General features: G+C 41.8%; 5 protein-coding genes, 7 non-coding genes and 1 pseudogene across 13 annotated transcripts; 8 read left to right on the top strand and 5 right to left on the bottom strand.

Moving 5' to 3' along the window:
- Positions 1 to 8,114: 8,114 nt before the first annotated feature.
- LOC125578134 lies at positions 8,115 to 9,257 on the top strand. The gene has a single exon (XM_048740431.1). The coding sequence runs from the start codon at positions 8,115 to 8,117 to the stop codon at positions 9,255 to 9,257; it is 1,143 nt and encodes a 380-aa protein (XP_048596388.1).
- Positions 9,258 to 21,192: 11,935 nt separating this feature from the next.
- Positions 21,193 to 21,298, top strand: LOC125578755. Its single transcript, XR_007316838.1, has one exon. It is a non-coding gene; the product is annotated as a small nucleolar RNA R71 (small nucleolar RNA).
- Positions 21,299 to 39,724: 18,426 nt separating this feature from the next.
- Positions 39,725 to 39,831, bottom strand: LOC125578783. Its single transcript, XR_007316866.1, has one exon. It is a non-coding gene; the product is annotated as a small nucleolar RNA R71 (small nucleolar RNA).
- An 8,539-nt stretch (positions 39,832 to 48,370) lies between these two features.
- Positions 48,371 to 52,435, bottom strand: LOC125578133. Its single transcript, XM_048740430.1, has 2 exons — positions 51,892 to 52,435; positions 48,371 to 48,489 (listed from the first exon to the last, which is right to left on the bottom strand). The coding sequence occupies exons 1-2, from the start codon at positions 52,433 to 52,435 to the stop codon at positions 48,371 to 48,373; spliced, it is 663 nt and encodes a 220-aa protein (XP_048596387.1).
- Positions 52,436 to 53,677: 1,242 nt separating this feature from the next.
- Positions 53,678 to 56,980, bottom strand: LOC111199037. The gene is made up of 4 exons (XM_022688481.2): positions 56,924 to 56,980; positions 56,149 to 56,546; positions 55,850 to 55,934; positions 53,678 to 54,037 (listed from the first exon to the last, which is right to left on the bottom strand). Exons 1-4 carry the CDS (start codon positions 56,978 to 56,980, stop codon positions 53,678 to 53,680), a joined length of 900 nt encoding a protein of 299 aa, XP_022544202.1.
- LOC106381092 (WAT1-related protein At4g08300) lies at positions 56,949 to 60,617 on the top strand. 2 transcript variants are annotated; one of them, XM_013820952.3, is made up of 7 exons: positions 56,950 to 57,298; positions 57,672 to 57,734; positions 58,427 to 58,543; positions 58,873 to 59,113; positions 59,767 to 59,925; positions 60,005 to 60,156; positions 60,240 to 60,617. In XM_013820952.3, exons 1-7 carry the CDS (start codon positions 57,096 to 57,098, stop codon positions 60,424 to 60,426), a joined length of 1,122 nt encoding a protein of 373 aa, XP_013676406.1. In that variant the 5' UTR covers positions 56,950 to 57,095; the 3' UTR covers positions 60,427 to 60,617. The 2 variants fall into 2 exon arrangements, with proteins under 2 accessions (XP_048596188.1, XP_013676406.1); XM_048740231.1 differs by lacking the exon at positions 57,672 to 57,734 and having other exon boundaries at positions 56,949 to 57,298.
- A 2,427-nt stretch (positions 60,618 to 63,044) lies between these two features.
- On the top strand, positions 63,045 to 69,732 carry LOC106377975. The gene is made up of 3 exons (XM_013818188.1): positions 63,045 to 63,487; positions 63,605 to 64,530; positions 69,566 to 69,732. The coding sequence occupies exons 1-3, from the start codon at positions 63,045 to 63,047 to the stop codon at positions 69,730 to 69,732; spliced, it is 1,536 nt and encodes a 511-aa protein (XP_013673642.1).
- Positions 69,733 to 74,584: 4,852 nt separating this feature from the next.
- LOC125578752 lies at positions 74,585 to 74,695 on the bottom strand. The gene has a single exon (XR_007316835.1). It is a non-coding gene; the product is annotated as a small nucleolar RNA R71 (small nucleolar RNA).
- A 9,008-nt stretch (positions 74,696 to 83,703) lies between these two features.
- LOC125578738 lies at positions 83,704 to 83,810 on the top strand. Its single transcript, XR_007316821.1, has one exon. It is a non-coding gene; the product is annotated as a small nucleolar RNA R71 (small nucleolar RNA).
- A 724-nt stretch (positions 83,811 to 84,534) lies between these two features.
- TRNAD-GUC lies at positions 84,535 to 84,606 on the top strand. Its single transcript has one exon. It is a non-coding gene; the product is annotated as a tRNA-Asp (tRNA).
- Positions 84,607 to 89,782: 5,176 nt separating this feature from the next.
- LOC106377973 lies at positions 89,783 to 90,660 on the top strand (annotated as a pseudogene).
- A 9,901-nt stretch (positions 90,661 to 100,561) lies between these two features.
- On the bottom strand, positions 100,562 to 100,667 carry LOC125578747. Its single transcript, XR_007316830.1, has one exon. It is a non-coding gene; the product is annotated as a small nucleolar RNA R71 (small nucleolar RNA).
- A 31,068-nt stretch (positions 100,668 to 131,735) lies between these two features.
- Positions 131,736 to 131,841, top strand: LOC125578772. The gene has a single exon (XR_007316855.1). It is a non-coding gene; the product is annotated as a small nucleolar RNA R71 (small nucleolar RNA).
- The last annotated feature ends 12,338 nt before the right edge of the window (positions 131,842 to 144,179 follow it).

Genomic DNA, 144,179 nt, shown 5'->3' with positions numbered 1-144,179 from the left:
CGGACGGCGCGACGTCTACCGCCGAGTAAAAACGCTCGCGGCATGAAACAGAACTACGAGATGGCTTGATCCTCGAAAGGGGTACGTAGGCAGCTCGTCAAAAGACGAGTTCAGCTATCCCCCTCTCTAAAAAGGGGGGGGGGAGTGGGTGCGTATACTCGTATACTCCCATTTAGAAAAATCTTCGTTATTGTAATCGAGTTTTTAGAAACATCAAAAACTTTTACTACAATCTACATTGCTCCTTTTTATCAAAAACGTTTACGCTTCAGTTAAACGCAAAAACTTTCAGGACACGCCTGGAAACATTAAGACTCTTGCCTGCGGCCTCATCCGGCCCAAAATCGTAAAATTATCACCTTCCACACACTCAAAGATACACGTACAATCCTCAAAACAACTGCGAGACGTCGCAAAGTTAAAATTAGAAGATAATACAAACAAATTGTCCGAACAGGATCACCAAAACCTTACACCCAGTTTGTCGATTGGCCCCGACGAACACGCTAGCCGTCTTAAACAGACGCAATTCGATCACTCTTTTGATCTTCAAAACGTGCAACACAAGGACGAAAGCGCGCTACAACCAAAATTTTGGTTTAGCACTCCTAGTTGGCTTAAAAATTGCCTCTGAGAAGATGCTCGATTCGTACCATACAAGTCATATAAGCCGAGAACCTATCGCGGACTTTAAATCGGTACGAGTCAGGAAGAAATCGCAACAGGAAAAACGATAGCCGGCTAGTCACCGCACAAACCTTAACCGAAAGTAAATCTAGGTCTTGTCCTAAACCCAACGCTCTGGTCTCAAACATCTCAAGACATGATATCTAAAAGATACGAGATCCTAAACAATGTCTCTCCGTTCACATCTTAATGTTCCCAAAAATCGTAGGGATAAGTAATTTTCTACGAGAATCACGAACGAACCAACAGATTGAACGTCTCATCGAAATTAAATATGAGACGACAACTCATATTTACTTCGAACCTACTCAGGAAAAATCGAAATGAAACATTCATCATATATATAAAACCGCGCAAAGCGGTAAGGGATTCAAAGCCACCAACTGCCAGTCCCGGTAATTACAAATACGGCCATCTAGGCCTAAGCGAAATCCAAATTTAAAAGGCCACACTCGGCCGAAAACAGATAAACGATAATCCAACTCAACCATCGACACAAAGGATAAGTCCATCCAATCGCTACCTTCTCACCCACCAAAGCCGGGATCCTCAACGGTCGGTTCGGCATCATCCTCAGCGTCGGGCGGCCTTTGACCACTGCTCTGCCCAGTGGCATAGATAGCAGGCAAGGAGGTATCTTCAAAAAACACCCCCATGTCATCATCAATCGACGAGCTGAAACGAGATCGATGAGTCTCGACCGCAGCACGGACCCTCTCGGGAGAGAAGTAACCCCAAAACAGCGGGCCACCACGGAGAAGGTTTTGGACGACGCACAGATCTTCCAGAAAAGGAGGAATGGGGTTGTGCACTACAAAATAGACATAGTTCAGATATAAAGTAAAAAACGGGTGGTAAGAAAACAACGAGTGATCATTCAACACGTTACCTCCTACCCCCCACAGTTGCCTAAACGAGGGAAGGCACTCCACGGCAACCGAGGCTTGATCCAATCTAACGTAAAAAAAGTAACTCTTCCATCCTCGATCGCCCTAAGAGAATCCATTCATGACTTCCATAAAAGTATGCGGTCTAAAACCATACAGGCGATCGGTCCCAACACGAGACTGGGTAAGGAATGCTTCGAGATATTAAGCAGTAAGCTCTATGCCTCGCTCGTATCCCAAGACTAGCAACCCGACAAGGTGCTTTATACCACGGGGAAAAATCTGACTTATCGAAACTTCCAAACGGTTCAGAAACTCTACTATAACCGACGGAATGGGAAACCATAGGCGAGCACGCATCAGATGCTCCTCGTACAAAGTAAAAAAGCCTTCGGGAGGTTCGTCAGCCCTCTCCTCCTCAAGGGGTAATCGAAAATCCACGTTTTCCGGAACGTGACAGAAGCTGCGTACGGTTCCAAGGAATGGGAGGGTACACCTGCTCGGTCTCCCGACGACCATTTCCGAAAAATGCCTCAAGGGAACCCACGGCTCGGGAGGCGGTTCTTCCACGTTGCACAAAGCCACCCAATGTGCGTCGGCCTCGGCAGGGTCAACAGAGTGTGCCACGAACTCGATCTCTCGAACAACCTCACAGCATTGGTCATGGACAGTTTCGTGATTGAAGATAGTAGGCTGAGCTTTTTCTGAAATCCCTTGAGACATTCTCAACAGGGAGGGAAAGGAAAAATCTCAATGGTGGAGAGAGAAAATTGAAAGGATCTTTTCACTCTTAAACTTTGAAAAGATAATGAAGTGAAGAGCTAGAAGCAAGTTGCCTCCTTTCTTATAGGGATGAGAATTTACAATTCAAGCTCGGACTTTCGGATATTAATTCCATCCAATACACCTAACTTGCCAAACATACCTAACCGCACACTAGGACCCTACGATGCATGGTCCTAACAGGCTGGGGGGCTAACTGTTGGGGTCAAAAACGGCCACGACGGAATTATCACCCGAAAACCCTCGGAAATCGCATTTCCGAAAAAGATAGTAAAAAGAAAAATATAATTTTCGTAAAAAAATAACCAATACGAAGTTTTTACGAAGAAGTAACTTTGAAGGCTCAAAGCAAATGAAGCAAACTCGGTCATTGCGTAACTACCGCACATACACGCTGTCCGGTCGCTACGTAGCGACCGAGTCCTCGTCCCGCTCGGTCGCTACGTAGCGACCGAGCTCGAGCCAAAGCTCAGTCGTTATGTAGTGACCGAGCATTTGTCCCGCTCGGTCGCTATGTAGCGACCGAGCTCGGCCAAGATCGGTCGCTACGTAGGGACCGAGCTCGAGCCAAAGCTCGCTCGCTACGTAGCGACCGAGCGCTCGTCCCGCTCGGGCACTATGTAGCAACCGGGCTCGAACCAAAGTTCGGTCACTGCGTAGCGACCGAGCTCTTCCGAAACGTCGAGACGACACCAGTCCATGCGCTCTCGTCAAACCTTCAATGCTATCTCCCAAATACCGTAGCAAGCTCAGTCTAGTTTTTCCGCTATTCTAAATCATCAATCAAACTTTGCGGACTAATACCGCGGAAAGTTCGTTCCTTATCGAAAGAAATCGTAGTAAATGCTTCGAGTCGGAAGACGGCCCAAAGGGACCTAAAACACAACTCGAGGCCCATCCTACGATTTCTTAACTAAAAGCCCGTAAACCACAGCACGGTTTACGCTTGGTCCACAAGGAAGGATAAATGTCAAGTTTCCGCGGATAAATACGGAAGTTTTGAAGATAATTGTGAAGATCAGGAAAAATGGAATATCTCCATTTTTATGCTATGACGGCTTAAGGGCAGAAGAGTAAAAGCGTAAACCGATCTTGGAGCTAGTATATAAGGAGTCCTAGGCGAGGAGCGCAAAAGGAGGATTTTTTTCAGAGAAAACTTAGCACTTAGAGCAATTTAGGCAATTTTCCGTTTTTATTATTTCGAGCTGCGACTCAATTAGGTTTAGCCATCTTAGGGTTGCTAGAACTAGGAATCTCGCCGACAGCTCTCGAGCCCAGGCTTATACCTTGTTGTAAACGCTCATATGCAAATCCGGAATAAGATCTTCTTTGCTCTCTTTTTTTTTATTCCTTATTTTTATCGTTGTTATTCTCGTGTTCTGATTGCTTGACGTGTGGTAATTAGCAATATCCGGGTCCTCTGGGAAATTAGGGTTTTTCTAGTTTCCTTATTTAAACGGAAATCGACAGTGCGAATTTCGGTTCCCACAACGCACGCGGCTTAGCTGGTGAGATGATACCTGTCACAAAGGACGACATCAGGAAATTACTGGAAAGAGCATCTCTTTTTGAAGAGAGCCACATCTGTCTTCCAGAACATGCCACTTCCTTCACACTCACAAGACTGGCACCAGAACTCTACACCAAAGAAGAAATCGATGAGATGGTGTTTGGTATTTGTGGATCCTAGGAGAAACTGGGAGAGGAGCTCAAATCATTGGTAGAAGATACAGATCAGCCTTTGGATAGAGGCTACAATGAGCTTTTCAGAAGTATGGCAGAAATGAGAACAGAAATTGAGAGCTTACGTCAGCAACTTGAGAAGGAAGCTACGACTTCAGCATCGATCGACGCACCATATGCAACATCGATCGACGTCAGTCTTCCTACAGCTCAGATCCCTGCAGAACTGCAATGTTCAACACAACACAGGGATGAATGGGAAGTCTCATACATTGACACAAGGATAAACGACGTTTACTGCCCTCTCAACAACAACGTGGACTGGCTAAGCACTAAAATCGAGCTACTACAGCAAGATCTGGACACCATTTGCAAGAAGGACTAACAACCAGCCACATCGATCGACATGTGTACCTTCACATCGCTCGACGCTAAAGTGTCAGCAATGAATGAGAGGCTGAGGACTTACGAGGATATGCATGACCGCTTTATATCACCAGTCATGATAGATTTAAACAAATTGTCTAGTCAATTGCTCCATGCCCAAAAAGATATTGAGAACATTACTAATCAAAGTTTTTTGCACGCAAAATCAGCATCGATCGACAGGCTACGAGGGCCTTGGATCGATGGCAAGAAACCTGTGGAGTTACTTCCTTACACAGCAACAGAGGTTGACAAGATCACATCCAAGATCTACACTGCTCTAGCCACCATGGAGGAACGACTTGACAAACGCTGCGATGACATCTACTTTTCATTCGACAACAAAATCAGTGGACTAGACAGCCACGCAGAATGGCTACAGAAAGAAGTCAAAGCCATTCAGAGGCAACTCGCAGCTCAACACCAGATATCAGCATCGATCGACAGGACACGAGCGAAATCGATCGATGGCAACTCGCCGAGATCGACCAACGAACACATAATCGCATCGATTGACGCCGAGTCGACACCAATCGGCGAGCAGTTGATACACAAGACGCTAGAGTCAATGCAAAAGGAACTGACAGAACTTTCAGCATACGCCTATGACAACATAGGCTGGCACCAGGTCAGCATTGACAATGTTCAAGAAAGGCTACAGAACTTGAGAAGATGGATGACAAATGGACAAGAAATGATGAGGCCACAAGAAGTTTCATTGCATCTTGGTCCAGAATGCGCAGAGATGACGTGGATGCTTGCTTTCCAACAAGCAGCTGTTTCTCCACGCAATAGCCAATCACTTCCACAGTCAAGCTAAATGACTATAACCAAGCGCTGAGTGGGAGGCAACCCACTATTAGGTATTTTATTTAGGTTTTATTAGCTAGCATTTATTTACTTTCGTTTTATTTCTTTCAGATTTAGGAGACCCAAGTCGGAGGACCTGAATATCGACCGACGACGAGACGTCGACATCGCTCGACATAGACAACCACACGACGATCGATGTAACACTTTGATATACCATGATTTTCACCCGTTTTTATAGGTTTTAAGATGTATTAATCATGTTTTAGAGTCTTTTTAAAGCAAATACAGGTTTATTCACCTGATGGAAGGAAATGATACTTTTGGGACACTTTGGAATGCTTTAACGCAAGGAAATCGATCGACGCTTGAAGAGCAACATCGGTCGATCGTAATCACTTACCATCGATCGACATACATATATGTGCATCGATCGATACGCAGTCACACGGATGAAATCGCAAATTAAAAGATTTTATTTCCCAGAAGATCTATTATTTTACAACTTAAGTCCCTGGCACAGGCTATATGTACTAGGGTTTTGTATCATTTGAAGGTAGACTTGCAAAAAGACCTAGTTTTGGAAAAGGAGCATTTTGGCTACCATTAGGAGAGCTTAGGATTGGAGAGATAGATCTGAGACTGCAAAACAGAGAAGATCTTGAACTCCTTTATTTCTATTACTCTATCTATTTGTGTTCTATGTTTCATTTGCGTTTATTTCACACCATCATGACTTTGTCTCTCATGAATATGTTTGAGTAAACCAATTGTTAGATTTAGGTTTCTCATCATGGTTGAAATTATGTACTGCTAATATGATTGTTAAAAAGGTGTTTTGATTGTTCTTTCATTGCTCATGGACTTAATGCTAAAATTGAGATTGATCACCTTCATTTTAGATCTTAGGATTAATTGAGTCCAACTAACCGTTTCCCCTCAATACCTGAACCCATTTGCGTGATCTAACTGACTCAGGCGCAACGACAGTTGGTCTGAGAAGGTTAGAGAACAAGTTAAACCCGTTCGCAAAGCTCGCTAGAATAACCGTCGATCGACGCAACTATTGTTCTGTCGGTCGATCGTTACAAAGGTGTATCGGTCGATGTACATCAAGTCGCATCGATCGACACTCTCTCGAGATCAAAATACGACAGTTGAGATCGGAGATCTAGTGAAGATAACCGATCCGGTTAAATCAACGTTTAGTTCAAGAACCATTAAACCCTTTAGTCTAAACTAAGTGCATACATTTTATACCTGAGAATTGCCTGAATCTAGCTACTTTCCCAATCTTGAAACCACTTCAATTCAATCTATTGAATCACTGTTGTTTTCGATTTATCATTTATTGCTTTTAAAACTATTAAAACCTTTTAGTCTATATTCATTTCTAATTATTTAAGTCTGTTGAGTAATCCTAGAGTCTATGTGGATTCGATCCCTAAGTACTACATCCGAACCTCTTTTGATGAGAGTAACACTCTTTAGGGTAATTTGAGTGATATCAAATTTGGCGCCGTTGCCGGGGACTCTTTCTTATTACCATTAGATTTAATTTAGAATTTAGTATAGACTTGTTACGAAAATCTTGCTAAAGTTTTCTTTCTTAATCTGTTAATCAGACACAAAGAATGGAGAACATAGAGCGCGACCAACCATCAATCGACGGAAACACGTTTCCATCGAGCGACGATGAGTCAGAGGAATCGACCGATACGGAGTCACCAACATCGATCGATACCACCCAGCCGGAAGCAGGTAAGTTTTCTCTTACCAAGTCCGCTAATGAGAAAGTAGTCCAAACTGAAGTAAATGGTCAAACGAGCAATGAAACTAGCCAAACTAAACAGGGGACTGAAATCCCTGTTAAGGAAAATTCCACCTTAAAAAAAGGTGAAGATATAAAATTGTCCATACAAGACTACCTTGATCCTGGTAGGACCTATTCCAATAGGTCCGCTATTAAAATACCAGGAGACGATACCAAGAAATCTAAGTTTAACGCAGATTACTACCGTATGGTTCGTCAAAACCCATTCCGTGGATCCCTCTTAGAACACCCACAAGATCATATTGAGACTTTGGAAGAATTAATACCAAATGAATATGATCGTTGCAAACTATTCTCATTCTCCCTAGAAGGAGAAGCCCTCAGGTGGTTGAACTGTTTAGCAACATGATCACTCACTTGTTGGGAAGAGATTAGAAGAGCTTTCCTTAGAGAATTTTTCACTGATGAACGCTACTAGGAAGTAAGAAAACAAATTTCTACATTTCGCCAAGGTCCACGCGAGTCATTTAAAAATGCTTGGGGAAGATTCAGAGGCTATGAACTTGAATGTCCCCATCATGGTTATTCAGAACCACAACTTCTTAACATCTTTTATGGAGGTGTTAATTTGAGCTATAAAACCACACTCGATACAGCGAGTGATGGAAATTTCATCACTAGAAATCCCGAAGGAGCTAGACGCCTTATCAAGAATATGACAACGGGAAGATCCTATGAAAAAATGGATGAAGAAATAGAAAAAACTACAAATCCAAAAGACAATTCTGATTTATTAGAAATTAAGAATTCCCTTAAATCCCTTCATTCCTTTCTTCAAAACAAACACCGATCTGATATAGCCCAGATCGACGAAAACACTTCGTCTGACACCGATGATTATTCGGATGAAGAAACGAACTGTTCTGATCCTTACTCTGTGTTTCATGTCTACCCAAGCTTATGACACTGCTTTAAAATAACGTACCGGAAGAGAAAGGTTCAATATCAGACAAGCTCTTACTGGCAACCGTAAGACGAAATCGGATTTTTACGGAAAGATAAATATGGTTTACGGAGAATTGATAGGGAAAGCAGATTCTTTAGGAGAACTAATCCGAAAATTAGAAGGTCAAGTAGCTGAGATAGCAACTGCAATAAAGAGAGATGCTGGATGTCTTCCCGGAAGGACTGATCTAAACCCAAGACGTCAAGTCAGTGACGTAATGCTGCGCAGCGGGAAAAACCTCGCAGCAGACACGAGGAATAGTTCAGATGTTGGGAAGCCTGACAATACCGATGAGACCGGGAAAAGCAACTTTCATCCTATTTTTCTTGACGAACTTGACCCAAATCCATCTCAAGACAACCGGAAAACCACCGCTGAAAAGGCTAAGGAAAAGGCAATAGACTTAGAACTAGAAGAAGATACGGAGATTGAGGATGAGATCGATCGACAGTACGGAACTGACGTCGATCGACCCAAAACACCCACCATCGATCGACAGCCGGAGAATCCCATCGATCGACGGTCTACTCAACCCGAACCCATAATTGAAAGAGTCTATAGAACTTTACCCCCTTTTCTTCCTAAAACGCAAACTAAGAAATCATTAGAAAACGCAATCTGCAAGAAAGCCTTAGATAGGATTTCTGTCGAGATGTCTCTTAGCGATGCTATAAAAATAGCACCTTCGATTAAGAAGTATATAAAAGATATGACATCTCCGAACTATCCAATCGCAGAACATAGCGTGATGATGATTTCAGAAGAAGTAAGTGCTATGATTAAAGGAGAAACTCCAATGAAGAAATCAGATCCTGGTAGTTTCGTCCTAGATTGTAAAATAGAAAACACACGTTTCCCTAGATCATTATGTGACCTCGGCTCTAGCGTGAACCTTATGCCTTACTCTGTTGCAGTAACGTTAGGATACAAAGAGTTTATGCCAACTCCGATCACCTTGGTTTTAGCTGATAGATCTATTAGGGTACCCGAAGGAATTCTCGAAGATGTTCCCATAAAGATTAACGATTGCATCGTGCCTACGGATTTTGTTGTGTTGAAATACAGACAAGAACCCAAAGACCTCATTCTGGGTCGGCCATTCCTAGCTACAGCTGGAGCGATCATTGACGTCAAAGAAGGACGAATTAATTTGAACATAGGGGATATCTCGATGATTTTTTTATATGGAGAAACTGATTAAGCGACCCCTAATAGATGACCAGGCCTTCTACGTGGAAAAAGTTTCTGAGGATGAAAGAGACACTTTCATAAACATGTGTTCAGACAACCCCTTAGAAGACACCCTTAACCACGTGGAAAGTGAAGTGTTCAGCATATCAGATAGGACAGACGATTACATGAAACTAATGGACGCTAGCATCGACGTTGCAAACGTAGAAGAAAATGATGATTCCGAAGTTGTCATCGATCGATACCTTCAAGATACCGTCGATCGACAACCTCCTTCACAATCAAATTGGTCTAAAGATAAAGCACCAAAGGTAGAATTAAAACCTCTGCCCAGCGGTCTGTTGGGGTCAAAATCGGTCACGACGGAATCAATGTCTGAAAGTCCGTAAAAATCAGCATAACCGTTTTTACGAAAAGTAATCTTCGTAGAGATATCTTTACGAACAGCCTTGCAGTAAAATATCGTCCAAATCTCAATCGAACCACTAAATACCGATTGTCCGAAGGCAACGGACACGTATCCAAATCGGCCGCGGACAAGCTCGAGTATGGAAATCAGACCGCAGACAAGCCAAGCTCGATCGATACGCGGCGACCAAGCATGCACACAGCTCGGTCGCTACGTAGCGACCGAGCGATCGTCCCGCTCGGTCGCTACGTAGCGACCGAGCTCGAGCCAAAGCTCGGTTGCTACGTAGCGACCGAGCGATCGTCCCGCTCGGTCGCTACGTAGCGACCGAGCTCAGCCAAGCTCGGTCGCTACGTAGCGACCGAGCGATCGTTCCGCTCGGTCGCTACGTAGCGACCGAGCTCGAGCCAAAGCTCGGTCGCTACGTAGCGACCGAGCGATCGTCCCGCTTGGTTGCTACGTAGCGACCGAGCTCGAGCCAAAGCTCGGTCGCTACATAGCGACCGAGCTCAGCCAAGCTCGGTCGCTACGTAGCGACCGAGCGCTCGTCCCGCTCGGTCGCTACGAAGCGACCGGGCTCGAGCCAAAGTTCGGTCGCTGTGTAGCGATTGAACCTTTCCGAACGTCAATACGACACCAGTTCTTGCATTCTCGTCAAAACCTTCGAATGCTATCTCCCGAAGACCGTAGCAAGCTCAGTCCATGTTTCCCGCCATTCTAATTCATCGATCAAAATTCGCGGATTAGAAACCGCGGAAAACTCGTAGTAAACGTGTCGAGTCGGAAGACGGCCCAAAGGGACCTAAAACATGACTTGAGGCCCATCCTATGATTTTCCTAACCAAAAGCCCGTAAACCACAGCCTGGTTTACGCTTGGTCCACAAGGAAGGATAAATGTCAAGTTTCCGCGGATAAATACGGAAGTTTTGAAGATAATTGTGAAGATTGGGAAAAATGGAATATCTCCATTTTTATGCTATGACGGCTTAAGGGCAGAAGAGTAAAAGCGTAAACCGACCTTGGAGCTAGTATATAAGGAGTCCTAGGCGAGGAGCAAGGAAAAGAACTTTTTAGACTCGGAATTCTCTGCACTTAGAAACTTTAGGCTTTATTCTCGACAAGTTCGGTTTCTATGACTGGCACTCAATTACTAGACGAACTCGCCCAGGCATTTCGATCTCTTGTCGAGCTCTATCAATTGAACTACGTTCGGCTTGATCCTCGAAAGGGGTACGTAGGCAGCCTTTAACAAGGTTCAGTCCGAAATCAAAAACCTTTTAATTATCTTTTTCGTCTTTTGTTATCGAGCTGCGACTCAAATAGGTTTGAGCTTTTAGGCTGCTAGAACTAAGTAACTCGCTGACAGCCTTTGCGGCCAAAGCTTTTATGATCCCTTGTAATGATCGCAACGCTCTTACGTGGACTCGAAATAAGATCTACTGTTTTCTCTAAACTCGTTTGTTATCTTTTCATGATTTCCGCATATATTCGATCACTTGTCATTGGCTCTCGCAGAGATCCGGGACCTCTGGGAAATTAGGGTTTTCCTAGTTTCCTTATTTAAACGGAAATCGACAGTGCGAATTTCGGTTCCCACAGTTTGGCGCTAGAAGGAGGGGAGGTTACGGATTATTCTTACTCATGGCCACAAAACGCTTGATCGAAACGATGTTTGGATATATGAAAGACAAACTTGCAGCACTGACTGCGCCTATGGCCAACGCTTACGCAAACGCCGTAGTTTTCAACAAAATCGAAAACTTAGTCGCGACCTTCCGCCACAGGAAGAGCACTAAAACAAGCTCGCGATTTCTCCCTGTAAACAAGAAGGGAAACGATAAATCTTATCAAAACCTCGTAAAGAAATCTCGATGCGTAAGGGTTTTACCAAAACACGTTTTCCGAAAACATTTCGGAAGGATAAAACTTGTTCTCCCAAAAAAACCGCTGAAAAACCCCTACGTTAATCGCGGAAAAAGGAAACACAACAAAACGATTACACAGCTCGGTCGCTACGTAGTGACCGAGCTCAAGCCAACTCTCCACTCGCTACATAGCGACCTGTAAGGCCTCTGAAAGGTCCTCCTTTGGGTTCTCTTTTGAATCCTCGTCGAAACACTTTTCGTTTCGTCTCAATCGGAGTTTCCGTTGAGATTTTACGACGAAAACAAGTAGGACTCTTCTCGGCTTGCTTCCACTCGCTACGTAGCGACCTGTCAGACTGTCAGTCGCTACGTAGCGACCTGTAAGGCCTCAGAAAGGTCCTCCTTTGGGTTCTCTTTTGAATCCTCGTCGAAACGCTTTTCGTTTCGTCTCAATCGGAGTTTCCGTTGAGATTTTACGACGAAAACAAGTAGGACGCTTCTCGGCTTGCTTCCATTCGCTACGTAGCGACCTGTCAGACTGTCAGTCGCTACGTAGCGACCTGAAAGTCCTCAAAGGGTTCCTCCTTTGCGTTCTCCTTTCAATCCTCGTCGAAACGCTTTTCGTTTCGTCTCAATCAGAGTTTCCGTTGAGATTTTACGACGAAAACAAGTGGGACTCGTCTCGCCTTGCTTCCACTCGCTACGTAGCGACCTGTCAGACTGTCAGTCGCTACGTAGCGACCTGTAAGGCCTCAGAAAGGTCCTCCTTTGGGTTGTCTTTTGAATCCTCGTCGAAACGCTTTTCGTTTCGTCTCAATCGGAGTTTCCGTTTAGATTTTACGACGAAAACAAGTAGGACTCTTCTCGGCTTGCTTCCACTCGCTACGTAGCGACCTGTCAGACTGTCAGTCGCTACGTAGCGACCTGTAAGGCCTCAGAAAGGTCCTCCTTTGGGTTGTCTTTTGAATCCTCATCGAAACGCTTTTCGTTTCGTCTCAATCGGAGTTTTCGTTGAGATTTTACGACAAAAACAAGTAGGATGCTTCTCGGCTTGCTTCCATTCGCTACGTAGCGACCTGTCAGACTGTCAGTCGCTACGTAGCGACCTGTAAATCCTCAAAGGGTTCCTCCTTTGCGTTCTCCTTTGAATCCTCTTCGAAACGCTTTTCGTTTCGTCTCAATCGGAGTTTCCGTTGAGATTTTACGACGAAAACAAGTGGGACTCGTCTCGGCTCCCTTCCACTCGCTATAGCGACCGAGATGACATCCTCACTCGCTATAGCGACCTGTCAGGCCTCAAAGGGGTCCTCCTTTGCGTTCTCCTTTGAATTCTCATCGAAACGCTTTTCGTTTCGTCTCAATCGGAGTTTCCGTTGAGATTTTACGACAAAAACAAGTAAACCTCATCTTAAACTCCTTGACTTGTTTCTGCTCACCCTACCTCCATCTTTGCGTTCACTTTCGAATCTCGATCGAAACGTCTCTTGTTTCGCCTCGATTGAAGTTACCATTGAGACTTTACGATATAAAAAAAAAAACCGCAAAGACCTATTTTCTCGCATGGATTCAGATTAATCGTATAAAACGGCAATGGTTAACTTAACACCTTAGCCGCCTTAACTATACGATTACGTTGAACCTTTTTACAAAAATCGACGTCTTATCTAAGGAGAAGATAACAGTCAAGTTCGGAAGATAAATGTCAAGTTTCAAAGGATAAACACCAATATCGGAAATGGCGAACATACACGAGAATAGGAAACGGAAATGAGCACGCAAAACTGAGAAGGGACAAAACTGCATCTTCGAGAGAACTAAGGTATTTCCGACTTGAAATTTTTGAAATCAGACTTGGAATTTTCGTAGGAAATTACTTTGAGGCTGCCATAGAACTTAGGGAACGTAAAACCTAGGCGGATAGTCTAGCGAACTAAGTTTTAAGCGATTTTTCCTGTCTCGATATATTGTTCCATAATTGTTCATCCAGATCTTGCAAACCAATCTAAACTCTCCAAAAGTCGAGAACCGATCGCCACGCATATCAAGCTCGCTTCCTAAAGAGAGAAAAAGTTAGAGACATGAACGTCGTCTTAAAACCGATTCGTTTCTGGCAATTTTCTCGGAACCGACGTATCCCAAGTCGTCAACGTGGAAACAACCAAATCACAGTCCAAGCGTCGTCTATAAATCGTCCCGAATTATCGATCATTCCAAACATCAGGAGAGGAAACGTACACAACCCTTCAACGTATCGGTTCAACCGTTTTTTCTTTCGTAAAAAAAAAGGGAGTAGGTACGTATACTATACTCGTATACTCCCAAACTTCAAAAAACTTCTGCAAATCGTCAAGAATAGGCAAACGACAATCTTAATATTCGTCTAAACGCTAGCAACATATCCAGACGATCATGAACATAATCTCAAAAACTATACATCATTTCTTGTCGCAATCATGCGTACAGAAAACTTGTACAAATATCAAACTGAAACTCGACGATTAGCCAAAGTATTGAAGCTTTTTTCCGGCTTCAGAAAGCCAGTTTCGTTTTAAAAATTTCTACGAGAAATCTTCAATCACCAAAGCATTTCTTTCGGTTTCCGTTTACCAAGTAAGTCACGGAAAAGCATCGAAAACATTTGCGACGAAGAAAACTCGAGAATATATGTAGCATCGTGCACATTAAAAGGAGCATTTTCCTCCCGATGGTTAGCTAGAACCACTTCTGGTTGACCAATTCGTTCAAGAAACGAATGTGTCATGAGAATCCTCTCGAAAAACCTATGAAAAGCGTTCCGCGACGAGATCGTATTGAAATAAACTTCGGTAATACTCCATGAGTAACTCCAAGCAACTTTCATCTAAGATCAAAATCACAGCGGGAACGTTTCTCGTAGAACCCGCAGAAACAATGCTACTTTGACATATGTTTACATATCACTGATTTTACAACCTTCGTAAAATCGGTTATATGATATGATAAATTATCGTGTAGCCCACAGTCGGAAATCATATGATAAATTCTTCGTAACGAAACTAAGTCCTAACAACCAAACGGTTAACGGAAAATCTAAACTTTTCGAAAATTGACCAAGTTCAATACGCTCCACAATTCACTTTAAGCCCGCAACGTTTTAACCATAATACGCGGCATGTAAGGAAAAATTCGTAACAAAGCTTCTAGAGCTATACGAAACATCCTAAAAAATGCACGAAATACATCTCGGAAGGCCAACTCTTCACAAAGAACCATGAAGGAAAACGCTTGTTCCCATGGACAAATTTACACGACACCTCAGTCATAATTCCTCGATCGCAAATAAAGCTATTAGCATCCGAGCAGGAACAACAATTTTTGGCTGCGAACATTCATAGTCAAACCAGAACGTTTCTCAAACACAGGGCTAATACTAAACCCTCGCAACATCGCGAAATATCTTCAAAGCCCGCGAACATTTCAAGCACGAAACGTGGCATACGAAAGAATAACAAATCTTCAGCATCGCGAGACGTCGCGGACGCCTGAAGATTAGTTCTTCGACGAAATTTCCTTCCTCGATAAATACACCTTCATGGAAGACCAGACAGTCATACGCACTAACATCTTCTCAAAACATATTCTTCGCGAAGACTCAAAATAGTAATTTTTACCATTAAGTTTGTTGCTGATCACAACAAACTCTTAAACGTCCTAAACAGACTTAGCCATCTCGTAGAAGATGACTCTCTTACATCCGACACAAGGATAATAGCGCTATAAAAGAAATCCGAAATTTTGGTCTAGCACTTCCGGTTTCCGGAGAGATGCTCGATTCGTATCAAACAAGTCGTATAAGCCGAGAACCTATCGCGGACTTTAAATCGATACGAATCAGGAAGAAATCGCAACAGGAAAAACGATAGCCGGCCAGTCACCGCACAATCCTTAAACCGAAAGTAAACCTAGGTCTTGCCCTAAACCCAGCGCACTGGTCTCTAACATCTCTAGGCATAGTATCAAACACCCTGATACGAGATCCCAAAATTTGTCTCTTTGCCAATATTCGAACGTCTTCAGAAAAATCCCGCAAGTTTACACACTGCGGAAAACTCTCGAAACAGATTATGGATATGGCAATTCACACAGAGTTAGATTACGAGACGACAACTCGTAGTCTTCCCTCTACACCCATACAAAACGCCATCGGCAGCAACACGCCTTATAACCGCTACATAAAAACTAGACCATAAAGGTCCGACTGGAAAACTAGTCATAAGAACCTTAACTCCAAGATGAACTACGAAAGGCTTGATCCCTTCAACAAGGGTACGTAGGCAGCCGTCATAAGGCGCAGCCCCAATCTTATCGCGTTTTCTACTTTTAGGAGAGCGAGAAGATCACTTACCACATACCTTTTCAACCATTAATTCCGCCTAACTCACCTAACTTGCCTAAAGCCACTCGCTAGAACCTCACGCTAGAAGCTCATGATTCTAACGAGCTGGGTCGGTCACGACGGAATCAATGTCTGAAAGTCCGTAAAAATCAGCATAACCGTTTTTACGAAAAGTAATCTTCGTAGAGATATCTTTACGAACAGCCTTGCAGTAAAATATCGTCCAAATCTCAATCGAACCACTAAATACCGATTGTCCGAAGGCAACAGACACGTATCCAAATCGGCCGCGGACAAGCTCGAGTATGGAAATCAGACCGCGGACAAGCCAAGCGCGATCGATACGCGGCGACCAAGCATGCACACAGCTCGGTCGCTACGTAGCGACCGAGCTCGAGCCAAGCTCGGTCGCTACGTAGCGACCGAGCGTCCGTCTCGCTCGGTCGCTACGTAGCGACCGAGCATCCGTCTCGCTCGGTCAAGCTCGGTCGCTATGTAGCGACCGAGCGATCATCCCGCTCGGTCGCTACGTAGCGACCGAACGATCGTCCCGCTCGGTCGCTACGTAGCGACCAAGCTCAGCCAAGCTCGGTCGCTACGTAGCGACCGAGCGCTCGTCCCGCTCGGTCGCTACGAAGCGACCGGGCTCGAGCCAAAGTTCGGTCGCTGTGTAGCGATTGAACCTTTCCGAACGTCAATACGACACCAGTTCTTGCATTCTCGTCAAAACCTTCGAATGCTATCTCCCGAAGACCGTAGCAAGCTCAGTCCATGTTTCCCGCCATTCTAATTCATCGATCAAACTTCGCGGATTAGAAACCGCGGAAAACTCGTAGTAAACGTGTCGAGTCGGAAGGCGGCCCAAAGAGACCTAAAACACGACTCGAGGCCCATCCTATGATTTTCCTAACCAAAAGCCCGTAAACCACAGCCTGGTTTACGCTTGGTCCACAAGGAAGGATAAATGTCAAGTTTCCGCGGATAAATACGAAAGTTTTGAAGATAATTGTGAAGATCGGGAAAAATGGAATATCTCCATTTTTATGCTATGACGGCTTAAGGGCAGAAGAGTAAAAGCGTAAACCGACCTTGGAGCTAGTATATAAGGAGTCCTAGGCGAGGAGCAAGGAAAAGAACTTTTTAGACTCGGAATTCTCTGCACTTAGAAACTTTAGGCTTTATTCTCGACAAGTTCGGTTTCTATGACTGGCACTCAATTACTAGACGAACTCGCCCAGGCAGTTCGATCTCTTGTCCAGCTCTATCAATTGAACTACGTTCGGCTTGATCCTCGAAAGGGGTACGTAGGCAGCCTTTAACAAGGTTCTGTCCGAAATCAATCAAAAACCTTTTATTTATCTTTTTCGTCTTTTGTTATCGAGCTGCGACTCAAATAGGTTTGAGCTTTTAGGCTGCTAGAACTAAGTAACTCGCTGACAGCCTTTGCGGCCAAAGCTTTTATGATCCCTTGTAATGATCGCAACGCTCTTACGCGGACTCGAAATAAGATCTACTGTTTTCTCTAAACTCGTTTGTTATCTTTTCATGATTTCCGCATATATTCGATCACTTGTCGTTGGCTCTCGCAGAGATCCGGGACCTCTGGGAAATTAGGGTTTTCCTAGTTTCCTTATTTAAATGGAAATCGACAGTGCAAATTTCGGTTCCCACACGGTCTTATGTACGCTTACCTTTATGACCAATCCTACCCTGTTATCGTCAACGCCAATCTCACTAGCGGAGAACTTGCTTTATTGCTGAATAAATTACGCAAGTACAGGAAAGCAATCGGGTATTCTCTCGATGACATTCCTGGAATTTCTCCTGATCTTTGCATGCATCGGATTAACTTGGAAGATGACGCTAAAACCTCAATAGAACAGCAAAGGAGATTGAATCCGAATCTGAAAGAAGTAGTTAAGATGGAAATTATAAAACTCCTTGAGGCTGGAGTTATTTACCCCATTTCATCTTTGGTGTAGAGTTCTGGTGCCAGTCTTGTGAGTGTGAAGGAAGTGGCATGCTCTGGAAGACATATGTGGCTCTCTTCAAAAAGAGATGCTCTTTCCAGTAATTTCCTGATGTCCTCCTTTGTGACAGGTATCATCTCACCAGCTACGCCTTGTGCGTGTCCACACTCATCTCTATAGACTCCATACTCGTCCCTTTGTTCCCAAGTGAACTTTCTGGCTCCGTACATGTCAAAAGCGCGGTTCCCAAATTCATACCGTCTGTCGATCGACGTCGGATCATCCCAATCGATCGATGTCTGTGTTATTCGGTCGATCGATGTCTCGGTTGTTCCGTCGATCAATGCCTGCCCTTTTGGTTGGCGTGATAGATCTGGATTGATTTCTATTGTGGCAACTCTTACGTGGTTGTTAGGATCTGTTTGAATGACATCTGGAGTGCCACGTTGCTGTGAGAATAGGTTGTCAGGTCCATTGGCTACTTGAAGGATATCTGCTATGTCCTCTCTGGACACTTGTAAGATCCTTCCATCTATTGCACGTGCGTTTCCATCTGGGTCCCTGAAAATACTAAATTCATCAGGTGTTAGAAAACCGTAATCAATATTTGCATAATCATTCAATTTAAAAATAGAAAGATTAGGGTTTAGAGTAGTAACGATCGATGTAGATACATTTGCATCGATCGATGGCAGAGTAATTTCTGCAGAACTTGTGTTCTTAAGATGATTGCTCTTCATGGATTTTTCTGTTGATGTAGAAGGAAGAGTGTTCATCTTTTTTTGCTTGTGTGTCTGCTCTGATGTGTGGAGGTGGTTTTGGGGGTGCAAAACGATTTATATAGGTATCAATAAACCTAGTTGGAGAGGGAATATTCTCCTGCTCCTGAATTTTTGGTGCGGCGCGAATATCGATCGATGTTCCTGTGTGAGTGTCGATCGATGTGAGCGGTTGTTTTGCTGGACGAGGGTGGGTATCGACCGATGTGGGGTGCACAAAGTCGAACGATGTTGGGAAAATTGTTTGTGAACTTATTTGTTTCAAGTCTTTCATCCTGCAAAGACATTTCTATTGCACGTTCTTTCCAATAATCCTCATCGTATTCCTCTGTATGTTCCTCATTAGGTGAAGTAATTACAGTGTCAACTGCAAAACTTTCATGGAAACCACTGTCTGCCCAACTGCCTATGAAATAATCGTCATGTCCTCTCTTTCTTGGAGGTTGGAAGGCAAAATGTTGGTAACAATGATTAGGTGGAGCGAAATGGTCAACTGGGTGCATTACGTCGAGTGACGTGTTGTTGCGGTCGTCGATCACCGTTGACTCATTGGAATCGATCGATGGAAAGGTTGGGGTGTCGATCGATTCCGAGTACTCTGTTCTGTACTCCGATTCATACTCTGCTCCACAATGGCATGCGCCAATGAAGCCAAGTTCTTTCCCGTAATCCACATAATTAATTACTTTTCTCTTAGGTCGGATGGGGTCGTAGTGGATGTTTGGGTCTATGAGCGTTAGACACAATTTGTTTTTGTTCATGTCACATACAGCTCCTACAGTAGCTAGGAAAGATCTTCCAAGCAGAAGTGAAGGGTTCCAGTTAAGCTCGATGTCTAGGACATGAAAATCTACAGGGACAAGGGCATTACCAATCTGTACCTCCAGATCTCTTATGATACCTCCTGATCGTTTCTCTGAAAGATCCACGAAGGTGAAGGATTCCGTTGAAGATTCGATGGTCAAACCAAGCTGGTCTGCCATGATCCTTGGGAGGATACTAACTGATGCTCATGTGTCACACATTGAATGGGGAAATTCAACACCCTTGACTACGCATGGTATTGCAAATTCCCAGGATCACTCTTCTTCGTCAATGTGATCATGTGTTTCATCTTCTCTCTTTCTTGATGAAACATTCTCCTAATGTCCTCCTCAGTTACCTTTGTTTCTCTGAAGAACATCCACAACCGGTGTGTGAAGTAAGCTTCATCAAAAGGTTTTTCGATTGGGATTCTGAGCACTCTTTTAGAGAAACCATCCATCTCCTTATCGTTACCTTCCCTCTTAAGGTTTTTAGGAATCTTGTCCTTTCTTCTCCTTAACCTTCTCCCTTCAGTTTCTTGTTCTTCTTGAACTGATTCTGGTGAAATATTTAAAGGGTTGGGTTTTGGTTCGGGTGGGTTAGCTAATGGTTTAGGTGGTGGTCTGAGTGTGTTGATGTAATCATTATCGATTGAGGGTAACTGCACTCGGTATGTCAGAGGTGCTTGTCGATCGATGGGAGGTGTGTTGTGACGATCGACGTCGGACTCATTTTGTCGATCGATGGTTGGCTCAACCGATCGATCGATTTTATCATAGAAAGGGGAGGGTGGGTGAGGATGTTTAGCTGCGAATTCTTCATGAGTTAGAATTCGAACCGCATTGCAATCAGTCGATTCAGCAGATGATGTCGATCGATGACTGGAGTAATCCGTCCATCGATCTTCATCATGGTCTGTCGATTGATGCGAGTTCATCGACATCGGTCAACACCATTGAGAACCGCCGAGACTCATGGAGCTTTCGATTTTGAAGTTCACCACTTGCCAGAAATCATCATCTATGATGGCATTTACGTGGTGTTTCCCTTTGTCGGCTCCTACCGCTCTAGTGAAAGCTTCTTGTCTTTTTATAGTCTCGCCCGTCTGAATTACTTGGGTTTCAAGTTTTCTCACCTGAGTCCCTAAGGTCTCGATTTTGGTGTTCAGATTGTTGTAGGCCGAGTCTATTTTACCGTTGAAATCCACGGTGATTTGTTGTTGTCCCAACAGTACTCGATCAAGAATTTCTTCGATCTTGCTTTCCTGAGTCTGGGGTGGTGGATTCTGGTAGTAAGAGTTCGAGTATCTCTTGCTGTTGTTGAAGGGTTTTTGAAATTGTGAACTTTGGTTACTTCTTTGGCCATTTCCAAAGAAGTTTCTGTTTCCGCCATGGTTTCCAAATTTCTGGAATCCGGTACCGCCGATGTAGTTCACATTTTCTTCTCCTTCCGTATCTGCTACTTCTCCTTCAGCTGAACAGACTTGCTTCCTAAGAAGCTCGTGCACCACATCTAACTTAGCTCTTACTTTGTCCATCAGTTCCTTCCCGATAGAGGCTACAGACTTATTCCGTTCAGAGTCAGTGTTTTTGGTGCTGCTGCTGTTAGCAAGGATTTTGATAAGTCTCACAGCTTCCAACGGATTCCGAGTAGTGAAGTTTCCTTCACTCCCTGTATCAAGAGCCATTTGATACTGTAAGGCGAGACCTCGGAAGAAAGTGCTTAACAGCTGCACTTCGTTAAATCCGTGGTGTGGACAGTCTCGCTGGAAGAACCTAAATCTAATCCACGCATCTTTGAAGGACTCTCCAGCCTTCTGCGAGAATGTGGAAATTTTGTTCCGAAGTTCTTCAGCACGCGTCTCATCGAAGAAGTTTCGTAAGAAAGCATTCTTGATGTTGGTCCAGGATGTTAAAGATCCTGTGGGTTGCTGCCTAAGCCAGTGCATCGCTTCTCCATTCAGCGTGTATCCTCGAACCGTTCCAAATGGTCCATAGGATGCTCGTGCGGTAACCCATAGTAGGGTATCCGCGACACGAGAGTGTAGTATTGAGGTTTCAGCTCGAAATTTTGCTTCTGGATCTCCGGAAGTCAAAAAGCTGATCTGTTGGAATAGTACTCATCTGGGCGATTGTAGTCTGCCAGTGGTTTCGATCGAGAGTCCTCGTCTACAGGTTGAGCAGCTCCTGTAGCATCAGCATCAGGGATTACAGTCCCCTGGGCATCTATTTTCTGACCTGTTGCATTACGCAGATGACCGGCCTGGTCATACAGGTTTCCGTTCTCGTCCTGTGTTAGAATAATAATGTTTACCATTTTTGACGACACGGTATCGATCGATGTACGCGGTGTAGTATCGATCGTTGTCGAACGATTGGGATCGATCGATGATGATGGTCTGGTGTCGGTCGACGGTTGGTTGTGCGTATCGATCGACGACAAAGTTGTTGCGTCGAGCGATGTGGAACGTTGACCTCTACGGATGGTGCGCTCCAAATGAGCAGGATCGTCTGAGAACAGCAAGTCTTTCTCCTTGTTGCTTCTGGTACCGCTGGGCATGCACCTGAAAAAAAAACAAGAAAAAGATTATTAGAAAGGGGGTAGAGAAAAAAATAAGAATCAATAAAACTAAATCTAATGGCGATCAAAGCTCCCCGGCAAGGAGTGTTACTCTCATCAAAAGAGGTTCAGATGTAGTACTTAGGGGTCGAATCCACAAGGAGCTAGGGAACAATTAAATCTAGTGTTTATTAATTCTAAGGGTTGTAAATGTTTAAATGAAATAGCAATAGTAACAAGCGAGTAAATAATAAATGTAACTTGGTTGGAAATGATATTAGATGCAGGGCCACTATTCAGGTGTTGGAGATTATAATACCTATAGATGTCTAACTGTTGCATGCATGATATATTAGAGCTCAATCGCTTAACTCAGTGATCAGCTGTCGCATGTATCACTGGTTATCAGACTAGATCTCATGTCTCAACGGTTAGTATGTCGACAACGAGAGAGTGTCGATCGATGGTCTATTAAGACGTCGACCGATACACATTTGCCAACGTCGATCGATTGTCAGTTGAGGACATCGACCGACGGGTTCTAGCCAGGCCTATGCGTGAGTATGATATACCCTATTAAGATACTAAATTGGCGTTTAGCCCTCTCTAGCAGTCCTAATATGATCGATAGATGTCAGGATGGGATAACAAGGGTGCTTGAGTATGCAATCCTATGATCAAGTTCTAGTTAGCAAGGCTAAAACAAGCAATGAATACAAATCTATCATGAATATCACAACAAGGCAGATCTATAGTTTGGGGCTAATCCCACAAACCTATCTGAACCCTGGACTTAATAATTGAACTACTCAGACATAGCAAAGCAATTCATAACAGTAAAGGAATAGAAACTCATAGTATAGATGAAAAGAAATGAAAACAAGGAGTTCCAACCACAAGTGATCTTCTCTCCCAATGAAACTTGTAACAAAACTAGGTCTAGAAAAGCTCTTCTGCCGTCAAAACACTTAGGCAGTATATATTCTACTAGGTTAAAAACTCGTCAGGGCATTTGGTAATTTGGCTTGGCCTTGGTTTTTAAGTCTGCTGAATCTAAAATGTCGTGTGTCTGGTGTCTCGACATCGATCGATGGTACTTGTGTACATCGATCGATATTAATCTTCATCTGTCGAGGCATCTCCTGGTATCGATCGATAGCACTGATGCGCATCGATCGATTGTTCTTCCTCTCGTCAACCTCTACGTGGTCAGCTCGGGTGAAATGTCCTTTAAGCTCCAAAATGCTCCAAAATCATAGCTTTACTCCGAAATGCACCTGAACCTGAAAACATACTTAGAAGAGTAGAAAACATAGATATATATAGTAAAATACTTATATACCATGGATAAAAATGGGTCAAATCCAAGGTATATCACTCACCGTACCACCCCAAGGCGAGCAACGGGAGAAACTCCTTTCGCTCTGGTATACGGCACGGAATGCATGATCCCCGCAGAAGTAGAATTCCACGGCGTCCGAAGAAGGTTACTACCAGAACGGGAAGAACTCAACGATGCCATGCTCCTGGATGATCTCGTTCTCATTAACGAGCGCCGAGATCGAGCGCTTATCCGAATCCAAAATTACCAACACGCCGCTGCAAAGTACTATAATTCCAACGTATGGAATCGTAGATTTAATCAAGGAGATCTGGTCCTTCGCAAAGTTTTCCAAAACACCGCTGAACGAAACGCGGGAAAACTTGGAGCAAACTGGGAAGGACCCTATAAAATCGAAAAAGTCGTCCGACCAGGCTCCTACGAGATAGCCAATATGCAAGGCGTAAAAATTCCTAGGACTTGGAACGCGATGCACCTCAAAAAATATTATCACTAAACAAACCAACTCTCACACCACTGAACTACGAGACGGCTTGATCTCCGTAAGGAGTACGTAGGCAGTTTGTCGAAAGGCAAATTCAGCTGTCCCCCCTCATTAAAAAAGGGGGGGAGTGAATACGTATACTCGTATACTACCAAATTCGAAAAACATCTTACCATGCTCTCGGTGTTGTCGACTTATCAAATCATCTTTACCCACAAAATCATTTTCGATCTTCGGAAATTAATCAACCGTTTAGGAGAAGCAACCTTTAGCATCGCGAGACGTCGCAAAAGATGCCTCAAAGGTTATTTCTTCCGAACAACGAAAACGGAACCTCTGTCACAAAAACGATATATACATGCACACATTAACACTTGTTTTTGCGCAAAAACACAAAACAACGGCATTTGCCACCAAGTCCGATGCTGATCACATCGAACTCACGAACGTTCTAAACAGACATAGTCATCTCACGAAGATGACTCTCTTACATCCGACACAAGGATAATAGCGCTATAAAAGAAACCCGAAATTTTGGTCCAGCACTTCCGGTTGGCTTAAAAATTGTCTCCGGAGAGATGCTCGATTCATATCAAACAAGTCACGTAAGCCGAGAACTTTTTGCGGACTTTAAATCAATACGAATCAGGTTAAAATCGCGACAGATAAATCAATAGCCGGCTAGTCACCGCATAAATCTTAAAACCGAAAGTAAACCTAGGTCTTGCCCTAAACTTAGCGCACTGGTCTCTAACATCTCAAGGCATGATATCAAAAGATACGAGATCCCTAAACCATGCCTCTATGTTTATATTCAACATCTTCAGCACCCCCGCGAAGCCTACATCTCGCGGAAGAACTCTCTAACCAGATCTCGAATGAAACATTTCACAATCAAAGAAGGATATGAGACGACAACTCATCACCTTCCTTCCCCACTATACACTAACTCATAACAAAGAACCATTTTATTATCTCATCATAAAAAGCCGCCAAGCGGCAGGGATTCAAAGCCACACGCGGCCAATCCCAAAACACGAAATAGGGCCATCTAAGGCCGAAACATAAAAAACATAAAAACAAATCTCTCGCAAGAGATCTAACCCAAGTCATCCTCAGAACTCACGCCCCCTCTTCACCCGTCACCTCGTCCGAACCTGGAGCCGGGTCACCTCCGTTTTCTCCGACCATCGGGTGTTTCCCCTCTGGGTCTTCTGTACACGTCGGAAGGAAGCATGCGGTTTTCCTAGTTTCCTTATTTAAACGGAAATCGACAGTGCGAATTTTGGTTCCCACACTCGGTCGCTACGTAGCGACCAAGCGTTTGTCCCGCTCGGTCGCTACGTAGCGACCGAGCGCGACCGGGCACAAGCCAAAGCTCGGTCGCTACGTAGCGACCGAGTGTTCGTCCAGCTCGGTCGCTACGCAGCAACTGGGCTCAAGCCAAAGCTCGGTCGCTACGTAGCGACCGAGCTCTTCCGAAACATCGATACAACACCAGTCCATGCGTTCTCGTCAAACCTTCGATACTATCTCCCAAAGACCGTAGCGAACTCGGTTCATGTTTTCCACTATTCTAAATCATCGATCAAACTTTGCGGATTAAAACCGCGGAAAATTCGTTCTTTATCGAAAGAAGTCGCAGTAAACGCTTCGAGTCGGAAGATGGCCCAAAGGGACCTAAAACACGACTCGAGGCCCACCCTACGATTTCTTAACCAAAAGCCCGTAAACTGTAGCACGGTTTACGCTTGGGCGCAAGGAAGGATAAATGTCAACTTTCCGCGGATAAATACAAAATTTTGAGGATAATTACGAAGATCGGAAAAAATGGAATATCTCCATTTTATGCTATGACGGCTTAAGGGCAGAAGAGTAGAAGCGTAAACCGACCTTGGAGCGAGTATAGAAAGAGTCCTAGGCGAGAGGCATGGACGAGACTTTTTTCAGAGCAAACTTAGCACTTAGAGCAATTTAGGCAACTTTCCGTTTTTGTTATTTCGAGCTGCAACTCAATTAGGTTTAGCCATCTTAGGGTTGCTAGAACTAGGAATCTCGCCGACAGCTCTCGAGCCTAGGCTTATACCTTGTTGTAAATGCTCATACGCAAATTCGGAATAAGATCTACCTTGCTCTCTTTTCGATTTCTTATATTTTATCGTTGTTATTCTCGTGTTCTGATTGCTTGACGTGTGGTATTAGCAGATATCTGAGTCCACTGGGAAATTAGGGTTTTCCTAGTTTTCTTATTTAAACGGAAATCGACAGTGCGAATTTCGGATCCCACAATAATTTGAATGAAACTTACCAGTTATAGATATAAATTTAATTAGCAGGTTGTGCAAGCGAGTAACACATATGAGTTTCCAATGTGGATGTTGGATTTTGTACAAGGTCCACAATGTAAGTATCAATCTTGGCCGATTTACCATTTACGTGGCTACTGCTTCCACACACATACCCATGGCCATGATAAGAAAACCCAACATTACGGAGTCCAAGTTCGTGGAACCACAGATACTGACTATTACGGTTTGATCGAGGAGAAAATGATGGTTGAGTATTTTGGTTCTATTGGACTGAAGGCCATGGTTTTTAAATGTAAGTGGTTTGATACAATTGAAGGACGGGGAATTCGAAAACATAAACCAGGAATCGTTGATGTGTCTCCGCGCCGGCAGTATGAGAAATATGATCCATTTATCTTATCTGGTAATTCTGATCAAGTTTGTTTTATTCCTTATCCGCGGGTACGACATACATTAGCCAACGATTTGTGGGCATGTACAAAATTTATGACTATAGGGGTTCGAGAAATGTCCGAGGATGCTCTTGTTGCATTACAAGATGATACACACAACCAAGTTGTTGCACAGAGCGTGATGTTGCGCATTAAGGCGTATGTTGTCGAAGATGAACCAGATTATGAATCCACGCCAGTTGTTCCTCCTAATGACGAATATGTTTCAGAAGATGAATTAGACGAGGCTTGTACTGATTCGGATTCTGAATCTGATTCAAGTTCTTATTAAGTTTGTCGTTTATGAAGTTTTTTAAAATTGTAATATAAATAGGTAATCACTTAGTACTTTGTAGTTTATGAAGTTTAAAAAATTTGTAATATAAATAAGTAGTTTATGAAGTTTTTAAATTTAGGAAGTTTTTAAATTAGAAATATAAAATAAATTTATAATTTATGAAGTTTAAAATTTAGAAATATAAAATAACTAGATTTCTTAGTTTTAAAATGTTAATATATTTAAGTTTTTTTAGTTTCTTATATTATTACATTCTAATTAACAGTTTTGAGATTTCATAAAAAATACATTTTTTCTAAAACCTAACTAAACCCTAAACCTTCTCTATACCCTAAACCTATTTCCCACCATGTAATAAACCCAAAAAATATTCCCTCCTAAACCCAAAACCCATTTCCCTCTAAACCCAAAATTTTCCCTCTAAACCAAAGCCCAATTTCTATACTTAGGCAATTTTTCTTCCCAAAAACCAATTCATCACGTCTCTCTCTCTCTCTCTCTCTCTCTCTCTCTCTCTCTCTCTCTCTCTCTCTCTCTCTCTCTCTCTCTCTCTCTCTCTCTCTCTCTCTCTCTCTCTCTCTCTCTCTCTCTCTCTCTCTCTCTCTCTCTCTCTCTCTCTCTCTCTCTCTCTCTCTCTCTCTCTCTCACAAACGACACTCAAACCCTCGCCGCCTCTCTCATTCTTTCTCGACACTCTCTCACAGATTCCTCTCCCTCTCTCTCAATGATGGCTCCTTCGAATCGGAGTAACGACGCCACAAACAAATCCCGTCGTTGCCCGCGCTCTACCGGATTACAGCTCCCAGGTTAGTGAGCCCCTCGTCTCTGTCTCGATTCCTCTTCCATCTAGGGTTCATTGGGTTTCGATTTAGACTTCCTAGGGTTTCAATCTAGTTTTTTTTAGTTTCGATTTACATATTTAGTTAGGGTTTACATCTAAAACTGTGGGGTTTTTTTTTCAGTTTCGATTTACATGTTTATTTAGGGTTTACATCTAGGTTTTGATCTCAAGTTTCAATTTTTGTTTTCGTTTTTGTCTCCATTTCAAGTTTAGATTTCAAAGGTTGAAAGTTTTGTTTTTTTTTTCTGTCTACAGATATGCGGCAAGGGAGACCTCAGTTGACCTTATCGGAGCCTTCTGCCATGGCCCCATCTTCTGCTCCTCCTGGAGTTGTACCTCCTGGATCTGTGCCTCCTGGAGTTGTACCTCCTGGAGCTGTTCCTCACACATCTGTCGGTTCTTCAAGTGCAGTGCCTGCGGCTCCTGCCCCTTATGTCAGGAGAAGAGAAGATGCTCTGCTACGTGCGCCATCCAGACATAACCAGCCACACCTCCATCCTGACAAGATCAATGGAGCATTGTGGTAAGTTGAACTTAATGTTCTGTTAATGTTGTGTTGTAAATTTTTAGTTTTAAGTAGTTATGTTAGTTCGGTCCTTATGGAAACCACTAATATTATTAGTTAGGTAAACAAAAATTGTATGCAAGGTTAATATATGATTTTGTTTGATGTAGATTAACCGTGTATTAGTAGGCTAAGTGTAGAGTTCAAAATATGATTTTTGTTTGATGAACCATGTATTAGTAGATTAAGTGTAGAGTTTAATATATGATTTCTGTTTGATGTTTGCCATTGTCTTGTCTCAGGTTTGGTATGGATCCTGAAGTCCATGCTTTTATCAGAGCAGCATGGCAGGGAAAATATTGGGGGTTGTGGGCAAGCTGGAACTTCGTTCCATCTGAGAAGAAGGATCAGTGGTGGCATGCGTTCATTGTAAGTGCTTCTTTCCCTCTCCTTTTCCCTTTCTCAACTATAAGTAACGATCAGTGTTTAACTCTAGTGACTTATGTTCTTTGTAGCAACACTACTACTGGGAGGACCAATTCCATGATGAAATCTACTTGAAATGGAAGAAACAAACTCAGGTTACCGTCTGTGGCCGCATCAGCCAGAACAGGAGAGATAACAGGCAACCTTCTTACATGTCAGACACTCACTAGGCAACAGTGGTTGAGAAGTACAGCACTGAGCAAGCAAAAAAAGAAGAGTGCAAAAGCTGCAATATCTCGCAAGTCTGCTCCAATTGGGAAGAAGATGCACAAGCACGGTGCAGGCCCACGCTGTTTCCTTAACATTGAGTATAAAATGGTAAGTTTTGCCTTGAGTTTTTTTTCATAATTTTTTTTGCCTTAAGTGCTGTCTGACTTCCATCTGTTTCCTTTCTTATAGATGGTTGATGAAGGTTTAGATGAACCACCTTCATACACAGCCCTTGCGAGGTAGACTCACATGGGTAAAGATGGTTCCTTCCTAGACGAACGTACAGAGGAACTGGTGCTGGAGGTTGAGGCAGCCGTTGAAGAGATGTTACAAGATGAATCTCCACTTTGCGACAGTCAAACTGACTCCACTGCTGCTTCAAATGCAAAGCGCTATCTTCTCTTTTTTTTTTTTTTTTTTTTTGATAACTCTGGTATCTGGGCAGCCACAATCCCAACTATCCCCCGGAAGGGGTCCAGCGCCCCAACGGAAGGGATGTTAAATCCGTTGTGGCCAAGACTCGAACCCGGGTGGCGGGCAGTACAGCTGTACCTCCTTTACCACCAAGCTACGAGTGCTTGGTTTCAACCAAGAATACATCAAGGTCATCTCTTCTCTCATCCTCATTTTATTTATTTCACCTTACTGGTTTAATACTTGGTTATTCAACTGTGATTGAAAATGCTTGTGATTGTCTAATTTAATTATTGGAAATGTGTGTGATTGTCTTAGTTAGTTATGGTGCTTGTGATTGGAAATGCTTGCTTATGATTATTTTTCCTTTCTTTTTGTAGAGAGGAAAGACAAAGAAGGGTACAATCTACGGCCTTGGCAATGTTCAGTACAAGAACAGTAGTGCTTCTGTGTCAATTCCTGTCTCACTCAAGCGCAATCGTGACTTGGATATTGATATACCATGGATTTGACTCATTTTTACCCATGGTATATAAGTATTTTATTATCTATATACTATATATTCTATCCTATTAGGTATGTTTTCAGGTTCAGAAGTATCTTGGAGTAAAGTGATGATTATGGAGCATTTAGGAGCGTAAAAGAGATTTCATCTGAGCTAACCATAAGAGGTCAATACGAAGAAGAAACAATCGATCGATGCACATCCAGTGACGTCGATCGATGCAGAAGAGAAGCCTCAACGATTGAAGATTATGATCGATCGATGTACATCATGTACCATCGATCGATGTCGAGACTCGGAAGTACGACTTGGTTCCAGCCGACTTTAAACCCAAGACTTCACCAAATTACAAGATTACCCCTGACAAGTTTTTAACCTAATATTTAGATACTTGCCAAAGTGTTAGGAGGCAAGAGAGCTTTTGGCCACCTTTGTATTCTTATTTTCAGCAGAGAGTTTTAGGAGAGAAGATCATAGAGAGATTTGTGATTGGAACTCCATTGATTCATCTATTCTATTCTATGCAGTTTTTATTTATATTTTGTGTCATGAATTGCTTAGTTATGTCTGAGTAGTTTACCTGTTAGATTCAGGGTTCAAATAGGTTAAAGGGATTAGCCCCAACTACAGATTGCTAAGTTGTGGTATCCATTAATTGATTGTTCTTAGTGCTTGTTCTAGATTAGCTAACTACTAATATTGAACCTAGGAATCTGCATGAGTCAAGCATCATTGGCCATCCAGTCCTGAAACTAATCTGTCATGCTAGGACTGCTAGAAAAAGGCTACCGTTGAACTAGACAGCTAGTGAGCATTATCGACTTGCGCCTAGGGCTTAACTAGAAGCATCGATCGATATTGTCTTCTGACAATCGATCGATATTTGTGAAAGGTGTATCGATAGATATCCCTATAGGACCATCGATCGACACTTTCTTGTGATCAACAAACGACAGTTGAGATCCAAGATCTAGTTAGTTAACTAGTGAAAATTGTCATCACTGATCACTGTGTTTAAGAGGTTGAGCTTTAATATATCATGCATGCAACTGACAGGCATCTATAGGATTATAATCTTCAACACCTGAATAGAAACACTGCATCTAATACCTTTCCACTAAGTTATACCCCCAATCATCTTGTTAGTCGAGCAATAGACTTGCTCAATTAGGATTGTTATTTACATTTAAACCATAACACAACAAACACTTAGAATTAATTATTTACTAGATTTAATAGGTTCCCTAGCTCCTTGTGGATTCGATCCCTAAGTACTACAATTGAACCTCTTATTTTAGAGAGTAATTCACTCCTTAGGGTAATATGAGTGGTATAAAATTTGGCACCGTTGCCGAGGAGCTTTGATCGCCATTAAATTTAGTGTTATTAATTCTTTTCTTTTTCTTTACCCCCATTCTGACACTAAATTTTTTCTTGTTTTCCAGGTGCATGCCCAGCAGTACCAGAAGCAACAAGGAAAAGCACATGCTATTCTCAGAAGATCCTGCTTACTTGGAACGCACGATCCACAAAGACCAATGTTCCACATCGATCGATACCCGACCTTCATCGTCGACCGATTCTCGTACCCACCCATCGATCGATACCCGACCTTCATCGTTGACCGATCCATATTGTTTGACATCGATCGATCCTACACCGCGTACATCGATCGATCTTCAGTCGCGAAGCATGGTTGCGATTGTTATTCTCAGACAGGATGAGAATGGAGACCTGTATGACCAGGATGGTCATCTGCATAATGCAACAGGTCAGAAACTAGACGCTCAGGGGAATGTAATCCATGATGCTGATGCTACAGGAGCTGCTCAACCTGTAGAAGAGGCTGCTCCACCAAAGGCACAGGCCGACTACAATCGTCCAGACGAGTACTACACCAACATATCAGCTGTTCGCCTTCCAGAGATTCAGAAGGAGAATTTTGAGCTGAAGCCTCAATACTACATGTTGGGGTCAAAATCGGTCACGACGGAATCAATGTCTGAAAGTCCGTAAAAATCAGCATAACCGTTTTTACGAAAAGTAATCTTCGTAGAGATATCTTTACGAACAGCCTTGCAGTAAAATATCGTCCAAATCTCAATCGAACCACTAAATACCGATTGTCCGAAGGCAACGGACACGTATCCAAATCGGCCGCGGACAAGCTCGAGTATGGTAATCAGACCGCGGACAAGCCAAGCTCGATCGATACGCGGCGACCAAGCATGCACACAGCTCGGTTGCTACGTAGCGACCGAGCTTGAGCCAAGCTCGGTCGCTACGTAGCGACCGAGCGCTCGTCCCGCTCGGTCGCTACGTAGCGACCGAGCTCGAGCCAAAGTTCGGTCGCTGTGTAGCGATTGAACCTTTCCGAACGTCAATACGACACCAGTTCTTGCATTCTCGTCAAAACCTTCGAATGCTATCTCCCGAAGACCGTAGCAAGCTCAGTCCATGTTTCCCGCCATTCTAATTCATCGATCAAACTTTGCGGATTAGAAACCGCGGAAAACTCGTAGTAAACGTGTCGAGTCGAAAGACGGCCCAAAGGGACCTAAAACACGACTCGAGGCCCATCCTATGATTTTCCTAACCAAAAGCCCGTAAACCACAGCCTGGTTTACGCTTGGTCCACAAGGAAGGATAAATGTCAAGTTTCCGCGGATAAATACGGAAGTTTTGAAGATAATTGTGAAGATCGGGAAAAATGGAATATCTCCATTTTTATGCTATGACGGCTTAAGGGCAGAAGAGTAAAAGCGTAAACCGACCTTGGAGCTAGTATATAAGGAGTCCTAGGCGAGGAGCAAGAAAAAGAACTTTTTAGACTCGGAATTCTCTGCACTTAGAAACTTTAGGCTTTATTCTCGACAAGTTCGGTTTCTATGACTGGCACTCAATTACTAGACGAACTCGCCCAGGCAGTTCGATCTCTTGTCCAGCTCTATCAATTGAACTACGTTCGGCTTGATCCTCGAAAGGGGTACGTAGGCAGACTTTAACAAGGTTCAGTCCGAAATCAATCAAAAACCTTTTATTTATCTTTTTCGTCTTTTGTTATCGAGCTGCGACTCAAATAGGTTTGAGCTTTTAGGCTGCTAGAACTAAGTAACTCGCTGACAGCCTTTGCGGCCAAAGCTTTTATGATCCCTTGTAATGATCGCAACGCTCTTACGCGGACTCGAAATAAGATCTACTGTTTTCTCTAAACTCGTTTGTTATCTTTTCATGATTTCCGCATATATTCGATCACTTGTCGTCGGCTCTCGCAGAGATCCGGGACCTCTGGGAAATTAGGGTTTTCCTAGTTTCCTTATTTAAACGGAAATCGACAGTGCGAATTTCGGTTCCCACAGTTTGGCGCTAGAAGGAGGGGAGGTTACGGATTACTCTTACTCATGGCCACAAAACGCTTGATCGAAACGATGTTTGGATATATGAAAGACAAACTCGCAGCACTGACTGCTCCTATGGCCAACGCTTACGCAAACGCCGTAGTTTTCAACAAAATCGAAAACTTAGTCGCGACCTTCCGCCACAGGAAGAGCACTAAAACAAGCTCGCGATTTCTCCCTGTAAACAAGAAGGGAAACGATAAATCTTATCAAAACTCCGTAAAGAAATCTCGATGCGTAAGGGTTTTACCAAAACACGTTTTCCGAAAACATTTCGGAAGGATAAAACTTGTTCTCCCAAAAAAACCGCTGAAAAACCCCTACGTTAATCGCGGAAAAAGGAAACACAACAAAACGATTACACAGCTCGGTCGCTACGTAGCGACCGAGCACGCACACTGCTCGGTCGCAACGTAGCGACCAAGCACGCACACGGCTCGGTCGCTACGTAGCGACCGAGCACACACGCTGCTCGGTCGCTACGTAGCGACCGAGCACACACGCTACTCGGTCGCTACGTAGCGACCAAGCACACACGCTGCTCGGTCGCTACGTAGCGACCGAGCATGCACACGCTGCTCGGTCGCTACGTAGCGACCGAGCACACACACTGCTCGGTCGCTACGTAGCGACCTGTAAGGCCTCAGAAAGGTCCTCCTTTGGGTTCTCTTTTGAATCCTCGTCGAAACGCTTTTCATTTCGTCTCAATCGGAGTTTCCGTTGAGATTTTACGACGAAAACAAGTAGGACGCTTCTCGGCTTGCTTCCATTCGCTACGTAGCGACCTGTCAGACTGTCAGTCGCTACGTAGCGACCTGTAAGTCCTGAAAGGGTTCGTCCTTTGCGTTCTCCTTTGAATCCTTGTCGAAACGCTTTTCGTTTCGTCTCAATCAGAGTTTCCGTTGAGATTTTACGACGAAAGCAAGTGGGACTCGTCTCACCTTGCTTCCACTCGCTACGTAGCGACCTGTCAGACTGTCAGTCGCTACGAAGCGACCTGTAAGGCCTCAGAAAGGTCCTCCTTTGGGTTGTCTTTTGAATCCTCGTCGAAACGCTTTTCGTTTCGTCTCAATCGGAGTTTCCGTTTAGATTTTACGACGAAAACAAGTAGGACTCTTCTCGGCTTGCTTCCACTCGCTACGTAGCGACCTGTCAGACTGTCAGTCGCTACGTAGCGACCTGTAAGGCCTCAGAAAGGTCCTCCTTTGGGTTGTCTTTTGAATCCTCATCGAAACACTTTTCGTTTCGTCTCAATCGGAGTTTCCGTTGAGATTTTACGACGAAAACAAGTAGGACGCTTCTCGGCTTGCTTTCATTCGCTACGTAGCGACCTGTCAGACTGTCAGTCGCTACGTAGCGACCTGTAAATCCTCAAAGGGTTCCTCCTTTGCGTTCTCCTTTGAATCCTCTTCGAAACGCTTTTCGTTTCGTCTCAATCGGAGTTTCCGTTGAGATTTTACGACGAAAACAAGTGGGACTCGTCTCGGCTCCCTTCCACTCGCTATAGCGACCGAGATGACATCCTCACTCGCTATAGCGACCTGTCAGGCCTCAAAGGGGTCCTCCTTTGCGTTCTCCTTTGAATTCTCATCGAAACGCTTTTCGTTTCGTCTCAATCGGAGTTTCCGTTGAGATTTTACGACAAAAACAAGTAAACCTCATCTTAAACTCCTTGACTTGTTTCTGCTCACCCTACCTCCATCTTTGCGTTCACTTTCGAATCTCGATCGAAACGTCTCTTGTTTCGCCTCGATTGAAGTTACCATTGAGACTTTACGATATAAAAAAAAAAACCGCAAAGACCTATTTTCTCGCATGGATTCAGATTAATCGTATAAAACGGCAATGGTTAACTTAACACCTTAGCCGCCTTAACTATACGATTACGTTGAACCTTTTTACAAAAATCGACATCTTATCTAAGGAGAAGATAACAGTCAAGTTCGGAAGATAAATGTCAAGTTTCAAAGGATAAACACCAATATCGGAAATGGCGAACATACACAAGAATAGGAAACGGAAATGAGCACGCAAAACTGAGAAGGGACAAAACTGCATCTTCGAGAGAACTAAGGTATTTCCGACTAGAAATTTTTGAAATCAGACTCGGAATTTTCGTAGGAAATTACTTTGAGGCTGCCATAGAACCTTAGGGAACGTAAAACCTAGGCGGATAGTCTAGCGAACTAAGTTTTAAGCGATTTTTCCTGTCTCGATATATTGTTCCATAATTGTTCATCCAGATCTTGCAAACCGATCTAAACTCTCCAAAAGTCGAGAAACGATCGCCACGCATATCAAGCTCGCTTCCTAAAGAGAGAAAAAGTTAGAGACATGAACGTCGTCTTAAAACCGATTCGTTTCTGGTAATTTTCTCGGAACCGACGTATCCCAACTCGTCAACGTGGAAACAACCAAATCACAGTCCAAGCGTCATCTATAAATCGTCCCGAATTATCGATCATTCCAAACATCAGGAGAGGAAACGTACACAACCCTTCAAAGTATCGGTTCAACCGTTTTTTCTTTCGTAAAAAAAAAGGGGGAGTAGGTACGTATACTATACTCGTATACTCCCAAACTTCAAAAAACTTCTGCAAATCTTCAAGAATAGGCAAACGACAATCTTAATATTCGTCTAAACGCTAGCAACATATCCAGACGATCATGAACATAATCTCAAAAACTATACATCATTTCTTGTCGCAATCATGCGTACAGAAAACTTGTACAAATATCAAACTGAAACTCGACGATTAGCCAAAGTATTGAAGCTTTTTCCGGCTTCAGAAAGCCAGTTTCGTTTTAAAAATTTCTACGAGAAATCTTCAATCACCAAAGCATTTCTTTCGGTTTCCGTTGTACCAAGTAAGTCACGGAAAAGCATCGAAAACATTTGCGACGAAGAAAACTCGAGAATATATGTAGCATCGTGCACATTAAAAGGAGCATTTTCCTCCCGATGGTTAGCTAGAACCACTTCTGGTTGACCAATTCGTTCAAGAAACGAATGTGTCATGAGAATCCTCTCGATAAACCTATGAAAAGCGTTCCGCGACTAGATCGTATTGAAATAAACTTCGGTAATACTCCATGAGTAACTCCAAGCAACTTTCATCTAAGATCAAAATCACAGCGGGAACGTTTCTCGTAGAACCCGCAGAAACAATGCTACTTTGACATATGTTTACATATCACTGATTTACAACCTTCGTAAAATCGGTTATATGATATGATAAATTATCGTGTAGCCCACAGTCGGAAATCATATGATAAATTCTTCGTAACGAAACTAAGTCCTAACAACCAACCGGTTAACCGAAAATCTAAACTTTTCGAAAATTGACCAAGTTCAATACGCTCCACAATTCACTTTAAGCCCGCAACGTTTTAACCATAATACGCGACATGTAAGGAAAAATTCATAACAAAGCTTCTAGAGCTATACGAAACATCCTAAAAAATGCACGAAATACATCTCGGAAGGCCAACTCTTCACAAAGAACCATGAAGGAAAATGCTTGTTCCCATGGACAAATTTACACGACACCTCAGTCATAATTCCTCGATCGCAAATAAAGCTATTAGCATCCGAGCAGGAACAACAATTTTTGGCTGCGAACATTCATAGTCAAACCAGAACGTTTCTCAAACACAGGGCTAATACTAAACCCTCGCAACATCGCGAAATATCTTCAAAGCCCGCGAACATTTCAAGCACGAAACGTGGCATACGAAAGAATAACAAATCTTCAGCATCGCGAGACGTCGCGGACGCCTGAAGATTAGTTCTTCGACGAAATTTCCTTCCTCGATAAATACACCTTCATGGAAGACTAGACAGTCATACGCACTAACATCTTCTCAAAACATATTCTTCGCGAAGACTCAAAATAGTAATTTTTACCATTAAGTTTGTTGCTGATCACAACAAACTCTTAAACGTCCTAAACAGACTTAGCCATCTCGTAGAAGATGACTCTCTTACATCCGACACAAGGATAATAGCGCTATAAAAGAAATCCGAAATTTTTGGTCTAGCACTTCCAGACTTAGCCATCTCGGAGAGATGCTCGATTCGTATCAAACAAGTCGTATAAGCCGAGAACCTATCGCGGACTTTAAATCGATACGAATCAGGAAGAAATCGCAACAGGAAAAACGATAGCCGGCCAGTCACCGCACAATCCTTAAACCGAAAGTAAACCTAGGTCTTGCCCTAAACCCAGCGCACTGGTCTGTAACATCTCTAGGCATAGTATCAAACACCCTGATACGAGATCCCAAAATTTGTCTCTTTGCCAATATTTGAACGTCTTCAGAAAAATCCCGCAAGTTTACACACTGCGGAAAACTCTCGAAACAGATTATGGATATGGCAATTCACACAGAGTTAGATTACGAGACGACAACTCGTAGTCTTCCCTCTACACCCATACAAAACGCCATCGGCAGCAACACGCCTTATAACCGCTACATAAAAACTAGACCATAAAGGTCCTACTGGAAAACTAGTCATAAGAACCTTAACTCCAAGATGAACTACGAAAGGCTTGATCCCTTCAACAAGGGTACGTAGGCAGCCGTCATAAGGCGCAGCCCCAATCTTATCGCGTTTTCTACTTTTAGGAGAGCGAGAAGATCACTTACCACAGACCTTTTCAACCATTAATTCCGCCTAACTCACCTAACTTGCCTAAAGCCACTCGCTAGAACCTCACGCTAGAAGCTCATGATTCTAACGAGCTGGGGGGCTAACTGTTGGGGTCAAAATCGGTCACGACGGAATCAATGTCTGAAAGTCCGTAAAAATCAGCATAACCGTTTTTACGAAAAGTAATCTTCGTAGAGATATCTTTACGAACAGCCTTGCAGAAAAATATCGTCCAAATCTCAATCGAACCACTAAATATCGATTGTCCGAAGGCAACGGACACGTATCCAAATCGGCCGCGGACAAGCTCGAGTATGGAAATCAGACGGCGGACAAGCCAAGCTCGGTCGATACGCGGCGACCAAGCATGCACACAGCTCGGTCGCTACATAGCGACCGAGCTCGAGCTAAGCTCGGTCGCTACGTAGCGACCGAGCGTCCGTCTCGCTCGGTCGCTACGTAGCGACCGAGCATCCGTCTCGCTCGGTCGCTACGTAGCGACCGAGCGCTCGTCCCGCTCGGTCGCTACGAAGCGACCGGACTCGAGCCAAAGTTCGGTCGCTGTGTAGCAATTGAACCTTTCCGAACGTCCATACGACACCAGTTCTTGCATTCTCGTCAAAACCTTCGAATGCTATCTCCCGAAGACCGTAGCAAGCTCAGTCCATGTTTCCCGCCATTCTAATTCATCGATCAAACTTCGCGGATTAGAAACCGCGGAAAACTCGTAGTAAACGTGTCGAGTCGGAAGACGGCCCAAATGGACCTAAAACACGACTCGAGGCCCATCCTATGATTTTCCTAACCAAAAGCCCGTAAACCACAGCCTGGTTTACGCTTGGTCCACAAGGAAGGATAAATGTCAAGTTTCCGCGGATAAATACGGAAGTTTTGAAGATAATTGTGAAGATCGGGAAAAATGGAATATCTCCATTTTTATGCTATGACGGCTTAAAGGCAGAAGAGTAAAATCGTAAACCGACCTTGGAGCTAGTATATAAGGAGTCCTAGGCGAGGAGCAAGAAAAAGAACTTTTTAGACTCGGAATTCTCTGCACTTAGAAACTTTAGGCTTTATTCTCGACAAGTTCGGTTTCTATGACTGGCACTCAATTACTAGACGAACTCGCCCAGGCAGTTCAATCTCTTGTCCAGCTCTATCAATTGAACTACGTTCGGCTTGATCCTCGAAAGGGGTACGTAGGCAGCCTTTAACAAGGTTCAGTCCAAAATCAATCAAAAACCTTTTATTTATCTTTTTCGTCTTTTGTTATCGAGCTGCGACTCAAATAGGTTTGAGCTTTTAGGCTGCTAGAACTAAGTAACTCGCTGACAGCCTTTGCGGCCAAAGCTTTTATGATCCCTTGTAATGATCGCAACGCTCTTACGCGGACTCGAAATAAGATCTGCTGTTTTCTCTAAACTCGTTTGTTATCTTTTCATGATTTCCGCATATATTCGATCACTTGTCGTTGGCTCTCGCAGAGATCCGGGACCTCTGGGAAATTAGGGTTTTCCTAGTTTCCTTATTTAAACGGAAATCGACAGTGCGAATTTCGGTTCCCACACTACACACTCGTGTCGCAGCTACCCTACTCTGGGTTACCGCACGAGCATCCTATGGACCATCTGGAGAGGTTCGAGGATCTTATTGCTTCTATTCATATGGATGGAGTCCTTGAGGACTACCTATTGTGTAAGCTCTTCAAGTATACTCTGACTGGAGAAGCGATGCACTGGCTTAAGCAGCTACCCACAGGATCTCTAAAATCCTGGGCCGACATCAAAAATGCTTTCTTGCGAAACTTCTTTGATGAGGGTAGCTGCATTCGCGCTGAAGAATTGAGGAGCAAAATTGCTACATTTGCACAGGAGACTGGAGAGTCTTCCAAAGATGCGTGGATCAGATTCAAGTTCTTCCAGCGAGACTGTCCACACCACGAATTCAATGAAGTGCCACTACTGAGCACTTTCTTCAGAGGTATCGCCTTGAGGTATCAGATGGCTCCTTATACAGCTAGCGAGGAAAACTTCAACACCAGGAATCTGGTGGAAGCTATGAGACTGATAGAAAATTTAGTAAACAGCAGCAGCACCAAGAACACTCACTTTGAGAGGAAGAAGTCTGTTGCATCCCTTGGAAAGGAACAGATGGACGAAGTTAGAGCAAAGTTAGATGTGGTTCATGAGCCTCTTAGGAAGCAGGTCTGCTCAGCTGAAGGAGAACTAGTTTTAGACATGGAAGGAGAAGAAGATGTGAACTACATTGGAGGTACTGGATTTCTAAGGTCTGAAAACTAGGGTGGAAAAATAAACTTCTATGGCAATGGTCAGAGGAGTAACCAGAGTTCACAGTTCCAGAAACCTTTCAGCAACAACAGCAGAGGCTATGGAAACTCATACTACCAGAATCCACCATCATAGACTCAGGAAAGCAAGACTGAAGCAATGCTTGACAGAGTTCTGGAAGGACAGCAACAACTCACTGTGGATTTCAATGGGAAGATAGATTTTGCCTACAACAGTCTGAACACAAGAATTCAGACCTTAGGAACTCTAGTGGGGAAGCTTGAAATGCAAGTAGCTCAGACTGGAGAAACTGTAAAGAGGCAAGAAGCCTTGGCTAGAGAGGTAGGAGTTGAGAAAGCAAAACACCACGTGAATGCCATCCTAGATGATGATTTCTGCAAGTGGTGAAGCATGAGAAGCTTGGAGAAGGAGATTTCGAAGTTGAAAGCTCCATGAGTTTCGGCGGATCTCAATGGTGTCGACCGATGTCAATGGACGCACATCGATCGACAGACCATGACGAAGATCGATCGATAGATTACTCTAGACATCGATCGACGTCATCTGCTGAATCGATTGCGGAGTGTAGTGCAGTTCGAATCATGACTCATGAGGAATTCGCAGAAAAACATCCTTACCCACCCTCCCCTTTCTACGTCAAAATGGATCAACCGCATGAGCCAGCCGTCGATCGACAAAGAGAGACCGACATCGATCGACCCCCCTCACCTCCCATTGATCGACGGGAACCTCTCACCTACCGAGTATGATTACCATCAATTGATAGTAACCAAATCAACGCACTCAAACCACCTCCTAAACCTTTAGCAAACCCACCAGAACCTACAACCAACCCTTCAGACACTACACCAGAGCCTATGCAAGTTGATGAGGCAACTGAGGGAAGAGTGTTAAGGAAAAGAAAGGAGAAGATTCCTAAGAACCTTAAGAGGGAAGCTAATGAGAAGGAGATGGATGGTTTCACTAAGAGAGTCCTCAAAATCCAAGTGGAGAAACAATTTGATGAAGTTCATTACACACACCGACTGTGGATGTTCTTCAGGGAGACTAAGGAAACTGAGGAGGATATTAGGAGAATGTTTCACCATGTCAGGGAAAGGATGAAACTAAGGATCATATTGAAGAACAAGAGTGATCCTGGGAAGTTTGTAATACCATGTCTGGTAAAGGGTATTGAATTTCCCCATCCACTTTGTGACACAGGAGCATCAGTCAGTATTCTACCTAAGGTTATGGCAGACCAGCTGGGTCTGAAAATAGAGCTCTCATCAGAATCTTTCACCTTCGTGGATCTTTCAGAAAGGAGCTCAGAAGGCATCATAAGAGACCTTGAGGTACATATTGGTAATGCCCGTGTCCCAGTAGATTTTCATGTTCTGGACATCAAGCTTAACTGGAACTCTTCACTTTTGCTTGGAAGAGCTTTCCTAGCTACAGTAGGAGCTGTATGTGACATGAACACCAACAGATTGTGTCTGACACTGATAGATCCAGACGTCCACTGTGCCCTAGTTTGAGTTGTGAGACAACAGTTCAACCTCGTGGAGCTTGGAAATGATCTTGGCTACATTGCAGAGTACGAAACCGAGTACTCGGAATCGATCGATACACAAACTATCACATTGATCGATACCAATGAGTCACCGAGGACCGATGAACACTATTACACGTCACTCGACGGGAAGCAACCAGTACACCACTCCACATCACCAGATCAGTATTATCCAGACTTTTCCTTTCAACAACCCAACAAGAACGGACGAGATGACTATTCCATAGGCAGTTGGGCATATAGTGGATTCCATGAAAGTTTTGCAGTGGAGACTGTGATTCCTTCATCTAATGAGGATCCTACTGAGGAGTCTGATGAGGATTACTGGAAGGAAAGAGCTAAAGAGATTGCTATGCAGGATGAAAGATATTCAACCCATTCCTTCAACAACACGCCTCCACCATCGATCGACAGCATCTACTCAGCATCGGTTGATTCCCATCCTCATCCAGCAAAACGATCTTCTGCATCGATCGACAACACACCTGGTACATCGATCGATATTAAAGCCGCCGCCTTAGAAAAGGAAAAAGGGAATATTCTAATTCCAAGTAGGTTTACCAATACCTATATAAGGAGTTTTGCACCCTAGATTACTTCTCACGAAACAGAAAAGATGAATGCTCCCACAAACCAATCAGAAGGAACATCCAGGAAGAGAATTCGATCAAAAAACCCTAATTCAGCAGACAAACGTCTACCATTGATCGATACACCAGTATCATCATCGATCAATTCTCATTCTAAACCTAAACTTTCTTTATCTACTAAGAAGAATATTTGTATTGATTACGACTTTCTATTGTCTGATGAATTTGGTATTTTCAGGGACCAAGATGGCCATGCAAGAGCTATGGATGGAAGGATTCTACAAGTATCCAGAGAGGACATAGCAGATATTCTTCAGTTGGCCAATGGAGCAAACAACTTGTTTACGCAGCAACACAGCATTCCAGAAAACAATCCAGCTGTTCCAGACAAATATCCAAGGGCCACCACAACAGGAATTGGTTCACACCAATCGTGCACACCTGTTGGCCAAGCATCGATCGACAAGGTTGCTTCTCCATCGTTCGACAGGGTAACACCAACGTCGATCGATATGGCACCTTCACCATCGATCGATAGACGTTACGAATGTGGACGTTGATATATGGTGTTTTTAATACCAATATATGTGTGCTTTGAGCTAATTCTCAGTCCTAATTCGTGTTTAATTGATATCATTCCAGGTTTGGATACAGGTGAAAGAGTAAAGAAGAGAGATTCAGGAAGTCAGATGCCGTTTTGACGGATTCGATGCGGAACAGTCATCTAGAACAACCCGAAGGTTGTTCCTGAAGAGAACAAGCGTTTGACTGCTCCTGATCATTAAGGAAACTTCCTATTCCGGAAGTCTGCCCTAGATTCAACTCTCTCCTATCTTTTTACCACCAGCGCCTCCATATAAAAAGGCCTATGCTATCATTTTTTTTTCTTACGCTAGTTTTGCAAGAGACCTAGAACTATTCTCTTTGGATTAAAGCAACTTGTAAGGGAGAAGACTTCATCTCTCATTCTGACGAGAAGATCATCCTGAACCTTTTGTCTTTCTACTTTATTTTATATGCAGTATTATTCAGAAATCATGTCTGTGTCATCTTGTTTTATGATTGAGTAGTAGGCTAAGCTTGCTTAGGGTTGTAGGGTGATAGCCGCATGAACTGAACACGAATAAGTGATCTTAACTATTCTTCATTCATATTTTTCTTACTGCTTACATTGAACTGATCACTTAATGTTTGATCCCTGATTTAATTCCCTAGCTAACCGCTTAGGAGATAAATTGACATATATTGAATGAGCTTTGTATCCCTAATCAGCGAGAGTAGATATTAGGGTATTAAGTGAACTAATCAGATCTTGTCTCTAAGGCTTGTTATCGCGTCTTGTTCCAAATGAGAGCTTAGGATTCAAACCGATATGCAAAGGGAGCAAGGCCACGATAGTGGATTGCTCTAGCCGAGTGATCTGAGTTCTAGGCTGCATTTCATCGCACTTGAATAGTTGTTCAGTTCTGCATTGACACCCGATTAATAACCCTAAGCCAGCTTCATTTAAATCGAATTTGAATCATCTAGGCATTCTAGTTACTCGTGTCACAATTAATTCTCAAAACCCCACTTGTTTCTCCGCTTAATATTGAACTCATAAGAGTAAAGAGTAAACTTGTCCTCTGGATTGAATCTCAAATATTACAATTACCACTGTTAACTTGACATTAGCAAGGATTCATTTGTAGTGTATCATACGTCGCGCTTATGACAGCTATGGAGCCAGAAAATTCAGATGGGAACAGAATGACGAATATGTTGTCTACAGAGATGAGTCTGGACATGCAAGAAGCGTAGCTGGTGAGATGATTCCTGTCACCAAGGACAACATCAGAAAAATTCTGGAGAGAACATCCCTATTTGCAGAGAGTCACATATGTCTTCCAGAACATGTCACTTCCTTCACACCTACAAGACTGGCACCAGAGAGCTACACCAAGGATGAGATCAATGAGATGGTGACTGGTATTTGTGGAGCTCAGGAAAAGCTAGGAGTTGAACTCAAGACATTGGTAGATGACACCTATCAACCTTTGGACAGAGGTTACAATGACCTTTTCAGAAGTATGGCAGAGATGGGGACAGAGATTGAGAGTATGCAGCACAACCTTGAGAAGGAAGCTACGACATCACCATCGATCGACGCCAACAAAGCAACATCGATCGACGTCAAGCCACATACATCCCAGATTCCGAAAGTTTGGCAGAGAAGAAATATGAATGGGAGATCGCATACATCAACACGAGGATTAACGACGTATACAACCCTCTCAACAACAACATGGACTGGTTCAGCACGAAAATTGATCTGCTACAGCAAGATTTGGATACCATTTGCATGAATAATCCACAACCAGCCACATCGATCGATATCTTCAACATCACATCGATCGACACAAGGTTTGCAGCCATTGAGGATAGGTTAAAATCTTATAAGGATATGCATGACCGTTTCACCTCACCTATCATGCGCTACTTGAACACCTTGTCTACACATATGATGAATGTCCAGAAGGACAATGGTAAGCTTAATGATCAACATGATTTTCAGGAAGAAGGTTCAACAATGATCGATAGGTTCCGCAGAACATCGCTCGACGGCAAGAAACCTACAGCACATCTTCCCTACAAAGCTTTACACAACTATAGATACCTTGGAGGAACGACTTGAGAAGCGATGTGATGACATCTATTTTCCATTCGACGTCAAACTCGGTGGACTAGATAGCCAAGCAGAATGGCTACAAAAAGAAGTCAAAACCATTCAGAAGCAACTCGCATCTCAACACCAAATATCAGCATTGATCGATAGAGAACACTCCAAATCGATCGTTAGTGCTACACCAGCAACGATCGATAGATACTTGGTCGCATCGACCGACACCACGTCTACACCAGACGACGTGCAGCTGATACCGAACAGCATGGAGTCAATGCAGGAGCAATTGAACGAGCTATCAGAATACGCCTACAGCAAGATAGGATGGTACCAGTTCAGCATTGAAGACATTCTAGAAAGGCTACAGAACATCTCAAATGCAGTACAAAAGATGGATGAGAGATGGACCAGAAATGATGAGGCCACAAGAAGTTTCATTGCAGCTTGGTTGAGAATGTGCAGAGATGATGTGGATGCTTGTTTCCCAACAAGTAGCTGTTTATCCACCAACTAGCCACATACCTTCCAAAGTCAAGCTAAATGACTATAACAAAGCGCTGAGTGGGAGGAAACCCACTATTATTTATTAGGTTTTCTTAGTTATTAGTATTTATGTTTGTTTTTATTCTTTCAGATTTATTGCAAGACCCAAGTAGGATGATTACCAACATATCGACCGTGGAGGAGACGTCGACATCGATCGACATACACACACACACATGACGATCGATGCATACCTATGCACATCAATCGTTTGCACTCCGGTCAGGTTTATCTTCCTTACTTGTTAAATTTGTACTTATGATTTATTTCCACCATATATCCAACTGTGTTACACTGGGAGAGAGTAATTTAAGTCAGGGGGGAGGTTTACTGATATAGTTTATTCTGATTCTTATAAAAAAGATTTTAATAAATAATGCTTAGCTATATGAAAGAGACTATGATCTTATTAATTGAATATCTAACAACTCTTTAGCACCATTCTAGATTTACTGATTCCAGATAGTACTAAGATGCTAAAGTGGATCAACCTGTCAACTATACACACTTGCCTTGATTGTTTGAAGGAACCAAAGCTGACCTCCAACACTAAACCTGACACAAACGCTTGTCTTGGGGCTTGGTATACATGGGATCGGATTCTTCGGACAAGTCTGGAACGTAAAGCTTTATGTAGATTTATTTATCACAATTTTCTCTCTCTATTTCGACCCTAGAGTAGTTAGTTTATTTTTTTTTAAAATCCGAAAATTATTTTTTAAATAGGACTTAGGATTTAGTGAGGAGGAATCTGAACAGGACTTGGTGGCTAAAACCATTAAGGCTTGCTTCATAAAGATTCCAAATAATAAATTCGAACGAGACTTGGAGGCGGCAATCTTCAAGGCTCGCTTCACAAAGAATTCTTGGATATAAGTCAAAAAGAAGTGAACAGGGCTTGGTGGCAACCACCATTAAGATTTGATTCATGGAAGCCTGTCCAATCTTGGTCACTGATCCTGCAATGGAAGCAGACTTTGACTCAAGAGAGAAATTAGAGAGAGAGAAATTAGGAACTAACTTTTACCTGCAGTTCCAAATACTTGCCTGAAATCCTTGCATCCTGTGATCGATACTCCCAAGGCAAAGCATGCACTTTTATAATTATGCTAAGAAATGACGTTAGTAGAGGGGAATATCAGACAGGATTTGCTAAGTTGTTGACTAGTTGAATTTGGTTGATAAGCTAGGATATTGCATAATGTGCTTTTGTGATTATGACTTTTTAGATGTGGTTTGTGAAATTGTAGAGGTGATGATTTCTATGTTTTATATCTATAAGTCCCTGCTGTTTTCAAACTTCTTTCAGAGAGACTGCATGTTTGTTTTGCTTAAGGACAACCAAAAGGATAAGTCTGGGGGAGTTGATATACCCTGGATTTGACCCATGGTATATATTCTATCCTATTAGGTATGTTTTTAGGTTCAGAAGTATCTTGAAGTAAAGTGATGATTATGGAACTTTTAGGAGCTTAAAAGAGATTTCATCCGAGCTAACCATAAGAGGTCGATACAAAGAAGAAACAATCGATCGATGCACATCCAGTGACGTCGATTGATACAGAAGAGAAGCCTCGACGATTGAAGATTATGATCGATCGATGTACATCCTGTACCATCGATCGATGTCGAGACGCGAAAGCACGACTTGGTTCCAACCGACTTTAAACCCAAGACTTCACCAAATTGCAAGATTACCCTGACGAGATTTTAACCTAATAGTTATATACTTGCGTAAGTGTTAGGAGGCAAGAGAGCTTTTGGCCACCTTTGTATTCTTATTTTCAGCAGAGAGTTTTAGGAGAGAAGATCATATAGAGATTTGTGATTGGAACTCCATTGATTCATCTATTCTATTCTATGTAGTTTTTATTTATATTTTGTGTCATGAATTTCTTAGCTATGTCTGAGTAGTTTACCTGTTAGATTCAGGGTTCAAATAGGTTAGAGGGATTAGCCCCAACTATAGATTGCTAAGTTGTGGTATTCCTTGATTGATTGTTCTTAACGCTTGTTCTAGATTAGCTAACTAGAATATTGAACCTAGGAATCTGCATGAGTCAAGCATCCTTGGCCATCCAGTCCTGAAACTAATCTGTCATGCTAGGACTGCTAGAAAAAGGCTACCGCTGAACTAGACAGCTAGTGAGCATTATCGACTTGCGACTAGGGCTTAACTAGAAGCATCGATCGATCGATATTATCTTCTGACAATCGATAGTTGTGAAAGGTGTATCGATCGATATCCTTATAGGACCATCGATCGACACTTTCTTGTGATCAACAAACGACAGTTGAGATCCAAGATCTAGTTAGTTAACCAGTGAAACATTGCCATCGCTGATCACTGTGTTTAAGGGGTTGAGCTCTAATAGATCATGAATGCAACTGATAGGCATCTATAGGATTATAATCTTCAACACCTGAATAGAAACCCTGCATCTAGTACCTTTCCAATAAGTTACACCCCAATCATCTTGTTAGTCGAGCAATAGACTTACTCAATTAGGATTGATATTTACATTTAAACCATAAAACAACAAACACTTAGAATTAATAATTTACTAGATTTAATAGATTTCCTAGCTTCTTGTGGATTCGGTCCCTAAGTACTACAATTGAACCTCTTATTTGAGAGAGTAATTTACTCCTTAGGGTAATTTGAGTGGTATCAGATATGCGCATGTCTGGCTTCGAGATCACCATTTCTGAAGTCAAGGAAGACATTGCTGGAGTCAAGGAATATTTCAATGCTTTGAAGACAGAGATCAATGCTTTCAAGACTGAAGTCACAGGGGGGATATCAGCAAGCCAAGCAACTCTCAACATTATTCTGCAAACTCTCCAATCTCAAGCTTCCACTCCTGCCTCAACTGCACAACCATTCCAGCCTCAAGCTCAGTCACAACCTCAAGGTCAGCCCCAAGCTCCAGTTCAATCTCAACATCTGCCACAACCTCAAGCTCAGTCTACGGCTCCACTACAACATCTCACGACCAATAACCATTCTGATTTAGATAGGTGGTCCCAAGACCTTGGTATGTAAGGTTTGGTCATTTCATGTATTAAACTACAATATTTTGTGTACTTTGTTTCCAGTTCATGTATCTTTTGAATGTTTAAAACTGCAACATTTATGTAATATATTTCTGTTTCAATGATAATCTGGATTTTAATTCGCATATTGCATTTTATATATATTTTAAATTTGTTTTTTATAATTTATTTTTATTTTTTAATAATTGTTTAAACTAGCCACAAAATTATTCGTCACTAAAACGTAGCACGTGTCACGAAACAAATCGTAGCAAAACCGTGCCTGTTGCTACATTACAATTCGTATCAAACCGTAGCAAGTTGCTCAAATCGTAGCAAAGCTTGCCCCAAGAAGTTTCGTAGCAAAGCGTGGCACTTTGCTACGACTTTTGATACGCGCTCTTTTTGCTACGCTCGTATACGTATGTTTTACGTTTTGTAACCTTTCGTGGTTTCTCCTCCGTATAGCCACGAAATATTGGTCATACCCACAAAAATTCACGTGGCTGTAGCGATGTTTTTACTAGTGATAAGTTAAGTTTTACCCATGGAGAAGTTGAAATTTAATGCCCATAACAGCCACATCGCATGAAAGAAAAATTAGATACAAAGGATTGGAAATCAATATTACCCAAATCACTCGATGATCCTCAAGCTTCAGCTTTTGAACAAGATTTATGTTTCCGATACACAAATATTAGAGCTAAACGGCTAAAACTAAGATTTATACACCACTCGTTGTAATTTGTACTTTGAAGATCAATAAACACTATGTTGATCTCTTTTCCTGCATAATTTTACCCCAACAACCACTGCCTTCTTTCATACACCTCAGCTTCATATATTTGCAGGCGGCAACCATTATAGAGAGGAGCTATAACCGGAAGAGAAATAAACAAATATTATGAGAACTAATTATGTCCAAATCAATGTTATATTCTTAATTCTGCTTTCAAAATTGGCTACTACACAACTAACCCTAAATTTTATACGTGTTTTGCTAAAATTTTGTGCTAATAAATGACATATGGTTTTGAAGCGATTTTCAAATTTGGTATGGTTTCGTTTTAAAACATTGAGTGGTTTGGCTTGAAAAGTTTCATTTTGTGTAGTTCTTTAAAGAAACTCAATCTTTGTGTGGGTGGAGCAATACATAAATTTTGTGTGGTTGGAAGGTTATGAAATGAAACTTTTAGTGGAAACGTGAATAGATCATCCAACTTATTTTGTGTGTTTTAAGAAAGATTAGATGAATTTGACTCAGCTCATTGGAGAGAGAGAGAGAGAGAGAGAGAGAGAGAGAGAGAGAGAGAGAGAGAGAGAGAGAGAGAGAGAGAGAGAGAGAGAGAGAGAGAGAGAGAGAGAGAGAGAGAGAGAGAGAGAGAGACTACACTATATATATGTGTGTAATTTTAATTATATGTTAAATTTAACTCAAGAAAAAAATTATTACATCAGATGCAACTTAGAGTGAGCATTGAAAGCATATTAGTGAGTTTTCTCAAAAAAAAATCTTCAGAAACTAGAAAGTTATCTTCGGCTAAGTAATCTCCCTAACCTCTAATGTCGAGGAGGCCTGTTAAAATTATCCGTGACGGAACTGTACTACATAAGTATATATATCTATATATATAGTACTTTAAGAATAAGGAATAGATGTCAAAAAAAAAGAAAAAAGAATAAGGAATGACAGATTTTGCATTGTGATTTTTTCAAGTGATTTTTTATATGTAACATGTTATTTTTCAAGTGATTTTTTAAAGTTACAAAAAACATGTTATTTTTCTGTATGAAATCTAATATAGTAATAAGTTCTTCATTTATGCATGTCTAATATCAGTTTAGCGGTGAACAAATAATAAGATCTACATTATTTTGTTTTCATAAAATTTTATATTATACATACTAGTTATTTTAATTTCTAATTATTAATAATAAGGAATAGATGTCAAAAAAAAAAGAAAAAAGAATAAGGAATGACAGATTTTGCATTGTGATTTTTTCAAGTGATTTTTTATATGTAACATGTTATTTTTCAAGTGATTTTTTAAAAGTTACAAAAAACATGTTATTTTTCTGTATGAAATCTAATATAGTAATAAGTTCTTCATTTATGCATGTCTAATATCAGTTTAGCGGTGAACAAATAATAAGATCTACATTATTTTGTTTTCATAAAATTTTATATTATACATACTAGTTATTTTAATTTCTAATTATTAATAATATTATAAATAATGCAGTTATTTATATGTTAAATTGCACTATATATATGAGTGTAACTGTAATTATATGTTAAATTTAACTCAAGAAAAAAATATTTACATCAGATGCACCTTAGAGTGAGCATTGAAAGCATATTAGTGAGTTTTCTCAAAAAAAATCTTCAGAAACTAGAAAGTTATCTTCAGCTAAGTAATCTGCCTAACATCTAATGTAGAGGAGGCCTGTTAAAATTATCCGTGATGGAACTGTACTATATAGTACTTTAAGAATAAGGAATGGATGTCAGAAAAAAAAAGAATAACGAATGACAGATTTTTCATTGTGATTTTTTATATGTAACATGTTATTTTTCAAGTGATTTTTTAAAGTTACAAAAAAAACATGTTATTTTTCTATATGAAATCTAATTTAGTAATAAGTTCTTCATTTATGCAATGCCTAGATTATCAGTTTAGCGGTGTACAAATAATAAGATCTACATTATTTTGTTTTCATAAAATTTTATAACATACATACCAGTTATTTTAAATTCTAATTATTAATAATATTATAAATAATGCAATAATTTATTTTATTAATATTATAATTATCTTTTTTTTTTGACGTCATATTATAATTATCTAAACAGTTTAGAAAGTAATTATTAATGTTTTATAAAGGATAGCGTCTACCTAAACGGTCACCTAAAACCCTTATAGAACAATGATATAAGAGCAACATTATTGGTTCTACTTAATTTTGTCCTTAGAATAAAATAATATTATTTTTTAGTTAGGGACAAGTGCATAAGGACTTTCTTAATTTTGTTGATTATTGGTAGGACCAAAAAAGTCCTTAGCATATTTTATATTATTTATTTTAATGTGTAATTAGATATAAAAAATACATTTTAAATAAAACATAAAAGAGAAGTTTAACATTAAAAAAAAAAATTACAACAAACATTTTATTAAATTCAAAAAACATAAAAATTACATATTATTTGGAAGATGCCCAAATTTAGTCCAAATATTTTCAATCAAATCATTTTTTAAATTATGATGGGCTTGTCTATTGCGAACGTTTGTTCGACGATCCATTGTATTACCGAGTGGCGAAGGCATATTGACGGAAAATCTTTCCTCTTCACTTTCTTCATATCCAGGAACCACATATTGTGTCATTTCTGCCCGTTCATCCTCGACAATCATATTATGGAGGATGATACATGCTCTCATAATATTTCCTATTTTGTGTTTATCCCATAAATTAGATGGATTTCTGACGACTGCAAATCTAGCTTGCAGGACTCCAAAGGCACGTTCCACATCTTTCCTAACAGCTTCTTGGGTTTTAGCAAATAACGAATGTTTCTCACTTTGTGGTAGACGGATAGATTGAATAAAAGTCGCCCAGTCAGGATAAATCCCATCAGTGAGATAATAGGCCAAATGGTATGGATGACCATTAACATAGAAGTTGACTTGTGGTGCTATTCCGTTAATAACGTCATCAAAAACAGGTGATCGATCAAGAATATTAAGATCGTTCATGGTACCTGGTGCTCCAAAAAACGCGTGCCATATCCAAAGGTCGTAGTCAGCAACCGCCTCCAGCACAATTGTCGGTTTTCCGGTTCCTCGTGAATACATTCCTTTCCAAGCAGCAGGGCAATTCTTCCACTCCCAATGCATACAGTCGATGCTTCCAACCATTCCCGGAAATCCACGTTGTTCCCCGATATAAAGTAGTCTTTGCAGATCCTCCGGAGTAGGAGATCTAAGGTATTCATCACCAAATAAGTGGATGATTGCGTTGGTAAATTGGTGCAAACATTTTCTAGCTGTGGTTTCACCTAGTCGGACATATTCGTCAACGGTGTCAGCCCCACCACCATACGCCAACTGACGAATAGCTGCGGTACATTTTTGGAGGGCGGTTAGGCTAGACCGACCGGTTGCATCTTGTGAAGGTCTAAAATAATCCACTTCTTGCTCGAGACGATGCACAATACGCAAGAACAATGTCTTGTTCATTCGAAACCGTCTCCGAAAAATATTGTGCGGGAATGTGGGAGTCTCGCTGAAATAATCATTCCAAAGGTGGTCCTGGCCTTCTTCCCGGTTTCTCTCAATAAAGATACGTGTTTTTCGCTCTCTCGGTTTGGGAAGAATATCTGGGATTTCTAAGAAATCTTCAAAAATATTTTCAAATGGATCATCATCATCGTCATTTTGGTTATAATGATAATGTGAAGAAGAAGCCATTTTGAATGAAAAAAAGGCAATGTTTTTAATATAAGGTTGGAAGCAGAGGAGTTGTAATTTTCTTTTTAATATAAGAAGGAAGTAGAGAAGTTATAATTTCAACGAAAATATCCGTCACATTTATAGGTTCATAAAGTTACAATCTTGTGATTGTACATTATTTGTCTTGTGAATGTTACAACTACTTTTTAGGTACACAACATGTTTGGCTCATGACATTTTCAACTACTTTTTAGGTTCACTTATTCTGAATTTAAAACGTGCATAGGAGTTTCAAAGCCATAAACTATTACGAGTCATTACAAAAAAGTTATTATAAAAAAAAGTTCATTAGACGTTCCACAACCATAACATCAGAAACATAATAAGAAGTCATTACAAAGAAGTTCCCATAACCATAAACACATTAGACAAATACGATGATGAGACCTATGGAAATAAAGACCATAACCATAACCGCAACTAAGTACTCTACGCTACACTTTGATTTATTCTTGGCCAACTCACACACCATGTTCTCTAATCTAACGAGCTTCTGCTCATTAACGTGGTCATTGAAGAATGTCATAGAATCTACCTTCTCGGCTAACTGAAGTGTGTGTCTATCCCTAGCTCGCATCTCCTCCATTACAGCCTCGTCCCACCATTTCCACACATGACACTCTCCATCGTTTGCATTTCTACATGTGTAGTATCGGCGACCTGGTTCGATGCTAGACGTAGCAATCTTCGGTTCACTTCCACAGTAGCAGATCTGTGGAAATCCGAATTCAACCTCCGGCTGCGGAGGGTACACAAACGCAGGGGCTTGGTCTTGCTCAACGAGAGTTTCCTGTTGGTGAATGAGAGCTTCGCGTAACTGAGCTTGGTCTTGCTGAATGAGAGATTCGACTTCATTGTAGTCACTGTCCGTCTCTGCCCCACCAAACGTCTCATCCTGTGAAGGTTGTGAGTAGCTGTAATCAAGACCCATTTGTAATCCGAGAACTACAAAAAATTACAAGATAAAAGTTAGACGTTTGCAAGTAAACATAATAGATTAATTGATAAAGGTTTGCAAGTACATACGAGCAAGTAAACATCATACAAGCAAGTAAAGAACAAGTTTGCAAGTAAACATAATAGATTAATTGATAAAGGTTCCAGTACAAAGCAACCGGGACGGCTGTTCCGTTAAAAACATAAACATACAAAGTAAACTGACAGAAAACACACAAAGGAGATATTTCTCTAAATATATTTGGCGAGGAGCTTGTTTTTGGCTGTTTCTTCAGCCTCAGTGAGTGGTTCGGGTTTTGCTAGGAGAGTGTCTAAGATGGCTAGCTTCTGGAGTTTTTCTTTCCTATCCAAATCCACCTTCCTCAGTTCAAGTACCGTCGTATAGTAATCAACAGACTTCCCATTTCCATTACGTTTAGCTTTTGCAGCCTTTACACCTTCAGGGCGTATCTCTTCTTCACCAACACTTGTTGTTGAAGTTTGGAAATCTGACTCAACGGTTTTCCTCTTTGAACTTTCAGAAGCTTTTGTGTTGTTGAGGTTGAGCCATTTCTGCTCATACCTCAACACACACCAAGCATGCTCCAGTGTGAATTTGGACCCTTGGTCTGCGAAGAATATTTCATGGGCCACCTTCAGTACATCGTTCTCATGCTGACCACTAGATATCTGTCTCTCTGCAGCCGCATATGCACCACAAAACTTGGAAGTGTCATTGCTGATTTTGTGCCACCTCTGCTTGTAGTGGACATGCTCGCTACTTTCAACACTCTCTCCACCAGAAAGAGCTGCGAAGAAATAATCTCCAACTCGTTTCCAGAAAGTGCCTGATTTTTGGTTATTCCCTACAATAGCGTCCTTCGAGGTATTTAACCAGGCACTGATCAGCATCTCGTCTTCGGCCGGGGTCCATTTGTGTCTCCTCCCCCGCTCTACGGGTGGCTGTGCGGGTGGCGTTGGAGCCTCACCCTGTTGAGAACTGAACTGGGGGAACTGTGAAGACCCAGAAGGAAAACTCTCATAAGGAGAGTTTCCATCATTTACACTTTCGTGTTGACTGTAAAGAAGGCCCGTATAACCAGCAGACTGGCTATACGGATTCCTTGGATCCATAGAATGAAGAAGATAGCAGTGAAAAGAGAATAGAAAAAGGAATGTGACAGAGTTATAGCAGAGAAAAGATAAAGAAGATGAAGGTGAAAGGAGGGTTAAATAGTGGAAAATGGTAATTAAAACTACCATAATGACCTAACTACAAAAGTACATCTCAGTAACTTCACATTACACAACCATAAAATTACCTAAGTACAAGTGCTTTGGTCACAATCAAAACGGACTCGAGACTACCAATAAAGTGTGGCCTTGCAAACAAACTATATGCTTTAACTAGTATACAATAAGCCTTCTCCGGTCGCAAACAAAACAGAGAAAGAAAACTAGACAAACTAGTTCTTTAACTACCATTCAAGAGTGTGAAGTACCTAACAAACTAGTTCATTAACTACCATAATGACCTAACTACAAAAGTACATCTTATTAAGAGCAACATTAACACAACCAACAATTCATCTAAGTACAAGTGCATTAAGTACCTAGCAAACTAGCCTTGGTGACAATCAAAACTTTCAGCGAGATAGAAAGAAAGCGCTTTGATCACAAACAATACATAGAAAGAAAACGCTTTGGTCGCAAACAAAACGGAGAAAGAAAACGCTTTGGTCGCAATGAAAACATAGAAAGAAAACGTTTTCACTGTTATACCAACTACATTACATTCGAGATGATGAGAAAAAATTTAACCTTAAATTGTGGAGGAAATGGTTGTTTCTCTTCGATCTCCTTGCTAATACAATCCTGGTGGTCGAACCTCACCTCACCTAATAACCTCGCAAACATGTAAACAAACATCTCAGTTTCATGAGATAAACAACAATCAATCACACATACCCTTTCACACATATATGATACGACATCCCTAAATCTATAAACAACAATCAATCATTTCAGTTCCGTAAGTCTAAATACATGCAAACCCCGTCCAAAGTAGATCGAAAACATAAACCATATACATGCAAATCAGAAGGAGGAGGAACACATACCCTTTCACCTTCCAATCGCAGAGAGATGCCTCGGGATGAAATCCGTCGAGAGGAGACGACTTGGGAGGAGATTCGTCGAGAAGAGACGACGTGGGAGGAGAATCGTCGACGGAGACGACTTGGGAGGAGGTTCGTTGATCTGGACAACGGTGACGAAGGAGATGTGCCGTCGAGAGGAGACGACTTGGGAGGAGATTGGTCGAGAAGAGACGACGTGGGAGGAGATTCGTCGACGGAGACGACTTGGAAGGAGGTTCGTCGACGGGACAACGGTCACGGAGGAGATGCGACGGTGAGAGCAAAATCTCCGTTTCGATCGCCGCCAGAGAGAACAAGAGAGAGACGCGAAATGTCGATCTGGATCCCAATTTGATTTTTCCATAACAAAACCCTTCAACCTATCTCTCCCCGACACGTATCACCTAAGGACAAAAAAAAAATATGTTAGCTAACGACGAAACGGACGCGTCCCACCGAATTTAAAGGAATTTTGATTTAAATTAAATCTTTTAATCCCTAAGGACTTAAGCTAACGACCCTGATAATGTTGCCCTAAATAATGTATGTTCTACTTTTCTATTATGTTTGAAATTTTATATTCACACCTAATATTGTATCCATTTACGAAAATATTATCAACCGTACAATAAATCATATTTGGTAAGCGAAAATAATAATATTACTCATATTTTGCATTATAATATTCGAGAAGATACGTAGCCGTATTATTGAACGATATATTGTTATTTTTCTTTTTATTCCAACTTTTGATGACTATAAGAAGGGCCATTTCCACTTGGTTTCTTCCTGCATCAAACAAGTAACTCTTCATTGTTCACCAAATATATTGTATCTAGAGAGAGAAACAAGATACTCTATCTAGGATCATATACATACATACCTAAATAAATACATAAGTGTACGTATATCTCTCAAATAAAGAGAAAATGAAGGGAGGGGAAAAGCAATGTGGGAAAGTTGATAAACTGAAGCCAATAATAGCAATCATATCACTCCAATTCGGATATGCAGGCATGTACATCATAACTATGGTTTCCTTCAAGCATGGTATGAACCATTGGGTCCTTGCTACCTACCGACATGTCGTCGCTACAATCGTCATGGCTCCTTTTGCTCTCATTCTCGAAAGGTATGTATGTGTCATAATTGCGTGGTCTGCCCTCGAGTATTTTGAGCCTATACGAGACTATAAATATTGTCACCTTACGGATATGTATGTAAAAACACGAAGTTGTTAAAACATTTCTAATTTCCGCACAAATGTGTATCATGATAATTAACAAAGTTCCACTCAATAAAAGAACCCATTTGTATTATTTTTCTCCCTGCAAAATTTTCATTATCAAAATTGTTTTTCTATTTATGTCCTTCAATCGATTCCATATGGTTAAACCGTGTATGCATGGTTTGGTTATATGATCTAGAGCCATGAAAGCTATATATGATTGTAAGTGTCTCTATATTAATTAGTGATTTATATAACTATTATTTCCACTTTTCAGGAAAATAAGGCCTAAGATGACATGGCCATTGTTCCTTAGGATCCTTGCCCTCGGAATCCTAGAGTAAGCTCCGTATACAAAAACCTTTATCCCCTTTTCACGTAATAGCTTATGCAGAGATATATAATACTATAATTTGAATAATACGTTTATATAATACTATAATTTGAAAAGTACATTTATATGATTGTAAGTGTCTCTATAACATAGCAACATACGTTTATACGATGTTGCTGTGTTTTCTTTCGTAAAGAAGTGATATTATTTTTCATTAAAAAATTCTACATTTGATTCTTATCCGTCTCAATCGATAAACTAAAAGCTTATACATAAACGAAGTTAAAATATTTATTATAAATGAATTTTGAACAACAATATATTGTTAATGGTTAATATATACGAGTGGGAGATGATTTGCCCCTTAAATGAAGGCCATGATCTACCATCAAGGAAGATTACTGTGAATTTCTTTTGGCCGTTAAAACGTTTTAAGAAGTAAAAAATGCACCTTGTTTTCTGCAAACCTCCGAGATTAGTCTGAACTATATTAATTTAATCGAAAAAGTAAAAAAAAAAATTAGTTGAATCATACTAAGAGATTCTAGTCGCGAATATTCTTTGATGAGATCATCACCCATTGCCGTCTTCTCATAGCTATGCGTATCTTTAAAGTGAATGATGAAAAATAAAAGCATATGATTAAAATATGTAATAATAATAAATTGACAAGTTGTAAGTGTTGCTTGTCTACTCAGACCGCTTATGGACCAGAACTTCTACTACATAGGGATGAAAGCCACATCAGCAACGTACAGTTCTGCCTTTGTTAATGCACTTCCCGCCGTCACCTTCATAATGGCCGTCATTTTCAGGTATTTTTCTTCTTATTACCAAAACCAAGCATATAATCATTTTCTACTTTTATTACTTACTTTTACTCCGATTTTTACGATGGGTGTCATTATAATATCTAATCACACAAATGGTAAATAAGCTGTACTAAACTAATAATGTAGTATATCCAGTAGAACTTCCTATCGTTTTGTACACAAATTGATTCGATATTTAGTAACAAAATGTTAATTCACAAGTATATGTTTACTAAAAAAAAAAAATCTTTCGCAATTTTATCTTTACTAATTAACAAACAATTTTTCACAATTTTATTGTTACTGATTATAGATCTACCTTATACAATCAGGTTAGAAACTGTGAATTTGAAGAAGATACGTAGTCTTGCAAAGGTGATTGGAACAGCAATAACGGTGGGTGGGGCAATGGTAATGACGTTATACAAAGGTCCAGCCATCGAGCTCATCAAGGCCGCTCATACCTCTATTCATGGCGGATCCTCCTCAGAGACCACCGACCAACATTGGGTTACGGGAACATTAGCCGTGATGGGTAGCATCATCAGTTGGGCAGGTTTCTTCATTTTACAAGTAAGCAAACATTATTTACTTTTATTAAAATCCAAGTTTGTTTTTGTATTTACATGTCCATATATACGTTTTCATATCATGATATTTTTAAAGAAAATTCCCTCGAATAACCATTTTTAAGTTTTTGTCACAAAAATAAACTTCAAAAACTAAAATGATCAAAATAGCATAATACATTTTTTTATTTTAAAATTTGAAATCTTATCCTGAAAACCCACTCCTCAACTCTAAACCCTAAACCTTAAACCCTAAATCCTAAACCTTAAACCCTAAACCCTAAACTTAATTCCTTAACTCAAAATCCTAATATCTAGATTAATTAATCCTAGAGATATAAGTATATATTTACTTTTTTTGATAAAACATTTAAATTTATTTTGGTTATTTTTATTTTTAAGGTTTAAATTTGTGACAAAAAAAATTTAGGTGTATTCGAAGAAAATTCTCTATTTTTAATCATTCTAAGATAAAACGGAAAATAAAAAAACTCGGTTTATTGGTCGAGTCTATGGATTGAGTCACATTCCCATTTTGACCACAAAGTGTCCAGAAAAAAAAAACTAGATTTTTGAAGTTATTTTATGTTTGGAAACATAAGATTTGCATTGGTATTGAAGAAAACATTAATACTGTAAATTTGGTAAAATTTTCAGTCATTCACATTGAAAAAATATCCGGCGGAGCTATCATTAGTGATGTGGATATGCGGCATGGGGACGATCTTAAACACCGCTGCTTCCCTGGTGATGGTTCGTGACCTTAGCGCATGGAAAATTGGTATGGACTCGGGCACGCTCGCAGCTGTTTACTCCGTAAGTTTTCTAGCATTTACGAATAATTACTAGTGTATGTACTCTGTGATAGTAAGTTAAATTTTATGGTTAATATCAGGGAGTGGTTTGTTCGGGAATGGCGTATTACATACAAAGCATTGTGATTAGAGAACGAGGCCCAGTATTTACGACGTCATTCAGTCCCATGTGCATGATAATCACTGCCTTCCTTGGCGCGTTAGTTTTGGCCGAAAAGATCCATCTCGGAAGGTTGATAATATGTAATTCATGATTTTACGAATGATCTTTTGATAAATCGTTAGTTAATTAGTCGTTTGATATGGTAAATGCAGTATAATCGGGGCGGTTTTCATCGTTTTTGGGCTATACAGCGTCGTTTGGGGAAAAGCTAAGGACGAAATGATTTCAACGACGGAGGAGAAAATAGGAATGCAGGAGCTGCCGATCACCAGCATAATATCAACGGATGGTGGTGGTAATCCTGGTGCACATAACAAAGGTGTGACTAATAGTACTTGATTGGAACCCCCATGAAGCAATCAAAGAAACAAAAAGAAAAGTCAATTGCTCTCAATTTTTGAACACCAAATTTCCAAGAAGGGAAATTTCTTTATCTTTCTTTCTTGTATTGTTCTTATGTTATTTACGTTTCCAAGTTTGTTGGTGTTTATTTTAAATTTTATTGTTTATAATAACTAATGTGTTGCATCTTTTGTGCTTGTGGAATCTCATTGGAAATGAAAACAATTTCAACTTGGTCAAATTACGAAAATAGACGTGCTTTAATATTGAAGTAAAATGTCATCAGGTAGACGCCAGTTATAAGCTAATTATTGACAAACATCTTTGAAAGCCTTTAAACGTAGAGACGATTTTGAAGAGTGTCGGGGTCAAAAACGGTTGCGACAAAGTTAACACTCAAAACATCCAAAGAAGAAAGTGAGAATTTTTTTACGACAAATACTCTTTCGGAAAATATTTGTTCTTACGAAGAGCTTTGCGGCAAAAACACGAGACATCGGAGAAAATCCCGAATAAGGTCGCTACATAGCGACCAAGTTCGAACCAAGCTCGGTTGCTACGTAGCGACCGAGCTCGAGCCAAGCTCGGTCGCTACGTAGCGACTGAGCGCGTGTCCCACTCGGTCGCTACGTAGCGACCGAGCTCGAGCCAAGCTCGATCGCTACGTAACGAACGAGCGCGCGTTCTGTTCGATCGCTACGTAGCGACCGAGCTCTTCCGTAACGTCGATACGACGCGAATATATGCATTCTCGTCTACCATTTAATGCTATCTCCTGAAGACCGTAGCAAACCCATTTCATGTTTCTCGTCATTTGAAGTCACCAATCGAACTTTGCGATAAAAACCTTGGAAAGTTCATTTTTATCGAAAGAAGTCGTAATAAACATTTCGAGTCAAAAGACGGTCCAAAGAGACCTATGACATGACTCGAAGCCCACTTACGATTTTTCATTTTTGTTATTTCGAGATGCGACTCACTTAGGTTTAGCCATCTTAGGGTTGCTAGAAGTAGGAATCTCACCGACAGCTCTCGAGCCCAGGCTTATACCTTGATGTAAATGCTCATACGCAAATTTGGAATAAGACTTCTTTTTGCTCTCTTTTTACGATTTTTTATATTTTGTTGTTGTTATCTCATGTTCTGATTGTTTGGCGTATGGTATTAGCAGATATCCAGGTCCTCAGGATAACTAAGTTTCTCCTACTTTCCTAATTTAAACGGAAATCGACAGTTCAAATTTCGGTTCCCACAGTTTGGCGCTAGAAGGAAGGGGGGGGTACGGATCAATCTAACCCGCAAAAGCCACTCAACGATCAGAAACGATATGCAAGACTCGACGTGCGCGAACGTCATCTCATTCAAGGGGGAAGCAGCGGTCGATCATGCCAAACCTCGTAACAATCTCCTTGTTATCGAGCTAACGATTCGCGACATCGACATCGCTAGGGTGTTAATCGACACTGGAAGTTCGGTTGATATCATCTTCAAAGATACTCTCGAAAAAATGGAGATCGAGCAATCTGAAATCTCGAGACATCTTAGCCCACTGTTGGGACTTTTGGGAGAAACCACCATAGCCTACGGATTGATTAATCTCGCAGTTAAAACTGGGACCGTGACAAGAGTCACAGAGTTTCTAGTCGTTGACCATCCCGCATCTTACAACGTTATCATGGGAACACCAAGGTTGAATGCCATGAGTGTAATCCCATCAACATACCACCTTTGCCTCAAATTCCCAACTTCTAACGGAATTGATGTAATATGGGGAAATCCGAGAGTATCGCAGGTGTATTTCGCAGCAGAACAAAAACGAAAATGACCAGACCTCGAAACCACTCCTAGAAAAGTGGAGAAAAAGGTCTCTGACAAAAACTCGCGAAGTCAGGATTGAGCGGAACTCTTCTGGCAGTCCCGTAACATCGCGGGCCTAGAGGAAAAACGCGAACCAACTTGCGAACCTGTGGTGACAGTGTGTCTCGACGAAGCGTTCCCGGAGTGGTGCGTCTAGATCGGAGTCAATCTCCACGAGCCCTTGAGGACAGAACTCATAACCTGTCTGAAAAAGAATTTCAATACTTTTGGCGTGGGCTGCGAAGGATATGCCAGGGATCGACATTAACATAACATGTCACGAGTTTAATATCAATCCGACTTTCAAACCAGTCAAACAAAAACGACGAAAGCTTGGACCCGAACGCGCTTCCGCGGTAAACGACGAGGTCGAAAAATTGCTTAAAGTCGGCTCAATAACAGAAGTGAGATATCCAGACTGGCTCGCCAACCCTGTAGTAGTCAAAAAGAAAAACAGGAAATGGCGAGTCTGCGTGGACTTCACCGATCTAAACAAAGCCTGTCCAAAGGATAGTTTCCCTCTACCGCACATTGATCGGCTGGTAGAAGCAACAGCAGGAAACAAACTTCTGTCTTTCATGGATGCCTTCTCAGGCTATAATCAAATTATGATGAATCCCGACGATCACGAACAGACTGCGTTCATTACTGATCGCAGAACTTATTGCTACAGGGTAATGCCCTTCGGCCTCAAAAACGCTGGCGCAACTTACCAACGACTCTTGAACCGTATGTTCTCCGAACAACTCGGTAAAACAATGGAGGTTTATATCGATGATATGCTCGTCAAATCTTTCCAAGAAAAAGATCACGTATCACATCTCGAGGAATGTTTCGCACATCTAAATTCTAATAACATGAAGCTCAACCCGACAAAATGCAGATTCGTCGTAGCATCAGGAGAATTCCTCGGTTACCTAGTTACATACCGCGGTATCGAAGCTAATCCCAAACAGATCAACGCATTGGTCGAGATGGCTTCACCTAAGAATAAGCGGGAAGTCCAGAAGCTGATCGGTAGAGTCGCAGCACTTAACCGATTCATTTCGCGGTCGACGAACAAGTGCTTGCCTTTCTACAATGTCCTACGGGGAAATAAAAATTTTGAATGGACGGAAGAATGCGAAAATGCTTTCCAGCAGCTGAAACGATACTTAGCTTCTCCTCCAGTCCTCGCAAAACCCGTGGAGGGGGAACCTTTGTTTTTATACATCGCTGTATCGGCAACGGCTGTGAGCGGCGTCCTGATCAGGGAAGAACGCGGCAAACAGAAACCTATTTTCTATATAAGCAAAACCTTTCTGGATGCCGATTCCAGGTACCCGCTAATGGAAAAATTAGCATGCACGGTCGTGACATCGGCCCAAAAGCTAAGACCGTATTTCCAATCCCACACGATCGTCATCCTCACGACCTTCCCCCTACGGACGATTCTGCATAGCCCGAGTCAGTCAGGCCGACTAGCCAAATGGGCAGTTGAGTTGAGCGAGTACGATATCGAGTACCGTCTGAGAACGAGTACAAAATCACAAGTGCTCGCGGACTTCTTGGTCGAACTACCAATGGGGACCGTAACCAATGAGGAACCAAATTCCACCTGGCTCCTTCACGTCGATGGATCCTCATTCAAGCAAGGATCAGGCATCGGAATCCGCCTCACATCTCCGACCAACGAGATCCTAGAACAATTGTTCAGGCTGGAATTTCACGCCTCCAACAACGAGGCCGAGTACAAAGCACTCATCGCGGGGCTGCGTTTAGCTCACGGCATGAAGATACGCAATATCCATGCTTACTGCGATTCCCAGCTAGTGGCAAGTCATTTTAGCGGAGAGTATGAAGCACGGGACAAAAGAATTGACGCATATCTCAAACTGGTCCAAAATTTAGTTCAAGATATTGTCTGTTTTGCTCTTACGCGAATTCCTCGTTCTGAAAACGTCCATGCAGATGCTCTCGCGGCCCTAGCGTCAAGTTCCGACCCAGGTCTTAAAAGATTGATTCCGGTCGAGTTCATCGAACACCCGAGTATCGGACCACAAATCGTCGTCAACCTAATAGAAGGTCAAGAGGACGAGGCAGAAGAAATTACGATACAACCAGAATCAGAGCAATCCGATTACGGTTGCGATACCCCATGGCTACAGACGATTCGAGCCTACATCACCGACGGAAAGCTACTTACCGAAAAAAGGGCGGCCCGCAAAGTCCGAACGCAGGCTGCGCGTTACGTAACGGTCGATGGTAAAATTTACAAATGGAGATTCTCCGGACCAGTCATGACGTGTCTGGAAGGAGAAAAAACGAGAAAAGTGATGGAGGAAGTACATTCTGGGTCCTGCGGAAACCATTCCGGTGGAAGATCGCTAGCAGTGAAAATCAAACGCCATGGATACTACTGGCCAACGATGATCGGAGATTGGGAGAAATTCGTGCAAAAATGCAAAAAATGCCAATGGCAGGCTCCAACTATCCGACAACCAGCCGAAGTTCTTTCCTCCATCACATCACCCTATCCCTTCATGCGTTGGGCCATGGACATCGTCGGACCTCTGCACAATTCAAAGCAAAAGCGTTTCCTCTTAGTCCTCACCGATTTCTCAAAATGGGTAGAGGCAGATTCATACGCAAGTAAAAAAGATGTCCAAGTCGAAAATTTCGTATGGAAACACATCATCTGTAGGCATGGAGTTTCTTATGAGATCGTAACCGATAACGGATCTCCGTTTATCTCCAACCGGTTCGAGGCATTCTACGAAAAATGGAAGATACGACTAAACAAGTCGACGCCCAGGTATCCACAATGCAATGGACAAGCTGAAACAATCAATAAGTCCATTCTCGACGGACTTAAGAAACACCTAAAGGCTAAAAAAGGAAGGTGGACCGACGAACTCGAGGGAGTCCTCTGGTCCCATCGCACCACCCGAAGGCGAGGAAGGGGAGAAATGCCTTTTGCTCCGGTATACGAAACGGAATGCATGATTTCCGCAGAAGTCAAGTTCCCCAGTGTTCGAAGAAGATTGCTACCGGAACGAGAAGAGCTTAATGACGCCATGCTCTTAGATGATCTCGAACTCATTAACGAGCGCCAAGATCGAGCACTCAGTCGAATCCAAAATTAACAACACGCAGCCGCAAAGTATTATAATTCCAACGTACGGAATTGTAAATTCAACGAAGGGGATTTGGTCCTTCGCAAAGTCTTCCAAAACACCGATAAACGAAACGCGGGAAAACTTAGAGCGAACTGAGAAGGACCCTAAAAGATCGAAAAAGGTCGTTCGACCAGGCTCCTACGAAATAGCCAACATGCAAGGCGTAAAAATTCCGAGAACCTGGAACGCAATGCATCTAAAAAAATACTATCACTAAACAAACCACCTCGCAACTGCCAAACTACGAGACGGCTTGATCTCGATAAGGAGTACGTAGGCAGTTTGACGAAAGGCAAATTCAGCTGTCCCCCCACACTAAAAAGGGGGGGGGGAGTGGATACGTATACTCGTATACTCTCAAATTCAAAAACATCTGACCACGCCCTCAATGTTTCTGACACATTTTAACCAAGCGGAACATTTTCATCCGCAAATTATTTTCAGGTCCTTGAAAATAAACCAGTCGTTAGGGAAAATCAACCTTTGGCATCACGAGACGTCGCAAAAAATGCCTTAAGAGTTGTTTTTCCCCGGCAGACAAAACGAAACCTTCGTCACGAAAAACAATGAACAATTTAAACGCCTCAGCCAAATACATATTTTGCGCAAAAACTCAAATGGCGACATCTGCCGCCAAGTCTGGTGCTGATCGCATCGAACTCTTGAACGTCCTAAACAAACATAGCCATCTCACGAAGATGACTCTCGTAAATCCGACACAAGAATAATAGCACTATAAAAGAAACCCGAAATTTTGCTCTAGCACTTCCAGTTGGCTTAAAAATTATCTCTGGAGAGATGCTCGATTCGTATCAAACAAGTCGTATAATTGATATATGGTGTTTTATACATTTTGTATATATGCTTTTCAATTGGTTTCAAGTCTTTATCGAGTCTTCCTAGTCTTTTTCGAGTCATTACAGGTCTGGAGTTGCGTTGGATGGGAGATGGACCAGCTGGAACAAAAGAGGCAGAAAACAATGCAATTTGGTGATTTTCACGCAGAACAGTCTTGATGACTGTTCCGGATAGCGGAGCAACCCGAGTGACTGTTCTGGATAGAGCGGGTTGCTCCGAGTGCATGTTCCAGCGGCATGGATTTTTAAGGAAACTACAAGTCATTACGGGATTTGCCCTAATTATCCCATTTTTCTCTCTCAGCCGCCTGTGGCTTTGATATATCATATTTTCTCTTTCTTTTTACATTATACGCTTTTTCTTTGAGAAGAAACCAGACCTTAGAGTTGGAGACTTGAGATTTTGCTACTTTGTAAAGGGAGAAGACCATCTCTCTCGATTTAGAGAAGAACCCCCTGAACCCTTTTACTTTATTTCAGTCATATTTCATGTTGCTTTATATCTCTGTCTCTGTGTTTTCTTGCTTCATGGCTGAGTAGTCAGCTTGCGCAGTCTAGGGTGTTAGGGTGTTAGATCTGTGAGCTTGACATAAATAAGTTATAAATCGATTGTCTTTATTCACTGTTGTTCTTAAGGCTTGCATAAAATTAACCACTTAGTGCCTGATTCTAGGTTTAATCTATTCATCAAAAGTGTTATAGGTTGCTAGACATAACTCGAATGAGCATCATATCCCTAACCAGCGAAAGTAGATGTTAGGTTGTTTTGTGAACATATCGGACTTGATCTTAATGTTTGTCATCGCATCTCAGTCCAAACGACAGTTTAGGTACTGAGATCGATTGACAAAAGGTGAGGCACCATGAGAGTGGGCTGATCTATCTTAAGTGATCCGAGTTCTAGAATGGTCTTTAATCGAACTTGAATAATTGTTTGGCTCACACTTGTTTAACATCAGACCAAACCACCCTAGGCTAGCATTTTAATCATCTGAAATCTTTAATTAATCTTATTACTTGCTTGTTACGAAACCTTAATCTCAAAACCCATCATTGTTTTAGCGAAGTATTGATCCCATAAAGATAAAGTGTAATCGTTGGTCTCTGTGGATTCGATCCTAAAGTGCTACATCGACATACCATTCGATTGTGGTAGTGTGCACATTAGGTTAATTGGTGTGCGTATACACGTAATATCAATTTGGCGCCGTTGCCGGGGACCATCTTTTTACCTTTATGTTTTGGTTATTTATTTAGTCTAAGACCTCTAACTTGCTCTATCCTTTTTTGTTGTAACTAATGTTTCAGGTGCATGACAAGTAGACATACTCGGAGAAACGCACAAGGACAATTGGTTACACTTACCAACCAGGAGCTAGCAAGGTTAGAAAGAACAAATCGTCAACAGCCAAGGCAAACCGACACTTGTGACACCCCGATCGTAGATGACCGGAAATGACACGGTCGATGTTCCTCGATGGTCGATCCGAGGTTCTCTGAATACTTCTGATCGCCTTAGACAAACAACCAAAGAACACCAACGCTCCTATCAGATATCACTCTAGGCTTTTCAATCCGAAAAAGCAATACCCGATAGTTAGTTCGTCCGGACAAGGACTTTTAAAAAAGCATTATTTATATATCATTCAAAATCATCTTACAAAATTTGTTATAAATTAACCTCGAGGTTTTCGGTTTACAAATCTGATTCATAAGATATATCAAAATGACTTTGCAAGGATAATAAAACTACCGCTGGCTAATGATGCTCCTTCCTGTCCTAGAGTAAGGTCTCCCACCTATTGGTTACCTGTATCACAAATGAGTCATGAGTAACTAGTTTACTCAGTGAACCTAGTCCCGCACCCCAACATATATTAATAATATCTCAAGCAATCAACTTCATTTGTATGCAGTGGAAATATATTTCATATCTGGATATTTATATATAAGGAATATTCTTCCATCATTGTGAATCTAATCATATAACTCACTTTCTATTTCCGTTTCTCATATCATTCATATAATCATATTTATATATATATATATACCAGACCCGAGAAACCACAAAGGTTAAACGAGTCTAGCGAGTTAGCATCACCATCATCGCCATCAGATATTCAAAAATTGAACATCTAACACTGCATGCAGTTACACGGCCTCCAGGGTGCGACCCCATCATCGTGTCTTCGTGACCTTGTTCCATATCGCGGGATTAATTCACGGTAATCATCATTCATACGGGAATATTTTGGAAGACATGTTTATAATAGGACTTCACATGATTAATACTTCCATACTTAATTATACTTAATACTATACATATGTATTAGTACTTGAGAACAAGTATTAAGGTTTGGAATAAACCTCTATGATCATTCATAAATATTTAATAAGTGTTTACACTAACTAAACACCTTACCAATTCAATATTGATCTAGAGACAAAGCCTATCAATCATCTACAATCAATACGCTCAATCAGGAAATATTCATTCACTACTCAACAATCATCTATCTAGACTCACCTTTGATTCCATGAGATTTGCTAGGGAAGACAAGACTCGAGCTCAACTAATAACACTCCATTTCACTCCTGATTCAGAATGTGTGGATACAAAATCAGTCAGGTTTATTCCAACAGAAACTCTACTCAGTTTAGTTCAAAGCAGTTCAGTTCGGTTCAAGGATAATTCAGTTCAGCTAAGCCTTTAAAAAAATATCTAAGGGACATAACTGAACCAAGATCAATCCACATACAGGTTTAAAAACTAGTCTAGACAGGAAGCTTAACAAATCATTCCACTTGTTCCAAACAAAACTTCTCTGAACTAGTAGCTATGGCTTACCGATTTCCTCAAGCTTTAAGATGAACTTGGTTGATATAAACTTCAATCTGAACACACGTCTAACCTGATCAGGACAAGATACCCATGATAGGTTCAAGATCAGAAACAGACCAAATCGTTTTGGTTACCTAACAAGAACTGAAGCTCAAGCAAAACTGATCTCATCAAACCCATATGTTCTTACCGATAAAATCCAATGCTAAAGAACTTGGATGATTCTAAACTCTTGGACACCAAACTTTCAGCTCTTAACCACACCAGAACACACTGGATAAAGTCACAGGATGGTGAGAAAGGGTCGTCCAATCTCACTTTTCTTCCCTGATTGTTTTCTGAATTTTTCAACTAATTTTTCTCACAGATTTTTCTCTTTTCTTTCTCTCTTTCTCTCTGAATTTTCTCTGTTTTTCTTGCAGTAACAGGACGTCCAGAAGAGAGAAGAAGATGTTTTATACCATATGGGGTTGCTTCAGCTCAGGGTTTTGTCTTTACACAAAGTGGTAGTTTGGAGAAACATGTGGCAACCAGCTTCAGCACAAGCAGCTCACCTTTCCCTTACAAGAAGAAAGCTGCAAGCAGTTGAAACAAATAGCTTGTGACCAGCATGTGACTTCTAATAAGCAAGCAGGTAAGCAACTAGGTGCATGTCATGTGACCTAATTACTGAGAAAACAAGTAGGCTAGAAAGTGCAAGGCATGTGAGTGTTCAGAAATAATTTTAAGAGTTTTGTCGATATTTTTCGGACTGTTTCGACTAAATATTTTTCATCATTCGAATCTCGTCCTGCTCTGAATAAACTCGCCTAGCATGAATAAAAACCGACAATAATAATTAACACTCGACCAGAACCATCAAGAGATGTTTTTTCGACCAAAAGACAGCCCGTCGAGAGATTAATTCACTGTGTCGATTTTTATTTAAATTCTGATCGATCAATCTTCAAACTGATCTTAAAGAATTTTCTCGACCAAAATTCTATCTGCTCGTGAGAGTTATTACATTCTTCCCCCCTCAAAAGAATTCGTCCCCGAATTCTAAAAACGTAGCTGTACACTCTTTACTGAACAGTCTCTGAAAGGAGTTCTGGATATTAGATCTAACCTTATCTTAATCTGCCCATATCAAAACAACTCATGGTCGATCCCTTGATTCCCCCAATCGATCCTTTCTTTTCTGAGCAGCCACTTTCAAGATAACCAAATTCTTTACTCTGCACAATTCTTGTCAACTTCGGTCTGCATACTTTTTCTAACAATCTTGTATCTGTAGACTATTACTTCTCAACCTTTTCTATCTGGCTCTCCCCCATAACAACAACATGAAATTTGGAACGTGAGGTGATGTGCCATACGTGAATGTAACATCTCCAGTCTAGTCAATGTTAACTTGATTAACCGTGCAACAATCAAACAAGAACATGCACGATCAATCACACCAATATGATTCAGACCAGGGGTGCTACTCTCAAATAAACACACTCACCCATTCCAAGAATAATTTCACTTACAGTATTCTTTACACTTCTTATCTATCTGAAATGCTCTTCATAATCTTCTAACTACTACTAGAACTCGACAAGAACCCCTCGGTGAAATCCCTAGGCTAGTGCAGTGAATTCATGTTCAACAAGAATACTGAACATGTTACTTTTTTTAGATGTCGACCATCCTTTCAATGCCTTAAACACATCTTCATCTTCCCTGATTATCAGACTGTCTTCTACTCTGCTCCTTTTCATCTTCTACTTTTTAAACGATCAAGTTACTAGAGTACACTTCTTCACCTTTTCCCAAAAGTTCTTCAACACGCCAGACTGATTTGAGTGATACTCGAACACTTAGTAGTATACCATTGTAGGCCAACAATAACTGGTCCTCTTCAAAAGACTTCTTTCCTTAATATCCTAATTGAGCTTGGTAACTAGATAGCCAATCTCATTCTAGATAGAAACATACCGCTCTAACGGAAGTACCAAGGAATGGGGAAAGGCATACCACAAATTTTAACTGGCAGTCAGTACTTCCAAGAATAAGAACGGGTACTGAATTCACTAAAGTGAATCCTACTTACAACTATGACACTACTCGGGAACTACAACTACGTGTGGTTCCCGAATCAAACACAATATGGACGGAAAATTCCATCCATAGGCAAGGTCTCTTACGACATCTTGATCACAATTCACATTTTTTTTTTAATTTCAATCATTCATAAAATTTTAAAAATGCACACAACACACAATGGGATAAGAAGCAAACCTGTGATTGGACCTTTCAGGGGTTTTGACGGTCCAGTCAACTATAAAGTGTAGGCTCTACCCAGATAGCCTAACACTTGGATGTGGACTAACGGTAAGGAAAAGCGGACAAGTTCAACAAGTGTTATCTTAGGTATAGATAACGTAGATCGGGTAACTTCATGAGGAAGGGTCACCTAAAATCCTAACTCTTCACAAGAACCACCAAAGCGCGAATGATGAAAGCGTTCCAGGATTTCCCACACTTTGACAATCACGACCATTCTATCCTTTCGAGTCACAACCATAACGGCTCAAGGTCCTCGATCTTGATCCGATGAAATGTACACCAAAAATCATCCCCAACGACTTACTTAACTCAGTGCTTGAAACTGACCTTTGATTTGCACCGGTTGGAAAATAGACAGTATGCATGATTTGGATAACTTCTTCAGCAATAATAGCTTCTTTAACATTCACGTCATACTCTAACATCTCCTCGAAGGTTTGAAACTCCATGGTCTTTTATCTACTCCAAAATTCTTGGCTAAGTTCCCAAAGATTTTCCGTATGATCTTTGGCTTATTCTTCAAACCATAATCGATGAATGAAATTCACTCGACAACATATCTCGATGCTGAAATTGTTGTATATGATTAACTCGACCTGAACCTTCTGGCGGAAACATCCCACTGTACCAACTCCGTAAACTGAATCTTCAATCGGTCCCATATCTTGTGTAGAAAACTCTACTTCTTAAACTCTTGAGATCTGTCCAACTCGATCTCACCTCTCTGAAGTAATTCTTGACTCTCGAGTAACAACTCATCGCGTTCATCTCCAAATAGCTTGCTAACAAATCCTTCATGTAATTCTCTGAACATTGGCCACGTAAATGTTTTGCTCTGGGTGTTTCATCCCAAATCTGCCTCAAGCCAAAGTATACCTCAAACGGTTTAGTGCTTCTTCAGTATCTTATGGTCCAAACTTCTTCTTCTTTGCATCATAAGCTTCATGATGTCTCATTGCAAACAAAATGCTTCATGTGCTTCTACCATCTTGTAATAAAGTGGAGCTATCAATTCTAAGCTTAAAACAAATGATGAACAATTCAGGATTGTACGGCTCTGGTCCTGGTACGGCTCATCATAAACTGGATCAACATGAGCAGAAGGTAGAACAAGTGCATCTGAGTGATCATGTGTAGTCGAATCTCTCTGAATCGGATCACAATCAACACCCACCTTGACATCGCTAACACACGAGTCTGGAGATGTATTCGATGTATCAATTATGTCCCATATATCTCTCTAAAGAATTGGCATCCCCACTAGAACTCAAAATAACGGCAGGAAGGCATGACGTTAGTGACTCCTAAAAGGACGGTAGTGAACCCGGGCATGAGAGTAGAAAACTCGAGCATGATGATAGCAACATCGATAAGTACGGTTCACCCGTTCAAGCTTTTCTTGGTGCTTCTGCTATGAAAGATCAGGTTAGGTAACTACCCATGACTATCTATTCTAAAATGAAGGAACCAGCCAGCATATCCTAGTTATCCTTGTGACTCATTTTGACTCGAAAAACATTTGAAACAAGTCCCATGCTCTGATACCACCTCTGATACCACCTTTGTGACACCCCTGATCGTAGATGACCGGAAATGACACGGTCGATGTTCCTCGATGGTCGATCTGAGGTTCTCAGAATACTTATGATCGCCTCAGACCAACAACCAAAGAACACCAACGCTCCTATCAGATATCACTCTAGGCTTTTCAACCCGAAAAAGCAATACCCGATAGTTAGTTCATCCGGACAAGGACTAATATCATATGGAACCCGTACTTAAAAAAAAATTAGTTCAAAGCAGTTCAGTTCGGTTGAAGGATAATTCAGTTCAGCTAAACTCTTGGACACCAAACTTTCAGCTCTTAACCACACCAGAACACACTGGATAAAGTCATAGGATGGTGAGAAAGGGTCGTCCAAGCTCACTTCTCTTCCCTGATTTTTTTCTGAATTTTTCAACTAATTTTTCTCATAGATTTTTCTCTTTTCTTTCTCTCTTTCTCTCTGAATTTTCTCTGGTTTTTCTTGCAGTAACAGGACGTCCAGAGGAGAGAAGAATATGTTTTATACCATATGGGGTTGCTTCAGCTCAGGGTTTTCTCTTTACACAAAGTGGTAGTTTGGAGAAACATGTGGCAACCAGCTTCAGCACAAGCAGCTCACCTTTCCCTTACAAGAAAAAAGCTGCAAGCAACTGAAGCAAACAGCTTGTGACCAGCATGTGACTTCTAATAAGCAAGCAGGTAAACAAGTAGGTGCTTGCCTAATTACTGAGAAAGCAAGTAGGCTAGAAAGTGCAAGGCATGTGACTGTTCAGAAATAATTTTAAGAGTTTTGTCGATATTTTTCGGACTGTTTCGACTAAATATTTTTCATCATTTGAATCTCGTCCTGCTCTGAATAAACTCGACTAGCATGAATAAAAATCGACAATAATAATTAACACTCGACAAGAACCATCAAGAGATGGCTTTTCGACCAAAATACAGCCCGTTGAGAGATTAATTCACCGTGTCGATTTTTATTTAAATTCTAATCGATCAATCTTCAAACTGATCTTAAAGAATTTTCTCGACCAAAATTCTATCTGCTCGTGAGGGTTATTACAGACACCACTATGGGTGATCACGCCAATCAGGATGATCTCGCTGCAGCAATGCAACTGATGCAACAGCAGATGATTCAAATGCAGCAGACTATCCAAGCTCAGCAGGATGCTGCTGAACCGGCTGCTTTCGCGCGGCAGGAACAACAGGCGCAGACTGTTCCAATCGGGCAGAGAAACCTTCCGTGTAACATCCCTACTACGCGCTCTGCCATTGTTCATCCACCCTTTACCAGGCAGGACTTCAAGATCAAGCCTGCTTTGATCGGTCTAGTACAGAGAAAGGTGTTCTCTGGTCTCCCTACAGAAATTCCAATGGAGCATATTGAGAGCTTCGAAAAAGTCTGCAGTTTCACTCGTGTGAATGGTGTTCCACCAGACTACATCAGGTGCATGTTATTCACATTCTCTCTTGATGGAAAAGCTGCACGGTGGTTGAAATCTCTCCCTACCGGCTCTCTCACTTCATGGGAACAGGTCCGATCAGCGTTCCTCAGGCATTTCTACTCTAAGACGAGAACAGCTTCATTGAGGAATAAGATCACCTCCTTCAGACAGCTCACTGATGAGCCTTTCTGCGACACATGGGAGCGCTTCAATGACTATCGGAGAGAATATCTTCACCATGGATTTGATGATGATTACCTCCTGGACATTTTCTATGATGGTGAGGACTGGAAATACCAAGGTGCTTTAAACTCTGCGAGCGATGGAGACTTCATGACTCAAGACACTGATGGAGCGTTTAAGCTGATTGAGAACATGGCTGCTAGCTCAGCTAATAAGAAAGAGGAGAGTGATTGCTCCAAGAAAGGGAACAGTTCTGACACCCAGAAAATAGATGAGCTGACTACCAAGGTTGATCAGCTACTGAAAAACAACCAAGGGCACGTCTTCAACATGGAGCAAGCTACGGCCGGGTAGATTCAGAACCAGAACCAGCGACAACCGCATAACAATCAGCAAGTTGTTCCAGCTACCGGGAACAATCAATCAGATGAGATGAAGGGTCTGAGTATGATGAAGCAACAGTTTTTTCAGGGTCAGTAGGTTCAGGCCAAGGCGTTGAATCAGGTAACCACGGAAATGGACACCAGGATGGGCAACATGTTCACTGAGCTGAATAACAACTATGACAATCTTGCGATCCACATAAGAAAGATCAATGTTCATCTTGCTCAAACAGTTGAGAGTGTCAAGAGGCAACAAGAGACGCTCCATGGAAGAATTGATAAAAATCCTAGGACTGAGAACTGTAATGCAATAGAGCAGCCGTTCACTGAGACTGTTCTAGGCGCAGAAGAGAGAGCAGAGCAGCCTACTAGCTCTACAGTAACTGCTCCTAGCGAACCTGCTGAAACTCCACCAGTGCAAGTGTATGTTCCTAAGGTTCCCTATCCAATTCCACCTAGACATCTGATGGATCCCATTAGTGAAGAGCAGCTGATAGGTTTTAACAAGATGGTGACAAGGCTTCCTAAAGAACTTTCATTTGAAGATGCTCTACAGATTCATCTATTTCTCAAGTTCTTTAAAAACTTTAGAGACTCAAGCAGAGATCAAGGTCCTCTATACCAAAGCACTGTCTACACCAGCCCTGAAGGTATTGCCTAAGGTTGATGATCCTGGAAAGTTTGCTTTTCCATGTTCCATCGCAGGAACAACCTTCAAGGACGCTCTTTGTGACTCTGGTTCTTGTGTGAATCTCGTCTCAAAGGCTATTGTAGACGATTTGGGTATTGCTGATGTTGAGCGTTCTCAGCTGACCCTGACCTTTGCAAACTTTTCCAGAGCAGTCCCATATGGAACCATCCGCAACCTTCATGTTCAAGTAGGGGAATGCGTTGTTTCTGCTGAGTTTCAAGTTGTTGAGATGAACAAGGATCATGAGATGCCTTTGATATTTGGAAGGACATTCATGGCTACTGTTGGAGCAATCATCGATATGCCCAACAAGAGACTCTGCTTCTCCAACATTAACAAGAAAGTTTTCTACAAGGCTGTACCCACCAGATCTTCCTCATCACACGCCTCTTGCATCTCAGTATTTGATGTAGAAAAGCTGAAGGTTGTTCCAGAGAAGGAGCATGGTGATAAGGGTGAGAGCAGGCTGTTCTTTGATGAAGATCATAGCACTGATCCTACTAAATTCAGAAGGAATTCAAGGGTGAAACAGAAAGTCCAGAAGAAAAGGGTCAAGGGTGATCCTAGGATGACTTTGATACCTCTCAAGTGTGATGAGAACTCCATTGAGTATGAGGTAAAGTGCAAGGGTACCTCCAAACCGTTCTCTAAAGTCAGAGCCATTCTCACACATGAGCTGAAGGAGAAAGGGGAAGCTGCTGTGAAAGGGTTGTTGAGCAGGGTTTTGAAGCTGAACATGTTTGATTGCTTGTTTTGGAACAGGCCCTCCTGCTCAACCAGACTGATCCCTATCACCAAGTCAAGCTAGTGACTTAAACCAAGCGCTTGGTGGGAGGCAACCCACTGGTAAGTGTACATATAAGTTCGTTTTGTTTTTGTTTACTTATTTTTTGTTTTAGTTTATTGAGTCTCAGGTCAAAAAGCAAAAAAACCCGAGATACTTCAAAAATTCTGGGTTGCAGCAATGGAACAACCTACCCTCTGAAAAGAGCGGCTGTTCCAGGCGACCATATGACGATAGAACACCTAGAATTTTCATGGAGCGCCCGCTCCACTCAGGTAAGTATCTCAACCAAAAAAATGTCTATTCTTGTTTTAACCTTCTTTCTGATTTATTTTTACACCAGGGATGGTGTGAAGTAAGTCTGGGGGAGGGTTTTCGTCGTTTTACTAACTCGTTTCTTTCTTTTGTTTTTCTTTTGGGTCATTTTGAGACTGTTTTTATGATCGAGTCAGTCAAAACTTTGTGGGAATTAGGACCTTATTTCGTGTTGATCACTGACCACCTCGTGCTTTAGTTACCTTATTCAGTGACCTTATCAGTGGTGAAAGACACACATGTGGACCTGGAACATCCTGACATATCTCACAATGAACTGCGCAAGAGCAGAGGTGGAGAACCAGAATGGTTGCGAAATCAGAACCACCAGTGGCACTCAGAACCATCATGTATGACCTCCTTCTTCGTCACATCACCATATCATTCTTCAAAAAAAAAAAGAACCAAAATAAGGTGATGGAGAAGGGGAAGAAATCAAAGAAACATGAGCCACTGGGAAGATAGAGCAAAGGATTGGGTACCAAAAGGAAAGTGGAACGCAGAATAATCAGTTGCCTGTTCCGTCATCAGAATAGTTGCACCAGATAGAGCAAAAACGAGTAGAGACTGTGGACATCAATGGATCTATCCTCTCTTGCCATTTTGTGCGATATCCTGCATCCTCTTTAATAAAATGGTAGCCCCTAAACACTTTTAACTCCACCATTAAATAGCCTGTTTCACGCCTAGACCATCTATCCTGAATGATGCCTGTGATGAGAAGCTCATGCTACTCTTAAATGAATGTAGTGAGTTTTGTCTCGATAGTGTTGCTTTTTCAGGTTTGAGATGAAGAGTATGGAGCCGATTTCTGAACAACAGTCAGTGGGGTTCCGGTAAGGGTGTGTTTCCTAGTTTTACTGCTTGTATGGTTCAGAGATTCATGGTTAAAGTATGGTTGCTGAGAATAGGAGAGTTCCCACACTTTCAAACCTTTCTCCATGTTCTTGATACTTGACATTGTTTGAGGACAAACAAGGATCTAAGTCAGGGGGAATTGATATATGGTGTTATATACATTTTGTATATATGCTTTTCAATTGGTTTTCAAGTCTTTATCGAGTCTTCGTAGTCCTTTTCGAGTCATTACTGGTCTGGAGTTGCACTGGATGGGAGATGAACCACCTGGAACAAAAGAGGCAGAAAACAGTGCAATTTGGTGATTTTCACGCAGAACAGTCTTGATGCCTGTTCCGGATAGCGGAGCAACCCGAGTGACTGTTCTGGATAGAGCGGGTTGCTCCGACTGCCTGTTCCAGCGGCAGAGAGTTTTAAGGAAACTACAAGTCATTACAGGATTTACCCTAATTATCCCATTTTTCTCTCCCAGCCGCCTGTGGCTTTGATATATCATATTTTTCTCTTTCTTTTTACATTCTACGCTTTTTCTTTGAGAAGAAACCAGACCTTAGAGTTGGAGACTTGAGATTTTGCTACTTTGTAAAGGGAGAAGGCCATCTCTCTCGATTTAGAGAAGAACCCCCTGAACCCTATTACTTTATTTCAGTCATATTTCATGTTGCTTTATATCTCTGTCTCTGTGTTTTCTTGCTTCATGGCTGAGTAGTCAGCTTGCTTAGTCTAGGGTGTTAGATCTGTGAGCTTGACATAAATAAGTTATAAATCGGTTGTCTTCATTCACTGTTGTTCTTAAGGCTTGCATCAAGTTAACCACTTAGAGCATCTCCAATGTATGTCTCTATATTTTCCTCTAAAATAGAGATCTCTATTATAGAGGTGGATTTGCTCCAATGTATGCCTCTATAATAGAGTTCCTCTATTTTAGAGGAAAATATAGAGGAATCCTACTTTTTACCTCTATATTTAGAGATGAAAATAGCAAATCTCTATATTTTCCCCTATAAATAGAGGAACTCTATTATAGAGGCATACATTGGAGCAAATCCACCTCTATAATAGAGTTTCTCTATTTTAGAGGAAAATATAGAGATAAAAATAGAGGTGGGTTGGAGATGGTCTTAGTGCCTTATTCTAGGTTTAATCGATTCATCAAAAGTTTGCTAGACATAACTTGAATGAGCATCATATCCCTAACCAGCGAAAGTAGATGTTAGGGTGTTTTGTGAACATATCGGACTTGATCTTAATGTTTGTCATCACATCTCAGTCCAACAGACAGTTTAGGTACTGAGATCGATTGACAAAAGGTGAAGCACCACGACAGTGGGCTGATCTATTGATATTACGTGTATACGCACACCAATTAACCTAATGTGCACACTACCACAATCGAATGGTATGTCGATGTAGCACTTTAGGATCGAATCCACAGAGACCAACGGTTACACTTTATCTTTATGGGATCAATACTTAGCTAAAACAATATTGGGGTTTTAAGATTTGAGGGTTTCGTGAGAAACAAGTAACAACATTAATTAAAGTATTCAGATAATTAAAATTCTAGCCTAGGGTGGTTTGATCGGGTGTTAAACAAGTGTGAGCCAAACAATTATTCAAGTTCAATTAAGAGCAAGTCTAGAACTCGGTTCACTCAAATAGAACAGTCCACTGTCGTGGTACTGCCCCCTATGCTGATCGATCTTGATACCTAAACTCTCGTTTGGATCAAGACGCGACAGCAAGAAATAGAGATCAAGTCCGATATGTTCACAAAACACCCTAACATCTACTTTCGCTGGTTAGGGATATGATGCTCATTCAAGTTATGTCTAACAACCTATAACACTTTTGATGAATAGATTAAATCTAGAATCAGGCACTAAGTGGTTAACTTGATGCAAGCCTTAAGAACAACAGTGAATGAAGACAATCGATTTATAACTTATTTATGTCAAGCTCACGGATCTAACACCCTAACACCCTAGACTAAGCAAGCTAACTATCCAGCCATGAAACAAGAAAACACAGAGACAGAGGTATAAACCAACATGAAATATGACTGAAATAAAGTAATAGGGTTCAGGGGGTTCTTCTCTAAATCGAGAAAGATGGTCTTCTCCCTTTACAAAGTAGCAAAATCTCAAGTCTCCAACTCTAAGGTCTGGTTTCTTCTCAAAGAAAAAGCGTAGAAATAATCAAAAGAAACAGAAAAAGAAGATATATCCAAGCCACATGCGGCTGAGAGAGAAAATAGAGAGATTAGGGCAAATTCCGAAATAGGTTGTAGTTTCCTTAAAAATCTCTGCCGCTGGAACAGGCACTCGGAACAGTCACTCGGGTTGCTTCGCTATTTGGAACAGTCATCAAGACTGTTCTGCGTGAAAATCACCAGTTTGCACTGTTTTCTGCCTCTTTTGTTCCAGCTGGTCCATCTCCCCTCCAATGCAACTCCAGACCTGTAATGACTCGAAAAGGACTAGGAAGACTCGATAAAGACTTGAAAAACAATTGAAAAGCATATATACAAGATGTATAAAACACCATATATCAATTCCCCCAGACTTAGATCCTTGTTTGTCCTCAAACAATGTCAAGTATCAAGAACAGGGAGAAAGGTTTGAAAGTGTGGGAACTCTCCTATTCTCAGCAAACATACTTTAACCACGAATCTCTGAACCATACAAGCAGTAAAACTAGGACAACACACCCTTACCGGAACCCCACTGACTGCTGTTCAAAAATCGGCTCCATACTCTTCATCTCAAACCTGAAAAAACAACACTATCGAGACAGAACTCCCTACATTCATTTAAGAGTAGCGTGAGCTTCTCATCACAGGCATCATTCAGGGTAGACGGTCTAGGTGTGGAACAGGCTATTTAATGGTGGAGTTAAGAGTGTTTAGGGGCTACCATTTCATTGAAGAGGATGCATGATATCACACAAAATGGCATGAGAGGATAGATCCATTGATGTCCACAGCCTCTACTCGTTTTTGCTCTATCTGGTGCGACTGTTCTGATGACGGAACAGGCAACTGATTGTTCTGCGTTCCACTTTCCTTTTGGTACCCACTCCTTTGCTCGATCTTCCCAGTGGCTCATGTTTCTTTGATTTCATACCCTTCTCCATCACCTTCATTTGGTTTTTTTTTTTTTTTTTTTTTTTGAAGACTGATATGGTGATGTGACGAAGAAGGAGGTCATACATGATGGTTCTGAGTGCCACTGGTGGTTCTGATTTCGCAACCATTCTGGTTCTCCCTTCTCTTGCGAAGTTCATTGGTTATGGAGCGGTTGCTCCATTAATATGCTTGTTCTCCTTTCTGACAGAATTTCTGCACCAGTGACGAGTAGGAGGCTGCGTTGATCATTTCCTCTCCGACCTTTTTGCACTTATCTGCACATATGACACTGAAAAACAAATGCTTGAAGGTGGAATAAAGGCTAAGGTGCAGGTGGGAACTAGGTAAAAATGAGCTAGCCACTCATGATCAGCAAGATGGATAAAAAGGATAAGAAGTCCGGAGTGTGTTCTCGTTTCCCTGATCTAATGCCCATAACAAGAAGAATTTCAGTCAAGATTAGGTTCAAGTAAGATGGAGTTAAGTCTACCCAGTGTAACCTGATCGGCTGAGAACTTCTGGAGAATCATGTGAGATATGTCAGGATGTTCCAGGTCCACATGTGTGTCTTTCACCACTGCTAAGGTCACTGAATAAGATAAGTAAAGCACGAGGTGGTCAGTGATCAACACGAAATAAGGTCCTAATTCCCACAAAGTTTTGACTGACTGGATCATAAAAACAGTCTCAAAGTGACCCAAAAGAAAAACAAAAGAAAGAAACGAGTTAGTAAACGACGAAAACCCTCCCCCAGACTTACTTCACACTATCCCTGGTGTGAAAATAAATCAGAAAGAAGGTGAAAACAAGAATAAACATTTTTTTTTGGTTGAGATACTTACCTGAGTGGAGCGGGTGCTCCATGCAAATATTGGTGTTATATCGTCAGATGGTCGCCTGGAACAACCGCTCTTTTCAGGGGGCAGGTTGTTCCGTTTCTGCAACCCATAATTTTTGAAGTATCTCGGATTTTTTTGCTTTTTGACCTGAGACTCAATAAACTAAAACGAAAATAAGCAACCAAAAATAAAACCAAGTTATATTTACACTTACCAGTGGGTTGCGTCCCACTAAGTGCTTGGTTTAAGTCTCTAGCTTGACTTGGTGACTGGGATCAGTCGGGTTGAGCAGGAGGGCTTGTTCCAAAACAAGCTCCACAATCAGACATGTTCAGCTTCAAAACCCTGCTCAACAACCCTTTCACAGCATCTTCCCCTTTCTCCTTCAGCTCATGTGTGATAATGGCTCTGACTTTAGAGAACGGTTTGGAGGTACCCTTGCACTTTACCTCATACTCAATGGAGTTCTCATCACACTTGAGAGGTATCAAAGTCATTGTAGGATCTCCCTTGACCATTTTCTTTTGGACTTTCTGTTTCACCCTTGAATTCCCTCTGAATTTAGTAGGATCAGTGCTAGGATCTTCATCAGAGAACAGCCTGCTCTCACCCTTATCACCATGCTCCTTCTCTGGAACAACCTTCAAATTTTCTACATCAAACACTGAGATGCAAGAGGCGTGTGATGAGAAAGATCTGGTGGGTACAGCCTTGTAGAAAACTTTCTTGTTGGTGTTGGAGAAGCAGACTCTCTTGTTGGGCATATCGATGGTTGCTCCAACAGTAGCCATGAATGTCCTTCCAAATATCAAAGGCATCTCATGATCCTTGTTCATCTCAACAACTTCAAACTCAGTAGGAACAATGCATTCCCCTACTTGAACATGAAGGCTGCAGATGGTTCCATATGGGACTGCTCTGGAAGAGTTTGCAAAGGTCAGGGTCACCTGAGAACGCTCAACATCGGCAATACCCAAACCGTTAACAATAGCCTTTGAGACGAGATTCACACAAGAACCAGAGTTACAAAGAGCGTCCTTGAAGGTCGCTCCTGCGATGGAATATGGGAAAACAAACTTTCCAGGATCATCAACCTTAGGCAATACCTTTAGTGCTGGTGTAGACAGTGCTTTGGTATAGAGGACCTTGATCTCCTCTTGAGTCTCTCTACAATTTTTAAAGAACTTGAGCAATGACCGAATCTGCAGAGCATCTTCGAATGCAAGTTCTTTTGGAAGCCTTCTCACCATCTTGTTAAAACCTATCAGCTGCTCTTCACTAATGGGATCCATCAGATGTTTAGGTGGAATTGGATAGGGAACCTTAGGAACATAGACTCGCATTGGTGGAGTTTCAGCAGGTTCGCTAGGAGCAGTCACTCCAGATCTAGCAGACTGCTCTGTGTTCTCTTCTGTGCCTAGAACAGTATCAGCGAACGGCTGCTCTACAGTGCTCAGTCCTAGGATTTTTATCAGTTTTTCCAGGGAGCGTCTCTTGTTGCCTCTTGACACTCTCAGCTGTTTGAGCAAGCTGAACATTGATCTTTTTCTTAGGTGGATCGCAAGAGTGTCATACTTGTTATTCAGCTCAGTGAACATGTTGCCCATCCTGGTGTCCATTTTCGTCGTTACCTGATTCATGACCTTGGCCTGAACCTGCTGACCCTGCAAAAGCTGTTGCATCATCATACTGAGACCCTTCAACTCATCTGGTTGACTGTTCCCGTTAGCTGGAACAGCTTGCTGATTGCTCTGCGGCTGTCGCTTGTTCTGGTTCTGAATATGCCCGGTCGTAGCTTGCTCCATGCTGAAGACGTGCCCTTGGTTGTTTTTCAGTAGCTGATCAACTTTGGCAGTCAGCTCATCTATTTTCTGGGTGTCGGAACTGTTCCCTTTCATGGAGAAATCACTCTCCTCTTTCTTATTAGCTGAGCTAGCAGATATGTTCTCAATCAGCTTAAATGCTCCATCAGTGGTTTGAGTCATGAAGTCTCCATTTCTCGCAGAGTTTAGAGCACCTTGGTATTTCCAGTCCACGCCATCATAGAAAATGTCCAGAAGGTAATCATCATCAAATCCATGGTGAGGACATTCTCTGCGATAGTCATTGAAGCGCTCCCATGCGTCGCAGAAAGGCTCATCAATGAGCTGTCTGAAGGAGGTGATCTTGTTCTTCAATGCAGCTGTTCTCGCCTTAGAGTAGAAATGGCTGAGGAACGCTGATCGGACATGTTCCCATGAATAAGAGAGCCGGTAGGGAGAGAGTTCAACCACCGTGCAGCTTTTCCATCAAGAGAGAATGGGAATAACATGCACCTGATGTAATCTGGTGGAACACCATTCGCGCGAGTGAAACTGCAGACTTTTTCGAAGCTCTCAATTTGCTCCATTGGAATTTCTGTAGAGAGACCAGAGAACACCTTTCTCTGTACTAGACCAATTAAAGCAGGCTTGATCTCGAAGTCCTGCCTGGTGCAGGATGGAGGAACAATGGCAGAGCGCGTAGTAGGGATGTTACAAAGAAGGTTTCTCTGCCCGATTGGAACAGTCTGCGCCTGTTGTTCCTGCCGCGCGAGAGCAGCCTGTTCAGCAGCATCCTGCTGAGATTGGATGGTCTGCTGCATTTGAAGCATCTGTTGTTGCATCTGTTGCAACTGAGCAGTGAGTTGCTCTTGATTGGCGTGATCACCCATAGTTGTGTCGGTTTGCCTTGGCTGTTGACGATTTGTTCTTTCTAACCTTCCTAGCTCCTGGTTGGTAAGTGTAATCAATTCTCCTTGTGCATTTTTCCGAGTATGTCTACTGATCATGCACCTGGAACATTAGTTACAATAAAAAGGATAGAGCAAGTTAGAGGTCTTAGACTAAATAAATAACCGAAAAATAAAGGTAAAAATAAATAGAGGTCGTTGTAGTATAGTGGTAAGTATTCCCGCCTGTCATGCGGGTGACCCGGGTTCGATCCCCGGCAACGGCGCCAAACTGATATTATGTGTATACGCACACCAATTAACGTAATGTGCACACTACCACAATCGAATGGTATGTCGATGTAGCACTTTAGGATCGAATCCACAGAGACCAACGGTTACACTTTATCTTTATGAGATCAATACTTAGCTAAAACAATATGGGGGTTTTAAGATTTGAGGGTTTCGTGAGAAACAAGTAACAAGATTAATTAAAGTATTCAGATAATTAAAATGCTAGCCTAGGGTGGTTTAGTCGGGTGTTAAACAAGTGTGAGCCAAACAATTATCCAAGTTCAATTAAGAGCAAGTCTAGAACTCGGATCACTCAAATAGAACAGTCCACTGTCGTGGTACTGCCCCCTATGCTGATCGATCTTGATACCTAAACTCTCGTTTGGATCAAGATGCAACAGCAAGCAATAGAGATAAAGTCCGATATGTTCACAAAACATCCTAACATCTACTTTCGCTGGTCCGATAGAGCAACCTATAACAGTTTTGATAAATAGATTAAACCTAGAATCAGGCACTAAGTGGTTAACTTGATGCAAGCCTTAAGAACAGCAGTGAATGAAGACAATTGATTTATAACTTATTTATGTCAAGCTCACGGATCTAACACCCTAGACTAAGCAAGCTGACTACTCAGCCATGAAACAAGAAAACACAGAGACAGAGGTATAAAACAACATGAAATATGACTGAAATAAAGTAATAGGGTTCAGGGGGTTCTTCTCTAAATCGACACAGATGGCCTTCTCCCTTTACAAAGTAGCAAAATCTCAAGTCTCCAACTCTAAGGTCTGGTTTTCTCAGAGAAAAAGCGTAGAAATAATAAAAAGAAACAGAAAAAGAAGATATATCCAAGCCACATGCGGCTGGGAGAGAAAGTAGAGAGATTAGGGCAAATCCCGAAATAGATTGTAGTTTCCTTACAAAACTCTGCCGCTGGAACAGGCACTCGGAACAGTCACTCGGGTTGCTCCGCTATCTGAAACAGTCATCAAGACTGTTCTGCGTGAAAATCACGAAATTGCACTGTTTTCTGCCTCTTTTGTTCCAGCTGGTCCATCTCCCATCCAATGCAACTCCAGACCTGTAATGACTCGAAAAGGACTAGGAAGACTCGATAAAGAGTTGAAAACCAATTGAAAAGCATATATACAAGATGTATAAAACACCATATATCATCTACCTTAAGTGATCCGAGTTCTAAACTGGTCTTTAATCGAACTTGAATAATTGTTTGGCTCACACTTGTTTAACACCCAACCAAACCACCCTAGAATAGCATTTTAATCATCTGAAATCTTTAATTAATCTTATTACTTGCTTGTTACGAAACCTTAATCTCAAAACCCATCATTGTTTTAGCTAAGTATTGATCCCATAAAGATAAAGTGTAATCGTTGGTCTCTGTGGATTCGATCCTAAAGTGCTACATCGACATACCATTCGATTGAGGTAGTGTGCACATTAGGTTAATTGGTGTGCGTATACACGTAATATCAATAAGCCGAGAACCTATCGCGGACTTTAAATCGGTACGAATCAGGTTAAAATCGCGACAGATAAATTGATAGCCGGCTAGTCACCACATAAATCTTAAAACCAAAAGTAAACCTAGGTCTTGCCCTAAACCCAGCACAATGGTCTCTAACATCTTAAGGCATGATATCGAAAAGATATGAGATCCTAAAACCATGCCTCTATGTTTATATTCAACATCTTCAGATATCTCGCGAAATGGAAAAACTCTCGAAAGATCGCGAACAAAGCATTTCACATCGAAGAAGGATATGAGACGACAACTCATCATCTTCCTTCCATAGCATACACTAACTTACGAAAAACACAAATTGATCATCTTATAATAAAAAGAAAGCCGCAACACGGCAGGGATTCGAAGCCACAAACGGCCAGTCCCGAAACATGAAATAAAGCCACTTAAGGCCCAAACATCAACACAAAAAAAAATCTCTCACAAGAGATCTAAACCATAGTCATCTTCTGAATTCAAGCTCTCTCTTCACCCATCACTTCGTCCAAGCTTGGAACCGCGTCACCCCCATTTTCTCCGACCACAGGATCTTTCCCCTCTGGGTCTTCTGACCACGTCGGAAGGAAGCACGCGGATTTCAGGTCAGCTAGGACGAGATCAAAATCTCCATCCACGGCTGCCAAATCTCTCTTGCAATCAGACAACCGGGTCTCTTCGGCCTCTAAGGACCGAGGAGTCTCGCTCTGGAACGCCCGAACTACAGCCATCCCGCCCTCAATCTTCGCCAAGGCCAAATCCCTGCTCCGGATGCACTCGAGAGAGCCAAGAAAGGCAGAGATGTTCGCCAAACAAGGCTGGAACTCAGAGTGGAGAGCATGCGTGGCCTCTCGGATCCCACGGCTCGCCGATCCTACGTCACCCTCGATCTAACGCTGAAGTCGACGCACCTCCGAAGATTTGGCCTTCTTGGCCTTCTTGGCCTTCTTCTCCTTAAGTAAAGAGCTAGCTTTCTTCCCAAGATCCCTCTCGAGCTCCCCGATCTCAACCTAGAGTTTGGACACCTTCGCGGAGTGAGAATCCTTGACAGCCGTCAGCATGGCTTCAGTCTCAGATCATCTACCTTGCAGCTCTGTCAACTCCCCAGCAAGATGACTGACCTCGGAACCGCACTCGCTGATCATCCCATCGATCAACGACATCAACTGCGAGACGAGAAAACAGTTAGAGATATAAACAAAAAAGGAGTCATATAAAAAAAAACCACAAAACAGGCGACAAACCTTTCCGCGGAGCCTCGACGCTAGACTCGAGCCTCCTTGCTGCGAAGATTCCCCATCACCACCCTTGGTAAATTTCTTCTTCCGGCCCTTAGGCTGAGCGATCGGAACAGCACTAGGAGCACGCAGCGCTAGGACGATCTCTTTTCTAGCCGGGGGAGGAGGCATAGACTCAGCGGCCCGCTCCTTATCCCGACAAGAATCGGAGTCATGGACGAACCGGCTGGAAGAACCGAAGTATCCGGAACACACGGAACACTCGTGCCAGCGAGGGTTCCTGCGTCCTGCAGAACCTGGACCTCGGTTCTGCGATCCGGAGCAACGGCCAGAGCAGAAGAAGATGGGAACTCGGTACCAGCTCGAACTGGCTCCTTCTCGGCTTTACGTCGAGCTAGTTTCTTTCGGAAAGAAAGATGGCCGGCGACGCAAGCTGGCGCTTCAACAGAGGAAGTCGGAATCGGAGCCAGGGTGGTTGTCTCGCCCATCTCAACGTCGGAACTTCTCTTGCCACCTTGGGAGGAAGACATTTTGAAAGCTAAAATTTAGGAGAGAAGCTAGAGAAGATTTGAAGAAGGGAAGGTATGAAGGAAATGAATGATAAGAGCTCACTACTAATAGAAGTATGAGCTCAGAATTTTTTTATTATTTTTATAAACATATACTTTCTCGATGACTTTCCTCTGCGGAGTTTAGAGTGTGAACTTCGTCTGATACGCCTATCTTTGCCTAAATCGCCAAATCCGTTTCGGATTTAATCAAAAATTTGTTAATTATAAATCCGATATAACCCGGTAAAAATCCCAAACTCAATATTAACCTGAGATCTGATACCATTGATCCGATAAGACACAAAATATCTGATAGTATTTTTTTTTAAATGATTAAATTACTCATATATTTTTTAATATTACATAAATTAGTGATTCCTTAGAATTAAAAAATCTTATTCATATGACAATATTAATTTATTTTTATTATTAATAACCTATTATAAGTTTGTGTTTTTTTTTAGATTTAAAATTTGATTTTAAGATAGTTTTTAAAATATTCTTGAACACTCGTAATTGCCATATCAATATTATGTATAAAATGACATTATACATGGAAATATGATATTCAAATATATATATATGATATATGGTGTAGGATATAAGGTTTGGATTTGTATTGAAAATCAGTATAATATTCAGATGATCAATTTATTGATACATATATTTAAGAAAATAATATTTCATGTTTATGAATTTATTTCTAGTTCATAATATATTTATACTTATATTAAATTTAAATTTAGTATATCTTTTAAATATATATATAGGCCATTATTTATAGATCTATTTAGGTGTATCTGTAGGCCCAAAACCAAAAGACTTAAATTCCATTAGTGAATTTTATCAATTCGTTAGAAAAATAAGGGTGTTTTGAGAAAAATGTAATTTTCATTAATGATATAATTTGGGAATGATCCTCTTTTAATGGTATTGATTTTTTCTTCTTATTTTCTATTATTTTTTTTTTGTAGAAAAATAAATAATTAAGTTATTTCTTGTTAAATATGAAATGGAATAACCATTTCTTTTCGTTCCTTCAATTTTATTCCTTTACATTCTTTTTCTATTCGCTGCTTTTGTTTTCAGAATGGTCATCAGTGAGACCTTTAAATGTTTATAGTTGACATGGATATTATAAAAATCGAATGAACCTTAATATTGGATTAGATTTATCTAGGTCAGATTCCTTTCAAAGTATGAGCTCGATTTGGAATTCACTAGCTGAAATAATCGCTTAAGAAGCGTTAGTTACTGGCCTAAATTAACGAGTAACGATATTATTATTTTTTCGTTGGCACACACACTCCAGTCCGTTTCTTGGTAAATGTGTGATTCATAGGCTTTGCCTTTAGATAAGAGCAAAGCACTTTTATGATACAAAATACATATTAATTGTTAGAGCCGGTTCAACCTGAATACGATAAAGCCCAAAATCGAGTATCATTAAAGCCCAAAATGTAAACATCGGCTCACAAAGGTCAAATCCCATCCGAGCTCAAGGAATCTAACACACCGCTCGGCAAGTCAACGTAAACGTACAAAAATCAAAGGTATTAAAATCAATCATAAAATTACCTAATCTTTGCCGAGATGCGTCACCGTTATGATCCGCCGGAAAGACCTATAAAAGGAGAAGAAAGAGCCAAAGAAACGGGAAAATAATGATTCAATATAGCTAAAATATACTCTCTTGATGTTCAAAATCAATTGTTGACAAGCATCTTCTGTACACAATATCAAGTTGATCATAGCGTAGTGATGTGTTGTGTTTTTAAAACATTAAAAATTGAAACTGTTCAAACCAGAACCTAAAGCTTTTTTAAAATCTGAGATACAACTGTGCAAACTAAGAATGCTAGCAAGACCCTTTGTTGTCTGTGAAGTGGGTTCTGGCACGACTGCTAGCTTCTGGTAAGATAATTGGACGGCTCTAGGTCCCTTGATTCAATTGACTGATGACAGAGGCCCAGCAGTTTCAGGTCTGCACAAGGATGTGACAGTGGCAGAAGCTTTAGTGAATGGAGAATGGTGGTTAAGTGCTTCTCGTAGTAGAAACGCCATAATCACCTTGCTTAAGCAATGTCTGCCTCCGTCTGAGCCGATTGTGATTTCATCAAGCGATGATAAGTACCTATGGAGAATGGGAAATGATTCCCTTTCAAATGTTTTCTCTACCGCCAAGACGTGGTCTACTCTTCACCCTCCAAATCCTCCGGTTTTTTGGCACTCTCAAGTCTGGTTTGCAGGAAGAATCCCCAAGCATGCGTTTATCTCTTGGTTGGGGCCTGGAACAGATTGGCAACTCGAAACAGGATTAGAGTTTGGGGTCTTGAAGTACCTCCAAACTGTCTCCTTTGTTCAGGGTGTGAAGAGTCTAGACAGCACTTGTTCTTTGACTGTGTATACAGCTTTTAGATATGGGTGTACTTCTGCTCTCGCATCCAAGTGAATCCTCCCACAGGGTTTGAAGATTGTCTCAGGTGGCTAAAGACTTCTTCAACAGATCCTAACATTCTCTTGATAATCAAACTCGTCTTCCAAGCGATTGTGTACATGATTTGGAAAGAAAGAAATGGTCGCCTCCACTCCAGCGTGAGTAGACCTCCTCAAGCCATCATTCAAGAGGTTAAACAAACCATCAGACTGAAGCTTGATCCTCTATCTAGAAACATGAGAATCACAAGCAGCTCCTCTCTCACTTATTTGGGTACTTGGTTAAGTATCTTTTAAGGGCATTGTTAAGTCCCTGCAATTTTTCATTTTTTGGTAAAGGTAGGTCAAAAATTTTGTAATTCGTCATTTGCAAAATAAATAAAGAAGAATTATTTAAAAAAAAATAAATAAATCTGAGATACAGTGAAAGCTAGCATATAGGATTTTGAGCATAGGGTGTTAGCGCTACGGAAGTAGGTTAATTCTAATATTGTTATTTGAGATCGAGACGTTGTTGTACTTTGTTTCCCTGCCTGTTTGTTGCATGATCATTGCTGAAGAGAGATCCCTGAGAATTCCCAGTGCACAACGCTTGTTTTAATTATTTACAAACTTGTTTTGATTGCCTCTTGTTTGCTTGCTCTTGCTTATTTGAATTAAGAAACTGAAAACCAAACAAACAAATTTCTTTGATCGCTTTTAGCTAGTAACTTGTTTGCTACTATACGTGTGGTCATCGGTCCTTGTGGATTCGATTATGTATTACTACTGCATACTTTACTGTATACTTGCAGTTAGATAATCGGATAAAAACCTAACATTAACAAGTTTTTGGCGCCGTTGCTAGGACCAATTGGTCACCTTAGAGTAAAAGAACAATTTCAGATTATTGCATTTTCTTATATTTTGTTTAACGAGAATTCGGCCAAAATAAACACAAACTTTGCATGAATTGCCAAAAAAAAATCTGTACTCGAGCTTGGCCAAAAAAAACACTTTACTTTTATTGACTTTTTTAGTTTGTTAAGCAACTTAGGATTGACTGGCCATATTAACACACCGTGAACCCACAGTTAAGACAACGTTAACTAGACGTTAAATGTTGGCGTTAAGTGAAACGACGTCGTTTCCTTTTACATGATTTTAAAATAAAAAGAAGTAGATCCTTGGTTTCGAACTCAGATTGAATGGGACAAATAGCAAGGCATTTTACCATTGGCCTACTGACACTTTCAATGAAGTTACAAACACATTTAGTTTTATTTGGTACTGACTGAATATTAAAAAAATCTCTGCAAACTTAAAAAGATCTTTAAAATTCCAAAAAATATAAAAAACTTCAAGAAATAGTAATACAAAAATTGAATTATATATAAATTTTTTTTGTTAAAAATGAAAAGAATTCCAAAATAATTTTAAAAATAAAATTCCAAAAATTTTAAAAATTCAAAGAAAATGCAAAAAATTAAAGTTACAATTATCAGCTAAAAATTAAAATCGCACTCATAATGGGTACAATATTTATTTTAAGCATTTTAATTTAATTTTAATATGTGAGTATCTTTTTATAGGTGTATAATTAATTTCAACTTTTATAGCAATTGTTTAAAAAAAAAATGAAAATTAGTTTTGAAATTAATTTTACAAAACTTTCTATATTTTTTTAATTTTCGGGAATTTTAAATCTTTATAAGTTTTTAGAGAATTTTTTTATATTTAATGAGTACCAAATAAAACGAAATGTGTTAGTAACTCCATTGAAAATGTCACTAACTTAGTTGTAAATTACCTTGTCATTTGACCCAACCAACCAACCTTGGTTCAAAACGAGGGATCTATTTATTTATTTTTAGAAACCATCTGTAAATTTTCTGACGGCGTGCTAAATTGGCAAGTCAACAAAAACATTGTTAATTAATTCTAAAGTCAATGAAAGTTTTGTGTTTTTTTTTGTCAGTCCAAAAGTTCATGTTTCTTCTGGCAATTCATGTAAAGTTGAGGTTATTTTTAGCCGAATTCCCTTTGTTTAACATTCCTTTTTGTTTTCTTTGTTTGTGCTCTCTGGTATATGAGCAGATTTCATACTAGGAATCAAAGGTCATCAAATTTAATATCTTTGGAGTTAGAGTTTGGTCGCCTTGAGAGACAAAGGAAAAGAAAGGACCTGCAACTGTTGAGGTAGTGGAAGAAATTGAAAAGATTGACATGGATGACAACTAGAACAACTAGTTTCAAGATAATCCTCGAAATCAGTAGGGTAACAACAATGGCCAGAATTTACTTCCTGTTGGTGGACAAAATGGCAACAATGCTAGTAACAATCAGCAGCCTGGTGTAGCTGCGAGACAACATGCTGCGAATTAGGGGATACCTAGGATGACACTTGCGTATTATGACACCCCTGATGCTTTCTACACAGATTGTGATGGGATTCGTCCACCTCCTATTGAGAGGAGAGACTTTGAGATCAATACTGGTTTCATTAATTTGGTACAAAATAACCAGCTTCATGGGCTTCCTTCAGAGAATCCAATGCATCAGTTGGAGCATTTTGAGCGACTGTGCAACACCAACATGCATAATGGAGTTCCTGAGGGTGCTTTGAAGTGCAGACTGTTCCCTTTCTCCTTGATTGAAATGGCTGTCAAATGGTTGAAGTCTTTAGCACCAGGTTCTCTTACTGATTGGGAGGAGACAAAGGCTGCTTTTCTGGGACACTTCTTTACTAAGTCGAGGTCCACATATCTGAGTGTAAGATTTGAAATTTTCATAAGTTTGGTTCTGAGAGTTTTCATGAGGCTTGGGAGCGTTTGAAGGAGTACACGCTGGATTACCCCGACCATGATTACACTGATGTGAACTTACTGAATAAATTCTATCATGGGGTCAATGAGAACCATCAGAATGCCATGGACACTGCTAGTAGTGACGAATTCATGACCAAGACAGTGGAAGAAGCTTACATCTTGATAGACAACCTGTCATCTAGTCAAGCAAATCGCAGGTCACAGTTAGATAGACTCAAGAAAAATTATGGGTCTGATTCTCAGAAGATTGAAGAGCTGAATGCCAACATTGAGATGCTTATGAAGAGAGATCGGAAGTCAGTTAATGTCGTGGAAGATCAGAGTAATCAGATTAACCATGAGCTTACTGCTGATGATTCAGATCTGCAAACTAATGTGAAATTCATTGGTGGTTAGGGGATCTACCAGCAATCAAAACTTTGGAAACCAACAAAATCAGAAAGTTTTCAACCTAGGTTTTCAGAATAAAAATCAGTTCGAGGGAAAAAAATCTGATTTTCAGCAGAAGCAATAGTACAACAACTTTCAGGTATTGAGTCAAGCTATCGCTTGTCTCAATTAATCCTAGGATCTAAGTTAAAGGGTGATCAATCCTAAACTTAGCATTAAGAACAACTAGATGAAGAACTATATTTTAAATACCCTAGCAACAGTTCAAGTTAGCAATACGTATATCAACCATATGAGAAACCTAAATCTAAACGTAAGACTACTCAAACATATTCATAAGAAACATTATGATGGTCAGAATAATACTCAATAATATAAATATGAAGAATAAACAAAGCAGAGTAAATAGAACAATGGAGTTTAAGATCTTCTCTGTTTATGAAGTTCAAACCTCTCTCTCCAATCCTAAGCTCTCTTCGTAAGTGTAGAAAATGTCTGCCTCCAAAAATGTATCTCTCTAAAAGTTTGTCTCTAGGTAAAACATTGATATCACTCAAATTACCCTCAAATTACCTAAGGAGGGATTTACTCTCTCAAATAAGAGGTTGAGTTGTAGTACTTAGGGGTCAAATTCACAGGGAGCTAGGGAACCAATTAGATCTAATAGCTATATGATTAAGCTAGGCTAATAGTTTATAAAGCAGTAAATAAATATAGCAAAGCAGTAAATAAAGCAGTAAACAAGTTGAACAAGACAATTTTTCAGCTTGGCAGAGAGTTGTTTGATGGAAAGATGGTTGCTAGATCTAGGATTTCTATTCAGGTAATCTGGATTATAATGATATAGAGCCTAATTGTTGCTTGCAAGATATTATAGAACTCAACTAGGAGTACAAATCTAACAACTTCCGTTGTATAGACAGTCTAATATCTAGATCTTGGATCTCAACTCTCGTTTATTAATCACAAGAAAGTGTCGATCGATTATTCTATAGGAATATCAATCAATATACCTTTCACAATATCGATCTATTAATCTATTGGATCATCGATCGATATCGCTTCTAGCAAGCTTTACGATCAGGTTGAATATGTGTTCAGTAGTGTTCCTAAATCAACTTTCGTATGTTTCTAGCAATCCTAGCTCAATAGAATACAATTCAGAGAAAAGACCAAGCATTCACAATTGTGCCTAATGATTCTAAGATCAGGGTTCTAGTTCATGACTCTAGAACACAAGCAGTAAGAACAATCCTATGATATATATCACAACTTAGCAGTTCTATATTTTGGGCTAATCCTTCATAACTTATCTGAACCCTAAACCTAACAGGTGAATCTATTCAGACATGAAGTTTGTCACAGAAATCATAGATGAATATATGAAAAGCAAAAATAATATAAAACCAAAACCAATGGAGTTCCAGGAGGACTCTGATGGAGTTCATCCTTTCTCTCCTCACTAAAAACAAGAGTTTAGCCGTCAACAATGACTTAGAAATAACATTGATAGGGTTTTTGGTCGTCCAAGGACATTCTGGTCATTTGTGGTTACTTCTGGGCTTCAGTCGGTCAAAAAATATGTTCACCCCATATTCTTTCATCACTTTCGACCGACACCAATGCTGTAACGTCGATCGACAGTCCTTCATCTCCTCGACAGCTTCCTCTCGCGAGGCAGACTTACCACTCTTCAGTAAAACGGGCATAACCTTAGACCGGCAGAATTGGAAAGATAACTCAATATTCTATCTTGTGTCAAAATATGGGTTATATCTAACGGTGGGAAGGTCTCCATCCATTGATAGAAATCTGACACGCCTGTGCAGTTCTGCACCTCAAAAGGCTCCAAAATCACCATATTTCTCTAGAAACTACCTGAACCTATAAATATTCCAAATAGACTCTATATAATAGTAATTAGTTATTACAACACTTATAGACCATGGCTGAAAGTAGGTAAAATCCATGGTCTATCAACTCCCCCGACTTACCTTTTTGCTTGTCCTTAAGCAAAACATACGGGCAGCCTCTCTGAAAGAAGTTTGAAAACAGCAGGGACTCACATGATTTAAAACTTAGAATCATCACCTCTGCAATATTTCAATACACATCTAAGAAGTCCTAATCACAAAAGCACATTATACCATATCCTAGCTTAGCAACCAAATTCACCTAGCCAGCAACTTAGCAAATCACGTCATACATTCCCCTCTACCAACCTCATTTCTTAACATAAATAAAAGTGATGGCTTTACCTTGGGAGTATCGATCACATGATGCAAGGATTTTCAAACAAGTATCTCGATCTGCAGGTAAAAGTTAGTTATTATCTTTTCTCTCTACTAATTTCACTCTTTAGTAAAAGTCTGTTCCCATTGCAGGATCATTGACCAAGATTGGACATGCTTCCATGAATTAAGCCTTAATGGTGGTTGCCACCAAGTCCTGTTCACTTCTTTTTTACCTATATCCAAGAATTCATGTGAATCGAACCTTGATGATTGCCACCACTAAGTCCCGTTCGAATTCTTTTTGTTGGAATCTTTATGAAGCAAACCTTAATGGTTGTAGCCACAAAGTCCTGTTCGGATTCCACCTAAGTAACACCTATTATATATATATATTTTTTTCTTTTAATTATAAATATCTCTACCTATAAATCTAGGGTCGAAATAGAAAGAGAAAATGTGATAAATCTACACAAGGCTTACCTTCCAGACTTGTTTGAAGAATCCGATCCCATGTATACCAAGCCCCAAGACAAACAGTTGTGTCAGGTTTAGTGTTGGAGGTCAGCTTTGGTTCCCTTAAACAATCTCAGCAAGTGTGAATAGTTGACAGGTTGATCCACTTTAGTATCTTTAGTACTATCTGCAATCAGTAAGTCTAGAATAGTGCAAAAGAATGGTTAGATAAAAAGCAAAAATCTAATAAGTACATTATCCCCTTCTTGAGTCAATAAAACTCTTTTTAAAACATTTTGATAAGACTCATGAACACATTAAAATCAGTAAACATCCCCAGACTTAAATTACACTGTCCCCAGGGTATATCTAGTCAGAGTTATGGAGATAAATAATCATAAGTATGTAATATAACAAGTAAGAACGATGACCTGCTCAGTGTCGATCGACACAATGAAGTGACAATCGATCGTTGTTGATGAAGTATTGTCGACTGATAGCGACATGGCCTCATCTGTCGATGGCTAGAGCAATCATTCGACAAAATGAAGAGACAATCGATCGTTGGGTCTGAAGTGCTGTCGATCAATATCGAGCTGGTCTCATCGGTCAATGTGCTGAGGAATAGTCTACTCGGTTTTTTTTTTTCCTAAATAGCTAACTAAAACACAATATAAGTAAAACCTCCTGCAAACTTAAACAACACCGTGACCAGTGTTATACAGTCTAAAATTGGTGAGAAAATAAATCATAAGGACAATATTAACAAGGTTTCGCGAGTATACATGCCATTCATGTGAGTATCGATCAACACAGTTAAGTGGCGATCGATACATATGATGCTCTGTCGATCGATACGCTGGCCGGCCGTCGATCTATGCTAGTTCAGAACTCTTGGACCTTGGATCTTTTTCTTTTTACCTAACATAAATAAAACACTAAAAGTAAGTACATAATAAAACCAATTATCTAAATAAATATTTTTCCGATGAACAGTGTTCTGCTACAGTAACACTGCTACAATAACTCCCGATTTTTTGCTACAGTGTCGATTGATTTGTTTGCTACAGTGTCGATCGATGTCCTTGCTACAGTGTCGATCGATGCTACAATGCCTCTGCTACAGTGTGGTCACTACAGTGCCGTTGCACTGTTCATCCATCATTTTTTTTTAACCTGAAATCATTAGAAAACAAAGAATTAATAATAAATGAAAGTAAAACCAAATTTAAAACAAACCTAACAGTGGGTTGCCTCCCACTCAGCGCTTTGTTATAGTCATCTAGCTTGACTTTGGAGATCTAATTTAGTCCGGATGAGAATGAGAACTCGCTCCAAACAAGTCTCAATGTCTACTCTCTGAAGCTTTATCATTCCTGTGTGAAAGCCTCCTCCATAGACTCTTCTCCTTTGTCTATCATCTCCGCAATAAGGAGTGCTCGAAGCTTTGAAAATGGCTGTGAGAAGCATCTGCTGCGCACTCTGGATTTTCTGACACCATCTAAGAAGCGAGGGTAAATGATAACTGAGAATCACCCCTGATCCTTTTTCTCTTCTTCCAATTCCTCCTCTTCTTTCCCCCAGACTTGTTTGATCGCATGGTGGTATCTCCATCCTAAGGTGTCCACACACATCGAACTCTTTCTGCCCTAATACTCGTCCAGTGTCGATCGATGAAGAAGTGGTAGCGTCGATCGATGCCTGATAGTAGATATCGTTCGATATTGCACTGTGGTGTCGTTCAATGGTATCTGGTCGGTGTTGATCGTTGCTTCTTATGCTGGGCCCTTATCAACTTCGTCTCTAAATCGCAACCCTCTTTGAGAAGCTTATGCATGTAGAGGATAATCAAGTACCCCAATGTAAGGACTTAACTGCATACATCTATCTGGTGGGATAGGAAATTCAACTTCGATCACAGCACATTGAACCACAATCTTCACAGGATTATGTATCATCTTCAATCTCTTGTGAAATCCAGTAGCTTCCTTTGTCCAGATAGGTGGTCTCTGATATTTAGGGACCGCAAGGTGTGAGGCCTTAGACATGTGCATCCTTTCCTCAACTTCTTCCAGCTCGAATATGTATCCTGGCAGTTTATCCAACCATGGGTGTCTGATATTCCTTGGATTTGACCCGTTTTCATCCATGGTATATAGGTGTTTTACTATATATATATCTATGTTTTCTACTCTTCTAGGTATGTTTTCAGGTTCATGTGCATTTCGGAGTAAAGCTATGACTTTGGAGCACTTTGGAGCTTAAAGGACATTTCACCCGAGCTGACCATGTAGAGGTCGACGAGAGGAAGGACAATCGATCGATGCGCATCCAGTGCTGTCGATCGACACCAAGAGATGCCTCGACAGATGAAGATTAATATCGATCGATGTACACAAGTACCGTCGATCGATGTCGAGACATTGGACACGCGACATTTTGGATCCAGCGGACTTAAAACCCAAGGCCAAGCCAAATTACGAAAATGCCCTGACGAGTTTTTAACCTAGTAGATTATATACTGCCTAAGTGTTTTGACGGCAGAAGAGAGCTTTTTGTTACAGTTTTACTTTGAGAGAGAAGAGAGAGTTTTGGAGAGAAGATCACATGTGATTGGAACTCCTTGTTTTCATTTCTTTTCATCTATTCTATGAATTTCCATTTCTTCATTGTTATGAATTGCTTTGCTATGTCTGAGTAGTTCATTTATTAGATCCAGGGTTCAGATAGGTTTGTGGGATTAGCCCCAAACTATAGATCTCCCTTGTTGTGATATTCCTGATAGATTTGTATTCATTGCTTGTTTTAGCCTTGCTAACTAGAACTTGATCATAGGATTGCATACTCAAGCACCCTTGTTATCTCATCCTGACATCTATCCATCATATTAGGAGTGCTAGAGAGGGCTACCCGCCAATTTAGTATCTTAATAGGGCATATCATACTCGCGCATAGGCCTGGCTAGAACCCGTCGACCGATGTTCTCAACTGACTATCGGTCGACGTAGGCAAAGGTGTATCGGTCGACGCCCAATAGGACCATCGATCGACACTCTTTCGTTGTCAACATACTAACCGTTGAGACACGAGATCTAGCTTGTTAACCAGTGAAACATGCGACAGCTGATCAGTGAGTTAAGCGGTTGAGTCCTAACATATCATGCATGCAACAATTAGGCATCTATAGATATTATAATCTCCAAAACCTGAATAGTGGCCCTGCATCTAATATCATTTCCAACCAAGTTACATTTACTATTTACTTCGCTTGTTACTATTGCTATTTCATTTAAACATTTACAACTCTTAGAATTAATAAACACTAGATTTAATTGTTCCCTAGCTCCTTGTGAATTCGATCCCTAAGTACTACATCTGAACCTCTTTTGATGAGAGTAACACTCGTTAGGGTAATTTGAGTGGTATCAAATTTGGCGCCGTTGCCAGGGAGCTTTGATCGCCATAAGATTTAGTTTTATTGATTCTTATTCTTTTCTCTACCCCCTTTCTAACATAATCTTTTTCTTGTCTTTTCAGGTGCATGCCCAGCGGTACAAGAAGCAACAAGGAGAAAGACTTGCTGTTCTCAGACGATCCTGCTCATTTGGAACGCACCATCCGTAGAGGTCAACGTTCCACATCGCTCGACGCAACAACTTCGTCGTCGATCGATACACACAACCAACCGTCGGCCGACACCAGACCTTCATCGTCGATTGATCCTAATCATTCGATAACGATCGATACTACACCTCGTACGTCGATCGATACTGTGTCGTCAAAAATGGTAAACATTATTATCCTAACACAGGACGAGAACGGAAACCGGTATGACCAGAAGGGTCATCTGCGTAATGCAACATGTCAGAAAATAGACGCTCAGGGGACTGTAATCCCTGATGCTGATGCTACAGGAGCTGCTCAACCTGTAGACGAGGACGCTCGATCAAAACCACTGGCCGACTACAATCGCCCAGATGAGTACTATTCCAACAGATCAGCTATTCGACTTCCGGAGATCCAGAAGCAGAATTTCGAGCTGAAGCCTCAATACTACACTCTCGTGTCGCAGATACCCTACTCTAGGTTACCGCACGAGCATCCTATGGACCATCTAGAACGGTTCGAGGATCTAATCGCTGCTATTCGGATGGAAGGAGTCCCCGAAGATTACCTGCTGTGCAAGCTCTTCAGATACACGCTGAATGGAGAAGGGATGCACTGGCTTAGGCAGCAACCCACAAGATCCTTAACATCATGGGCCGACATCAAGAATGCTTTCTTACGAAACTTCTTCGATGAAACGCGCTGAAGAACTTCGGAACAAAATTTCAACATTCTCGCAGGAGGCTGGAGAGTCCTTCAAAGATGCGTGGATTAGATTTAGGTTCTTCCTGCGAGACTGTCCACACCACGGATTTAACGAAGGGCAGCTGCTAAGCACTTTCTTCCGAGGTCTCGCCTTACAGTATCAAATGACTCTTGATACGGCAAGTGAAGGAAACTTCACTACTCGGAATCCGTTGGAAGCTATGATACTTATCGAAAACCTCGCTAACAGCAGCAGCACCAAAAACACTGACTCTGAACGTATGAAGTCTGTAGCCTCTATCGGGAAGGAACAGATGGACGAAGTAAGAGCTAAGTTAGATGTGGTGCACGAGTTTCTTAGGAAGCAAGTCTGTTTAGCTGAAGGAGAAGTAGCAAATATGGAAGGAGAAGAAAATGTGAACTACATCGGAGGTACCGGATTCCAAAAATTTGGAAACCAGGGCGGAAACAGAAACTTCTTTGGAAATGGTCAAAGAAGTAACGAGAGTTCACAATTTCAAAAACCCTTCAACAACAGCAAAAGCTACTCAAACTCTTACTACCAGAATCCACCACCCCAGACTCAGGAAAGCAAGATAGAAGAAATGTTTGATCGAGTACTGTTGGGACAAGAACAAATCACCGTGGATTTCAACGGTAAAATAGACTCCGCCTACAACAATCTGAACACCAAAATCGAGACCTTAAGGACTCAGGTGAGAAAACTTGAAACGCAAGTAATTCAAACTGGCGAGACTATAAAGAGGCAAGAAGCTTTCGCTAGAGAGGCATAAGCTGATAAAAGAAAACACCACGTAAATGCCATCATAGATGATGATTTCTGGCAAGTGGTGAGACATGAAAAGCTTTAGGAAGGAGACTTCGAAATCGAAAGCTCCATGAGTCTCGGCGGATCCCTATGGTGTCGACCGATGTCGATGAACTCGCATCGATCGACAGACCATGACAAAGATCGATGGACGGATTACTCCAGTCATCGATTGATGTCGTCCGCTAAATCAACTGAATGCAATGCAGTTCGAATTCTAACTCATGAGGAATTCGCAGCTAAGCATCCTCACCCACCCTCCCATTTCTATGATAAAATCGATCGATCGGTTGAGCCAACCATCTATCGACAGAGTGAGTCCGACGTTGATCGTCACACCCCACCTCCCATCGATCGACAGACACCTCTGACATACCGAGTGCGGTTACCCTCAATCGATAATGATTATATCAACGCACTCAGACCACCACCTAAACCATTAGCTAGCCTACCCGAACCAAAACCCAACCCTTTAAATAACTCACCAGAACCAGTTCAAGAAGATCAGGAAACTGAAGGGAGAAGGTTAAGGAAAAGAAAGGAGAAAATTTCTAAGAACCTTAAGAGGGAAGCTAACGATAAGGAGATGGATGGTTTCACAAAAAGAATCCTCAGAATCCCAATCGAAAAAGCTTTTGATGAAGCTTACTTCACACACCGGTTGTGGATGTTCTTCAGAGAAACAAATGTAACTGAGGAGGACATTAGGAGAATGTTTCATCAAGTCAGAGAGAAGATGAAACACAAGATCACATTGACGAAGAAGAGTGATCCTGAGAAGTTTGCAATACCATGCGTAGTCAAGGGTGTTGAATTTCCCCATTCAATGTGTGACACATGAGCATCAGTTAGTATCCTCCCTAGGATCATGGCAGATCAGCTTGTTTGACCATCGAACCTTCAACAGAATCCTTCACCGTCGTGAATCTTTCAGAAAAACGATCAGGAGGTATCATAAGAGATCTGGAGGTACATATTGGTAATGCCCTTGTCCCGGTAGATGTTTGTGGGAACCAAAATTCGCACTGTCGATTTCCGTTTAAATAAGGAAACTAGGAAAACCCTAATTTCCCAGAGGACCCGGATATCTGCTAATTACCACACGTCAAGCAATCAGAACACGAGAACAACAACGATAAAGTATAAGAAATCGAAAAAGAGAGCAAAGAAGATCTTATTTCCGAATTTGCGTATGAGCGTTTACAACAAGCTATAAGCCTGGGCTCGAGAGCTGTCGGCGAGATTCCTAGTTCTAGCAACCCTAAGACGGCTAAACCTAATTGAGTCGTAGCTCGAAATAACAAAAACGAAAAATGCCTAAATCGCTCTTAAGTGCTAAGTTTGCTCTGAAAATGTTCTCTCCCTCATGCTCCTCGCCTAGGACTCCTTATATACTAGCTCCAAGGTCGGTTTACGCTTTTACTCTTCTGCCCTTAAGCCGTCATAGCATAAAAATGGAGATATTCCATTTTTCCCGATCTTCACAATTATCTTCAAAACTTCCGTATTTATCCGCGGAAACTTGACATTTATCCTTCCTTGTGGACCAAGCGTAAACCGTACTGTGGTTCATGGGCTTTTAGTTAAGAAATCGTAGGGTGGGCCTCGAGTCGTGTTTTAGGTCCTTTTCGGCCGTCTTCCGACTCGACACGTTTACTACGATTTCTTTTGATAAAGAACGAACTTTCCGCGGTTTCGAATCCGTGAAGTTTGATCGATGAGTTAGAATGGCGGAAAACATTGACTGAGCTTGCTACGGTCTTCGGGAGATAGCATTCGAAGGTTTGACGAGAATGTATGGATTGGTGTCGTATCGATGTTCGGAAGAGTTTAATCGCTACACAGCGACCGAACTTCGGCTCGAGCCCGGTCGCTACGTAGCGACCGAGCGGGACGAGCGGTCGGTCGCTACGTAGCGACCGAGCTTTGGCTCGAGCTCGGTCGCTATGTAGCGACCGAGCGGGACGAGCGCTCGGTCGCTACGTAGCAACCGAGCGGGACGATCGCTCGGTCGCTACGTAGCGACCGAGCGGGTCGGACGTTCGGTCGCTATGTAGGGGCCGATATCGGCCCGGACTTGGTTGCTACGTAGCGACCGGACGGCGTGTATGCGCGGTAATTACGCAACGACCGAGCTTGGTTTGTTATCCTTGAATCTTCAAGGATACTTCTTCGTAAAAACTTCGTGTTTGGTTATATTTTACGAAAGTTACATCTTTTTTTTTACTATCTCTTTCGGAAATACGATCTTCGAGGATTTTCGGGTGGTAATTCCGTCGTAACCGTTTTTGACCCCAACAGTTAGCCCCCCAGCCCGTTAGGATCATGCATCGTAAGATCCTAGCGTGCGGTTAGGCATGTTTGGCAAGTTAGACGTGATGGATGGAATTAATATCCGAAAGTCCGAGCTGGAATAGTAAATTCTCATGCCTATAAAAAGGGAGGTAACTTGTCTCATAATTTTTTCACTTTCTTGTCTTTCTCTAAGATCTTTCTTAAGAAAAAACTTTCTTCCTTTCTTTCCACCCTTTTCCTCTATTTTCTCAAGAGAAGTATAAAGATGTCGAGCAAGAAAAAGATTGCGAAAAAGGGTCTTCATCCGCGAGTGCTTACGAAGAGCTCATTGTTCCGAAGATGGAGTTCGTGCCTCAATCGGTACATCCCGCCGAGAACGAGGCATGGTGGGTTGCTCATTATGGTTCGATGGCCCCCCCCCCCCCCAAAGAGATGTCGTTCCCGGTCCTGACCCATCGTGGAGTCGAGAAAGAGGATGCAAGCAGGAGTACCGACGAGTTTCTCGCGATCATGCGATCGTTCTACCATATCCCGGATGCTGTGGAGTTCCGGGTTCCCTGCCGCGGGGAAGGTGCTAACAGCCCCCAGAAGGTTACTTCACTTGCTACGAGGCGTTCGTAGTGCGTTGTCGCTTATGGTTCCCAATCCTCGAAATCCTCGTCCGAGTGTTGGACCGTTTCGAGGTTGCGATAAGCCAGTTGACCCCCCTTGCCATTCAGCAGCTTATTGGGATCCGGATCCTGAGCTACGAGCATGGTCTTTCTTTGTTCGTATAGACGCTGCGTCCCTCGAAGAGAGTTGCATTCCACTATTCCGGAGGTTGCCGAACGATCGTCCCTTCATCAATCCTCTTGCTCTGTTCCCTGAGGACATCATTGCGGTGAGGGATCTTCTCAGGTACGGTCCCTTCTTCTGGACTTCTTTTACGCCGAAGAGGGTTCGGAAGGCACTGAGATTCGTGCAACCCGGTCCCGCTTCGGCTGCGGACACGGGAAGCGATTCCGAACCTGACGACCAGGATCCCGTCGTAGCTCCAGCAGCTGTGCCGGAGTCGAACTCTTGGAAGGGAAAAAATGTCGATCTTGGCGACATAAAATTTTTGATAGATGACTCTATGCTTCCAGGATGGGATCCGAACCTTGCTTACGACGATGGGAGTGGTTCGAGCGAGGTCCCTATTCCGGATTTTGATGATTTCTTTGCTGGTCTGCCACTGGGTTTTGATGCTCCTCCACCTACGAAAGAATCGGCGAGGCCGAAAGTCATCGCGGAAGGATCTCGCATCATCAATGGGGTTAGTTTTTTGAGAATTTCTTTGTGATTGTCCTATGTATATATATATATATATATTTTTATAACATGTCAATCGATTTTGCAGGGCCTAAGCTTGCTGGGCTCGGCCATTGAGGCGAGCCATAGAGAAGCCATGGTCTACCGCTTCAAGGCGGAGAAAGCGGAGCGAGATCTCGCTCGCGTGCAAGGCAAGATGTTGGAGCGAGAGGCGCAGCTTACTCGTGATCATGCGCGAGCCATCCGCAAAGCGGAAAGGAAGGGCAAAAGGGAAATCGTCGAGGTGATGAAGACTCGTGCCTCTCAATTCCAGGTTGAGTATGGGAACATCAAGAATACCTTTACCTCGGTGGGTGATTTCCGTAAGTGCCGTGGTTCGGTCGGAAGTCTTTGGAGGACGCGAGCCGATGACTATGTGTTCGAGGAGGAAATGAGCTTGATGAAGAGTGGGATGAATGAACGTGCCCACACTGAGGCGCTCATCCCTTCGATCGACGAGCGGATTCAAGGGTTCTGGGATTTCATCCCGGTTTCCCCTGATACCGAGGAGGTTTCAACCGGATTTCCTGACGGTGGCGAGGAAGTGGATCGTCCCGCGGATGCGTTCGGTGCTTCGTTGTCCAGGGATTTTGACTTTGGATTATGAGAGGTGGAATAGTTATCGAAAGAAAGATGCTAGTCTTTCTGTTTTATGTTTTTGGCCGAGTGTGGCCGAGAGTTTCGTACGGGCCTGTTTTGGCCGTTTTTATTGCTTATCGGGACTGGCCGTTGGTGGCTTTGAATCCCCTTACCGCTTTACGCGGTTATTTATATATGAATGTTTCGTTTTTCGAATTTTCCTGAGTAGGTTCGAAGTAAATATGAGTTGTCGTCTCATATTTAATTCCGATGAGACGTTCAATCTGTTGGTTCGTTCGCGATTTTCGTAAGAATTACAAATCTTTACGATTTTTCGAGAACATTGAGATACGAACGGAGAGACATGGTTTAGGATCTCGTATCTTTTAGATATCATGCCTTGAGATGTTTGAGACCAGAGCGTTGGGTTTAGGGCAAGACCTAGGTTTACTTTCGGTTAAGGTTTGTGCGGTGACTAGCCGGCTATCGTTTTTCCTGTTGCGATTTCCTCCTGACTCGCACCGATTTAAAGTCCGCGATATGTTCTTGGCTTATATGACTCGTATGGTACGACTCGAGCATCTTCTCAGAGTCAACTGGAAGTGCTAAACCAAAATTTTTGGGTTTTTGTTGTAGCGCGCTTTTGTCCTTGTGCTGGACGTTTTGAAGATCAAAAGAGTAATCGAATTGCGTTTGTTTAGACGGCTAGCGTGTTCGTCGGGGGCCAATCGACGAACGGGGTGTAAGGTTTTGGTGGTCGCGTTTGGACAATTTGTTAGTATTTATCCTCGAATTTTAACTTTTGCGACGTCTCGCAGTTGTTTCAGGGATTATACGTGTATCTTTGCGTGTTTGAAAAGATGATAATTTTTACGATTTTTGGGCCGGATGAGGCCGCAGACAAGAGTCTTAATGTTTCCAGGCGTGTCCTAAAATTTTCTTTTGTGTTTTACTGAAGCGTAAATGTTTTCGATAAAAGGACAACGTATATTGTAGTAAAAGTTTTTGAAGTTTCTAAAAACTCGATTACAATACTGGCGATTCTTCTAAGTGAGAGTATACGAGTATACGCACCCACTACCCCCCTTTTTAGAGAGGGGGATAGCTGAACTCATCTTTTGACGAGCTGCCTACGTACCCCTTTCGAAGATCAAGCCATCTCATAGTTTTGTTTCATGCCGCGAGTGTTTTTACTCGGCGGTAGATGTCGCGATGTCCGCCTTGACCATGTCGATCGTGGCTGGGTCAACGCTATTTTCCGGATGTCCCGGTTGAGTTGTAGCGTGGACTTCGGACTCGTGTCCAGCTTCGACGTCCGATACGTTTGCGTTGGTGGACGATTTTAATTCGTCTTTTCCTGGGGCGTTTTAGGCCGAAGATCGATCTATCTTTGTGCGTTTGCCATTTGCTGTTGTAGAAGTCGTGATTTGCCTTAACTTGTGCTCTGCGAGGAAGCATAGCCGCGATTGTTTTTGGCATCCCCAGATGGCCGCGACTCCGCTTGTGGTTGGGAATTTGAGACCCAGGTGGTAGGTTGACGGAACAGCCTGCATGGCGTTGAGCCATGGGGTTCCCATGATCACGTTGTAGATAGCGGGATGATCAACTACCGCGAACTCGAAAATTTTTGTGATCTCCTTGGCCATGACTGCAACTGGATCGATCCAAGAGTCATCGATACTTCGCCTGAAAAACCCGTGAGCAGTTTTGGCGTCGGAATTACTTCTCCGAGTTCGATGCTCATCCACTTGAGAGTGTCGCGGAAGATTACGTTGACTGTGCTTCCCGTGTCGATGAGTACCCTTCCGACTTCTAAATCTCGTATGACGAGATCTATGACGAGCGGGTCGCAGTGAGGTTGGTCGATGCCGCCGGCTTCTTCCTTTGTGAAGGTGATCGAGCAATTTTGGCCATCTTGAGGAGGAGACCATGTAGGCAAATTTGCACTCGACTCTGCCTTCCGTTGGTAAGTCTTGATGGCCGACACAGTATCGCCGCAGTATTGTGATCCTCCGATGATCATGTTGACTCTGCGACGATTGTTATCGTTCCCCTTGTCGTCCGGCCTCCTACCGCGTTTATCCCCGGGCTGATTTCGTTGAGGGGATTTTTCAGCGGGCGGGTTTCTGTCTGTCTTTGGAGGACGATCAGAATCGAGGATGAGATCCTTGACGCTAGTTACTTCCGAAAGCTTTCCAGCGAGTAGCCTCGCGGCCAGTCTTGCTCCCAAGACTTTGCAGTTGGTCGTGGAGTGTCCTCGGGATTGATGGAACTCGCAAAAGGTGTTTTCGTCATACCCTTGATTGCGAATCCATGTGTTTCCTGTGGTCCGGCCTTGATCCGAATTGATCGCGTAGTTATGCGCCCCCGGGAGATCTTCCCCGTCGTGATGGACGTACTTGTCGTTACGAGAGTTCTTCTTTTTCCCTTTCGGATCCACGTCTTTCGAGGATGGTCTTGCCGCCTTATGTTTTTGTGATAAGACTTTAGTTTCTTCCTCGACTATGATGTAGTCCGTTGCTTTGTGGAGGGCGTCCTGGATCGTTCGCGGTTTGTCGAGAGTTATCCACTTTCTGAATTTCGACTTGTACCAGAGCGTCTTTCTCAGCGCGTCAATGGCCACTTGTCGCTTATCCCGCTGACCCTGGATATTATCAGCTTGAACCGACTGATAAACTCGCGGAGGGGTTCGTATTCCCTTTGGGAGAGACTCCAGAGATCAACATCGGAAGTTTCTCTGTCTATGAATACAGAGTATTGTTTGAGAAACTCCGATGCGAGTTGTCGGAAACTCCCGATGGTGTTGCGATGAAGGCGTGCGAACCATTCGAGCGCTGCTCCTTCAAGATTTTCGACGAACAGGTGGCAGTAGCCGGCATCTTTTTCACCGTCCTTCAATCTTGCTCTTCCCATCGCGATGTGGAAAGCCTGAAGGTGCGCTTTTGTATCGGCCGTACCATCGTACTTTGGTACTTTGATTTTTCCCGGATCGGATACCCTCATGTCCGAAATGCGACTGGTGAAGGGGGTATTTCGAGCTCCTTCCAGCAGTCGATCGATCTCGGGGGCAGCACTAAGAGCATGATGGATTTGAGACTTTACGGCTCTCACTTCTGCCGCAGTCTTGGTGATGTAATCGCGAAGATCGCGGATATCCGATGTCTCGTCAGTGGATTTCCGAGCCTGTCGGCGTTTACTGCGAGTGAGCTCGGTTTGCTTTTCAGCCAGCTCCTCTTGTTCGTTCCAATAGGCGATTTCCTCTTCTTCCGTCATTGGTTTTTCGAACGGGGAGCATTCTCGAGCGGATCGGCTTCTGGTCGTTCTTGGATGTCTGTCGACGTCCTCGTCGGTGTCGTTGGAGACATCGCTAGGATCCAAGTCAATGTGTTCGGCTTCGTTATCCTCCGAGTCCTTTGCAGGGGGCGGAAGACTTTCAGGGTTCCCCTTTTCGATGGGAGATTTCTCGCTAGGGTTTTGACCGGAAGGTCGTTCCCGCGCGACTCTATATCTGTCAAGTGGGATAGCGAAGTCGAGCCTCTTCCCGCAGATTTTGGTGGTTCCGCGGGGACGGATTGCTTGGGTCCTTGCCGTTTAGTAATCAACCTGTTTGGTCAAGGTATTCACAAGCTTATCCTGTTCTTCTGACCTTTTCTCATAGGTGGCGAACATCTTTTTAAAATCCTCGAGCGTCGCGGCGTTGGCTTGTGCGTTGGCCGCAGATACGTCCGCTACTGGAGTGTGGAGATCGGTGCCGCTGCCTTCGTTAAGAGGAGTTTGCACGTTATCTGCGTTGTTATTTGACATGTCTGATTGAGAGTGATGTGGCTTTTGCGGGTTAGATTGATCCGTACCCCCCCCCTCCTTCTAGCGCTAAACTGTGGGAACCGAAATTTGCACTGTCGATTTCCGTTTAAATAAGGAAACTAGAAAAACCCTAATTTCCCAGAGGACCCGGATATCTGCTAATTACCACACGTCAAGCAATCAGAACACGAGAACAACAACGATAAAGTATAAGAAATCGAAAAAGAGAGCAAAGAAGATCTTATTTCCGAATTTGCGTATGAGCGTTTACAACAAGGTATAAGCCTGGGCTCGAGAGCTGTCGGCGAGATTCCTAGTTCTAGCAACCCTAAGACGGCTAAACCTAATTGAGTCGCAGCTCAAAATAACAAAAACGGAAAAAATTCCTAAATCGCTCTTAAGTGCTAAGTTTGCTCTGAAAAAGTTTTCTCCCTCATGCTCCTCGCCTAGGACTCCTTATATACTTGCTCCAAGGTCGGTTTACGCTTTTACTCTTCTGCCCTTAAGCCGTCATCGCATAAAAATGGAGATATTCCATTTTCCCGATCTTCACAATTATCTTCAAAACTTCCGTATTTATCCGCGGAAACTTGACATTTATCCTTCCTTGTGGACCAAGCGTAAACCGTACTGTGGTTCACGGGCTTTTAGTTAAGAAATCGTAGGATGGGCCTCGAGTCGTGTTTTAGGTCCTTTTGGGCCGTCTTCCGACTCGACACGTTTACTACGATTTCTTTTGATAAAAAACGAACTTTCTGCGGTTTCGAATCCGCGAAGTTTGATAGATGAGTTAGAATGGCGGAAAACATTGACTGAGTTTGCTACGGTCTTCGGGAGATAGCATTCGAAGGTTCGACGAGAATGCACGGATTGGTGTCGTATCGATGTTCGGAAGAGTTTAATCGCTACACAGCGACCGAACTCCGGCTCGAGCCCGGTCACTACGTAGCGACCGACCGGGACAAGCGCTCGGTCGCTACGTAGCAACCGAGCTTTGGCTCGAGTTCGGTCGCTACGTAGCGAGCGGGACGAGCGCTCGGTCGCTACGTAGCTACTGAGCTTCGGCTTGAGCTTGGTCGCTACGTAGCGACCGAGCGGGACGATCGCTTGTCGCTACGTAGCGACCGAGCTTTGGCTCGAGCTCGGCCGCTACGTAGCGACCGAGCTTTGACTTGAGCTCGGTCGCTACATAGCGACCGAGCGGGTCGGACGTTCGGTCGCTATGTAGCGGCCGATATCGGCCCGGACTTGGTTGCTACGTAGCGACCGGACGGCGTGTATGCCCGGTAATTACGCAACGACCGAGCTTGGTTTGTTATCCTTGAATCTTCAAGGATACTTCTTCGTAAAAACTTCGTGTTTGGTTATATTTTACGAAAGTTACATCTTTCTTTTTACTATCTCTTTCGGAAATACGATCTCCGAGGATTTTCGGGTGGTAATTCCGTCATAACCGTTTTTGACCCCACAATTTTCATGTCCTAGACATCGAGCTTAACTGGAACTCTTCACTCCTGCTTGGAAGATCTTTCCTAGCTACAGTAGGAGCTGTATGTAACATGAACAAAAACAAATTGTGTCTGACGCTGATAGACCCCAACAACCACTACGACCCTATCCAACCTAAGAGAAAGGTTATTAATTATGTGGATTACGGGAAAGAACTTGGCTTCATTTGCGCATGCCATTGTGGAGCAGAGTACGAATAGGAGTACGAAACAGAGTACTCGGAATCGATCGACACCCCCACTTTTCCATCGATCGATTCCAACGAGTCAACGGTGACCGATGACCACAACAACACGTTGCTCGACGTTGATCAGCCGGTTGACCATTTCGCTACACCTAATCAATGTTACCCACACTTTGCCTTCCAACATCCAAGCAAGAGAGGACGTGATGATTATTCCATAGGCAGTTGGGCAGACATACGTTCACCAACACATTTCCAACATCGTTCGACGAAGTGCACTCCACATCGGTCGATACCCACCCTCGTCCAGCAAAACAACCACTCACATCGATCGACACCCACACAGGAACATCGATCGATATTCGCGCCAGCGAAAATTCAGGAGCAGGAGAATATTCCCTCTCCAACTAGGTTTATAGATACATATTTAAATCGTTTTGCACTCCCGAAACCACCTCCACACACCAGAGCAGACACACAAGCAGAAAAGATGAACACTCTTCCATATACATCAACAGGAAAATCCATGAAGAGCAATCATCTCAAGAACACAAGTTCTGCAGAAATTATTCTGCCCTCGATCGATACTACTCTAAACCGTAATCCTTCTATTTCTAAATTGAATGATAATGCAAACATTGATTATGGTTTTCTCACACCTGATGAATTTGGTATTTTCAGGGACCAAGATGGCAACGCACGTGCAATAGATGGAAGGATCTTACAAGTTTCCAGAGAGGACATAGCAGATATCCTTTAAGTGGCCAATGGACCTGACAACTTATTCTCACAGCAACGTGGCACTCCATACGTCATTCAAACCGATCCAAACAAACACGTAGGAGTCGCCACAACAGAAATCAATCCAGATCTATCACGCCAACCAAAAGGCCAATCATCGATCGACGGGACAACCCCGACATCGATCGACATGTTACACCAATGTCGAACGATAGGGATGACCCGACGTCGATCGACAGACGTTATGAATTTGGAAACCACACTTATGACATGTACGGAGCCAGAAAGTTTACTTGGGAACGAAGGGACGAGTATGGAGTCTACAGAGATGAGTGTGGACATGCCCGAGGCGTAGCTGGTGAGATGATACCTATCACAAAGGACGACATCAGAAAAGTACTGGAAAGAACATCTCTTTTTGAAGAGAGCCACATCTGTCTTCCAGAACATGCCACTTCCTTCACACTCACAAGACTGGCACCAGAACTCTACACCAAAGATGAAATCAACAAGATGGTGACTGGTATTTCTGGAGCTCAGGAAAAACTGGGAGAGGAGCTCAAATCATTGGTAGAAGATACACATCAACCTTTAGATAGAGGCTACAATGAGCTTTTCAGAAGTATGGTAGAAATGAGGACAGAAATTGAGAGTTTACGTCAGCAACTTGAGAAGGAAGCCACGACCTCAGCATCGATCGACGCACCACATGCACCATCGATCGACGTCAGTCTTCCTACAGCCCAGATCCCTGCAGAACCGCAATGTTCAGCAGAACACAAGGATGCATGGGAAATCTCATACATCGACACGAGGATAAACGACGTGTACTACCCTCTCAACAACAACGTGGACTGGCTGGCTGAGCACTAAAATCGAGCTACTACAGCAAGATCTGGATACCATTCGCAAGAAAGACCAACAACCAGCCACATCGATCGACGTGTGTACCATCACATCGCTCGACGCTAAGATCTCAGCCATGGATAATAGGCTGCAGACTTACGAAATCATGGATGACCGCTTCGTATCACCAATCATGATAGATTTAAACAAATTGTCTAGTCAAATACTTCATGCCCAAAGGGATATTGATAACATTACTAATCAAAAATTTTTGCAGGCAAACTCATCTTCGATCGACAGGCTACAAGGGCCATGGATCGATGGCAAGTATTCCGAGGAGTTACTTCCCTACACAGCAGCAGAGGTTGACAAGATCACATCCAAGATCTACACTGCTATAGGCACCATGGAGGAACGACTTCACAAACGCTGCGATGACATCTACTTTCCATTCGACAACAGAATCAGTGGACTAGACAGCCACACAGAATGGCTACAGAAAGAAGTCAAAGCCATTGAGAGGCAACTCGCAGCTCAACACCAGATATCAGCATCGATCGACAGGAAGCGAGCGAAATCGCTCGATGGAAAGTCACCGAGATCGACCGACGAACACATAATCGCATCGATCGACGCCATGTCTACACCAGCCGGCAAGCAGCTGATACACAAGACGATAGAGTCAATGCACAAGGAACTGACAGAACTTTCAGCATACGCCTATGACAACATAGGCTGGCATCAGGTCAGCATTGACAACGTTCAAGATAGGCTACAGAACATCTCCAATGTACTTGAGAAGATGGATGACAAATGGACAAGAAATGAAGAGGCCACAAGAAATTTCATTGCATCTTGGTCCAGAATGTGCAGAGATTATGTGGATGCTTGTTTTCCAACAAGCAGTTGCTTCCCCACCAAATAGCCAATCACTACCACAGTCAAGCTAAATGACTATAACCAAGCGCTGAGTGGGAGGCAACCCACTATTAGGTATTTTATTTTGGTTTTATTAGCTAGCATTTATTTACTTTAGTTTTATTTCTTTCAGATTTAGGAGACCCAAGTAGGAGGACCTGAATATCGACCGCCGACGAGACGTCGACATAGCTCGACATAGACAAACAAACGACGATCGATGCAACACTTTCCCATCGATCGATATCTAATCCGGTCAGAAGTATCTTCCTTACTTGTTACATTTCGTACATCATGAATTATTCTATCATAACTCCGACTGAGTTAAACTCGGACAGTGTAATTTAAGTCTGGGGGAGATTTACTGATATAATTTATTTTATTCTTATATAAAAGGAATTTTAATAAATTATGCTTAGCTATTGAAAATGGGACTATAATCTTATATTGATTTAAACTTGAATATCTAACCAATCTTTATCACCATTTTAGATTTACTGATTGCAGATAGCACTATAGATGCTAAAGCAGATATACCTATCAACTACACACTTGCCTTGACCGTATGAAGTAACCAAAGCTGATTTCCAACACTAAACCTGACATAACCGCTTGTCTTGGGGCTTGGTATACATGGGATTGGATTCTTCAGACAAGTCTGGAAGGTAACGCCTTGTGTAGATTATTTATCACATTTTTTTCTCTCTAAATTTCGACCCTAGAATAGTTAATGAGTCAATTAAAAAAAAAAAAGATCTATTCTTTACTTAGGATGAGTCTGAACAGGACTTGGTGGCTAAAACCATTAAGGCTTGATTCATACTGACTCCAATATAAGAGTTCGAAACGGGACTTGGAGGTGGCAATCTTCAAGGCTCGCTTTCGCAAAGAACCCTTGGATATATGTCAAAAAGAAGTGAACAGAGCTTGGTGGTAACCACCATTAAGTTTTGATTCATGGAAGCATGTCCAATCTTGGTCACTGATCCTGCAATGGAAGCAGACTTTGACCCAAGAGAGAAAATTAGAGAGAGAGAAACTAGGAACTAACTTTTACCTGCAGCTCCAGATACTTGTCTGAAATCCTTGCATCCTATGATCGATACTCCCAAGGTAAAGCATTCACTTTATATTTATGCTAAGATATGAAATAAGTAGAGGGGATGTCAGACGTGAATTGATGAGTTGTGTTATGTTAGAAATGGTTGCTAAGATAGGATATTGCATACTGTGCTTCTGTGATTAAGACTTTTAGATGTGGTTGCAAAATTGTTGAGGAAAAGATTTATATGGTTTAAAATCTTAAGTCCCTAATATTTTCAAACCTCTTTCAGAGAGACTGCCTGTATGTTTTGCTTGAGGACAAGCAAAAGGGTAAGTCTAGGGGAGTTGATATACCTTGGATTTGACCCGTTTTCATCCATGCTATATAAGTGTTTTACTATATATATATATATATATATATATATATAAATATATATATATCTATCTTTTCTACTCTTCTAGGTATGTTTTCAGGTTCAGGTGCATTTCAGAGTAAAGCTATGACTTTGGAGCATTTTGGAGCTTAAAGGACATTTCACCCGAGCTGACCATGTAGAGGTCGACGATAGGAAGGACAATCGATCGATGCGCATCCAGTGCTGTCGATCGACCCCAAGAGATGCCTCGACAGATGAAGATTAATATTGATCGATGTACACAAGTTTCATCGATCGATGTCGAGACATTGGACACGCGACATTTTGGATCCAGCGGACTTAAAACCCAAGGCCAAGCCAAATTACAAAAATGCCCTGACGAGTTTTTAACCTAGTAGATTATATACTGCCTAAGTGTTTTGACGGCAGAGGAGAGCTTTTTGTTACAGTTTTACTTTGAGAGAGAAGAGAGAGTTTTGGAGAGAAGATCACTTGTGATTGGAACTCCTTGTTTTCATTTCTTTTCATCTATTCTATGAATTTCCATTTCTTCATTGTTATGAATTGCTTTGCTATGTCTGAGTAGTTCATTTATTAGATCCATGGTTCAGATAGGTTTGTGGGATTAGCCCCAAACTATAGATCTGCCTTGTTGTGATATTCATGATAGATTTGTATTCATTGCTTGTTTTAGCCTTGCTAACTAGAACTTGATCATAGGATTGCATACTCAAGTACCCTTGTTATCCCATCCTGACATCTATCTATCATATTAGGACTGCTAGAGAGGGCTAACCGCCAATTTAGTATCTTAATAGGGCATATCATACTCGCGCATAGGCCTGGCTAGAACTCGTTGATCGATGTCCTCAACTGACTATCGGTCGACGTAGGCAAAAGTGTATCGGTCGACGTCCCAATAGGACCATCGATCGACACTCTTTCGTTGTCAACATACTAACCGTTGAGACACAAGATCTAGCTTGTTAACCAGTGAAACATGCGACAGCTGATCACTGAGTTAAGCGGTTGAGTCCTAACATATCATGCATGCAACAATTAGGCATATATAGATATTATAATCTCCAACACCTGAATAGTGGCCCTGCATCTAATATCATTTCCAACCAAGTTACATTTACTATTTACTTCGCTTGTTACAATTGCTATTTCATTTAAAAATTTACAACTCTTAGAATTAATAAACACTAGATTTAATTGTTCCCTAGCTCCTTGTGGATTCGATCCCTAAGTACTACATCTGAACATCTTTTGATGAGAGTAACACTCCTTAGGGTAATTTGAGTGGTATCAGTGTCGATCGATGCAGTTGGGTGGGTGTCGATCGATGATGGAGTGTGGGTGTAGATCGATGCTATCTGCTGATTGATCAATGATGTGGGGTGGTTGTCGATCGATCTCATCAGGTTGGAGTTGATCGATACTAGCCTTTGGTGAAGTTTCCAGATCTCCTCTCGAAGTATGCTGATCGTCATCAAACTTCTTCTTCAAATTCTGATCCATATCTTCAAGCCATTCCTTCAGCTCTAAGTAGTCTTCCATAGTGACTTCTCTACTCGAATCCAAGTCTTCAAGCTTTTATCCATCCTCCTACTCCAAGAACTCTTCTAGCTCCAAGAAATCTTCCATGGTGATTTATCTGTCTACATCTGGAGAAGGAGAACAACTTAATACATCAGTGCTCTTATGGGTCGAGTCTGCAATGTCCTGAGGGCAACTCGATCTTTCATGGATTTCGAGTGGTGTTTATCAATGACAAAAGTCTGTGTCGATAGCTGCTTAGGTTATGTCGATCATTTCAGAGTTTGTACTGTTGATGGATGTTGAGATCGTGTCGTTGGTCGTCATTGAGGTCGTACCGTCGATCAACATTAAATTCGTAGCGTCGGTCGACGTTGAGATCGTACCGTCTGTTTGTCGACGTTGGCGTTGTGACGTCGGTAGACGTTTAGGTCGTACCATCTAGCGACGTTGAAGTCGTGTTGTCGGTAGACGTTGAGGTCAAACTGTTTGGCGACGTTGAAGTCGTGCCGTCGGTAGACGTTGAGTTTGTAATGTCTGGCGACGTAGAAGTCGTGCCGTCGGTAGACGTTGAGGTCGTACCACTAATGTCGGCTTCTTCTACTCTGATCAGCTCTTTAGATACATGTTGTTCATCACTGTCTACCATATATCTCCTTATAAATTCCATCTCAATCTTTGGATTTGCTGGACCATCGTAGAGAAATTTGTTGAGGAAGGCATCTCTCATATCATTCCAGGTAGTGAGAGATCTTGGTGGTAGCTTCTTGAACCAGTGAGTTGCCTCTCCAGCTAGGGTGTATGGGAAGAGTTTGCGTAAGTGGTGGTATTCAGGAACTTCATTGAAGATAAACAATACCAATTGCTCAAACATGTTGATATGATCCATTGGTTGTTCGTGAGGAAAGCCATGAAAGGGATGATGTTCCGTAAGAGTTATGTATATAGGTTCCCTCTCAGCAATACTTGGCATGAGTACCTCGACCTTCTCTGCCTTCTCGAAAGTAATGTCGATTGATTATGTTGTGTTGTTTTCGATCGATTTCTGGTCCACGTTGTTGATCGTTGTTGCTTGGAGGGTGTCGATCGATACTTCCCTCGTAGACTTACGGATCGTGCATGAATCAGCAGACTTCTTTTTTGAAGAACCCATAAATTCTCTCTTCGTTGTTGTTCCTGGTACTAAGATGTATGTACCTGAAACATACGAAAATTTTTTTATCAATTTTTTTTTAACAGTAGTAAAGCCTAGACTAAATCTAACTAAATAAGATCTAATGGCGATAATAGCTCCCCAGTAACGGCGCCAAATTTGACAATTGCTTATAAAGCAGTAAATAATTATAGCAAAGCAGTAAATAAAGCAGTAAACAAGTTGAACAAGACAATTGTTCAGCTTGGCAGAGAGTTGTTTGATGGAAGGATGGTTGCTAGATCTAGGATTTCTGTTCAGGTAATCTGGATTATACTGATATAGAGGCTAGTTGTTGGTTGCAAGATATTATAGAACTCAACTGGGAGTACAAATCTAACAACTTCCGTTGTATAGACAGTCTACTATCTAGATCTTGGATCTCAACTCTCGTTTATTGATCACAAGAAAGTGTCAATCGATTATTCTATAGGAATATCGATCGATACACTTTTCACAATATCGATCGATTAATCTATTGGATCATCGATCGATATCGCTTCTAGAAAGCTTTACGATCAGGTTGAATATGTGTTCAGTAGTGTTCCTAAATCAACTTTCGTATGTTTCTAGCAATCCTAGCTCAATAGAATACAATTCAGAGAAAAGACCAAGCATTCGCAATTGTGCCTAATGATTCTAAGATCAGGGTTCTAGTTCATGACTCTAGAACACAAGCAGTAAGAACAATCCTATGATGAATATCACAACTTAGCAGTTCTATATTTTGGGCTAATCCTTCATAACCTATTTGAACCCTAAACCTAACAGGTGGATCTATTCAGACATGAAGTTTGTCACATAAATCATAGATGAATAAATGAAAAACAAAAATAATATAAAACCAAAACCAATGGAGTTCCAGGAGGACTCTGATGGAGTTCCTCCCTTCTCTCCTCACTAAAAACAAGAATCAAAGAAAGCTTAAAGAGCGTGTAGCCGTCGACAATGGCTTAGAAATAACATTAATAGGGTTTTTGGTCGTCCAAGTGCATTCTGATAATTTGTGGTTACTTCTGGGCTTCAGTCGGTCATAAAATATGCTCAGGCCATATTCTGTCATCACTGTCGACCGACACCAATGCTTTAAAGTCGATCGACAGTCCTTCATCTCCTCGACAACTTTCTCTCACGAGGAAGACTGAACACTCTTCAGTAAAACGGGCATAACTTCTGCTACATGATGCTGAATGACCTCCGATCGGCGGAATTGGAAACCTAACTCACAGATCTATCTTGTGAAAAGTTAGTCTCAATCTAACGGTGGGAAGATATCCATCCATAGCTAAACATCTGATGCGTCTGTGCAGTTCTGCACCTCAAAAGGCTCCAAAATCACCATATATCTCTAGAACGTACTTGAACCTGTAATTACTGTAAATGTAATCTATATAATAGTAATTAGTTATTAATACACTTATAGACCATGACTGAAAGTGGGTAAAATCCATGGTCTATCAAACATAGAAAACCCTAATAAATAGCCTAACAGGCAGCCATGGACTTGTGGTGCAAATCTTGGAACTTCTCGGTAAACCTCATAATTTCCTTAAATTGGCTTCGCAGATGACTCGCTGTTGATCAACGTGGATATTGATCTGTCGATCGATGCCTTCTTCAATAATCGACTTCACAGTCATGTTTTCAGCAATGCTTCCATAAAAGACTCCAAAATGCATATTAAAATACCCTAAAACATATATAAATCATGGGTAAAAATGGGTAAGATCCAAGAAATATCAACCCCAGACTCTTTTTCCTTGTCCTCAAGCAAAATATAGGACAATAGTCTGTAAAAGGTTTTAAAAACTCCACTGATAGCGCCTTACATACCCCTCTACTGACCTCATATGTGCACAAAATAAATTTGTAGGCTACATCCTTGGAGTATCGATCAAGGGACACATGGAATCAGCTCAAACAAGTATCTGGACCTATAGGTAACCCTTTCAGGTTTTTCCTCTCTCTTCTCTTGTGGGAACCAAAATTCGCACTGTCGATTTCCGTTTAAATAAGGAAACTAGGAAAACCCTAATTTCCCAGAGGTCCCGGATCTCTGCGAGTGCCAACGACAAGTGACCAAATACATGCGGAAATTATGAAAAGATAACAAATGAGTTTAGAGAAAACAGTTGATCTTATTTCGAGTCCGCGTAAGAGCGTTGCGATCATTACAAGAGATCATAAAAGCTTTGGCCGCAAAGGCTGTCAGCGAGTTACTTAGTTCTAGCGACCTAATAGCTCAAACCTAGTTGAGTCGCAGCTCGATAACGAAAGACGAAATAGATAAAGAAAAGGTTTTTGATTGATTTCGGACTGAACCTTGTTAAAGGCTGCCTACGTACCCCTTTCGAGGATCAAGCCGAACGTAGTTCAATTGATAGAGCTGGACAAGAGATCGAACTGCCTGGGCGAGTTCGTCTAGTAATTGAGTGCCAGTCATAGAAACCGAACTTGTCGAGAATAAAGCCTAAAGTTTCTAAGTGCAGAGAATTCCGAATCTAAAAAGTTCTCTCTCCCTTCTTGCTCCTCGCCTAGGAATCCTTATATACTAGCTCCAAGGTCGGTTTACGCTTTTACTCTTCTGCCCTTAAGCCGTCATAGCATAAAAATGGAGATATTCCATTTTTCCCGATCTTCACAATTATCTTCAAAACTTCCGTATTTATCCGCGGAAACTTGACATTTATCCTTCCTTGTGGGCCAAGCGTAAACCATGCTGTGGTTTACGGGCTTTTGGTTAGGAAAATCATAGGATGGGCCTCGAGTCGTGTTTTAGGTCCCTTTGGGCCGTCTTCCGACTCGACACAATTACTACGAGTTTTCCGCGGTTTCTAATCCGATAAGTTTGATCGATGAATTAGAATGGCGGGAAACATGGACTGAGCTTGCTACGGTCTTCGGGAGATAGCGTTCGAAGGTTTGACGAGAATGCAAGAACTGGTGTCGTATCGATGTTCGGAAAGGTTCAATCGCTACACAGCGACCGGATTTAGGCTCGAGCCCGGTCGCTTCGTAGCGACCGAGCGGGACGAGCGCTCGGTCGCTACGTAGCGACCGAGCATTGGTTTGGGCTCGGTCGCTACGTAGCGACCGAGCTTGGCCAAGCTCGTTCTCTACGTAGCGACCGAGCTCGGCCAAGCTCGGTCGCTATCGGTCGCTACGTAGCGACCGAGCTTGGCCGAGCTCGGTCGCTACGTAGAGACCGAGCGGGACGATCGCTCGGTCGCTACGTAGCGACCGAGCTTTGGTTCGAGCTCGGTTGCTACGTAGCGACCGAGCGGGACGATCGCTCGGTCGCTACGTAGCGACCGAGCTTGGCTCGAGCTCGGGCGCTACGTAGCGACCGAGCGGGACGGACGCTCGCTTGCTACGTAGCGACCGGGCTGTGTGCATGCTTGGTCGCCGCATATCGATCGAGCTTGGCTTGTCCGTGGTCCGATTGTCGTACTCGAGCTTGTCCGTGGCCGAATTGGATACATGTCTGTTTTCCTTCGGACAATCGGTATTTAGTGGTTCGATTGAGATTTGAACAAGATTTTACCGCAAAGCTCTTTGTAAAGATATCTTTACGAAGATTACTTTTTCGTAAAAATGTTAATGCTGATTTTTACGGACTTTTAGACATTGATTCCGTCGTGACCGATTTTGACCCCAACATCTCTCTTCTCTGAATCCGATTTTTTTATATAGTATATAGTATTATGATATCACTCAAATTACCATAAGGAGTGATTTTACTCTCTCAAATAAGAGGTTCAGATGTAGTACTTAGGGATCGAATCCACAAAGACTCTAGGATTACACAATAGATTTATAGTCTTTGAAGTAAAGCTAGATTAATAGGTTTTAAAGCAGTAAATGAATTGGTGAGCAAAGTAATTTTTTTCGATAGGTTTGATTTGAGGTTGTTAACAGTTGGGGAAATAACTAGATTCAGGTATATTCTCAGGTATGATAAGCAAATAACTTAATTTGGGTTTTAGGGGATTATTGATATTAATTGTTCTTGAATTCAAACTCATATATAATCAATTAGATTATCTAATCTGGATCTCGGATTTGAACTCTCGTATGTTCATCGCGAGAAAGTGTCGATCGATGATTCGTAAAGAATATCGATCGATACACCTTTCAAAATATCGATCGACAGAACTATCGTTGTGTCGATCAACGTTTCTTCTAGAAAGATTTGCAGACAGGTTTGATTAGTATTCTCTAACTTACTAGACCAACTCTCGTGTGTATCTAGTCAGTCAGATCATGCTAGTTATTTTCAGGTATTGAGTCAAGCGATGGCTTGTTCTCAATTAATCCTAAGATCTAAGTTTAAAGGGTGATCAATCATAAACTTAGCTTTAAGAACAACTAGATGAAGAACTATATTTTTAAACACCCTAGCAAAAGTTTAAGTCAGTAATACATTTATCAACCTATTGAGAAACCTAAATCTAACAGTAACACTACTCAAACATATTCATAAAGCACATGGTTTTGATGGTCTGAATAATACTTAAATAAATAAATATATAATAGTAAGTAACAGAGTAAATGAAAGCAAGGGAGTTCAAGATCTTATATGTTTTGTAGGTTAGATCTATCTTTCCAATCCTAAGCTCTTTCTCCCTTCAATGGTGGTTTCTTGCTTCTCTACAAACTAGGTCTAAAAGGTCTCTAGGCAAGTATGCCTCTAAAATAATACCAAACCCTAATAATATAGCCTAACATGCTGTCACGGACTTAAAATGTAATTATTGGAACTTTTGTGAAACTTGCAATCTTCTAATTTTTTCATTAATTCGCAGGTGGCTTCTCCGTTGTCATTCATCGATCGATTGTGCTTGGTAATCGTCGGTCGATATTCTGACAAATAATCAAGTCTCTTTGTTTCCAGCAAAGCTCTCACAAAATCTCCAAATTACTGGCAAAAGTTGTAGGCAAATAATGGGGTCACAGGAGACACGCCTATCCTTCACTTCCAAAAAATGTGTGATCATTCTATTAGAGTAGAATAATGGGGTCGCAGGAGATACTCATACCCCTCTCAACCACAAGAAATCATTTCAATCTTTTGTAAATATGGATGCTAAAGAGAGGTGGAAGGATAACCAGTGACACTAAGTTTAATACCTTCCAGACTTACAGGAAGATTTCAATCCAATGTATACCAAGCCCCAAAATCAGCAGGTAGGGTAGATTAAGGTTGGAAGTCAGCTTTTGATTCTCCAGAATATTTCAGTAAGTGTGGATGTGAGTAACATGTGATATACTGCAGTGTTTCCATCTAATACATCCTGTAGTTAATAAATCTAGATGGTGCTAGAGAGTGGTTAGAGTAGTAATTAAATTGTAGAAGATCATAATCCCTTTCTTAACTCATTAAAAGTTTTTATTTAAATTTTTATTTATTTATAAGACTCAAAATATAATATAATATAATATAAGTAACTACCTCCCCCAGACTTAAATGACACTGTCCTCAATGTTATTCAGTCTAAGATCAGTTAGGAATGAATCATAAGTACTAAAGAAATGTTAGACAATGAAATAAAGAATTGTACCTTTCTGTCCCAAACGTCGATCGCCACCGTGATCTTGGTGTCGATCGATGGTTTGTAAATGTAAAATATCAGCGCTTATATAGTGGTAACATGTCAGACGGTCTATATCATCACCTATAAGTTGCCAGTCAGCGTTTGTTAGCTCTATTAGACAATCTAAACACATGTGAGGGTTAGGCAATAGATAGTCTCAAGTCATAGCATAATAAAATAAGTTTGAGCATAAATCCTAATAGTCTGAAAAATAAAAATAAAACATAAGTATATAAGGGATAGGAAGACGAAGACTAGTCCTCATATATGTCGTCCTCGGTGTCATCCTCTGGCTGGAGTGACGGTACTGCAGCTGATGGAGATCGTGCATGCACACTCCCTCTTGTAACGCAGCGGCACTGTGACACTCTCGCCCAGATGGCGTGAAGAGCATCCAAAACAACGTGCTGAAGTCACCATGATCGCACATGGGAATGTTCGGGATGTGTTGGAAGTCGGGGACCTCTGACTGGGGCTGTGCGGCTGCTGCTCCAACTACTCTGGGTACGGTGCGTCTGCGTGGCTGGTTTGCGGGGTTTCGGCAGAGGATGGGGTCCTTACTAGCCTGGTGACGGCGCTGATACCACTCAGATTACCCTAAGGAGTGTTACTCTCATCAAAAGAGGTTCAGATGTAGTACTTAGGGATCGAATCCACAAGGAGCTAGGGAACAATTAAATCTAGTGTTTATTAATTCTAAAGGTTGCAAATGTTTAAATGAAATAGCAATAGTAACAAGCGAGTAAATAATAAATGTAACTTGGTTGGAAATGATATTAGATGCAGGGCCACTATTCAGGTGTTGGAGACTATAATACCTATAGATGCCTAACTGTTGCATGCATGATATATTAGAGCTCAATCGCTTAATTCAGTGATCAGCTGTCGCATGTCTCACAGGTTAACAGACTAGATCTCGTGTCTAACCGGTTAGTATGTCGACAGTGAGAGAGTGTCGATCGATGGTCTATTAAGACTTCGACCGATACACCTTTGCCAACGTCGATCGATAGTCAGTTGAGGGCATCGATCGACGGGTTCCAGCCAGGCATATGCGCGAGTATGATATGCCGTACTAAGATACTAAATTGGCGGTTAGCCCTCTCTATCAGTCCTGATATGATAGACAGATGTCAGGATGGGATAACAAGGGTGCTTGAGTATGCAATCCTATGATCAAGTTCTAGTTAGCAAGGCTAAAACAAGCAATGAATACAAATCTATCATGAATATCACAACAAGGCAGATCTATAGTTTGGGGCTAATCCGACAAACCTATCTGAACCCTGGATCTAAAAATTGAACTACTCAGATATAACAAAGCAATTCATAACAATAAAGAAATAGAAATTCATAGTATAGATGAAAATAAATGAAAACAAGGAGTTCCAATCACAAGTGATCTTCTCTACAAAACTCTCTTCTCTCCCTCTCCAAATGAAACTTGTAACAAAACTAGGTCTAAAAAGCTCTTCTACCGTCAAAACACTTAGGCAGTATATAATCTACTAGGTTAAAAACTCGTCAGGGCATTTTGGTAATTTGGCTTGGCCTTGGGTTTTAAGTCTGCTGAATCTAAATGTCGCGTGTCTGATGTCTCGACATCGATCGATGGTACTTGTGTACATCGATCGATATTCATCTTCATCTGTCGAGGCATCTCTTGGTGTCGATCGACAGCACTGGATGCGCATCGGTCGATTAATCTTCCTCTCGTCGACCTCTACGTGGTCAGCTCGGGTGAAATGTCCTTTAAGCTCCAAAATGCTCCAAAGTCATAGCTTTACTCCGAAATGCACCTGAACCTGAAAACATACCTAGAAGAGTAGAAAACATAGATATATATATAGTAAAACTCCTATATACCATGAATGAAAACATGTCAAATCCTAGGAATATCAACTCCCCCAGACTTACCCTTTTGCTTATCCTCAAGCAAAACATACATGCAGTCTCTCTGAAAGAGGTTTGAAAATATTGGGGACTAAAGATTTTAAAGCCTAGAAATCTTTCCTCAACAATTTTGCAACCACATTTAAAAAGTCCTAATCACAAAAGCACACTATGCAATATCCTAGCTTAGCAACCATTTCTAACATAACACAACTCATCAATTCACGTCTGAGATCCCCTCTACTGATTTCATTTCTTAGCATAAATATAAAGTGAATGCTTTACCTTGGGTGTATCGATCACAGGATGCAAGGATTTCAGACAGGTATCTGGAGCTGCAGGTAAAAGTTAGTTCCTAGTTTCTCTCTCTCTAATTTTTCTCTTGAGTCAAAGTCTGCTTCCATTGCAGGATCAGTGACCAAGATTGGACAGGCTTCCATGAATCAAAACTTAATGGTGGCTGCCACCAAGTTCTGTTCACTTCTTTTTGACCTATATATAAGAGTTCTTTGCGAAAGCGAGCCTTGAAGATTGCCGCCTCCAAGTCCCATTTTGAACTCTTTTATTGGAGTCTTTATGAATCAAGCCTTAATGGTTTTAGCCACCAAGTCCTGTTCAGACTCATCCTAATTAAACAATAGATCTTATTTATTTATTTATTTGTTTATATTTTTTTTAATATAGAACTCACTAACTAATCTAGGGTCGAAATTTAGAGGGAGAAAATGTGATAAATAATCTACACCAGGCGTTACCTTCCAGACCTGTCTGAAGAATCCGATCCCATGTATACCAAGCCCCAAGACAAGCGGTTATGTCAGGTTTAGTGTTGGAAATCAGCTTTGGTTACTTCATACGGTTCAAGGCAAGTGTGTAGTTGATAGGTTGATCTGCTATAGCATCTTTAGTGCTATCTGCAATCAGTAAATCTAAAATGGTGCTAAAGATTGGTTATATATTCAAGTTTAAATCAATATAAGATTATAGTCCTTATTTTCAATAGCTAAGCATAATTTAGTAAATTTCCTTTTTATATAAGAATAAAATAAATTATATCAGTAAATCTCCCCCCAGACTTAAATTACATTGTCCCAGTGTAACTCAGCCGGAGTTATGATGAAATAGTTCATGATGTACAAAATGTAACAAGTAAGGAAGATACATCTGACCGGATTAGATATCGATCGATGTGTAAGTGTTACATCGATCGTCGTGTGGTTGTCTATGTCGAGCGATGTCGACGTCTCGTCGGCGGTCGATATGCAGGTCCTCCTACTTGGGTCTCCTAAATCTGAAAGAAATAAAATGAAAGTAAATAAATGCTAGCTAATAAAACCAAAATAAAATACCTAATAGTGGGTTGCCTCCCACTCAGCGCTTGGTTATAGTCATTTAGCTTGATTGTGGTAGTGATTGGCTATTGGGTGGAGAAACAGCTGCTTGTTGGAAAACAAGCATCCACGTCATCTCTGCACATTCTGGACCAAGATGCAATGAAACTTCTTGTGGCCTCATCATTTTTTGTCCATTTGTCATCCATCTTCTCAAGTACATTAGAGATGTTCTGTAGCCTTTCTTGAACGTTGTCAATGCTGACCTGGTGCCAGCCTATGTTGTCATAGGCGTATGCTGAAAGTTCTGTCAGTTCCTTTTGCATTGACTCTACTGTCTTGTGTATCAGCTGCTCGCCGATTGGTGTAGACTCGGCGTCGATCGATGCGATTAGGTGTTCGTTGGTTGATCTCGGCGAGTTGCCGTCGATCGATTTCGCTCGTGTCCTGTCGATCAATGCTGATATCTGGTGTTGAGCTGCGAGTTGCCTCTGAATGGCTTTGACTTCTTTCTGTAGCCATTCTGCGTGGCTGTCTAGTCCACTGATTTTGTTATCGAATGGAAAGTAGATGTCATCGCAGCGTTTGTCAAATCGTTCCTCCATGGTGTCTAGAGCAGTGTAGATCTTGGATGTGATCTTGTCAACCTCTACTACTGTGTAAGGAAGTAACTCCACAGGTTTCCTGCCATCGATCCAAGGCCCTCGTAGCCTGTCGATCGATTCTGATTTTGCCTGCAAAAAATTTTGATTAGTAATGTTATCAATATCTTTTTGGGCATGAAGTAATTGACTAGACAATTTGTTTAAATCTATAATGACTGGTGATATAAAGCGGTCATGCATGTCCTCGTAAGTCCTCAGCCTCTCATTCATGGCTGAGACTTTAGCGTCGAGCGATGTGAAGGTACACATGTCGATCGATGTGGCTGGTTGTTGGTCCTTCTTGCGAATGGTGTCCAGATCTTGCTGTAGTAGCTCGATTTTAGTGCTTAGCCAGTCCACGTTGTTGTTGAGAGGGCAGTACACGTCGTTTATCCTCGTGTCGATGTATGAGACTTCCCATTCATCCCTGTGTTGTGTTGAACATTTCGGTTCTGCAGGGATCTAGACTGTAGGAAGACTGACGTCGATCGATGTTTCATGTGGTGCGTCGATCGATGCTGAGGTCGTAGCTTCCTTCTCAAGTTGCTGACGTAAACTCTCAATTTATGTCCTCATTTCTGCCATACTTCTGAAAAGCTTATTGTAGTCTCTATCCAAAGGCTGATGTATATCTTCTACCAGTGATTTGAGCTCCTCTCCCAGTTTCTCCTGAGCTCCACAAATACCAAACACCATCTCATTGATTTCATCTTTGGTGTAGAGTTCTAGTGCCAGTCTTGTTAGTGTGAAGGAAGTGGCATGTTCTGAAAGACAGATGTGGCTCTCTTTAAAAAGAGATGCTCTTTCCAGTAAAATTTGATCTTGTCCTTTGTGACAGGTATCATCTCACCAGCTACGCCTCGTGCGTGTCCACACTCGTCTCTGTAGTCTCCATACTCGTCCCTTTGTTCCCAAGTGAACTTTCTGGCTCTGTACATGTCAAAAGCGCGGTTCCCAAATTCATAATATCTGTCGATCGACGTCAGGTCATCTCTATCGATCGACGTTGGTGTTACCCTGTCGATCGATGTCTCCGTTGTACTGTCGATCGATGCTTGCCCTTTTGGTTGGCGTGATAGATCTGGATTGATTTTTATTGTGGCGACTCCTACGTGGTTGTTAGGATCTGTTTGAATGACGCCTGGAGTGCCACGTTGCTGTGAGAATAGGTTGTCAGGTCCATTGGCTACTTGAAGGATGTCTGCGATGTCCTCTCTGGACACATGTAAGATCCTTCCATCTATGGCATGTTCGTTGCTAGCTGGGTCCCTGAAAATACCAAATTCATCAGGTGTTAGAAAACCGTAATCAATGTTTGCATAATCATTCAATTTAGAAATAGAAAGATTAGGGTTTAGAGTAGTATCGATCGATGTAGATACAGTTGCATCGATCGATGGCAGAGTAATTTCTGCAGAACTTGTGTTCTTAAGATGATTGCTCTTCATGGATTTTTCTGTTGATGTAGATGGAAGAGTGTTCATCTTTTTTGTTTGTGTCTTTGCTCTGGTGTGTGGAGGTGGTTTCGGGGGTGCAAAATGATTTATATAGGTATCTATAAACCTAGTTGGGGAGGGAATATTCTCCTGCTCCTAAATTTTTGCTGCTGGGCGAATATCGATCGATGTTCCTGTGTGAGTGTCGATCGATGTGAGCGGTTGTTTTGCTGGACGAGGGTGGGTATCGACCGATGTGGAGTGCACAGCGTCGAACGATGTTGGAAACGTGTTGGTGAACTTATGTATTTCAAGTCTTTCATCCTGCAAAGAAATTTCTATTGAACGTTCTTTCCAGTAATCCTCATCATATTCTTCTGTATGTTCCTCGTTAGGTGAAGTAATTACAGTGTCAACTGCAAAACTTTCATGGAAACCACTGTCTGCCCAACTGCCTATGGAATAATCATCATGTCCTCACTTGCTTGGAGATTGGAAGGCAAAGTGTTGGTAGCAATGATTAGGTGAAGCGAAATGGTCAACTGGATGCTTTACGTCGTGTGGGAACCGAAATTTGCACTGTCGATTTCCGTTTAAATTGGGAAATTAGGAAAACCCTAATTTCCCAGAGGTCCCGGATCTCTGCGAGAGCCAACGACAAGTGACCAAATATATGCGGAAATCATGAAAAGATAACAAACGAGTTTAGAGAAAACAGGAGATCTTATTTCGAGTCCGCGTAAGAGCGTTGCGATCAATACAAGAGGTCATGAAAGCTTTGGCCGCAAAGGCTGTCAGCGAGGTTCTTAGTTCTAGCGGCCTAATAGCTCAAACCTAGTTGAGTCGCAGCTCGATAACAAAAGACGAAATAGATAAAGAACGGACTTTCCACGGTTTTTACTGCAAAGTTTGATCGATGATTTAGAATGGCGGAAAACATGAACTGAGTTCGCTACGGTCTTCGGGACATAGCATCTTTGGCTCAAGCTCGGTCGCTACGTAGCGTTCGAGCGGGAAGGACACTCGGTCGCTACGTAGCGACCGAGCGGGACAGACGCTCGGTCGCTACATAGCGACCGAGCTGTGTGCATGCTTGGTCACCGCGTATCGATCGAGCTTGGCTTGTCTGCGGTCCGATTGCCATACTTGAGCTTGTCCGCGGCCGATTTGGATACATGTATGTTGCCTTCGGGCAATCGTATTTAGTGGTTCGATTGAGATTTGAACAAGATTTTACTGCAAGGCTCTTCGTAAAGATATCTTTACGACGATTACTTTTCGTAAAAATGTTCATGCTGATTTTTGCGGACTTTCGGACATTGATTTCGTCGTGACCGATTTTGACCCCAACACGTCGAGTGACATGTTGTTGCGGTCATCGGTCATCGTTGACTCATTGGAATCGATCGATGGAAAGGTTGGGGTGTCGATCGATTCCAAGTACTCTGTTTCGTACTCCGATTCATACTCTGCTCCACAATGGCATGCGCCAATGAAGCCAAGTTCTTTCCCGTAATCTACAGAATTAATGACCTTTCTCTTAGGTCGGATGGGGTCGTAGTGGATGTTTGGGTCTATGAGCATTAGACACAATTTGTTTTTGTTCATGTCACATACAGCTCCTACTGTAGCCAGGAAAGATCTTCCAAGCAGAAGTGAAGAGTTCCAGTTAAGCTCGATGCCTAGGACATGAAAATCTACAGGGACAAGGGCATTACCAATCTGTACTTCCAGATCTCTTATGATTCCTCCTGATCGTTTCTCTGAAAGATCCACGAAGGTGAAGGATTCCGTTGAAGGTTCGATGGTCAAACCAAGCTGGTCTGCCATGATCCTAGGGAGGATACTAACTGATGCTCCTGTGTCACACATTGAATGGGGAAATTCAACACCCTTGACTACGCATGGTATTGCAAATTTTCCAGGATCACTCTTCTTCGTCAATGTGATCATGTGTTTCATCTTCTCTCTGACTTGATGAAACATTCTCCTAATGTTCTCCTGAGTTACCTTTATTTCTCTGAAGAACATCCACAACCGGTGTGTGAAGTAAGCTTCATCAAAAGGTTTTTCGATTGGGATTCTGAGGACTTTTTTTAGTGAAACCATCCATCTCCTTATCGTTAGCTTCCCTCTTAAGGTTTTTAGGAATCTTCTACTTTCTTTTCCTTAACCTTCTCCCTTCAGCTTCTTGTTCTTCTTGAACTGATTCTGGTGAACTATTTAAAGGGTTGAGTTTTGGTTCGGGTGGGTTAGCTAATGGTTTAGGTGGTGGTCTGAGTGCGTTGATGAAATCATTATCGATTTGAGGGTAACCGCACTCGGTATGTCAGAGGTGCCTGTCGATCGATGGGAGGTGTGTTGTGACGATCGACGTCAGACTCACTCTGTCGATCGATGGTTGGCTCAACCGATCGATCGATTTTATCATAGAAAGGAGAGGGTGGTTGAGGATGCTTAGCTGCGAATTCTTCATGAGTTAGAATTCGAACCGCATTGCATTCAGTCGATTCAGCGGTCGACGTCGATCAATGACTGGAGTAATCCATCCATTGATCTTCATCATGGTCTGTCTATGGATGCGAGTTTATCGACATCGGTCGACACCATTAAGAGCTGCCGAGACTTACGGAGCTTTCGATTTCGAAGTCTCCTTCCTCAATCTTTTCATTTCTCACCACTTGCCAGAAATCATCATCTATGATGGCATTTACGTGGTGTTTCCCTTTGTCGGCTCCTGCCTCTCTAGCGAAAGCTTCTTGCCTCTTTATAGTCTCACCCGTCTGAATTACTTGGGTTTCAAGTTTTCTCACCTGAGTCCCTAAGGTCTCGATTTTGGTGTTCAGATTGTTGTAAGCGAAGTCTATTTTACCGTTGAAATCCACGGTGATTTGTTGTTGTCCCACCAGTACTCGATCAAGCATTTCTTCAATCTTGCTTTCTTGAGTCTGGGGTGGTGGATTTTGGTAGTAAGAGTTCGAGTCCAACAGATTCCGAGTAGTGAAGTTTCCTTCACTCGCCGTATCAAGAGCCATTTGATATTGGAAGGCGAGACCTCAGAAAAAAGTGCTTAGCAGCTGCACTTCGTTAAATTCGTGGTGTGGACAGTCTCGCTGGAAGAACCTAAATCTAATCCACACATCTTTGAAGGACTCTCCAGCCTTCCGCGAGAATGTGGAAATTTTGTTCCGAAGTTCTTCAGCGCGCGCCTCATCGAAGAAGTTTCGTAAGAAAGCATTCTTGATGTCGCTCCAGGATGTTAAAGATCCTGTGGGTTGCTGCCTAAGCCAGTGCATCGCTTCTCCATTCAGTGTGTATCTGAAGAGCTTGCACAGCAGGTAATATTCTGGGACTCCTTCCATCCGAATAGCAGCGATTAGATCCTCGAACCGTTCCAGATGGTCCATAGGATGCTCGTGCGGTAATCCAGAGTAGGGTATATGCGACACGAGAGTGTAGTATTGAGGCTTCAGCTCGAAATTCTCCTTCTGGATCTCCGGAAGTCAAATCGCTGATCTGTTGGAATAGTACTCATCTGGGCGATTGTAGTCGGCCAGTGGTTTCGATCGAGCGTCCTCGTCTACAGGTTGAGCAGCTCCTGTAGCATCAGTATCAGGGATTACAGTCCCCTGAGCATCTATTTTCTGACCTGTTGCATTACGCAGATGACCGGCCTGGTCATACAGGTTTCCGTTCTCGTCCTGTGTTAGAATAATAATGTTTACCATTTTTGACGACACGGTTTCGATCGACGTACGCGGTGTAGTATCGATCATTGTCGAACGATTGGGATCGATCGACGATGATGGTCTGGTGTCGGTCGACGGTTGGTTGTGCGTATCGATCGACGATGAAGTTGTTGCGTCGAGCGATGTGGAACGTTGACCTCTACGGATGGTGCGTTCCAAATGAGCAGAATCGTCTGAGAACAGCAAGTCTTTCTCCTTGTTGCTTCTGGTACCGCTGGGCATGCACCTGAAAAGACAAGAAAAAGATTATTAGAAAGGGGGTAGAGAAAAGAATAAGAATCAATAAAACTAAATCTAATGGCGATCAAAGCTCCCCGGCAACGGTGCCAAATTTGATACCACTCAAATTACGCTAATGAGTGTTACTCTCATCAAAAGTGGTTCAGATGTAGTACTTAGGGATCGAATCCACAAGGAGCTAGGGAACAATTAAATCTAGTGTTTATTAATTCTAAAGGTTGCAAATGTTTAAATGAAATAGCAATAGTAACAAGCGAGTAAATAATAAATGTAACTTGGTTGGAAATGATATTAGATGCAATGCCACTATTCAGGTGTTGGAGATTATAATACTTATAGATGCCTAACTGTTGCATGCATGATATATTAGAGCTCAATTGCTTAACTCAGTGATCAGCTGTCGCATGTCTCACTGGTTAACAGACTAGATCTCGTGTCTCAACGGTTAGTATGTCGACAACGAGAGAGTGTCGATCGATGGTCTATTAAGACGTCGACCGATACTGTAACACCCCCGGACCGTACCAGGCCGGACTAACCCGGTACGTCCCGTGAGCGCCACAAGTATAGCTCACCGTACCGGTTCGACCAAGAATCAAGAACAAGTCAAAACTCTCGACCAATCCGTTCCAGTTTGCTATGACCTCGATGTCATGGCCTAAGGCTTCACAACCCGTACCACAATCATCGAGTTGTGTCGACCCGGACAAGGTCTAGTATCATTTAACACACAACTACGAATATAAACATACATTTTATTAATAACAGGTAGAAAGCGTTTTACAAAACATTACAATACAAAATATCAGAGTTTGAGCTCACGGCCTAGTGCCAAAATGAAAAAAGTAATTTATACATTCCAAAAGATAGTCCACTTATGCTTATGCCACTTCCAATCTACACCGGCCGCTTCCCGTTCCGCTGTGCCCTAAGCTTCCTACCTACGGTTTGCCTGCATAGTAGAAGAGGGGATGAGTAATCGGAATTACTCAGTGAGTTCCCAAAAATAAACAACAACGACCCCCTTCAGCCCATGCCCCAAACACAATCAACAATTGGTTAGTAATCAACACAGCAGAAGCAACAAACAAACAAGCAAGCAAGCAAGCAAACAAGCAATTACTAAACAAACAAATGGTCTCACCACCGAGGCCTAACTACACAAAAAGAAAGCTAGACTTGATCCTAGACTCGATCTACACAAACAAACAAAACAAATTCGGATGACACACATCCTGGGATCCCAACACATCAGAGCCCTAACACATCTCCATACTGAACACTCCCGATCACAAACACAACAGTCACATGGTCGGAAAACATCATCTCCGGAAATTAGGCTTCTCCCAATCTAACCCGGGCCGCATCTTCATGCAGCGCTTGTCCATGGGCGCAACCCACTTCACGTGACAAGCCATGGAGAGTAGGTCACTCCACCACTAGAGAATTGGGTATCGCCCAATCTAACTCCATGGTCTCGAACACCTTCGGAGAATTAGGCTTTCCCTAATCTAACCCGAGATGGCCCATGCTTTAGTCTAGATGCCACACAAACAAGAAAAAAGCGTGAGGGACCTCCACCTCTAACCTCCACGCACATCTAGACTCAAAGCATAACAATCACTCGCCCTAGTCTAGACAAACACACACACAAACACTACTTAGCATGAGGGAGCTCAACCTCAAACCTCGATGCACCTAAGTCTAGACTAAAACTAATAACTAAGCGAGTGACAACTAAACAAACAAACAATCAATCACACAACATGTATGCAAGCAGCACACACTTTCCCTGGGGCCCTGCAGAAAATCGATTAACTATGCCCCGAGTCTCCGTTTAAGACTCGTTGGTCAAGCTCGAACCTGCATACAAAACACACACACAAGAATCACACAGGAAACCCACCTTGGCTACTGGCTACAAAGACTATCCAGCACCCCTAGCTATCTCCCCAAAAACGCTAACTAAAAACTACCCGAAAACACTCTTTTTTCTCGGTTTCTCTCTCTAACTCACCACTCTCTCTCTAAGGTAAGCTCTTACGGTTGTGAATGAGAAAAATGAAAGGGAGGGGTCTGGTATTTATAGAAATGGAAGAATGAGGCTGGGCTGGAAAAATGGCACACATGCATGAGGAAAAATGGACACATGTCCCACTACGAAACTTCCGCGGCAAGTAACCTTGCTTCCGGAAGGTTTTTACCTTTCTCCCCAAGTTTTCCCATTGCTTGGTCGCCAAGTCTTGTCTTCTAGAAGCTTCGTAACTTGTTCGCCAAGTCTTCTTCCAGCCAATGAGAGTTTGCCACGCGTATCGCTCCGTCACTCCTCCGAATCCAATCGGTGGTCGCCATGTCATCTCGTCTTCACTTTCTTCGCCATGTCAACAACTTCTAAACCTCTTCTTCAAATGAGAAAACTCATTCCTTGATTTACTTAGACAATGCTTCTCCTTCTTTGGTTTCAAAACGTCGATCTCCTCTTGCTCGGTTTTTATCGATTTTCTCGTACCGGCAGAAAACTGTCTTTCAACCATGACCGTTCCTCGTTTCGACCACGACTAAGGTAAAGGTCTTTGACTTTTCTACTTATGAGCAGGGTCATTACAGATACACCTTTGCCAACGTCGATCGATAGTCAGTTGAGGACATCGATCGACGGGTTCCAGCCAGGCCTATGCGCGAGTATGATATGCCCTACTAAGATAGTAAATTGGCGGTTAGCCCTCTCTAGCAGTCCTAGTATGATAGATAGATGTCAGGATGGGATAACAAGGGTGCTTGAGTATGCAATCCTATGATCAAGTTCTAGTTAGCAAGGCTAAAACAAGCAATGAATACAAATCTATCACGAATATCACAACAAGGCAGATCTATAGTTTGGGGCTAATCCCACAAACCTATCTGAACCCTGGATCTAATAACTGAACTACTCAGACATAGCAAAGCAATTCATAACAATAAAGAAATAGAAACTCATAGTATAGATGAAAAGAAATGAAAACAAGGAGTTTCAATCACAAGTGATCTTCTCTCCAAAACTCTCTTCTCTCCCTCTCCAAATGAAACTTGTAACAAAACTAGGTCTAAAAAGCTCTTCTGCCGTCAAAACACTTAGGCAGTATATAATCTACTAGGTTAAAAACTCGTCAGGGCATTTTGGTAATTTGGCTTGGCCTTGGGTTTTAAGTCTGCTGAATCCAAATGTCGCGTGTCTGATGTCTCAACATCGATCGATGGTACTTGTGTACATCGATCGATATTAATCTTCATCTGTCGAGGCATCTCCTGGTATCGATCGATAGCACTGATGCGCATCGATCAATTAATCTTCCTCTCGTCGACCTCTACGTGGTCATCTCGGGTGAAATGTCCTTTAAGCTCCAAAATGCTCCAAAGTCATAGCTTTACTCCGAAATGCACCTGAACCTGAAAACATACCTAGAAGAGTAGAAAACATAGATATATATATATATATATATATAGTAAAACACCTATATACCATGGATGAAAACGGGTCAAATCCAAGGTATATCAGGCGCCTCCGAAGTCTGTCACCCTCCACTGAGGTAACTCAAGCATATATGACCTGGCATAGTCCACGTAGTTTCAGAAACATCTCTGATGGAGCCACTGTGTGCTCGTGAGATGGTCCGCGTCCATGAAGAGTCTATTCCTGATGACGGTGACTCCATCTATCCTGATCACAAGGTGTCTGAAGATAGGAGTAAGCAACTCACCACTGTGTCCCTCTTTGTACACGTGCCCTTCATCTGCTTCATCTTCAGCTTGGCCAAATACTCCGCAAACACAGCTCCCAAGTTGACGGAACGGTCCACCATCGCGTCCAGCAGATTGCCATCTCACTGACCTGAACAAAAGTGTGAACTCATGTACTCGCACTTTTTTTGGTTCCATCTTGCACAACAGTGTGTTCTCAAGGACCTTGATGAAGTAGTGCAGAGTAGGATGGCGAATCTCAGTCTGAGTCACCGTCCCTGAGTCAAATTGTCTGGAAGCAATGAGTCCCCAGAAAGCTAACTGTCCCGGAAATGTTGGAACCATGCAGTAGATGTTGTCGCCATACTCGAAACCGTAGATGTCGCAGAGAGTCGACAAAGGAATCCTTTGTCTGATACCTCGGATGAAGAATGTCAAAACGCCCTTGCTTGCCGCTTAACCCTCTTGTTGGCGTAGCAGACCTGCACTGTTGCCATGAACTACTTCACCAAGTTGGGATAGAGGTTTGTATGTGTTCGTGGCCATATGGCCGAGATCCAACTCTGTGATCATCTCCCTCAAGTGGCTCTCGAGTCCTAGCGGCCTCACGAAGTCCCAATCAATTAAACGCGTCGGCTAGATAACCACATCCTCCCAAGCGTTGTAGAAGAGGCTGTCGTAGTCATCCCAAGCTTCCCGTCCCTGGCGATGGGTGCAATTTTTGCTTCTAACACCGGTGCGAGGAACAGCGTAGTTCTGGAAGGTCTCAATGCAATCCTGCTCCCTTTTTGGCCAACGATCGCGAGCGAGGATCGTTTCTGGCTGTGCGCTGGATGTTCCTGCATTGTTATGGCATCTCTTTTTCCTGCGTTCGGCCATCTGCATCCAAAGAAAACAAATGAATTCAAGAAGTTAGAGATAACCATAAAACAGTGGTCGATGTCGATCGATGAATGATATCAACATTGATTGTCGGTGCGAATAATCGATCGATGTATCGTTATAAACATCGATCAATGTTTATCCGCAAAACCTGCAAAAACTCAATCGATCGCGATTTCAATAATTTAAGTCATGGATATCCAAACTAACTCCCGAAAATCAATCCACTATTGTTCTATCAACCTAATTTGTTGTAAAACGCACACAATCATCAATCCTAGCTCAATTACTATATCAACCCTAGAGTATGCAAAAGATATAAAATTTAGAGCTCATACCTTGAAAATCAATCCCCTATTGTTCTATCAAACCCTTGTTTTAGTGAGCTAAACAAATAGATGAGTGAAAATTAAGTAGATTGGGTGGAGGAATCACTGAAATCAGTTGAGAGAAAGGAGAGAAATCGTGGGGCGATTGTTTCGAAGGGTTTTCGGGTTTCTGAAAGTGTCGAGTTATATAGGCCTGTGACTCGACACCGATCGTCAATCGATGCGGTCAGTCCATCGTCGATCAACGTTCCAAAAAATTTCTTTGATATTGTTTATATGTTTTATTATTATTGTTATATAGATATGTATATTTTATTAAATAAATTCATTGAAATCTAATACTAAAATATTTAAAATTAGTTATTATCAAATCGTAGAGTTCGACTGTCTGGTATGAGTGCTTTGGCCAAATAGTGTTTAACTCTTTGTCCATTTTCCTTGAATTAATTTCCCTCATTACTTCTTAGAGTAATAGCTCCGTAAGGTCTAACTTCCTTAACTGTGAAGGGGCCGGACCAGCGAGAACGGAGTTTTCCAAGAAATAATGTAAGTCGGGAGTTATACAGGAGTACTTGGTCATTTGGCTCGAAGTGTTTTGAGATGATCTTCTTATCATGATAGGCTTTCGTCCTTTCCTTATACAGTTTTCAATTTTCATAAGCAAGGTGGCTAGTGTCGTCTAACTCATTTAGCTGAATTTGTCTCTTTTATGCAGCTAGTTTATTGTCGAAGTTGGACAGTTTTACTGTCCAAGCTACTTTGTGTTCTAACTCGAACGGCAGGTGACAAGCTCTTCCGTATAGTAAATGGAATGCTGTGGTACCTAATGGTGTTTTAAATGCAGTTCTATAGGCCCAAAGCGCGTTATCTAACTTTTTAAACCATTCTTTCCTAGTGGTTCCTACAGTCTTTTCTAAGATTTCTTTGATTTGGCGATTGGAAACTTCCACTTGTCCACTTGTTTGTGGGTGGTAAGGTTTGGCTACCCGATGGTGAACTCCGTGGTTTCTAAGCAATCTGTCGAAAGATCTGTTTATAAAATGGGTGCCACCATCGCATATCACTACTCGAGGGACTCCAAATCTCGGAAAAATAATGCTCTTGAAAAGTTGATGACAACTGCTGCATCATTTCTCGGGGTTGTTATGGCTTCAACTCATTTAGACACGTAGTCTACAGCAACTAGTATGTATTTGTTACCATACGAAGAGGGAAAGGGGCCCATGAAATCAATCCCCCCAGCAGTCAAAGATTTCGACCTCTGATATACCATGGATTTTACCCACTTTTAGCCCTGGTATATAGGTGTTTTTAAATACATTATAGTTGTTTTGGAGTATTTTTAGTATGTTTTTAGGTTTAGCTACGTTTTGGAGGAAAAAGGTGATTTTGAGATCTTTTGGAGCCTTTTGATTTCATAACTGCACAAACGTGTCAGATGTCTAGCTATGGATAAAGATCCTCCCATGGTGCGATTGAGAAGATCTCTTGACACAAGATAGAGCTTTGAGTTAGCTTTCCAATTCCACAGGTTTGAGGTCAATCAGCATCCTGTAGCAGAATTTATGCCCGTATTATTGAAGAATAGTCAGTCTGACTCGTGAGAGGAAGCTGTCTAGGAGATGAAGCAACGTCGATCGACGGTGCGCCCTTGGTGTCGATCGACGGTGAGTCGAGAACATGGGCCGAGTATGTTTCAAGGCCGACTTAAGCCCATAAACAACCACATATTACCAGAATACCCATGGACGACCTAAAACCCTATTTATGTGTATTCCAAGCCATTGTTGACGGCTACACTTTCTTTACTTCATTGTTCTTAGTTTATGTTAGGAGAGAAGGGAGGAACTCATTCAGAGTCCTCCTGGAACTCCTTTGGTTTTCATGTTGCTTTCTATTTTATATCTGTTCAGTTTATGATTTCTATGACAAACTTCATGCTTAAATAGATCCACCTATTAGGTTTAGGGTTCAGATAGTCATGAGGGATTAACCCAAAATATAGAATTGCCAAGTGTCAGGATATGAATCAATTAAATTGTTCTTAATGCATGTGTTCTAGAATAGCTAACTAGGACCTTCCCTATAGATAGTAGGGCGCAAGCGGAAGTTTGGTTCTCTATCTTATTAGTTTAACTTGTGCTAGATTGCTAGAAATAAGCGAAAGCTGATTTAGGAATCATAGTGAACCATTCAAACCCGCTCGCTTAAGCATGGTAGAAGGAAATTTCGATCGACAACTCAGTAGTTGTATCAATCGACGATCTAAAAGGTGTAGTGATCGACAGCTCGTTGATAGCATCGATCGACACTTTCTCAGCTGAGGTCTTAGATCTAGACAATAGATGATCTATGCAAATGGAAGTTGATAGATTATTCCTTAGTTTGAGTTCTAGAATATGCAACCTTAGCCTCTATACTACTATAATCCTGACTTCCTGAATAGAAACCTTAAGTCTAGCAAACCATCCTTCTATCAAACAACTCATCAATTTACTGAACAACTATGTTGTTCACTCTGTTCTTGTTCACTCTGTTCTGCTGTTACTGCTTTATAATCTATTAGTCTAGCTTAATTATATAACTATTTAGATCTAATGTCTGCCTTAGCTCCCTGTGAATTTGATTTCTAAGTGTTACAACTCGACCTCTTATTTGAGAGAGTAAATCACTCTTTAGGGTAATTTTAGTGATATCAACCTCTAGGATAAAATTCAGTTCCATTTCGTGTCTATTCCTGAATTTTCCTCTTCCTTGGCATATTACACACTGTGCAATGTATGCATGAGCGTCGCGAAACATTATTGGCCACCAAAAACTTTTTTTTTTCTCTGTATACCCGTTAAATGAATCCGGCTCTATGTCAGCAGCGAGATAATTTAATATATCGACGTACCAAGGTCTATCTGAGATGTACCTATCTATCGTGTGCACCCCCAATCCAAACTTCTTCCTCTGGGAGAATCTGATTCAGAATCCAGTGGGTTACAAGAAACGTTTATTTGTAAATCAATAGTGACTTTTTTGGGGGATAAGTCGAGTTGTTGGTTCTCCGGGGCGTCGATCGACAAACCATCTTTGTTGTCGATCAGTGGTTCCTCAGATTTGAGACATATTTGACCAATGAATGTTGAGTCCACAATATAGACATTTTCCGTTGGTACGAAATCGTCTATAGAAACTCTTATCCAGGAAAGATGATCCATGACTCTGTTTTCTCCTCCTCTTTTATCTTTTATTTCAATGTCAAATTATTTGAGTAGTTATATCCACCGCAAAATTCTTGGCTTTGCGTCTTTCTTTTGCATAAAATATTTTAATGCAGCGTGGTCGGTGTGAACAACTACTTTTAAACCGACCAAGTATTGACGCAATTTTTTCAAATGCAAAAACAACATAAAGTAATTCCTTTTCCGTCGTTGCATAGTTCTGTTGGGCATCATCGAGAGTTCGACTAGTATAATAGACTGCATGTAGCTATTTGTTCCTCCTTTGCCCTACAACTGCGTCGACAGCATCGCACATAATTTCGAAAGGAAGACTCCAATCTGGAGCTTGTACAATGGGTGATGTTATTAAGGCTGATTTGATTTCCTCAAAAGATTTTAAGCATTCTGGTGGGAAATCGAACTTAAAATTTTTGCACATGAGAGCTGTGATGGGTCTAGTAATTTTACTAAAGTCTTTAATAAATCTCCTGCAGAATCCAGCATGTCCGAGGAAACTTCTTACGTCCTTTACAGTCATAGGTGCGGTAAACCAGTCATGACATCGATTGCAGCACTATCTACTTCTATGCCGGCTGCAGATACTTTGTGTCCAAGAAAAATCCCATTGTTGACCAAGAAATGGCATTTTCCTAATTTAGGACGAGATTCTTTTCTTCGCATCTGGCTTATACTTTTCATAGATTGTTGAGTCAATTTTTAAAATTAGATCCATGGACTGAAAAATCGTCCATAAAGACTTCCATGAAGTCGTCGATCATATCCGTGAAGATCAACATCATGCATCTCTGGAAAGTAGCAGGGGCATTACACATGCCAAATGGTATTCTGCGATAAGCGAATATGCCGTAGGGTCATGTGAAAGTTGTCTTTTCCTGATCATCCAGATGTATGGGGATTTGGATAAATCTGGAATATCCGTCGAGGAGGCAATAATATTGGTGATTCGCAAGCTGCTCTAACATCTGATTTATGAAAGGTAATGGGGAATGATCTTTTCTAGTTGTAGCTTTTAGCTTCCTATAATCAATGCACATCCGATGACCGGTGACGGTTCTCGTGGAATAAGTTCATCCTTATTGTTCTTTACAACTGTTATACCTCCCTTTTTGCTAAAACATGCACATGGCTAACCCAATTACTATATGATACTGGATAGATGACTCCTGCATCCAGGAGTTTTAGAATTTCTTTCTTAACAACCTCTTTCAGGTTTGGGTTAAGCCTCCTTTGGTGTTCGATTGATGATCTGGATCCATCCTCCAAATGGATGTGGTGCATGCACAGATCTGGGGAGATACCAGAAATGTCATCCAAAGAATATCCGAGGGCTCTCTTTTACTTGCGCAGCTTATTTAGTAACACCGCAAGTTCTCCACTACTCAGATTTGCATTAACGATAACAGAATATGAGTTGTCGTAGAGGAAAGTGTATTTCAATCCAGCTGGTAGTTGCTTCAGTTCAACTTTTGGGACTTTTTTAGAGCTATAGCTGTCTAGTGAACTCGGTTGTCGATCGCCGGCATTCTGCAAATATCGATTGACGTTTATTGCAGACTCATCGCCTTTCTCTTCATATACACTCATGACCTCTTCACTTGCATCCATTAGTCGAGCGTATTCGTCGACTCTGCTATCTATACTGAAAACGTCACTTGTGGGAGAAATGAGGGCATTTCCTAAAGGGTAATCTGAGCATATATCAGCGAAAGATTCTTCATCAAGCCCAGGGATATGATCAACGTAGAAACTCTGGCTATCGATGAGAGGACATTTGATCAATTTTTCCATATCAAAATTCATTGGAACATCACCAATATTTAAACATATAAGACCCTCCTTAACATCAATTATTGAGCCAGCAGTAGCTAGGAAAGGTCTTCCAAAGATAAGGGAGTCTTTGGGTTCATGCTTTATTTCAACCCTACAAAATCAGTAGATATATAACATTCATTTATCTTGATAGGTACGTCCTCAATGATTTTTTCTGGTACTCTAACATATCTACCAGCAAGAACCAAAATAAGGTTGGTTGGTTGAAATCGAGTTAAACCAAGGGATGTCGCAACAGAGTATGGCATGAGGTTTACACTGGAGCCGAGATCGCAAAGTAATCTCTGAAATCATTTATCTTGGATTTTGCAATCTAAAACGAAACTACCAGGCTCTAGTCGTTTGATCGGGATTTCTCCTTGGATCATAGCACTAACTTCGTCTGAAACCATCATGACATTGTGCTCCGAAATTGGAAAACTTTGTGACACCATGTCTTTCAAATATTTCTTTATTGATTGAGAAACTTTCATGGCATCACTGAGTGGCATTTCGATAATAATTTTATTGGAAGCTTTCTTGCAAATGGCTTCATCCATCTCTCGTTTTGTTATAGCTTTGTTGGGAGGGAAGGGAGGTAAAGTCCTATTGTTGGGGTCAAAAACGGTCATGAGGGAATTAACACCCGAAAATCCTCGGAAATCGTATTTCCGAAAAGATAGTAAAACAAAAATATGAATTTCGTAAAAATTAACCAATACGAAGTTTTTACGAAGAAGTATCCTTGAAGGCTCAAAGCAAACAAACCAAGCTCGGTCATTACGCAACTACCGCACATGCACGCTGTCTGGTCGCTACGTAGCGACCGAGCGCTCTTCCGAAACGTCGATACGACAACAGTCCATGCATTCTCGTCAAACCTTCGATGCTATCTCCCGAAGACCGTAGCGAACTCGGTTCATGTTTTCCGCTATTCTAAATCATCGATCAAACTTTGCGGATTGAAACCGTGGAAAGTTCGTTCTTTATCGAAAGAAATCGTAGTAAACGCTTCGAGTCGGAAGACGGCCCAAAGGGACCTAAAACACGACTCGAGGCCCACCCTACGATTTCTTAACCAAAAGCCCGTAAATCATGGTACGATTTACGCTTGGCGCACAAGGAAAGATAAATGTCAAGTTTCCGCGGATCAATACGAAATTTTGAGGATAATTACGAAGATCGGAAAAAATGGAATATCTCCATTTTATGCTATGCGGCTTAAGGGCAGAAGAGTAAAAGCGTAAACCGACCTTGGAGCGAGTATATAAGGAATCCTAGGCGAGAGGCATGGGAGGAACTTTTTTCAGAGAAAACTTAGCACTTAGAGCAATTTTGGCAATTTTCCGTTTTTGTTATTTTGAGCTGCGACTTAATTAGGTTTAGCCGTCTTAGGGTTGCTAGAACTAGGAATCTCGCCGACAGCTCTCGAGCCTAGGCTTATACCTTGTTGTAACGCTCATACGCAGATTCGGAATAAGATCTACTTTGCTCTCCTTTCGATTTCTTATACTTTATCGTTGTTATTCTCGTGTTCTGATTGCTTGACGTGTGGTATTAGCAGATATCCGGGTCCTC

This window comes from Brassica napus, chromosome A9 (genome assembly GCF_020379485.1).
Source record: "Brassica napus cultivar Da-Ae chromosome A9, Da-Ae, whole genome shotgun sequence".
In the NCBI taxonomy this organism is placed as follows: domain Eukaryota; kingdom Viridiplantae; phylum Streptophyta; class Magnoliopsida; order Brassicales; family Brassicaceae; genus Brassica; species Brassica napus.
The sequence above is the reverse complement of the archived record's forward strand: the minus strand, read 5'-3'. Positions and strand labels throughout refer to the sequence as shown.

Excerpts from the sequence above, each read along its gene's own strand:
- LOC125578134 (XM_048740431.1), top strand. The coding sequence starts at position 8,115 with ATGGTTTACGGAGAATTGATAGGGAAAGCAGATTCTTTAGGAGAACTA.
- LOC125578133 (XM_048740430.1), bottom strand. The coding sequence starts at position 52,435 with ATGTATTCACGAGGAACCGGAAAACCGACAATTGTGCTGGAGGCGGTT. Across the intron at positions 48,490-51,891 it reads CAATATGCCTTCGCCACTCG|ATGTTGAGATTGAACTGGAG; the intron begins GTAATACAATGG and ends AGGTTGTGGCAG.
- LOC111199037 (XM_022688481.2), bottom strand. The coding sequence starts at position 56,980 with ATGAAGAGTTACTTGTTTGATGCAGGAAGAAACCAAGTGGAAATGGCC. Across the intron at positions 56,547-56,923 it reads TGGAAATGGCCCTTCTTATA|GTTGAAGGGTTTTGTTATGG; the intron begins GTCATCAAAAGT and ends GGGGAGAGATAG. Across the intron at positions 55,935-56,148 it reads TGCGATTGGAAGGTGAAAGG|GTTATTAGGTGAGGTGAGGT; the intron begins GTATGTGTTCCT and ends CATGTTTGCGAG.
- LOC106381092 (XM_013820952.3), top strand. The coding sequence starts at position 57,096 with ATGAAGGGAGGGGAAAAGCAATGTGGGAAAGTTGATAAACTGAAGCCA. Across the intron at positions 58,544-58,872 it reads ATAATGGCCGTCATTTTCAG|GTTAGAAACTGTGAATTTGA; the intron begins GTATTTTTCTTC and ends TTATACAATCAG. Across the intron at positions 59,114-59,766 it reads CAGGTTTCTTCATTTTACAA|TCATTCACATTGAAAAAATA; the intron begins GTAAGCAAACAT and ends TAAAATTTTCAG.
- LOC106377975 (XM_013818188.1), top strand. The coding sequence starts at position 63,045 with ATGGAGGTTTATATCGATGATATGCTCGTCAAATCTTTCCAAGAAAAA. Across the intron at positions 63,488-63,604 it reads CCCGTGGAGGGGGAACCTTT|GTACCCGCTAATGGAAAAAT; the intron begins GTTTTTATACAT and ends TGCCGATTCCAG. Across the intron at positions 64,531-69,565 it reads GCGTTACGTAACGGTCGATG|TAACAGGACGTCCAGAAGAG; the intron begins GTAAAATTTACA and ends TTTTTCTTGCAG.